General features: G+C 41.4%; 2 protein-coding genes across 3 annotated transcripts; one reads left to right on the plus strand and one right to left on the minus strand.

Annotated features, from left to right (window-relative positions):
• Positions 1-45,367: 45,367 nt before the first annotated feature.
• Positions 45,368-113,838, minus strand: SNX10 (sorting nexin 10). Of its 2 annotated transcripts, XM_057732032.1 has the most exons (7): positions 113,597-113,838; positions 72,363-72,409; positions 58,798-58,884; positions 55,286-55,386; positions 54,545-54,643; positions 47,610-47,819; positions 45,368-47,155 (listed from the first exon to the last, which is right to left on the minus strand). In XM_057732032.1, the coding sequence occupies exons 2-7, from the start codon at positions 72,384-72,386 to the stop codon at positions 47,074-47,076; spliced, it is 603 nt and encodes a 200-aa protein (XP_057588015.1). In that variant the 5' UTR covers positions 72,387-72,409; positions 113,597-113,838; the 3' UTR covers positions 45,368-47,073. The 2 variants fall into 2 exon arrangements, with proteins under 2 accessions (XP_057588015.1, XP_057588016.1); XM_057732033.1 differs by lacking the exons at positions 58,798-58,884; positions 72,363-72,409; positions 113,597-113,838 and adding an exon at positions 56,187-56,244.
• Positions 113,839-141,806: 27,968 nt separating this feature from the next.
• On the plus strand, positions 141,807-142,399 carry LOC130852153 (signal recognition particle 14 kDa protein). Its single transcript, XM_057732896.1, has one exon. The coding sequence runs from the start codon at positions 141,815-141,817 to the stop codon at positions 142,145-142,147; it is 333 nt and encodes a 110-aa protein (XP_057588879.1). The 5' UTR covers positions 141,807-141,814; the 3' UTR covers positions 142,148-142,399.
• Positions 142,400-144,179: the final 1,780 nt, after the last annotated feature.

The raw sequence follows: 144,179 nt of genomic DNA on the forward strand, positions 1-144,179 counted from the left end.
CTGGCACATTTCAAGTACTCAGTGGCCACACATGGCTCGTGGCTGCCATACCAGTCAGACACAGAACATTCCCATTATCCTAGAGAGTTCTATTGGACAAGGCTACTCTAATGTCAGCATACTGTAGAAGAAAGGCAGGCGTGCTGACCACCGGGGGGAAGTCTTTCAAAAGGGAAGGAACAGGATCTCCAACATCACCTCGCTTCCACATTTGGTGCAACTGTTGAAACAAGTATCCATGGGAAACAATGCAACACCCAGTGTTTTTAAAATCCTATTTCTGCCTTAATGAGCCTTAAGATATAATGGCAGGACATTTTCAAGTACTTAGTAAATGTATACCCCAATTTGGCTAATTTTCCTCTTCCGTTGGATGTTCTTAATTGCTAACATAGGGAAGTTTTTGAACAGAGGAAAAAGTATATTCTGGGCAAAATTATTTTCCATATTCTAAAAAGAAAAGAATAGTGATTGCAATGACAATATGAATTTACGCATTAAAATATTACAAAGTACATTATATGGAATAAATTCCAAGATATCAGCATCTTATGAAAAGCTAAGATATGGTTACCATCACCCTCTGTCCCACCTGAGAGAGGACCAAGGTCAGCCCTCAGGTGTTGCGTTTCCCACCTTCTATCAGGAGCCAGGCACTGTGGCTGGCTCTGGAGGGCAGATGACCCAGACAGAAGATGCCAACCTCAGTATCAACCCAGGAAATGCGAAGTACAACAATAGGATGCCCTGGACGGGCTTGAACAGAGGAGGGGTGTGAGCCTGGATGAAATCTTAATGCCACATGTAAACTCACTGGATGTGCTTCAAGATGTAAATGATTCTCACTTTATATTTTTAAATGCCACATTTAAATAATGCAAATATTAGGATGCTAGAGAATACCAGTATGTTTTACTTTAAAAATAGCATAGACTATGGAATATTGGTGTACTACACTTAGTATTACCATCACTAGGGGAAAAAGAGGCATTCACATTTCTTATTCTTACACTTTGAATAAGAGCAGAAATTTCAAGAGATTTCTTCTGACATCTAGAATGTTACACTTTTATTTCAAGTGTTATTCATCTTTTTTATAGAACTCTGATATCTGACATAACTTGTATTCACCTTGATTTTCCACCTCGGTATCTCACACATTTATTCAATCATTTATTTATTCATCTATTCTTTGTTTCTTTGTTCATTCACACAAATTTTTTCAACAAAAACATACCGAGCATCTGCTATATGTAAGGTACCGAGCATAGTGCTGTGGTGGATTCAAACATGCATCAAAAGCCTCCCCAACTAGCAGGCTAGAAAATACTGGCTCATTTGTTCCTTTGGTCATTTTCCCAAGCATTGTTTACAGGGAGGATTGCCATGTGCTGGGCTCTATGCAGCATCTGATAAACCTTCTTTCAATGTTTTGCAGCCATAAAGGAGAGAGAAACAAGCAGCTACTCTAATAAAGGCAGTGCACTACTGCATGATGATCACTGAAGGGAAGTGCAGGAAAGAAAGTGCTTGGAGGTTTAGAAGCAGAGGCACCCGCTTCCTGCTGGGAGAGCAAGGTCACTTCCTGAAAGAGGTGGCTTCTGGGCTGGATCTTAGAGCTGGAACCCTGGGTATCCCAGTTTAGCTGGAGGATAAGCTGAGTAAAGGGAAGTGTAGTGGGGGGAGAGGTCAGAAAGCCAGGTCACAGAAATAACAGAGGACCTAAATGTCGACTGGGCCAGAAACTTATTACCCTAATACCATCCCAGTTAACAGTGGAATGCAGACTCCAGCATCTGCCTTTATTAATGAAGGGTGGTCACTTTATCCATACTTGTAAATACCTAAAAGCCTCTGTCTATTACATCCATTCCGTGATTGGTGCTCCATGTTACAGGAAATAATTATGTCATCAGTTATAATGCCAGGCAGCCACCAAACACCAGAATCCACTTACATTCCAACTTAGTTCTTCTTTCCTTAAATGTTTACCTGATAGTTCAATTCATCTTCAAAGTGATAGATCTTTTACATAAGCCCCAGGGAAGGGAAGGAAAGAATTCATCCCCAACGAGCAGAAATTTGTAATGTGGGTGGTGAGAAGCCTGAACTTGAAGCCAGAAGACAACTTAGGCCTGGCTCTGTCATATAGCAGCTGGTGACAATGGGTAAAGCATATACATGCTCTGATTCTCGATTTCTTACCTTCCTATAAAACAGAAAGAGACATATGATGTCTGCCTTCACTCAGCTGTAAAATACTGGGAAAATAGTAGCTATTACTACATTTAGATAAGAGTTTGGAATAGTTAGTATTGATTCATCATCTGCCAAAAATAAATCTAAAATAACTTTTTCTTTGTGAATAATGTCCTCTTCATCAAAGTACTGATTTTCTTTCTAATTCAAAGCCACTTTTTCTTCAAAAATATTTTATATTTACATTGAGATGATTTCTTCTGGTTTTTTTTTTTTTTTTTTTTTTGATTCTCTTTCTTGGCTTTTCTTTGTTATTTAATTTAGGAAAAAGCAAGGATTTATTTTGTGATTTAAATTTTGAAACTCATCATGAATTTTTTGATTTCCTACTATGTGCTTAAATTCTTATTTCTGGCCAAAGAGGATACAGAAGCAGTATTGGACATGGGCTCAAACCACAAAGACATTACAATCTAACTAATCAAGATCATTTAGGTTGTTAAATTATTTATGCAGTTAGAAAAACAAAGGAAAAGAATAACTGAAGGTCAAATTATGGTTAAGACTACATGTGCTTCACAGCATAGGAAAACACAGAACTCACTTAAAACAGAAGCAGTAGGAAATGTTTCACGCAGTAGGTGGCCTCTGGGGGAGCCCTGAAGGTTAGGTAGGATTTTAATGGAAGACAGGAGAGGGAGGGCACCCTGGGCACTGAGAAGGCAAGGCAATGGTTACGAGCAGTACGTGATGTGACTCAATGAGAAAAGTGGACAAATCACGTGGATAGAAAAGGCTGGAAAATCAAAGGGAACAAGGTTGGGTCAGATTACAAAAGATTCAGACGCTTAGCTTCTTTGAACAAATGACTTTTGATCATTTAAACTTCTTGGGGTCACACGTAACTCACTGTAATAGGCAGAAGATAAGTAAGATACCCTCTCTGCTTCAAGACACTGGTAGTCTGGGACAGAGGACTAAGTCCCCTAAAAATTAACTATTTGCATCCACTGATTTGGGAGAGCCAAGAAACCTCCTGGGGAGAACCAAACAAGTCAACAAATTTGAAGTGTTTTTATAAATGTTGGTCAGGCAATTCTGTACATGTTTTGAGAGGGGAGGACATCAGAAACCAAGTTGTGGATAAGGATAGAGAGATCACAGGAGAGAACTCACCATATAGGATGGAGTCTGGGGCAAGCCACTCTGTGAAGAAGGCCAGCGAGCCACATATGGTAGCAATCCTCGGTAACTGGTGGTGGCTGGTACCTGGAGCCACCTGACCCAGCTAACCTGATGGTGTCTACATACTTGTGTAGGAACTGAGAGGGGGCCTCAATACATTTCTTTAACACCACAGTACTCAAGCAACAATGTTGGGAGACCCCACTCTTACTGTAACATAATGGAAGGAGACCACCAGTCGGAGCACCCATGAAAACTAATCATATCAATGGAGGCAGGCCCGTCGTTTAGTATCTGCACTTAAGCAAGGGAAGAGGGCACCACAGCGCAGACAGGAAGGAGCCACATGATAGAGACAGCAAAGGCCGGAAGTACTATGACTGATTAGATATATCACCAAAAATATGTACTTTATCCCCCCAACCTCCATAGGAAGAGTATGCTTCCCTACCCCTTGACTTTGGGAGGGCCAAGTAAATTGCTTTGACCAAAAGAGGACACAGGCTGAAGCTTAAAATGTGCTTGTGTAGTGGGGCTTGCCCTCTTGTGCTTCTGCCATCATCTTGAGAAAACTCTGTCCCAGTTAGCCCCTTGGTCCGAGTCGGACCAGACCCAAACCCTTAGGATGGAGCAGAGCCAATCCCAGCCAGCCTGCAGATCCATGAGAATAAGTGACATAATATAATTCACACAAAGTGAAAATCCGAGTCACACAAATTGCAGGATCCAACATTCCACACACTGGGATTGTCCCTGCCTACCTTGGTGACCGCACCTATTGATAACACAATAATCTTATTGTGTTGTTGACAGTAAAAAACTGTCAAGAAGGGCCCCACACAAAGAGTGTTGCTTTATTTTTTTCTCATTGAAAGCAATGGTTTACTCCAGCTTTGGCCAAAATAAAGCACAACTATGAACAAAAGCTAAAACTGGCCGATACAAGCTGGGTTCTGTGGTGGAAGTTTCTGGAACTCAAGCAATTTTCTTTTTCTTTCAGTGCATCATTCCTTTTTTTTATAGTACATAACTTTTTATTTTGGAATAACTTTAGACTAACAGAAAAGTTGCAAAAATAGTATGAACAGTTCCTATATCCCCTTCTCTCAGCTTCCCCTAATGCTAACATTTATTTGGATTTCACCAGTTTTTCTCCTAATATCCTTTTTCTGTTCTAGGATCCAATGCAGAATCCCACAATGTTTTGTCTCCTTAGCCCCTTCAAATTCATGACAGTTCCTTAGTCTTCCTTGACATTTATGTCTTTGACACTCCTGAAGATTACTGGTCAGTTATTTTTCAGAATAGGTTTGCCTGATGTTTTTTCATAATTGGAGTGAGGTTATGCTTTTTAGTAAGAATACCATAATGTTGTGTCCTTCTCAGTGCATAACGGGGGGAGAAAGACACTTATTACTAGTGATGCTAACCTTGATCACTTGGTTAAGGGGATATCTTCTGGGTTTCACCAGTGTAAATTTACTGTTTCTCCTCTGTAATTAATAAATATCTTGATACTTGGAGGCTGTACAAACATCCTGTTTCTCCTCAAACGTTCACCTGCTGATTTCAGCATCCATCAGTGGATCTTTCTTGTAACAACTGCTGTGGCATTTGCCGAATGGTAACTCACACCTGAAACTAGAGGGACGCAGCTAATGAACCGTCCCTTCGCTTCTCAACCTCAACTTAACAAATAATGAGATTTGAACTAAGTGTGCAAAGGGATAAAAAAGGTCCAGTTCCTGAAACGAAGGTGTCTCCGGCACAATTTCTGGGCTGCTTTTCAGAGTCGACGGAACAGCAGTTGACAGATCTTGCTTAGAAGGCAAAGAGAACAACCATGGAGCACACCCCACTCCCATGCTAATCAAGGTGAATGAAGCCATGACACAGAACAGAAAACCACAGGATTCCGTTTAATACAACCAGGGGCTCAACTTGTTCAGCCGGCTACCTTGTTTTCCATTTGTAATTAGAGTCACAAAGAAACGGCCTCCTTGCGTGCTACCACACCAGCAGAGCCCCAGACAACATCCTCATTTTCAATAACTCTTCCCCTTTATCTCACTCTGCCTGATGCCTAATAAGCTGATTGCTATTTACTTTGGACCAACAGCTAATCTGTTAATGATTGATTTTAAATTTTTACAGTCATTTGTCTCTGGCAGGACCTGAGACTGCAAAAGGCAGTCCTTTTCTACCTGATGAATTGGCTTTTTAAAAAAGAAAAAGAAAAAGAAAAAAGAAATAAAGAAAAAAAGAAGAAAAAGAAAGATTTAAGTCAAAAGTCTTCATGGTTGAATTCTGCTGACAAATTATTGACATTGAATGAGAAGTTTCAATGCAAAAAAAGAAATGGTAACTCCCTCTAAAATTCATCTGCTTTTGAAATTGTCAGCAAATAATAAAAGTGGACATTTTGCTAATGGTGGCATGGGGTAAAGACCCTCTTCCATATGAATAAATTGTAATTGTACTATAAATTTGCAGAGCCTGAGATTCTTAATTAACAAAATTGATGTTCATTGCCCAACTGGGATGGGATATCTAAACTAATGCCTTTACTGTTCGTTAAAAGGATCTAAATTGCACACCATATGATATGTATATTTTTTGTAGGATGTATGCAGAAAAGTAAATTTTACTTTCTGTTAAAAAAAAAGTCTGTTGAACAGACAATAGTTTAATTGGTATCACACAGCAGTGCTCTGCAATTTAATCACTCATTCTAAAAATGGAACAGTGGATAACTGCTGTATTCTGAAAAGCAGAGGGAACACCAGGCATGGGAGCACTGTGTGCCTTTGTAAACATCGCTTCTTCCACAAAGTTAAGCTTGGCTCAGAGATGCCGTCTCTAATTTTGTAAATGAGCATGACCCCCACGGCTAGCATTCCCATCAAATATTTATTAAAACGCACCCCAAGACCTCTCATCTCAAAATGGAATTAAACTCATCCAAGTGTCTCTGAAAGATGCGAGTGATGTAACATGTGAACCAGCACTTCCACAAAGTGAAAAGGAAGGACACTGTTACAAGATGGTGTTTGGGTACCTGTAAGTGGTAGCCAGGTCTTCCTGGAGGGCCAGTGTCATAAATTAGCAGATTAGACATTTTGCAGAGCCTCTAAACGGAAAGGCTCAACTGTTTGAAGGATAAAAGCCCTAATCTTATTAATATTTTAGATCCTGCAAGACAGTGAGGCTCCATCTGCTGTCAGCACTACCTGAGAAAGAACCGAGGCAGCTAGGGGACAGAAACCGCGGCCTCCCAAATGGTCTACTGACCTTCCTGAGAGGCAGATATCATGTGACAGCGACTGCCTATCTCAGCAGACACGCTGGAAACAGGAGAAAGTGTTAAATATAACCAGGTAGACAGTGATGAATTGACATACTGAAAAATCGAACGCTTCAGTAATCAGCCTAAGGATCTGATATCAACAACATTTTTCAGTTTTGTCCAAATTCATTGAAAGGTGCACTTTAGCAAGTTCACTTCTCATTGGTAAGACCTTTCATCTTTATGCTGCTTTTCTGATTGGATTCTGTGTCATCACTGGTTTGGGTGGCTCTGCACACAGGAAGCAGACAGACTGTTCACTTGTGAGAGGAGGACTGGGATGAGCAAATATAAATGGGTTTTACTCCGACATTAATGAAAAAACTATTAAACATCTATCACAATGGTTATTTAGAAAGAATTATTAAAGCCATGGTATAGGAAAATGCATCAGGTACTGTGTTCTAACAGCACAGTAAACCTGAAATATTAACATATTGCCCTCTATTTTGCAGTAAGAAGCTTCTATAACTATAATTCTAATTATAGAACTCTAATTAATGTCTACATGGCTTCAGATAACTTCATTAAATCTTTGGAATATTTATATTATCCAAAGACAATCTCTATCCATTAGAGTAAAGAAATCCTTTAAAATAACTTTTTAAAATGTTACTGATATGCTTTTCTTTCTATGAGACACATAAGTCATATAATTTACTTTAAGGTTTATTCATCTCTGTAGCAGTATTTCAAAAATTCTTTAACTCTAAAACACTTTTTGTCCCTGGTACAGATAGATGTAACAAGACTGTCAACTGAGGTCACTCCCTCCTTTGAGATTTTAAATAAAAACTCAAGTCTCCAACCCTCATCCTGTGGGAAGTCCAATATTCTCTCCTAGCTTTCTGAGAATTCCTGAGAGTTTATGTTCTCATAGTCACTTCTCTCTATGCAACGACTTCTCTGGGATGAATTCTTGATCTCACTCTCATCTTCTATAGCTGCCCATGCCAACCCCTCTTACTTGATTCCTGCCAAAACACCACTCCAATACAGTATTTGTGTGGAAGAGACTTTCTGTTTCCTTAAGTCTCTCATCAGATCCCATCACTTGCTGCCATCTTGCTTTCTGCCTTATTTCATCCCTCGCCTCTCTTCTTTCTCCTCTGCTTCCCCCATTCCCAAATTCCTGTAAACTTCTTCCACAGAGCAATTTTCTATCTCTCAGCCTAGCTCCAGACTGTCCAGACTATCTCCTGGGGAACTTATCTTCACAGACAAATGCTTCCATTAAGGTGGTAGACAGTCTCCTCCCTAAAAGGAATTCCTGGCTAGCTCTTAAAACAACAGCATTTTCCTCCAAACTGCTCATATATTACAAGAGATGTGACTCATTCCTGCAAACGTTCAGGAAAAGAAACACAAAGGACAACTACTTTTGTGATAAGCACCATAGGAAAGCATCTACAACAGAAGATCTACAACAGGCAGGAAGATAAGATCAGAATCTGGGGGCACTATAACTTGGGAGGTAGGACTTTGAGGGGACCCTGCTTTCAAATTCACCCTGGAAGGGCCAATAAAAGGAATGATTCATAGATAGCCATAGGGCCGTGCTGAGCTGGAAATGAGCCTCTATCCCAATGTATTCCTACTCTGAGCTCCTGGCTTTTCCCAGAAAGTCCATAAATAGTGTTGTATGTGACTGATTTCCTATTACAGACTAAGCCAGAACCTAAGATGAGACAATCCCCTGCTGCATGGATGGATAGAAAGAATTCCAAGAACTGACCAGAAGTCAAATTCTTTCCGTTTACTCTCAGCTTGACTATAGGTCAGAAAATAAAGCATCTCTCCACTACCCATAAGCTTCAAGCCAATCAGAACTATATGGAGATCATTTAACATGTGACTCACATACCCACATTAGATCAACAGCCTGAGCAGATTGTTAAAGTCCCAGATCCAAGAACACAAATAGAGGATGACTCAATTCATTAGCAAATTCAGATACATCCTAACCTCTTTAAGATAATTCAAGCAGAAGAATTTTACTTTAAAATGTCCAAATAGGTTTCTATTCAATGCATTTTTTTCTGGCTCTTGTAGCAAAGAAATGATGATTTCCAAACAGATAACAAAAGTATGTCAACTAGGTTCAAGCCTAAACAAGAATTCTCATTAGTTCAATGCTAGAAGTGTATATGCAATGTCTACTACGTTTAAGTCAGTGGGAGGCAAGTGTAAATGCCCATCAGTACACATTGGCATAAAATCATTGCAAACTGCTTGAAGGGGAACTGGGTAATTTTATTAAAATTTGTTGCAACTCACAGAAATATTTACCCAGCTATAATATGGCTGGCTCTATCAGAGACATGCTGGACAAAATTTGCCTGTGCATTAAGGAAGATGTTGCATCTCAAGGGTCCTGGAAAGAAAGTGACTTGTAATTGATTAAACATTGTCCTTTACATCATAATAATATGATTCACTCTATGCTTATTGAATTCATATATTTGATATATGATAATACATAGCAACCATTTTCATACTTACTGTAAGCCAGGCACCATTATAAAAACCTTATATATGCTAATTCATGTCTTCATCACAACATTATAGGATAGGTAATAGTACTTTTCCTATTTTACAAATGGGGAAACTGAGACATGGAGAGAGGTATAACTCACCTAAAGTCCCACAGATAACAAGTAGCCAACCTAGGATCTGAACACAGGCAATTTGGCTGCCCAGGCTTTTACACTTGGCTTCTCTGCCCTCAATGGCTTCCACTGAATGTGGGCCCACAGCTGACCCTCAGCAACCTCACAGTAGCAGCACCAGAAACAAGAGCTGGCTTCCTGTGGTCTGATTACTAATAAGTACTTGAGGTTTGAGGACACAAGAAAATCCCACAAATCCAACCTAACTGCAGGGAGGACAATGACTGAATTAAGAGAATTTGCATTACAAAGTATTTTGGAATTTACCAGTTTGGTTAATTCCAAATGCATATAGTGCCCTTAACCACAAGCCATTAAGTGTGTCAAGTCTAGGTTCCAAGGACCTGCTTAAATAAGCAAATAAATGTTATTTGCATATGAGGTTTTATATGCCAGAATATTAAAAATAATTTAACACATTCCAAAGAGTATACTCCTTGGACTATTCAATTTCTTTGCGACCATTTCTCCCTTGAAGATACCAGAGTAAATACTAGCCTGGCCAAGTGAGCTAGTGCATGCTTTGGGTTAATAGAGGATGCATTAGTTAAGAATATATTGCCACAATAACAGTGGGTCTGCATCTCTAACCTAATCCGTGAGACACTGCAACACTGCAAAATGTATCTTGCTCCACTTCATCTTGCATTTAAGTACCCCCTTTGTCATAGCCAGTTGGCAGCCCTAAACATATTTGTATTTGAATCAGGCAGCTGGGTAGGCTATATTCCTCCAAGTCTCAACATGCAATTCTCTGTTCACTTATTAGCTCCAGCCCTTAAATTACATATGACATAAACACTTACTTGCTCATGCACTTGTGTAATTAATTTTTGCTTAATTATTCTTTATTTCCTAAGAATGCAAAGAGTAGGTATATCTGACACAGCTGGCTGCCCTCTGCCCTTTTTGGCAGAGGCCAGAATCTGTTCAGATACCTCTCTCTCCCAGACAGAACTTGGGATTAATCCTAACTGATCCCCAGTGATTGGCTTCAGTGTGTGCAAGTGAGCAAATGTTAGCTGAAGGGTTTCCAGCAAAAGTCAGCTGGAGGGTTTCTGAGTTTCTATAGGGAAAGTTATACAAGGATGAGAGAGGCTCTCCCCATTTCTGTTGGGTCTTACTGTGTCTAGATGTGATGTCTGGAACTGCAGCAGCCATTTATGACTATCAGATGAGCTAGGCTGAAAATGACAGAGCAGAAAGATGAGAAGGACATGGGCCAGGCACGTGTTAGTGAGCCATCAAATTAACCAACCAGAGAACTTCTCTACTTTCAAGCTTCTAGTTGTAGGAAATAACAGATGTCCTCACCAGTTTAGCAAGTTGAGTCAAGGTTTTCTGTTGCTCAGAGCTGAAAGCATCCTAAAAGAGACAGCAGAAAATGTGATTGTATAATTCACTTTAATTAATTTTTTCAACATATATTAAATGAGCATCCACTATCCCCAGGCATTGTTCTAAAACTTGGGCATAGAGCAAAAAATAAACTAGACAAATCCTTGCCCTTATGAACATATGTTCTAAGGAGGAATTCCCTTTGTGCGATGCCTTGTATGCTCAGCACAGTCCAAAGTGGGAAGAGAAAAGGCATTCAATACTGGAAGGATGGGAGGAAAGTTGCATTTATTATGCATCAGAATATTTTATAAAAGGCTACCTCATTCAGTCACCACAGCTGCATGGTAAGCTTGGTGTTATTGGTCCCATTTTACAGATAAGGATGTTGGGGCTCAGAGATCATATGTGGCAGAGCCAGGGATAAGAATCCAAATCTTCAACACTAACTCTGACACTCTCTCAGCTCTCTTGCTAAATCAAGCCTGCAGGGTGCCCAGTGGGTCAATGGGAGCAACAGAACTAGAGACCCACCAGATCCTGGTGTCCCGGCAGATGGACATGTCATGGAGACATGGCTCTACCTGGTACCAACACAGGGCTATTGTGTGCCCTGTGAGGACTGTAAACAGGACAAGGCAGTAAAAATCAGAACAATCCTGAACAGATGGACATCTGGCAACTGAGAGATAAACACTCAGAGCTTTTGATGAGTTGGTGACGGTGCAGGAAGGAATGGAGATGAGAGCTCTGAAGGGTCTGTGATTTCCTGGCCTGTCAACTCTGATCCAGGCTGCCCTGCAAAGGATGTGGCCCCACTCTCTGTAGAAGATAAACACAAACAGCTCTGTGATCACAGATAGGCTGACAAAAAGCAGGGGAGTGGGAGCAGGGGTGCTGTTTCATTCAAGAGCTGCATGATTTCCTATAATAATGCATAAAGGAATCCTTCCAGAAATTTCTGTTTGGGGTGCTATTTACTGACATAACAATGGAGGCTTCCATGTATTGAGAATTTGACACATGCCAGGCAGCATGCTAAGTCCTTTCTCTGTAGGATCATATTACAAAGTTAATTCTATTGTTACTCTTGTTTTTACAGATGAGGAAACCAGGGCACAAAGTGTTTCAGTCATCTGTCGAAGGTCTCAGAAAATAAGGGGCAGAACTAGGATTTGAATCAAGTCTGTCTTTTGATTACTGGTCTATACTCCCCTCTATGAGGGTTTATGGAACTTCAAGGCCCTGTGTGCTTGCATTCTCCATTCTGACCTAGGATAGTGCTTCTCAGCTTATCCAAAGTGAAGGACTGGTTTGTTTACTTGCTTTGTTTTGTCCAATCTGCCATGGGCTGATAGAGAGTTCTAATATGCCTATAGAGTTCCCTCACATATGACTCATAACCCAATCTGCTCTAAATCCTATAAGACCATACTCTGACTACTTCTTGGATGGTGCAGCAATGTCAAATCACTATGAGGGTTTTCATTCTGAACATTTCCTCTCAGTCTCCATATTGTCTCATTGTGGACCAGCAGCAAACAGTTCAAGAAAGGCGCTCGTCCACAGACCACACTGTGCACAGGACACTTAACCTGCAGCCCATAATCCTGAAAAGGCAAGAGGGCCACTTAACAATGATGAGTGTTTGTATGCACAGGGATATCTCAGAGAAGGAAAGTCCAACATTTAAAGATCCAAATGAAAAAGGAAAAAAAAGGAAGTAAAGACATTTATAAAAAGGTAGTTCACAGACATAAAAGCATCTTTTATGTTATAAACTAATAAGATGCACCTTAACAGTAGAACAGAAAAATAATTCTGATAAAGACATTCATTGGAAGTATATAGTCATTGGAGGGTAGATATAATGTTAAATAGAAAACAAGATTAACATACAAAAATATATAACTAATGTGATCCCATCTCCAACACATACAAATTTGCCATCAGGAAAAGACTTTATAAAATATCTTGTCCTTAATTGTAATTTGGTAGATTATTTTAGCTACTGACTACTATCACTTTTTTCCTTAGCATATGTATTCATATCTCCTTAACCTATTTTAAGAAAGCTATTATAGAGAGTTCCCTGGTTGCCCAGTGGTTAGGATTCCGGGCTTTCACTGCCATAGCCGGGGGTTCGATTCCCAGTTGGGGAACTGACATCCTGCAAGCCACAAGGCATGACCAAAAAAAAAAAAAAATAGAAAGCTGTTATAAATTCATACTCACTAAGGTATAAATGACTGATAATTCCTAATATTTCCCGGGAATCACTTGCCTTTTAATGGGAAACATAGTTAGCTGAAAAGAATTAATTGTCAGATTTCAATCAGCTATGCAGTAGGTAAGTTGAAATCAGGCAACAGCTGAGGTTGGCTGGAATTCCTGATATTACATGGCATGTGCCTCACAAGCTTGGTCCCAGCCCTTCTCCTTCCAAATGAGAAGAACAAGAGTGCTGGCTGACACCAACAAACTAAGAGACCAAAACTATAGGTGGCTGCCTTGCTCACCCACTTAGGAAGTATATATGTGGAGGCTTTTGAATTATTTAGGATTTAAAACTCACCTACCTCCCAAAAGAATTTGAAAACACTGGTGAAATTTTAAATAATCCAATTAAAAAAACAGTTTACAATATCCAAAAGACAAATAAAGATATTACTATAGTTGAGCAATGAATTCATTTACATTTTCCTCCCAGAACACAGCTTTATTTTTTACTCAACAAAAACTTGCTGATTGTATCTCCCATAGCACTTTCCCCAGTAGGTGTTCCAAATGAACAAATTTAATCAGAGCACATCATCTTCAAGGTTTAACTATTTCTTCCCAAGGAAACTTGTAGAAATTGAAACATAAATTATGACATATTTGTTAAATTCCAAAGCAACAGCGTACTCTGATCACCACTTTGTTTTTCCACTAAGCCGTCTAGAGCATCTCAGGCCTGGAGCACATCATGCACATTACGTGTTATCGCCTTCTAACGTATACAGAACTCAACAGACTCTCCTTACCCTCACCTCACCATCAGATGACCCACAAAGGTCGAATTTGGTGTCAAACAAATTAAGAGTGTTATTTTATTATCCAAAGTAATTGTTTCAGTATTAAAAGGCCATTATGCTGAATCGGTTATGTGGCTGATTATGCCATTAAGAATGTGGGGCTATCTATTGGTTTAGCTGAACACCCATGTTTGTGAAAGCCTTCTTTAGGCTCTCCTATATGTGGCAAATCATTCTTAACTGGGTACTCCAAATGGTCTTCATACCTCAGATGTATTTCTCTAAGCCATTAACACATGGAAGCCCATCCCCAAACTCCCCAAGCAACCATTAATTAACAGTGTAGGAAGAAACAACCAAGCCTTCCATTGTGATGTGACTGGGACTAAACCTTTCAGCAGTGATGGTGCTCAGAACCAGACAGTCACTGGATGGGATCTCTTATTCACATCAAATATTTCAATCATGGGAAGAGGAGGGCGGGGAGGGAAGGCTATTAGAACAGTACTTTTATTCAGAGCACTTTTTAAAAATCTGCTGGATACAAATCTGTTTTTGAAAGCTTCATGGAATCTCAATCTTGTAAGGAATTTTGAAAGGAACTCCTCCGCCTGGCCCTCAAACAGCTCCCATATCTGAGGACTCAGTAAGTGCTAAGCCCTACATTAGGTGTTTCAAGTATTATCACTGATGCTTACAAATCCCTGCAAGGTTTTTGTTTTACAGATGAGGAAAAGAAGCATAGAGAGGAGACTCTTTCCAAAGTGTCATGGCTATCTGGAAGATATAACAAAGATCCACATGGGTCTGTCTCCAAAACACAGGCTTCTATTGCATACCAACCCCCTAAAAAAGCAATCCAGTTTCAAGCCTACATTCTATGTCACAGGGTAGCTTGTTTAAGCACATATCTGAGAACCATATGGTTAATTATAAAACCAACAAAACCCTGTAAAATATCCAGAAACAAACCTTACAGGAAACAGGCAAATCTGTTTGGGATACACATACACACACACACACACACACAGAGAGAGAGAAAGGGAGAGGGACATTCAAACAAAGGCTTGAGCAATTGAGAAACCATGTGTCATTCTCATGTAAGACTGAGAATTGTGAGGAAGCCAGTTCTCCCCCCAAAAATAATCTATAAAATAAATGTGATTCTAATGAAAATCCTAATAGGGTCTTTTTTGAAACTTTGAAAAATGATTCTAAAGTTCATCTGGAAGAATAAACATTCAAGAATAGCCAGGAAAATTCTAAAAATACACAGTAATGAGATATTAAAATGTGTGATCCTGGCACAAAAATGCAGAGTGATCAAATGACCATGGTAGAGCCCAGAAAGTATATGTGGACATTTAGTACATAATAAAAGTGGCATTTTATATCAGCAGGAATAAAATCAATTATTTAAGAAATGATCTCAAACAACTAGCTAGCCATTTGGAAAAAAATAAATAGAGCTGGCTCCCAGCCTCATTCTTTACACTGATTTAAATTCCAGAGGGATCAACAACTTAAATATAAAAATTAGAACTATAAAGTAACTATAAAGTAACTATAAAGTAATGGGGAAAAAAGATAAAGATTTTTTTTATCTAGGGAAAATGGCAGTCTTTCTTATCATGAGTCAGAGGCCAGAAATGAAAAGGGGAAAACCTGATAAATTTTATTTCATAAAAAATGTAAAATCCCTATAATTTAAAAAAAGGCAAATGACAAACAGAAAAATATTTGCAACAAATACAATTTTTAGAGTTATTATCACTAATCTAAAAAGAGTGTATAGAGACTTCCCTGGTGGTCCAGTGGCTAAGACTACACGCTCCGCGCAGGGGGCCTAGCTTCAATCCCTGGTCAGGAACTAGATCCCACATGCATGCCTCAACTAAAGATCCCACATGCCGAAATTTACACCCAGCGCAGCCAAAGTAAAATTTAAAAGTGTATAAAATACTCTTTTCTTTATATTTTCTAACACTGCTTGATTTCTTACAATGAGCATACACCATTTTTCTACTAAAGAAAATAACAAAGCTATTTTTATTTTTTTAAGAAAGTATTTGTTTAGAGTCCCTCCCACCAGGAAACACCCATGAGCCTCCTAGATAACTTCCTCCACAGGAGGGCAGACAGCAATATCAAGCAGTATCAGCAGTATTTCGTCTTGTGGAACTGAAAATCACAGTCACAGAAAGATAGAGAAAATGAAAAAGCAGAGGACTTTGTACCAGATGAAGGGACAGGATAAAACCTCAGAAAAACAACTAAATGAAGAGGAGATCGACACCCTTATAGAAAAAGAATTCAGAATAATGACGGTGAAGATGATCCAGGACTTTGAAAAAAGATTGGATGCAAAGATCAAAAAGTTTACCAAAGACCTAGAAGAATTAAAGAGCAAACAAACAGAGATATGCAACACAATAACTGAAATGAAAAATACACTAGAAGGAACCAATAGCAGATTAACTGAGGCAGAAGGACGAATAAGTGACCTTGAAGACAGAATGGTGATAATCACTGATGCAGAAAAGAATAAAGAAAAAAGAATGAAAAGAACTGAAGACAGCCTAAGAGACCTCTGGGACAATGTTAAACGCACCAACATGTGCATTATAGGGGTCCCAGAAGGAGATGAGAGAGAAAGGACCTGAGAAAATACTGGAAGAGATTATAGTTGAAAACTTCCCTAACATGGGAAAGGAAATAGCTACCCAAGTCCAGGAAGCACAGAGAGTTCCAGGCAGGATAAACCCAAGGAGAAACATGCCAAGACATATAGTAGTCAAATGGACAAAAATTAAAGACAGAGAAAAGTTATTAAAAGCAATAAGGGAAAAAAGACAAATAACATACAAGGGAACTCCCATAAGGGTAACAGCTGATTTCTCAGCAGAAACTCTACAAGCCAGAAGGGAGTGGCATGATATATTTACAGTGATGAAAGGGAATAAACTACAACCAAGAATACTCTACCCAGCAAGGATCTCATTCAGATTCGATGGAGAAATCAAAAGCTTTACAGACAAGCAACAGCTAAGAGAATTCAGCACCACCAAACCAGCCCTACAACAAATGCTAAAGGAACTTCTCTAAGCAGGAAACATAAGAGAAGAAAAGGACCTACAGAAACAACAACAAAACAATTAAGAAAATGGTAATAGGAACATACATATCGATAATTACCTTGAATGTAAATGGACTAAATGCACCAAGCAAAAGACACAGACTGGCTGAATGGATACAAAAACAAGACCCATATATATGCTGCCTACAAGAGACCCACTTCAGACCTAGGGACACATACAGACTAAAAGTGAGGGGTTGGAAAAAGATATTCCATGCAAATGGAAATCAAAAGAAAGCTGGAGTAGCAATACTCATATCTGATAAAATAGAGTTTAAAATAAAAAATGTTACAAGAAAGGACACTACATAAAGATGAAGGGATCAATCCAAGAAGAGGAGATAAAAATAATAAATGTATATGCACCCAGTATAGGAGCACCTCAATACATAAGGCAAATGCTAACAACTATGAAAGAGGAAATGCAAAGCAGAAATGGAGACACAGATGTAGAGAACAAACATATGGACACCAAGTGGGGAAAGCGGGGAAGGTTGGGGGGGGATGAATTGGGAGATTGGGATACCAAGTTGTACACTCTAAATATATGCTGTTTATTGTCTGTTAACTGTATCTCAATAAAAGTTCTTAAAAAAGAAACAAAAAAAGTATTTGTTTAACCATGCCTATTTCCTCCATCGTATAACTTCCAATATTTAAAGGAACCAACCAATAACTTTAGATTATACCACTGGAACCCTAACCACAGGGGATCTCAAACCTGGATGCTCTTAAGAATCACCCAGGAAGGTTTTATTGCTGATTTCAGGGGTAGAGGAATTTGCCTTTAAAATTTAACAAGCATCAGGCTTCCTAGGTGGTGCAGTGGTTGAGAATCTGCCTGCCAATGCAGGGGACATGGGTTCAATCCCTGCTCCAAGAAGATCCCACATGCTGCAGAGCAACTAAGCCCATGCGTCACAACTATTGAGTCTGCACTTTAGAGCCCGTGAGCCACAACTATTGAGCCCATGTGCCACTACTGAAGCCCACGCGCCTAGAGTCTGTGCTCTGCAACAACAGAAGCCATGGCAATGAGGAGCCCGCGCACCACAACGAAGAGTAGCCCCCACTCACCACAACTAAAAAGAAAGCCCGCGCACAGCAAAAAAGACCCAACACAGCCAATAAAATAAATAAATTTATTAAAAAAAAAATTTAACAAGCATCTTGATGTGTCTCTCCTGCTAACCTCACTTTGAAAATTATAGTAGCATATCCAATCATAAAACATTTTAACCTGCAAAAAAGTATACTGAGAGACTATCTCCATATTTACTGGGAGATGTAAAAATACCCAGTGCTTCTTAAGGCATCTACATTGGTTACTGAAGAATTGCTTTCCGCCTTGTAGCTTTGGTAGCCCTGTAAGACCTGATATTAAAATGTTGGTGCCAAATGAAACTTACTGTCTAGGTTTTATCCTTAAGATGGCTTACATTTTATGCCAGGAAAACAATTCTGGGGTATGACACTAAATTTTCTGCATCACGGTGTGAAGTATGGGAGGTCTGTCTTCCCCAGTGAAATGACTCTTACAGGAACTCAATCTTCTGTGTGCAGTATGAATTTCATTTAGTGGAGATGCTATATATGTTTTCTAAGGTGAAAAAAATTCTGCTTCTTCATTGGAAGAAAAATAAATTTAAAAAATAAAAATTAATTTCAAAAATAATAATAATCTTGGTAAATGGCCATGAAAAAATTTTACAGCGATATCTTACCAGTCGAGGACTAACAATTAGCATTACTTTCATCTGGTGCTCACGGCCCCCCAAAAGATGGGTACTTTTGGATCTTCTGGTCTTCACTTGTGTAGAAATACTTAAGTGTCCTGCCACCCGATGATATATACAACATGCTCTGCCAGTTACTCTACTTCATACTGGTTGAGGGACACATTCTTTCACAACGACCATTCTTCCAAAACAATCTTTACTCGCCTGCTTGAATCTGGGAGTGGGTCACTGATAAAAGCCTCTGCTGTCTGAACAAGGATTGCTTGTCCAAAGTTCTGATAATAATTTGGGACTGGCACCTGCTCACCCAGGCAGTAAAATTCTCTCTCTTCATCTCTCAACAACCTTGTGCTACTGTTTGATTTCTGAGAAAATTAAAAATTTACTCTCAGTGCCCAGGCATTGCTCCACGCCAAAGAAAATATCATATTGGGATCAGTCAGGAGTCTCCCTTGGAAGTCATTGCCGTGGATTCCACATACAAGATGATCTCACGGGAAGCTATTTTGGAAATCCCCAATATCAACATGTGGGATAGATGGCTTGACTCTGTGAGGTTTCAGCAAAGCCTTTCAGACCTCTTGCTTGCATTTGTAGCATTCAAGACTCTGAACAGTGATCAATAGGACTGGCAAAACATCCTTCTTCAATAATACAATAATTTCACCAAATTCCCGTATCTTATACAAGTTACCGGTCACAAGAGTCGTTATCATGACATGTGTTGGGTCCCATGGGCAGTCTGCTTGTGTTTATTTGCTTCTAGATAGCTTCCAATACAACTTGGAAAATCCTGAGCCTAAAAACTGGGGGAATTATGTAAAGTTCATCTGGAAGTCAGCACAGACTTTAAGCAAGTCCCTGGTTCTTTGGGGCAAGATGGGCTGGGTAATAATTCTCGAGGTGTCAGCTCGGAGGAAGGTCTCTAATCAATAGGTCACAGGGTTCTTTCTGTCCTTAGACATTGTCTCAGTCAAAATGCTTCCCTCTGCCACCAACAAGGACATGGATGGCATGCTTACCAAATCCGATGAAATTCATTCAGCATATGAATCCCAAGAAACAGGACACTTGACATCCAACTCTGCAATATACTTCAGAGAAACCTTTTAAGCAATGTCTATTCAACTTTCAGTGAAGACAGGATTTAGTTGCATATGAAGAGTTAATTATCAAAAGATTTATACTGCCTGCTATTGTTTTGTTTTCTTCTTCTTTCTCATTAGTATTCCTTTTCGGGGTGGGCTCAAAAAGTGTATGCAGACTTCGAGATCATGGTAAGTGTCCATGGTAGTTAGTTCCAGGAAATTATAGCCAGCCATTTACTACCATTTTAAAGGAACACCCCAAGATATCACACACAGAGCAGAAGATAAAGTCCTTGCAGGCAAGTTCAAGTCCTATAGCTCAAAGGCCACTGAATTTTAGAGCTGATAAAGATATTAGAAATTATCTAGCTTGTATGTCCATATTACAAATGAGGCACTTTTAAAGCTACAGGATTCTCGGGACTTCGAAATGCCCCACTACAATTCAGAGATCAAGCCTGAATGGAGAAGCCCACTCTTTCCCTATATGTCACTCCCTGATGCTCCAGGATGCCTGACTCAATGCTTCCTTGTAAGAAGGTGGTGCCTCCCCTTCAAGTCCCCTTCTTCCCAACACACTCCCGGTGAGCATTCACACCAGCATTCCCACAAAACTCCATCCCTTTATTGTGACCTCCGAAGTCCTTCCTTGTATCTGGAAACCATTACCTAATCATCTTCCAGGACCCAGCTCAAATATTGGACTTCAGGGAAACTATTTACTCCACCACAGTTAGCTGCTCATGTTCACTTTGCCCATACTATGTGAATTTTCAGACTGGTTTACATCCCACTGTCTCTCCCAATGTGAGCTGCTGGGAGCAAAGATTAAATGTCAGCCATCTTGAAAATCCAACTTCAGGCAGAGCCAGGTATACAGTGGACAATAAATGGTCAAATTAAAACAAGCAAATCGGGGCTTCCTAGGTGGTACAGTGGTTAAGAATCTGCCTGCCAATGCAGGGGACACGAGTTCAATCCCTGCTCCAGGAAGATCCCACATGCTGCGGAGCAACTAAGCCCGTGTGCCACAACTATTGAGCCTGTGCTTTAGAGCCTGTGAGCCACAACTATTGAGTCCATGTGCTGCAACTACTGAAGCCCACGCACCTAGAGCCCGTGCTCCGCAACAAGAGAAGCCACAGCAATGAGGAGCCTGTGCACCACAACGAAGAGTAGCTCCCACTAACCGCAACTAAAAGAAAGCCCGTGCACAGCAAAAAAGACCCAACACAGTCAATAAAATAAATAAATGTATTAAAAAAATAAATAAAACAAGCAAATCAACAATTTAAAAAAATTTAGGCTCAGCCTCATTCCATAATTCTGTTGTAGCCACAGAGATTAAAAAAGACAACAGTTTTGCTCTCAAGGGACTTACAATCCAGCGGAGAATTCACTTATAACTTCTCAACAAATATCTGTTGAATGATGAATTAATGTGATCTAACTCCAATTCTCCCATGTTGATAAGCTATTACCAAAATTCAACCAATCTCAGTGTGTTTTGTGAAGCCATCGTTTTTTATCTTGATTAACGAGACTTCCTACTTTGTAATCTGATTCCTCACTTCATTACATTTGTCACAGCCCCCAGTGCTGGGCTCTCACCACAAAGCTGTGCACAGAACATAGTGGAAAAAGTCATTCACACACATGAGAAGTGTCCACCATGGAAAAACTATGCGTTGACCTGGAGTGGGGAAATAGGCACACACACTGCTAGTTGGAGTATAAAGCAGTACAGTCATTCTGGTTATCAACTTGGCACTATGCATCAACATTTTAAATGTACATCTCTTAGTCCCAGCATTTCTACTGTTAAAAGTTTATCCTGTGAACATATTTGCACAAACCTGTAAATGTATAAGGATATTCACTGCAGTGATGGGTGAAATAGCATAAAATTTTTAAATTGTTACATCCATATCCTGGAATTCCATGCAATCATTACAAAGGATGCAACAGACATAAATGTGCTGAGAAGGAGAGATGTTCAATATATTATCAGTTCAAAATGCAAGGCATTGGAGAGTTAAGGTTCAGTAATATCTCACTTGTGTAAACAAAGAACAGATACACTTATCTGTATATGTATAAAAATTACTTTAAAATATACAAAAAAATATTAACAGAGATTGTAACAGTGAATGGTACAGAAGAGGAAGGGACAGAATTTTTTTTTATTTCATACACTTCTGTAGTGTTTGAATTATTTTCCTAGTGAATATATTTTATGATTTCTTCCATCTTCTTATCACCTCCTTGTTTTATCTATTTCAGTTTAGCCAACTAGGTTTTCTCAAGACTGAGGTTATTTATTCCATACTAACTCTCTCAAACTCACACACGTCTCCCAAACGTATGCTCTCTAAACCACTTTTTCTGCTTTAAATATGACCTTTCCAAGATCTTCAGCTTATGATTAGCCCTATGAAACCATCAGTACATGGACCCCCAATCCAGGTACTGAATTATAAAAAGTACTTGTGGAAAAAAAATGCTAACTCAACTGCATCAGTTAAAACATCAGCAAACATTAACAACGCCACAGTGTCACGATGCAGGAGGTCAAAGATCCATGCACCCCACACAGGGAGTCACGGCGTGGCTTAACTGGGGCAGTTCTGGTTCTGCCATTAGGACCATGAGCACTCCAATCTCAGTGAAAGTGCATAAGACACAGCAATTATGCCCGGATCATCGGCACGGTAGACCCAAACAGCTCCAGTCTATCGTGTCAATGTGTATTCCGGGAGTCTTTAATGCACGGATCATTGGCAAGCTGCGCCATAAAGGCCCTGTAGGAGCCGTGGCCGTGTGTGGAGTCAATGCACACTCAGGGACTCCCCCAGGCCTGGATCACTGGCAGCACATCGTGTCAATGCATACTTCGGGAGCCCTGTGCAAGCTGAGGAACAATGTACACCAAAAATACTTATGAAATAGTTGTTACAGTGCATACACAGTATTCACTCTTCTAAATGGTATGTCAGCAAGTTTAGTGTGTGACAAATAACTCCTAAAAGGCACAAAACACTCCTAGAGGCCCAACTTCACACACGGACGGTTAGTCCAGGGAATCATGGCACGACTGTGGCAGAAGCCTGGGTCTTTCTTTACACTGAACAAAGGGAAAGGAACAGCCAGCTCACGCAATCTAAGGCACTGCTTCTACTCAGTGTCGTCAAGGTTTTCAATAATCCTGATTACTTCCTAATTATCTGCCTGGGCATTTGATGCTTAAGATCCAAGAACCTTCACTCTCTCCCTGCCCTGTTCCAAAGCAGCTGCAAAGTAAGGTGAGAGGGTTAGAGGGAAGGGCCTTGGGTCTTAAGCCTCTAGACCAGCACTTTCCAATAGAAATATAATGTGAGCCACATAGGTCATTTTAAATGTTCTCTGCGGCCACATTTTTTAAAAGGTAAAAAGAAATAGACAATAGATTTTAATAATATATCTTATTTCACCCAATATATCCAACACATTATCATTTCAACAGCCCATCAATATTTTAAAATGATAAATGAAACAGTTTACATTCTTTTGTCAGTCTTCATAATCCAGTCTGTACTTCACACTTACAGCACATCTCTATTTGGATCACCCAAATTTCAAGTGCTCAACAGCCACACGTGTCCAGCGGCTGCCCCTGGGGACCGCACAGCTACAGAGGCCTGGGAAAAAGAATCCCAGCAGCTTAAAGGCTCACTGTGCCCCGTCAACTACCTGTCTCAAAGTAGGTGTGTGTCTAGCTTGCCGTCTCATCTCCTGACAGCGCTGCACCTGCCGAACCGCCTTTTCTCAGCCGCCTCAGCGGGTGGATCTGTTTGGGGCTTAATCCTGAAAAGGACCACAAATAAGCCTTCAGAAAGGGGAGAGAACGACTCTGGGCCCAAGTGATGCTGTCAGTGTCAGGTCCTCTTTCTTGGAGATGGAGGTGAAGAGGAGAGCGAGGGGCTGCTGGGGGAAGGGAAGAGGAGCAGGGACGGCGCCCAGGATGAGGACGGCGGCCTCCCTGTGCCGTCAGCCTGGCTTGTGGGGTCACGGGAGTCAGCCCGGGTGGGGTGGCTGGGGTCTGCGGCTGAGTCCTCCCAAGGACACAAAGGGGAGGGGTGCGAGGAGAGGGAGACAGAGACAAAGACGCGGTGCAAGGAAGAGAGGAGAAGAGAGGGAGAGCGAGAGCGGGCGCGGGTGCGAGCCGGGACGCAGACAAAGCCCGCGGCTGTCAGGGGACACGGGGCGCCGCGCTCATCCGGGGACTCGCGGGACGCAGGGGGCGGGGGAGGGGGGAAGCCGGCGCCCGACAGGCCTATTTGAATATCAGACTCTGCCACACTCCGGGCGCTGCTGACAACTTCATTACCTCCGCGGATAAAAATGACTGCGGGCGAATGCAAATGGCGCGCCCGTCTCGCCGCCTGCCTCCGCTTGGCCACCGGCCGCGGGCGGGGCCCCGCGCAGCACCTCCCTCTCCCCGCACCCGGCGCAGCGCCCCCTCCCCCCCGGGCCCCGCGCAGCGCCGTCCCACGCGCCGCCGTCGCCTCGCCGGCGAGCCGGGCCAGAAAAGGAACGGGGTGGGGGCGGCTGGGAATTGCTAATCTACTAAGATTTGCTCGCGGATGTTAAGAAAATGCCTTGCCTCTTAACTGTCATCAAATTAACGTATGGCAATACCAGAAAAAGAGAGTACTCTGTGCGTAGGATTTCTAAGCTTGAGCCCTGATAGAAAAGGTTGGACCCCACTGGTTCCCGACCGCCACTCCCGTGGTGATTAAGTTGGACGAAAGCATCCCCAGCGCCGCATCTTCGCCCATTGAGCTAGCAGGTGAGGGGGTGTGCTGCTCCTGTTCCCCAGACCTTCTGGTCCTGCTGCCACCAGGACGTTGCTGCGTCACCGTGCAGAACCCCCTCCCAAACCCCTGGCCTAGCGGAGCAGTCCATATGGGAATGGAGGCAAGTCGTGTGCAGAAGGAAAAGCAGTGTTTCCAGAGCCTCTTTCCTTACGTTGGCATAGAGAAAGAGGGGAGGACTGACTCCCTGGCAAGAAGTCACCTCCTGCCTTGCATCAGCTGCGGTTATTCCGTGTGGACTCCTTGTGAACTCCTGGGAAGCAGGAACAAGGTCATTTTTATTAATAATAACAAGAGCAGCAGCAATGACAATAATAGTAAACATCTCATGAAGGCTTATTATCCACAAGGCATTATGCCAGCTGCTTTACCGAGATTATTTGATTTTTGCCCCAATGACCCTATTGCTCTCCTGGAAACCCGGGCTTAGCCAGGCCTTGCAAGGAGCCCAGGGTAACCCAGCTAGGGAGGGGGGGAGCACGGGTGAGAAAGCAGGCCTCCCTCCGTCCAGAGCCAGGGCTCTCAACCACTCCGCAATTTCCTGGGTGCTTTTTGCAGCTTACGCTGCTGTTCCATGCCTCCTTCGTTCTCCCCACCTCCCCCAGCCCCCCAAGCCATTCCTCCCTTACGGCTCAAGGGTAAATCCTGAATAGTATAAATCAATCAGGTCAATCCCTTCTTTGTCCAGGGCTTGGGTCAGAAAAGAGCACGTGACCAGTCCTGGCCCCGGGGTGGGGGCGGGGAGGGCGGGCTGTGGTAAATGCTTCCCTGCAGCACGTATCTTATCGCTGTGCGTAGTTTGACAGTGTCCACCACCTGGTAACCAGCAGCAAAGCTACTCTGCGGAGACAGATTTGCAAGATTTAGTACTGCTAATGCGAGGGCTGAAGTTTAGGACTGGCTTTCTTGTCCTATCTCTACCAGCAGTGAAATCATGCTGTTTCATGTTTATTCAGGACTATAGTTAAGGTTAATTCCTTTCTGGAACAAGAGAAAATATAAAGAAGTTAACAAATGAAAACTCGAGAAATTTGGTCATGTCTCTTCCCCATTCTGTTTCCGTTTCTTCATCAGTAAAATGACTAAAGAGCTTCTGCTTCTGGGCAAATGGAACCTTACAATTCCAACTTCTCTTCCTGGGCACCAAGTCATTCAGTCTCATTCGAGGATCTGAGCAGCTTTTCCTCAACTCCCTTTACATCAAGACGTCTCTTTGCCTACACAGGCAAGGCATCTCTTCCCTCCCAGAGCATCAGACCCTCTATCTGACTGTCCTGCACACACACATCCGGGCATCTGAGCTTGAGTGCCTTTGAAATGTTTACTGGCCTTCAGGTAGTCTCTCTGGAGGACTTATGTCTGATTTTGAACGTATTGGAAAACAATGGCTACTTAACCAGTCACATACTTGTTTCCCTTGGCAATTGCTTTAAAACATAGAATCCAAACTAGAATGGAAAATTGATTTTTATTGTTTCATTAAAGTCATGCACATTTTTCAGTAAAATATGCAAAAATATTATGCAAAATATTAATATATACTGTATGCTTTAACAATTCATACAGAATCAATAAGCGGTGTCCAGCTCAAATATCTCTAATGTTTCCTACCACTGAGGAAAGGAAATCCAAACTCCTTAGCAAAATTTTCAAGACAACCCACAATCTGTACCTATCCAGCTCCAGCCTTAACTGTCAACCATTATAGCCCCCCAAATCATACTGTTGCATATCCTCTCCCACAACATACACTCAGCAGGTTGGATACCATTCTCTAGAATGCTCTTGAACTTCATCTCCAACTTTTCCAAGTCCAGATTAAATACCACCTCTTGCAAGAAGCTTTTCCCATTCCTCACATTTAGCAACACAAAATATTGACTTGTCTAGTATTTGTTCTCAGTAATATTTAGCATATGTTTTGTGTTTATTGACACCCGGAATTCCAGAAATAATGCACATGTCCAAATAGCAGAGGACTTAAATATTACTATGTAAATAGTAAAATGGGTTGTAAATATTATCAGCAGAATGTGTAATAAAGCTCAATCTCAGCTTAAGGATGAACTGTTTTCCTAAAAGCAGTAAAATAAAGCTTTCACCACTTGTTTCTGTTAGAGTAACTTTGATGTAAATAATAGGAAACCTGTCTCTACTAGCTTAAACAACAAGGAATATGTAGTATCTCCTATAGGAAGTCTCAAGATAGCAGGTACTGAGGTTGATTAATTCATGTTTAATGTTGTCAAGGACCCAGGTTCTTCTCATCTTTCCATTCCTCCATCCTCAGCTTATCGACCTTGTCCTTAGCTAGTTCTCTTCAGGGTCTCAAAATGGCTGCCATAGTTCCAGCCATCACTTGAAGACATGGTTAAATCCATCCAAAAAAGTGGAACTAGTCTTACTTTGTTATTTTTTTTTTTAGTCTTACTTTAAATTTCTTCTTAAGAGTGGGGAAGTTATACCAAAGGACCCCTCAGAAGATCTTTTCTCATATTTCTTAGCCAGAACTGAATCACATGCCTATCTCTAAACTTTCACTAGCAAGGGAGATGAGATTACTATCATTGATAACTAACCAGGATTTACCTCTGAGTTATATTGAGGGGTAGGTGTGGGGGGAGGCAGGAAATAAGACAGGCAATATTGAAACAAAAGCTGAATTTTCAGTCTCCCAGCCACCCATTCCTGCATACAAACTGTTGCAAACCTTGTTGGCTTAAGAAAATATCTATTTTTCTCAAGAATCTGGGCTGGGGAGAAGGAAGTAATTCCCAAGGAAGAAAGGAAGATTATTGGGTAAGTAATTAAAAGTGTCTCTCTGCAACTTATGAAGGTTTATCATTTGTAAGTCAAAAATAATCATATTTAGATCATTCTTGTATTGGTTTTTTCCACAAAATGTGTTCCAAAAATTGGTGTATATTGATTTAGTCAATAGTAAATTGGCTGAATTCAACTGGTAATTTTCTTAGAGCGTGGTAAAATCATTTTTACTCTTTTGCTTCATGTTTTCCTAAATAACTAGCCATATAATGGACCCCACATAGAAATTTCCCTTTTCAATAATAATGCTTGACTGAATTGAGTTGTTTTTGCCCTTAAATTCTTTAATTTGCAGACATCTAAGAATTAAGATCACGAGGATAGCAAAGAATTCCTTTGATTTAGCAAATAATTTGATACCTAAATTGCTCACCATCAGAATATTACCCTTTTGAAAATCAGTAAATCACAGAAGCTTTTGAAGATAAAATTATTAAATAACCATTTCCCTCTTTTAATCAGGGCAGGTAGAAAAATTCAACATACATTCTTTGTTTTATAATGTTGCTTCCTTTATCCTAAATAGGCCTTCTAGTTCTCTTTTAACTTTTAAATGTCTGAGGTTAAAAAAGCTCTTAAGTGGTGGCTGTAGTTAGATTCATATCATTTACTAAAATAATACATGGACTTCCTTTTGTGATTATATCTCCCATCTTCTTATAAATGTATAGCTGCCTCTGTAACAATACCCAGTCAGATTATGAATGTTCATCTATTAATGTTACCTCTCTCACCCTTTTTTCCCCCAAGAAGCTCATGGCACTGCTTGCACAAAATCAGATGTATTTCAACATCATCTCTGTGAATCGTAGACCATTAAAGCCAAAATTACAGCCTTCTCATTTGATGAGTGAAGAAAGAGCTTAAAGAATTTTCTGGAAGTTTCCAGGCTAGTTAGTGGTAGTGTGAGATCTCATTATCTTGTTTTCTAGTTGATTGCCCTTTACACTACATAATACTATTAATGATTAACATTGAGGACAGAACGAAGTCTAACCAGGTTATCGAGTCAAATTCCTTGGTATGGAGTTGGTGGCGCCCACTCAGCCAGGTCTGTGCAGGGTCAGGGTTCCCATTATATCCTCGGGGCGGAGAACTTGTCCTCTAACCTGAGCCCATCATATCCAGAGATGCCACCTGGCACCACAGCACCATGAAGCCCCACCCACAGGTACCTAAGATCTCCTCAAATCCCTGTTTTATTACATGACCCAGCAGCCCAGGCAAAACCAGGGTACAAGAAAAGTACTTGATAAGGTGCTTCTCTCTTCCATGCCTGTTTAGCTACTGAGGAAAGGGGGAAACGGAAGACGCAGTTAATAATGCATTGCTCGCCATCTCCTCACCATCGCAGTGAATTTAAAGCCAAATTTTAAGATTGGAATCTGACAACTCAATCATATCAGTAGGTTTTTAGTTCTTAAATGTTAGTTAAATTTTCCCCCCTTAAATAATTGTCTGGATTTAGAAACCCCGGGGCCTGTATTTTTCCAATATGGAATTATTTGCATTTGCATCATTTATTTAAAGCCACAACTCATTTGTTCAAATGATACACTTCTAAACAAGAGAAAGGAAAACTCGCTCTAATTCTCTAATATTTTTTAACAATTAAAGCACAACTAGAAAATGAAGCCTCTTCATCCCCCATTCTTCCTCCTACTCTTCCTCCTCTTCTTTGACCAACAATTGCTATAATCTACAGTAATGAGGTAGACTGTGCTAAGAATTTTCTTCACTTAACATTTCTCATTATTAATAAATTTTACACTGACAACTATAAAGTGAACACTTAGGATTTATGCACCTAACCTAATTACATATGCTGCATGTACGCATTTCATTATTTACTTGACAGATTCATTCCTTGATATCATAAATAATTAAACAAGAATCAAATATTAACAATCAGATACATGTTAATTCTCCTCAAATCTGTAGAAACAAACTATATTTTTATCTCCAGTTCAACAAGCACTGATTAAAATGTCTTCATTAGGCAAATTTCATAAGCAAAGTTCTTGATCTACTTTTCTTACTTTCACTGAAAATTAAACCTGGACCAAATTATTCCAGAATTATTTCGTGGAAAAAATGAATATAACAGTACTTCTAACAAGCCATTGAATTCATAATCTTTCTCAAGCACTGCTTATCTTATATATGAAACAATCTGTGTGTTTGTTAGGAATTTTCAAATATAGCTTTTAGTATAAGCTAGGAACCAGCACCATATTGGTTCTTAGTAGTTTATTACCAGAGCTTCTTGTCTTACGGGATGATGGGTTTAACCACACAATAATTATATAACTTATTTAAAGAATATTTTCTAGGCATTGTGGATAATGGTAGAACTAAATTTATTGGGGCTGAAAATTTGCCCTGAGATCAAAGTATAGCTGTTACTTTTTCTGCTTTAATGAGCTAGGTTTAAGTTTTTTTATTCATGTATATCAACATCTTCATTGATCAAACTATTCTCACATTTTATCAAATTTGCTTTGGTAGAGCATACCATACAATTTCATCATTTAAAAAATATTAAAGATTCATAGATAGCCACATTATTCATAATACAAGATTAATGCCAGGCTGACAGGTTTTTGTAAAGATCTGACTCTTTTTTTTCTAAGTGCATACACCATATCTATGTGAAATGTACCTCTGATGTTGCATATTGATTACTCCCTTCTCTTCTCTTCTAATGCTGAAGAGAGAATATTATGGAATGATTGTCAGGGTTAGTGTGTCTCTGACCTACACGTGTACTATTAATAATTTATGAGCTGACTTGAAATACAGCACCAAGAAACCAACTGAGGACCACTGCCGTTGCCTGGAATGACATATACATGGGGTTGACAGCATGTGTGCCCAGATTTTGAGGTTCTGTTGTTAAAATATGTAGAGAGACACAAATGCTCTAAGTGCCAGTGCTAACTAAATGGAAGGAAGCCATGCTTCTTTGTTAGAAATTTCAAGTAGCTGCATTTATCTCTTTTCATCCTATCCTTTCCATGCCATGAAATCTCCTTTTTAAATTATTTAATCAGATTTCCAAGTGAACTCATGGTGTCTATAAACATTAGAGAATCTACATTCAAACAAAATGGAAGTGTAGAAAGCAAAAGATCGGGTCTTCTTATTTCCCACATTCCTTCACACTCAGAGTTTGTCTGGTGTGGATCCTTCCAGGATGCGTTCTATGCTCACACAAAGATCGTGCAGGTAGGGATAGACAGTTTCCCCTACACTCAAAAATGGTATCACATTCTACATCCTGTGCTGCAATATGCTTTTTTCACTCCACAATATATCAGAAACATTCCCCATATTAGCACATACATTGGTTGTTCATTTTTTAAACAATATAGTGTTCCATTTTATAGAGGTACGATCCGCTTGTTAATAGATTGTTAAGCTGTCTCAGATTTCTCACAATTAAAAAACAATGCTGCATACACTGAACATATATACCATGCACTTGCTTAACTATTTCACTAAGACAGAGTCCTGAAAGTGGAATTGCTAGGTCAGCAACTGATTTTTTAATCTCCTTAACCTGTCAATTAGTCAAGAATCAATAAATGTTACTACTTAGGATATAAATATTATAACATTTCATTAATAGATTTGCTCATAATATTTAAGTATATTTTTTAAAAACATACTTTTAAAACTTTAAGAATATGGAGTAATTTAGGAAAAATTATCTAAGATTTTAGTTACATTAATTTCATATGTGAGTAGCTTTCTGCAAAAGCAGACTAAAGTCGAAGTTGTGTCTAATGGTTTAGCAATATGTCATCAAGCTACATGTCTGTATATATTATTTTTAACATCAATGTCCAAAGCAGCCAGTCTTCATTTTAGCAATGCTACCCATAACTAAGGATGTTTATAGAGATTGACAACTGTTAAACCACTGAATGCTTTTCAAAATATATTCAAAGAATTTTGTTTGAAAACATTTCATCTAGGAAATCTAATTAAAAACAAGGTTATATTTATTTGAAACCATCAGAAGTAAGTATATTTGTAAAATTTTCTGCTTTTCTCCTAAATTGTTTGAAGCCTTCTACAAACAGTGTGATGGTTACCTAGTGTGTCTGTCAAGTTCTATTATGTGAACTAGAACATGCTTTCAGAAAAGATGCCTTGAATCCAATGACAGGCACTTCCTATCTGCTAGGATTCATAAAAATTGTAACATTGATCATTTCATGTAGAGATTTTCTCTACCAAGAAGATAAAGGGAAACCTTATTATGCTAAATGACTTACTAGTCAAAAGTAGCCAGGACACTGAAACCTAGAAACTAGTTAACGGTTTGTAACAAGTCAGAAATAAAGATGTTCAGCCGAGGAAATGACATTAAGCAGCACTAGCTACAAGAGAAAAGAGCAGCCTGTCAGAATCACGCGAGGACCGCGGTGACAGGTAGACAATGAAATGGGATGACACTGGTTCCTCTCACCGGGGGGTTTTCAACAGCTTTCTCTTGGGAGTTTCCATGCACTCCCTTTGTAGGAACCTTCCCTCTAAATATGGCAGCAGACCCCTTGGAGGTCTTATTAAAATTCCCATTCTGTGTTATGAAGTGTGTTAAGGCAGATGGCAGTACCCGAACAGTTCATTCCTCATTGTATAAAGGAAAGTGAAGACAACAGTCACACCAGTTAGGTAGCTTGTGGCTGACATATCCCAGTAATATTGTACAGTAGGCTTCATGAAACAGGAAATGAGTCAAAGGGGAAAACCGGTCTACGGTCCCACCTAAGATGGCAGACAGCATGAATCCAAACAGAAGCAATATGGTACATAATGAATATTTCATATTCAAATTGGAATCCATTATATCTGCAAACAAATTTCATATACCAGCTTAAACCTCCACAGACCATTGGGATGAACATTGTTTTTAGTTTTAAGAGAGATTTTCTTTCATTCACCTTTTGCTACAGAACTGCAGCTATAAGAGTGTATCTCTACCTACCTCATTATGGAGTATAAAGGTTATGCCAGGAAAGAACTGAAAGAAAGCAAAGAGCCCAACTATTGCCCAATGACTTCTTTAATACCAGTAATTTCAAGGAATCCACCTACTCTATCTAAAATAATGCTGTTTTTTTACTTAACCCTGTTCTAATATAGTTATATCATTTCCTATATGTCTATAATGCCAATAAATGTTATATGTTACATATGTTATATGTATAATACCTCTGTTATAATACCACTAAACTATTTCGAATAGAGTAATAGCTATTAAAACAGTCTTCTAAACCATTTCTCTATTTTTTATTCTACTCCTATTTTAAGTTGTATGACAAAATAAACACTTCATAACCTTTTTCAGCTAAATTTTTTTTCTACTAATGTCATTTCAACTAATGGGAGAGCTATATTTTCCACACTACAGTTCTACATCTAAAATTATTTCTGATATAGATTAGCTGTCCCTTTGTGAGCCATGAAAGACAAAATCTTAGCCTCTTTAAGCCAGTCTTGTTTGACAGTATGCACGTATTTACATGAAATATAAAGCAAATATTTGTTCTTTTCATACAAGCTGTCAGCACAAACTTGGGTTATTTAGAAACCTGTTCAGACAAACAGAATTGGCATTTACTACATGACATATGGTAAAAGGTCAACAATAGGTAAAATAAAAAATTATTAAAAGAGAAATAAAGAGTTGACATGCATTTGTGGAACCAAAGTTGATCACATTATGCCATAACTTATATAGTAAATTGACAATTAAAACTTCATTGTTTATTTGATTGTTTAAGAAAACGTGGGGCTTGATTTTAGTTGCTTACTTACCAGAGTATTAACATTTAGTTCACTGCAGGGATAAGTATAAGAAAATTCTTGTTACCCTGAAAAGTTCCCAATTGAAGTTGCTTGTCAGCTTTTTTCTCCACGGAACTTTCTAATAGCTAATAGGAATGTATTTTGGAGATTTCTTGATATTACTGCCACCTAATTAGGGCCACTGCGCCCCCACCTCCAACTGCCCAGCAAAGTCAGGCTTCTGCTTTAAGGAACTGGTGATTCCTGAGTGTGAGGGAGCAGTGGTTTACCAAAAGATGCTAATATGCTTTCTTCGTGCCTCTAGGATTTGCACTATCATGGCTTCCTTGGGGAATGCCGCTATCCTGGGGGCATATTTCATCTTACCCTAGACCTGCTCTGTTCTGAAGCCATAAGGACAGAACTTGTTCTGTTTCCTATGGACAGCATCCCATCTGCTGAACACACATTTTAATAAGTAAACTCTATTTCCAGGGAAATACCTATTGGTATTAACAAGAAAATAGCATCTTTACAAGATTCTCTGAAAAGAAATCCTGTCAGTGCCACTCATTCGACCTTCAAAGACAACTCCCTGTAATTACTTTCTCCCCTTCGTTTCCTTGTCTGGATAAAGCAACAAGATCAAGAGAACCTATCCATTTCCCCCAGATACCTTCCAAAATGTGCATCTGCTTTGCAGGCTGGAATCAGAAATTCCATTATCTGTATTTGTATTAGTAATTCACTGCACAAAGAGAACAGGGGGCAGAGGAGAAGAGCAAGCATGGAAGCAAACATCAGACAGACAATTGTATATATGCAAATGCTTGCAAATTTCTGCCAGCATCTCCCTATCTATAACCAAGCAACATGGAAGCCTATTCATCCCTCAGCTTCTTCACTGCCAAATATAGTGGTGTATTTGGAGGAAAATATTCAGGAAATGTTGAACTTTTAGCCATTGGGACTAAATCTAACTCAAAACCTACTACATAAAAGGCTAATGCATAAATATAATCGATGGTTTTCTAGAAAGACATGAGATATGCAACCACTTGGCTACATAGGGCGGAAAACAAGATGCCCTGTGAGGGGGTGGGGGAAGGGAATGGTTGCAAGCAGCTCTCCAGCCCAATTGTCAGAGGACTGAAGGGATGCCTCCTGGCTTCAGAGTGGCACATGTGCATACACAGCCTGGGCAAGAAGTGGCATGGGAAACCAGAAAGAGGTAGGATGAAGAAAATGCCCCACATTCAAATTCATAAATACAAAGTGCTCATTTTCAAATGAGTACACATGGTGTTTGAAAATGACAGCAAAAATCATCATGTATTTTGTTTTGTCTTGAAATCAATTATTCCCAAATAATATTGGTAATAGAAAATTTCATGGCTTTCTTTATTCTTATATATTTATTTTACTCACTGCAAATCAGTAATAATGACAAGAAATCATATATACATGCTTTTCACATACAGTAATTCCATTCATCCTCAAAATTATGCTTCGAGGTAGGGTCAGTATTATACCTATTTTACAGGTAAAGAAACCTGGACATGGAGGTTGAATCAGCTCCACTGTGAACTGAGAGTGAAAGGGGTGACCCAAAGAAAACCAAGAGACTTGTGAGAAGAGAAGGGACAGTGGGCAGGTGAAACAGTGGATGTTTACTATGTCTACTAGTTGTCCCTCAGCTACCGCCTCTGATTCATTCTCTCTGATATCATGGTTAGATGTTTTCAACGTGTATCTGCCCTCGGATTGAGAGCCCCTGAGAACTATGTATTTGGACTATGTATTTATCACTGTATCTCCTGGAGGACCCAGGACAATCCTCAGAAAATAGTATATGCTCAATAAATGTTTCTTGACATTATTGTTTCATTAAGCTAGTTTAAACCAGTTCATCTTTCACTCATTTTAAGTTCTGTGGTGCCTTGTTCTTTTTATTACAGGGACATACATAAAATCTCAAACACACATATACCTTTTAACACCGTCAAAGACAGGATTTCAACAGCAGAAACAAAAAACCTATGTTCATAATTTACGCATATATTGATTCTCTAAAATCAATCTTTCAGCTAATTTTACACAAGTGAGAAAAAGCAAGCTTCTGCAGTGCCTTTCTAAACCAATTCATTTTGCAATTCTGTTTTTATTCAGCAAATGGTGTATTTGCTGAAAATTCAAGTGCCTAAGACTCCCTGCGTCCATTCACAAGGTGTTAGTATGCACTTGTCATCAGTTGGATTTTACTGCAGTGTAGAAATGTCCTTAGTCTTTCCTTGAGTCATTTAATTTCCATCTCACTGGCCTTTCTCAAGGACTCCCCTCAAAGCCTGTAATCTCAAGTACAGCCTTCCTTCCCTCTTCCTGGGTTTACAGCTGCCCAGCTAGAGACTCTGCCCAGCCTTGCTTGCAGCTAGACGTGGCCATGTGACTGAGTTCTTACTGAGTGATGTAGTGGTGTATACAACTTTCAGATCATCTGCTTAAAGATGTCTAGGGTTTCCTTTCAAAAAATCTAGCAAAGGAGGATGTATCTGGGGGATATAATGGTACAAGCCTGACCACGTGAAGATAACTTGAAGCTGAGTGATGTGCACATACTATATTATCCTTACCTTTATATGAATATGTTTGGAATTTTCTATTAAAAAATAAATTAAAAGGTGCTTGCCCCAGATGTATTGTCTCCTTTCCTTCTTACTGGATGGAAATAGAAATGACTGGAACGACCTTGGGAAGCCCCTGTGGAGGATGGCAGAGTCACCCCATCAGCTTGGATCCCTGACTGACTTCCTGGAGCAGGGCTTGCCCACCTGCCTTGGAGACTTACTAAAAGAGAAATTGATTTCTCACTCATTTGAGCCATTGCATTTGAGGGGTCTCTTTGTGACAGTTACAGACTCCTCTGCCTAGCTCCAGCTCCTTATTTAATTACATTCTGTTTCAAAACAATCTCCTTTACTCTAACACGAAGTATAATCTTACCCGCCTTCCCCATTCCTTTACTTTTCTCTGGCTCTCTTATAGGTCAGCAGTGTTAGAGCTCAGTCAACATTTACTATGGTTACATTTTTTGTTCTTCTGGAGATCAGGCCAAACCACAAGTCACACAAACACCTAGACTGCACTATGACCATCTCACCTTAAATCGCTCACAATCGAACTCACTCTCAAAACCCTTACAAAAATGTCATTTTTGAGTTTGGAAGTCTACTATTAATATAGCTATCGACAAACTTTACTCAAAAAAAGAACCCTACATTATTAGAGCAAAACTTAGGATGAAATAGTAATGTTGAGAACGTTTCAACTAGAAAATAAAACGTTAAGAAAAAATTTTCTCCACACAAAATATGGTTGTATTCTAGGGCTTCCCTGATGGCGCAGTGGTTAAGAATCTGCCTGCTAATGCAGGGGACACGGGTTCGAGCCCTGGTCCAGGAAGATCCCACATGCCTCAGAGCAACTAAGCCTGTGCACCACAACTACTGAGCCTGTGCTCTAGAGCCTGCGAGCCACAACTATTGAGCCCATGTGCCACAACTACTGAAGCCCATGTGCCTAGAGCCCATGCTCTGCAACAAGAGAAGCCACCACAATGAGAAGCCAGCACACCACAACAAAGAGTAGCTCCCGCTCTCCACAACTAGAGAAATCCCACATGCAGCAATGAAGACCCAACACAGCCAATAAATAAACTAATTAATTAATTAATTAAATATATGGTTGTATTCTAAACCACCATGTAGGCTGCATCTGACCTATCGGTGTTTTGTCTCCCCCTCTCCATGGCTGTCACAGTCCTACACAGTGCTTTCAGGACTTCTGAATTTCAGTGTGCATACAGGGAAGATGCTCTCCAGTCCAGAAGAGTTTCTGCCCTTCTCTGTGACCTCAAACCAGACTCTTCCACACTGACCCTGACCATAGATTGGGCTTAACATGTAGCATGCGGCACGTGGGTTAAAATAATTTTCTAAAAGGAGTTGTTAACCCTTGTGATAAACTGCCAAAGAAGGTCACAGGCTCTTTCTCCAATGGTCCTTAGAAATAAGGTAGATTTTCACGCAATGGCTTTTAGGGGAGGTCCTGTGAAGGTCAGAGGGTGAACTTGGTAGGTAAACCAACAAAGGGAAAAGCAAAAACGGGGATCCAAACTAATGTCTGTTATTCATTGAAACTAAACAAAATGAGGACTTTCAGGAAGTTCTCTTTGCAGGGTTAGATTGCAGGTTTCACTTTGCTCACAGGAAAAAAAGTCAGCTGAGTACAGCGGACCTGTTCCCACCCTCAGCCCCCCAGCACATACCACACTCCACACTCAGCTCCCAGCCCTCCTGCTGCCACCCTTCCGGAGAATTCCGTCTTTGCCAGGCTAGTTCCTAAGCTATGGCTGCACAGGTTGGAATTAGTGTGGGCAGGAATCGAGAGGACTGGATTTACACCAAGAGCTACTGGGAGAAGAGCAAAGTTTAGAGAAGGGGAGAAAGACAAGAGCCAATGTGGGCTGGGATCTGGAAGTCTGGAAAGAGGCTAAAGTTGTCAGGAGTTTGAAAAAAGGGGACAAGCAATGTGAGGTGTACAAGACAGATCTATATCTATCTAGAGACAGAGAGACAAGAGGAACTGGGGCTTTTAATAAACTTTTGAATGTTAATATTCGAATCCTTTGGTGTTTTTTAAGGAGAACTTAGTAAAACTTTAAATTATTTTTCAATTGTTTTTGAAAGCCAGATTGGGTTTCAGCTTTATACGGGGTTATATGACATAGCAGCATACATTTGGAGGCAATGCTAGTCTGTCCATATAGTCAGATATTTCAGCTTAATCATCAACCATTCACTGAACGTCATCTAGTATGTACACACTGCGCTAGGCACAATGTCTTAGAAACAAAGTGACCAAAAGAAATATTTCACCAAAATATTTCATCAAATGGTGTCTTTGATCAAAGAGAAGAGAAATCTTGAGCAAAGTATTGATTGACTGCAACGGAAACCTCATGAATGGACAACTACATCATCATTTCAAGGTCTACTGCTGGAGAGAAATGGGAAACGAGGCACTGTAACAGAGGGTTTTCCCATACCCTCAGGAGGACCAACGTTTTCAAGTTCAAGGAGGCAGACATCTCTGAATTGCCTACTACCATTCCTGAAGTTCTTCTGCTGCTGTGGTTGGTTGTCACAGGAAAGGCGCTTTAAGAGGGGCCTACAGGCCTTTTGCCTACATAGGACAGTAATTCATCCCTGACTCTGGAAACTGCTCCGTATTAAACTGTGGCTGGCGCTGGGAGGGTGGGGCGGGTCACAGATAAAATGTAGTCCTCGCCCTCTGGGGGCTACTGCCTGAAGAGAAGATGTGTCACCAATGATGCAGCATAGAAAGATGGGAGCTGCCAGAAAGGCATGTACGAATGAGAGGCCAGTCCTACCCGGAAAACGCTGCAAAAGCGTCCCTGCCCTGTAGGGGGTGTGGTCAGAGTGCGCACCTGCACCTGGAGCCATTTCTTCAGCGTCCTGAATAACTAGGCGAAATTAGCCAAGCAAGAAGGCATGGGAGGGGAAAGGAAAAGACCCTTCCAAGCACAGGGAATATGTAGTGATTTCATCAGCACCTCACACATGCCCTCAGGTTGTATTATTATCTTCATGTGGTAAATGAAGAAACAAACTCCAAAAGGTTGAGGGACCTGCCCCAAGTCCCTCATCTTTAGGCAGTGAATCTAAGATTTAAACTTAGCACCATACTCCCTGCCTCTTTACAGAACCTAGTCTCTGAAGGGGAATTCTTCTCATTTAGTGATATCCACACATCCCTCACATGTTGGCCTCAAGAACTCTTAGGATGAACACAAGTGTTCCTTAATCATTCTGAGAAGGAATCCAAAGTATTATAGATTCAAAAGATCATAAAATTTTTATTGTCTTCTTGGATACAGTTTTAAAAAACAGTATCCCCCTCCACTCTCTCTCTGTCTCTCTCTCACTCGCTGTATATCAACATAGGAAAGGCACTGAGAAGTCCTGCAGAAATAATGTAATAGACCAGGAAAACCTCCGCCCTATGTCCCTTTTTCCCCTTTCTTTCCTTCCTCCCTCCTTTCTACTTTTCTCCCTCCCTTCCTTCCTTCCTTTCTTTCTTTTTCTTTCAATAACACTAACACCTTTAAAGACACTCTGTATTCAGTCTTCTTATTGTACTGATGAGGAAATTGCAATCTACAGAGGATGGGAGCTACTTTGGGGTATGTATTAGTGGCAGAGTCAGAACCCAATTCACCAGACTGCCTTCCTGTCAACACTCTCTTGGGTAAATCACACTTCAAAGTGTCCATTCCATACCTTCAATATATAAACGGTACACACAGCACATGAGCTGATAACCTTGTAATTGTCAACTTACAGATCACCCTTTTAAAAAAATATAAAGAAATCCCTAGGTGAGAGCTGAGATAGTGTATACAAATTTGAAGTGTGTTTATATACACTATCAATCGCCCTTGTCATGGTTTATACTAGTTATCCAAGTCTTGCTGATATCAATTGTTTATCTTCACAGACTTCTCACTGAAATAATAATACCAATAACAACTACTAGCTCTTTTTTTGCTCTCAATGTGAAGGATAACATTAATATATTGATCCCAATTTCCAGTGTTTATCTTTATGCACGCACTTAAATGGAACCAAAGCTGAAGAAATCACTCCTTTACAAGATAATCACAAACAAATCTTTGTACCGAGTACTTCATTGCTAGATCAAGTCCCATTATCACCAACTGAAAAAAAAAATTCTTTACTTTGGAATCTGGTTGGAATCAAGACAGCAAAAAAAGTGGGAGAGGAGATTGGAAATGCTTTTGTTTCTGCAAAGATTCACATTATAACAATATTTCTTTCATTAAAATTAAAGTTGTTTGGAAATTTTTTAAAGTAATATACAAATTTAAAAACATATTTCAAGAGCAGTCAGTACCCGACTTTGAAGAATATCTATGAATAAAAACATACCAGAAAAGGTCAACTGGGCTTTCTGTCTAAAAAGTTAAATATTCAGTGCCTGTATTCTGCATTTGTTACCAAAGTCCCCTTTATCAGCAGGAGGCAAATGATACTCTGAAAATGTTTTAAATGTGCAACTTTGCTTATCTTCCTGTATTAATGATCCTTATGGCAGTTGTTATATTAACCTTATCACATTACACAGTAATAGGGGAAACCTATTGTGAAAGGAAGGAAAAGAAAAAGCATTTAGTTTAATCTTGGAACCCTTTTTTTCCAAGCTAGCATTTTTCTGATTGTCAAGCAGGGTGAAAACGAAAGTTAGATTTTTACTTGGTTTTCTCAAAATCTCAAAGAAGAAACTAGACATTTCCAAATGGGTGATTCATTAAACATCATATACTGTGAAAAGGACACAAATTAGATTGATAAGCTGCTCATTATATGAATTCTGGGTTTTGTGAGGTCCACGAAGGAGCTCTGACTATGAGAGTCTCCTGGGAAAGCCAGTTTCTCCTTGAAGGCGCTGAGTTGCTCATTTGTGGATATGATATTAAAAAAATGCCATTTGCCCCTCATAAGACTTCCATGTCCTTCTTCATACATTTCTGTGTGCACACAGAGGAAATGTAAAGGCTCCATCTTTTCATCCCTTTTAACTTTGACAATACTAAACCTGCCCTGAGACCCTTCCACCTTCACATTCTCTCAAGGTGCTTGAGAAACCACCTAACTTTATGACTGATATTAACGTTTTCATTCAACTGCAGATGCTTGAGCTCAGTACACATCCCAGCAGAGTGAGCACCAGCCCCTTCCACTCCTTCAGCCAGGTGATATGCTTTTTCCTTTTTTTTTTTTCTCATTATCCTTTTAATGCAGAGCAGGGCTACTGATTACAAAGAGGCAGTTTGACTCCAGCAATAGGTCTTCTTCACTAATCCTCACTGTCATGGAAATTCCAGCTGCTACAAGAATAAGAGGCTCAATCCATATTTGCCAGCTCTAATATGAAATCTGTCAGAGCCCAAATTAATGAGTTCCAAATTCCTTACATCACGATAACAGGTTAAGACTGGTCAATTAATTACATAAATCCTTCCCGATTCATTGTTCGTTTGCAGCCCAGATTGTGTCTTACATTACTCCATGACACAAGGCCTTTTGGCTCCTGTTGTTCTGCAGAAAGCCCCCATTTAAGTGGAGGCTGCCTGCCACGGCAAAATGTTAAATGTCACACGTTAAATTTGCACTTTTCTGTAATTGCTTTTGTTAAAAAAAAAAAAAATTAAATTACAGCACAGGGCTCCCAGTACACCACTATGCAGAGGACTGGGATTGTACCGAATGGATCCAAGGGCAGGCAAGCTATCTTTTACAGTTTACACAGGTCTGATAGTTTACAGTCTCCTTTGTATCTGGTGACCAGTAGGCAGCAGAGCCCAGAACGTTTGTGAAAATAAACCGTCTCCCTAAGATCTGTGGCAACAAAAACATATATTCGGAAGATTCTTTTCTTTACGAAAGAATTAAAATAGGATTCTTTGGCCAGTTTCCCTTTTGTTTCCTAGTAAGTATTAGATATATAAAACTCTGTTGATCTAATCACCTTTTCAGGACCATATATTGTACAAATGTATGTTATACTTGTGCAGGTCTTTGTGTCGGGTGTTGCTGACGGCTTTGCTATTTATATGTGTAACTGGCACACACCTATAGAGGAAGAAGAATTGAGGAGTAAGATCTCAAAGGACTTCAAATACTACGCTTCTCAAAACATCAAAATGCACCTTGGAATCACAACTAAGATTTACACCAAGAACTATAGGCGTCCAGCGCTCTCTCTCTTCATCGCACTGCATTTCCTGGTGGACTGGACTTTTTATGTACCTAGGTGCTCTGTATCCAAGGGAACCAGTTCCGGTTGTGTTTCCTGCATCATCCTTTTGAGGGCTGGGTGTTCTGCAAGTACACAAGCGAGTAGAGGATGCTCCCAAGCACCGACGGAAACCTATGGAAGGCGTGGGTTCTTTCCACTTGGGAGCCTTAACACTACTCCACACGCCACCACGCACGCAGCTAGCCAGACCCCGGGCGGCGCGTTCTGCCGCGGACCGCCGGGCCACCGCGCTGACCCGGCAGCGCCCCGCTCTGTCGTGCTGCAGCCTTGCACCGGGCCTGCCAGCGGCCGCCAGCTCTTTGCTATGGTAAAGGAAGCTCGGCCTCTGGGCTCCCGGCCTAACGGGGTGAGGGACCTGTCTCTCCGCGCACGTCCCCCCACCCTCGCCCCCCACACACATTAAACCGTGACCCAGGGCCGTTTCTGGACCCGGAGACACGCACTTCTCTGGCCACCCAGTCCGGACACCAAGCGCACCTGTCCCCTCCCGACCCAGACGGGAGGGAGCGGATTAAGGCGACGGCTCGCCCACCCGCCGGTTTTATTTAGGGTTCTGGGGAGACTAGAGGGGAAAGGGGTCGACGCACGCGTGCGCTGCGTGCGCAGATTAAACCGCCCCAGCCCCACCGCGACCCCGGGGCGCCCCGGGGCCCCCCTAGGCCTCGACCACGCACGGGCCGGCGGCGCGTCGTCGCCCCATCTCGGGCCGGGCGGCGGGGCCGAGGCCGCAGCGCCGCGCGAGCATCTGCAGAACAAAGCCCCGGGTCCGGTCCTAGGCTGAGAACGGCCCCAGCCAAGCCCGGAACCCACCCGAGTGGCGGGGGCCGGCTCCGCGCGCGCTCCCCAACCAGCCGGGCCCCGGGAACGACGGCACCCGGAGGCGCCGGGCTTCATCGGTATTCAGAGCTCCCTCCCGCACCATACCCACCACCCCAGACCGCTCTGCCTTATTATCTGTATTATTTCTTTTCAAGCCGCCAAGCTGTCACTCTAACGCTGGGAAGAGGGGCCTCGCGGTGCCCGCGTTCGAGGCAGGTGGGCAGGGGAGGGGGCGCTGCAGGTCGGCGCTGTAAATCCTGGTCTCCTCGCGGTCGTTGTTCCCACTCACCGCCCGCCGCCCCCCTCCACCCGGGCTTTTTTTTTTCCCCCCTTTCTTTCCGCCGCGCAGTTGCTATGGGTTACCAGGGCGGTTGCCATGGGTTACCGGACCGAGGCCGACTGGCTCGCTACCTGCCCCCCAGTCGCCGCCGCCGCCGCCGCCGCGGGCGGAGCGGCCCGGGCGGGAGGCGGCGGGAGCGCGCGTGTGCGGGCCGCGGCGCGGGGAGTGTGCGCGAGCCGGCCGGGCGCCGCAGCCAACGGGCGGCCCGGGTGCCGCTGCGGGAGCGCCGCCGCCGGTGGGGTGGGGGGCAGAGCTATAAAGAAGGCCCGGAGGTAAGGAACAAGCAAAAACACAACCACAAGTTAAGCCCGTGCTGTGCCTCTAGCAGCCAAGACGAGCGGTGTGGGGTTTTGGATGCATCTGCACTTCTCGTCGGGGGAGAAAGGGTATTTTCCTCATTTGCATAGTGTCTTTAGACCAGAGTTTAAATTCCGCAGAAAATTGTAGCTTAATTTTTTTTTTCTCTCGTTTCCTATCTTTTGAAAAGAAGTCTTTGGAATTTTGGAGGAAGAGAAAAGGGTCATTAGCTACCAGAGTCTGCGCAGCTAAAATAAATTAGTGTCCAATGCACTGTTCATAACAATGATCTAGAAAAGTTTCCAGCAAGAGTGAAGAGCAATTGTGTCTGACTTAAAGGAGCAATGGTGACTCGTTTGTGAGCTGCATATGACAAAGAATAGAGCAAAAATCCTTTGTAAATATTTCAAATTTAAAGAAATTGTTGCTTTTACATCCTAAAAATTTTAACTCCATTCTACTAAAATGTATTAATTTCTCATGACCTTTATGTGCAAAAGAAATTGTATCTATGCTTTGAATGTCAGATTGCAATTACTAATTTCAGACAGCTTTTTGTATTTGAAAATGTGTATATATTATTGTGTGTATATATATGTATATATACATATATATAATAAAGGTCTATATTCCAAGCAAAAGCAGACACTTGTACTGAAATAAATCGTTCTTCCATTGAAAAGATGCTGCATTGTATTCGTAGGATACCAACTAAGTGATTTAAATATTAAGAGGAAAACTATTTAGAAATGAATAAGCTTTTGTTACTTTTGTCTTAAAATTTCAGAGGCCTTTCATGGAAAAGGGTCTTCCTTTATAGGTGAAATACTGAAAACCTTAATTGTACCACATTAGCTCAATAATGATGAATCCTTAAGGCACCAAAAAACAAACAGTTCAAAACAACATTCAACTTACTGTTGAGATATAGTGGTAATTGTGGCTAGGCTAAATGAATTTGTTTAAATTCTTAATAGCCATAAAATAAATTTTATTATTTTACCTTACTATAGTAAGGTTATTACATATCACTTGTTTGTATTTATTTAGTAAAATGTGAACTAGGCTTACAAAGCTCTTGCAAGATATTTAATATCTTAAGGGACATAACTACTTAAAGATTAACATTTCTGTTTTTCCTTAGTAATTTTTAAAACTTGAAATTTTAACTAGAATTTAAATCACTTTCTTCCAAGTGAGACTTTAAAAGAAGCCCTAAGTAACAGGTTGTTGACTTTCATTGTTGACACCTCTGGGTTATATATAAAACCAGTTCTCAAACAGAACACATAAACTAGCTTTGTAGGTGAATAGTATGCCCTTTCAGGATCAGCCAAGGAAATACAGTTTTACTGTATGTAAATCATAAAGCATCCAGGATTAGAATTCTTTTAATGTGTTACATTTAAAACAGTTTTAAATAAACGTCTATTCTATTTAGTTATTTAAGTAATTGTTTTCTTTTTCTAAAGAAAGCTTTATAAAAACATGCTGGAGAAACATAAGAGACTTGAACAAAGCATGAAAGCCACTGGGGGCTGAAGTTCATTTAAATATCTCAGCTGCAGGAAATCAGTTGTAAGAAGTCAGTGCTTAGATATCAAAACAACCAAACCAAGGCTAAACTCCTTAAATGTACACAACTACAGTGAATATGAAACCAAATTTCAACCAAAATTATTCCTTAAAAATTACTGATAATTCAGAAACACAATTTAGATCTAAGTCAGAAGAAATAGTCTCTTGTATAAAATAAGCGATTCAACAAACTGAAGTTGATTTCTTCATGTTTAATGTGAAAATTATGATCTCATGAAGTTTACATATCACAGTATTAGGCATTACTTAATATCAATTTTGATGGTTATAGTTACATCATCTAAAAATTACATGACAATTGGTGGCACGTTATATGCTTTTCAAAACTGCTGTAAAACAGAAACAACGTCAACACATATTGCCGAGGAGCTGGGGAATCATACTCAGATGACTGGATGGCAAACTTTACGTGTTAGCAAGATAAAAAGAAACTGCTAAATCTTTTTTTCCCCTGTATTAAAATAATGAGTCTTAGATGACAAAGTAACAAGATCCAAGATACCTTACTCAAAATATTTACAAAAAGTTCAATGTTTTAGACGAAACAAAAAACAAAAAGGTGAAATTAAGGAAATCATTCATATGCTAAATTTAATTTTTTCTGTTGGTTCTTAGTTACAAGCATTTCAAAGACTTTTTAAATAATACTTTTAAACGCCTAGTTAAAATGAGGTGAGGTGGCATTTAATTAAAGCAACAAGTTATCCCAGTTATGTAGAAATATCTTCCTGTTAATTTCAGAGAGATCTTGTACCATTCAACAGGGAAGAAACTTGAACAATTATCTCAAGAAAATGCTGCCTCATCTCAAATTTGAAGTTCAATGTAGTTTGTCTGAAACATTTTCTCTTTGGGCCACTTTAAAAAAAAAAAGGCATTTTATTAGATTATACCAATGCTCAGGCAGATGCCTTAAAAGAAAGGACTTTTTAAAAATGAATAATTAATTCTGAAATTAGCAAGTTCATATCCTTTTCTAAATTATGGGAATATTTATTGCCAAAATTTATTAATGTTTATAAGATTCTACTTTGAACTTAAAGATGAGTAACAAGCAACCATCACGGACACTGAAAGTTATCTAGTGATAAGAAATTGCACATTAAGTCAGAAAATAAATCATGAACCTATAATTCTAATCACACACAGATAATGAAAACAAATGGTTTGTTTCCAGAAACCATGTGCTAAAGCTGATTTTGGACAATGAAAATGTATTTCTGAACGTATATATTGCAAATATAAGCAAAATGACTTGCGCTATTGCTGGGCTTTTTTTCTAAGATGTAAACATTATTTTAATGTGTCTCTATTCATAAGATACATTTTGCATCTAAGTGTGAAAGAGAATACTGGAAAGGTTAAACACTCTGAAAATATTTCAATCAACCACCCCAAAGCTAAGTGTTTTCCCAGTGCAGAGGAGGTACCCACAAAATTCCAGGGGCCTATCTGAGAGAGGCATTCTGGTCTGTGCCATTCAGTCTTCATAGTGATTAAGACCATACCTGCTGTGTTTATGCTAACACTGCCCCAGTAATACAAGAAGGAATGCTCCATCTGGATTTCAAATGCCACCTATTTACCTATCTTTTAAAATTCAGTAAAGCCAACTAGGTTTTTTTAAACATATAAATTATTTCATTTGAGGGCAAGATCTTGTTTTACCAATAGCGTGCACCTATCAAGGAGAGTACTGTACTCACAGGCTTTTAGCTTTTTACAGGAGCTTAAACAAAATAAGACAACATTAAAATACCGCTAATAAACAACACAACATCTTTACGAATTTAAATACTTAATATGACAGTGAGCATTAGGTAAGAATATATTATTAGCAAGCTTTCTTCTCTATGACTGGACACAATTTGCTATTCCGAAAATGGTAGCATTAGAATTATTTTTCAGGATTCCTGCGGAGCTGTGCTCGTTTTACATCCATGTGAACTGCTGTCATCACTACTATGTCCAAACCCAGAGGATGAACTGGAAAAGAAAAGAGGGGGAAAATAATAAAAAGAGGAAATTGGTTTTCACAACACACTCAAAGCCTGAGTAACAGAGGAGAACTTTAATTATCTCCAGTCACAAAGAGAGACAGGAAATTTGGACTTTTAATTAGCCATTTGGAGTGCAGTTGGATATTTTTTTAGCTAGATAATTTAAACGCGAATAATTCAAGTCTGACTAAATGAAAGTCACATAATCAGAATGCAGATAATTGAATTTCTACTGCATTCATTAATTCAGCGTGGAGGTGTGTGTGAAGACTACTATGATGAGCTGTCACAGCTCAATAAAATCTCAGTCAATTAATTTTTTCATTATCTTAGTATTACATCAACAAAAAAGTAGAGTGTATGTATATATCTATACACACGTATATGTGCACGATGTGTTATATAAATACGTGTACAGTAAATCAAATGCAAGGAAATACCTTTCTGAATCATAATCTATATCATTTTCTTTTTTTCCTTCTTCTTCTTCAGGGAAGCGTCTGTTCATCAAGGCAAACTTGTGAATTGCTTCTTCTACAGAGTACTTAGTCTGCCCAGAAACACATGCCTCGATGTCTTCTGAATTCAGATGGCTTTGCAAGAAGAGGTGAAGGCTGCTGTCTGAAAGCAGAAGTGCATTTTGTAGTACCCTACGTAAAAGAAAAAAGGAGACATGAGCAGTGGACGGGGATGGACAGTTATAGGATGAGAGAGAGAAAACATTAGAAATGTACCACTGAGGTAATTTCTCTACAATGGCAAACTTGGCATCAATTACAGACTCTGCCTATTAAAGGGATGAAAGCATATGTTAACTTTTATTCAATTATTTGGAAATTTAGGTGAGTAAAAACACAAAGCTAATAGTTAAGAACATCTGTTAAAAGAATAACTTCAAGGACATTTCTTCAATTTAACCATCTGTTATGGCCATGTGGGTTAATTATGGAAATACTTTGCTTAGATAGTCATAGAAATTTATTCTGCTTTTAAAAAATTTACTGCCACCCAGCATGTCAATTCAGTGATCTTTATTGGCTAGGCTGTCATGAAACATCAAAACTTTCAACGACTATTAAAAACTATATTAAAAAGTCAATATATTTCTCAGCACGTCTTACATTTTCAAACTTTATAAGGATGCTTATATACATGTTCACAAGGGCTCAGTTGAGAGGTAGCTTTTCTTGAATACTTAAGATTGACTAGAACTTTCTCCAAAATCTTCAGCAGCACTGCATATCTATTTTAAAATGAGTCTAAATAAAATTGCTCCCAGCCAATTTTACCATATATGTAATTAAAGTATGATAATTTTGTAATAAGTACGTACTAGCCTTCCCACATGCAAGATCAAAGATTACAAAGAGTACAGATTTGAGCTGGTATATCAGAACTACATGGAGAATGAAAAACTGCCCTGCAGCAAAATCTACACATGTTCAAATCCGTATCATCAGTGAATGTGTCTTTTTCTGAAATGCATGTCAAAGAACATCCTTATATTTAAATAAAAACTGATTTTCTCTTCTTAGCAAAGATTTTGATTTGTGATAATTTATTCTGTTAATAGTTCAATAATGATATAACACAGACACTAAGACCAGATACAGGGACAAAACTGAAACACCAAAACCCAAGTATAATTCTGTCCAATATGGGATTTTTCATATAGAGATCTATGAAAAATAGAGCATGTATTTCAGACCAAACAAAACCTACCTTATATTCTGCATTTTTTAAAAGAAGTAATTAGATAAGTAAATCTCTTTTGGCCATTCATATCAATTTAGTTAAAATCCAAGGTCATTGGAATATTTCCTTCTCTTCCAAATAAAAGAGAATTATTTTTTTCAAGAAGGCAAGCATCTAAAATTTGCACAGTATCAAAACCAAAATCTAGCTGTCCTCTTTGCTTCAAATATGCTTACAAATGTAGTTTGAGAAATATCCTTTACAGACCTACTAAGAGGAAAAGTAAAACCTTTGTGCTTTTTTAAAAGGCAAAGTCTCAAGCAAAGCAGCTAAATATTTCCACTCCCTCTATGTCCTCTGCCCTGGGTTCCCTCAGAAGAGGACCATATCACATGATAAAGATTAATTTACCAACTACAAGGAGTAAAGTAGTAAATCCCTTCTACTACTCTTGGAGATTTATTTTCTACCTTTATAAATGTTTACCATTCTTGTTTTAAGTGCTTCAAATCAAGAGAAGATCTATATAGCAACGACCCATTAATATTAACTTGCATTCACTGTGAAGTCTGAACAGAGTGTTTCCTGTGTCCTTTTGTCAGTGGTTTCCTGCCAGCGATGTTACAAGTAACTGTTCATAGAATTATACTTACTGCTTTGTTTCTGTTGGAAATGTGTTTTATTTTCTTTATAAAATAATGGGTAATCTTTAAAATTGATTTTAGATGGTTCGAGGCATTACACCACAAAAGTAGTGAGCACTAATGCCAATGATATTGGACACAAATTCATTTTAGCTTTATTTCATGTCTAAAGCAATTCTACTGAGCCTTGAACTGGTCACACACTGTTATTAACTGGCTAGTAACCTAACACATGGGTACAGCAAACAAAAGTGATCAGAGTCCAGGTTGATCGGGACCTCAAGGCTACTGTCCTTTTTCTTGAGCTATAATTCAATTTCCAATTTTACTGCACATTAGACTCATTATTTCCCAGTGTTTTCTTTTCTGCTTAATACTGCCATCTGGAGGACACACAGCTGAACAGCCAGAGGGAGCCCGGCACACCCAGCTCACAATTCTGAATTGGGAGGAGGATGTGGCTGGGGAGGGACATCTGGACACCCACACAGGCCCTGAGTTCCAAAACACCTACCAGGCACAGTTTAGGTTGTCTGAGTTCCCTCTGTCTGGTTGGCTAAATTTATGCCACCATACTCCATGGGTATGCGTTTTAAATAAGCAAAAATGCTTTTTTACTGTACTTAGAATTTTTATTTTCAGTCAAGTATTTCATCCCAAAATTTAAAATGCAAAATTTTAGAGTGTTTTCCCATCTGGTTCAATGAGCATAATTAGTTCACTTTTAAGTAATAATATCCAGTTTACTATATATCAGAGAGTGTTGTGACTGCCATCATAATATTAAATCTTATTTTTACCTCAGTCATACTTGTGTCACATTTTCCACCAACAAATCTAATAGCAGAAAATCAACTTCAAACTTAATATAAAGAGTACTTTGTAAAACAGTCAATAAAATGTCGTCTTTATAAGCCTCCATAAAAATAAACGTATACAATTTTCAAGCTGCTATAAAAAGAAAAAAAATAGCCTCTAGAATTTTAAAGAAATTTCTTAAAAGATATTCACAAGTCAAAAGTTATTCCTTTCTCCATAACAACTTTAAACTAAACAAAGCAAAACCTGTTTTTCCTTGAATTAAACAGTTGAAAATCTGGTTTTCCTCAACATGATTTTATTAGGTGTATTATGTATTGGTTCAGCTGAGAATATATATAGCTATGTAACACCATGTAATCCTAATGAAGGATGCCCTGAGTCTACTGAACCTAATATAATAATATATATACACATCTGTATAGAGTGTGGAAGCAGCTTGATATAGGAAAAAAAATTAATTCAGCCTGTTTACCTCTTACCATGAGAAAAAAATAAAACCTACAAATCTTCATTGAAGACACTCATGATCTGTGCTGTGGTGCCCTCTATTGAACACAAAGACATAAAAATTGTGTGTGTGTGTGTGTGAGTGTGTATGAAACTAGCTGTAGTGTTTCCATGGTATCTTTTTATTAAACAACTTTTTAAAATTCCTTATATTTTTAAGAAATACAAAACTGTAATACAAAAGTCTGCATTGTAAGGTACATGTAGTTGTATTAATGGGATGGATTCGGTAAAGAAGGAAAGCTGGCTTCCATCTGTGATAGCAATCAAATACAAAGAATTAGTAGGAATGTCAATTTCATAGTCGGAGACTTACCAACAGAGTTTATAATTTAGTCTATAACTTCTTTTTTTCATAACTATTAGTAAAAGTGACTTACAGTTTAAAATTAGCCGGGGTGGGGGGGGGACCCAAAAAGGAGACTATAGCCAAGATTGAGGAAAAATGAATACATTTCAAAAATCTCACAATCATACCAAATTTAGCTAGCATTTAAGAATTTAATTATTAACCTGCCAGTTCCTGGGTTTAATATAATGTCTCTAACTTTCTTATAATTTCTTTGTCTATAAAACTGAGATGAAACCTGACTCCTAATAGTGTTGTAAGTATTGAGATAAAACATGTAAAAAGCTAAACATAGCCAGTGTTCAATAAAACAGTATAAATTCCTCTTATTTGGTACCTTGGCAAAGAACCAACTTTCTAATTCCTCTATGAATATTGGCCTGGATATGTACTTTGCTATTAAATATGCATTACTTCACAAATGACCTTAAAATGGAAAAAAATATAATTATATTATAGACACACACCTATGCACAGAGACAGCAGCATTTTGGTTTCAAAGGGTCTGAATATATATAGTGCTCTTGGTCCATAACTTCAAAACTTACACAAAAACCAAGTTTTAAAAGTACATGCTAAAAATCTACAACACAGGCATATTTCACAGTTTAATGCTGCGGTGTTTCTCTCTCAAGTTCCAAAAGTGCTCTACAAACAAGGTACAGGCTACTGACGATGGACCTACTCAATGGGTAACCAATGGGGCCTCAGAGGACATCAAGGTGGGGTCAGGACACAGATGGCTGAGCCGCATGTTGCATCCAGTTTCCCAAAGTGGGCTTAGGCTAGGGAGGATAGAGGGGGTGCACCAAGGGCAAAGACATGCAAGATTGCTATTTCTACACAAACCAGACAGGGCACAGGAGGACTATGCATCAGCATCTGAGGGGCACAGAAAAGAGGGTGGGGAGAATCGGAGGGGCTACAGCATTTAGAGCATTTCCGTCCGTATTTAGGGCATCCGAATAGAAGCACCAGCTTTCGTTTTTAATATGAAACTCATCAGCCTGGAGACGCGCGTTCACAGACCATAACAGAGCAAATGACGTCCCAAGAGAACTTGGTGTCTGTTCCATGATTTGAGTGCTGGGTGATAATCCAGACGGAAGTTTAAGGAGTCTCGCCATCCCTGATGTGTATGTAGCTGCTTCTTCACTAGAATGGATGCTTCAAGAGGACAAGGCTATGTGTCCAACTTGTACAGTCTTATATGCTCAGTACCCAGCCTGGTCCAAGGCAGTCACTTAGTAAATAGGTTTGCAGAGTCCTTTCCAAGCCTTCCTCTGAAAGACACAACTACCCATGATGTCGGCGATGCGTGTGTTACGTTATCATACTCTTTCCAGCAAACCAAGCCTCACAGGAATGAAGTGACTTTTCCAAGGTTTCAGAGCCAGAAAACAATTAGGAGCCAAGATTCACAGGAGACCTAGAACCTCGAGCATAGTTCCTAGAGCCCCTGACCCAGGACACTCTTCATCATGAACTCTGCATCCAATTCCACCAGCAAACTGCCGAAGGTCACAGCGTGCAAAAACAACCTGGAGTAACTAAGCACAACTCCTCTGCAGCCCAATGACTCTCACGCTGGCATGATTCTGGCTGATCAATTGTGCAAGGTAAGGTCAAGTTCAAAACAATGAAGTGAATTCCTGGTTGAAAAACACATGCCCTGCACTTAACCAGCAACAGAAATACGGAGACACAGGCTGTTCTCTGATCTCAAATAGAGAATCTCTGCAGAAAGCACGCAGCTCCCCAATGCTTATGGGGACTGCAGGATTTGACGAGCTCTGTCCAGGCCTCACTGGTGATGGCCCATCTGCAGCTTCCCCGAGCAGCATCTGGAGCGACAGGCCACTCTGCAAACTTGGCTGTGGGAACCACATCTTAAGGGAGAGGCCATCGGTCACCTGGGTCTCATACAGACAATTAAAATTGGAGCTATCCCCATAGGGAAAGGGCAGAAAAAACTTGACCGATTCTTTGTTCTGTCATGCCCATGACACCCCAGAGAACATCACCGTGAGGTTTATTGAGGACTTGGCTCGGTTAATCGATTCTTCTGGTCTCTTGTCATTTTTATTCCTCTGCCTTCTTTTCCTTTTCCAGCCCTCCCTCAATTTATAATCTTGGATGTTTCTATATGTCTCCATGACCACTTCAAAGGAAAAGCATGGTATAAATCTAATAGAAATACATATTAATATTCATGTGGATACTTAATACCCAAGCCCTTTATAAGGGAGCCACATGGGCATGGGGAGAGAGCAGTATATTATTTCAGGCTAGCTTGAAGGTACCATGTAAGAAACTCAAAAGGAGATGACTTCAGATCCTGAAGCTAGTAGAAAAAGACAGTTCAGGAGACTGGGCCCTATCACTAGCTAGTAGTCACTGGACTCAGCCTATTTCCTTATCTATAAAACAAGAAGATAGAAAAATTAGCTCAAAGCTATTTCATGTCTAAGTGCATTAAAATAATGGCCGATATTTGGATACCACACATTATATGTCAGTCTGTTGTGAGTGCTTTACATTCATTAACTCATTTAATCCTCTCAACAACCTTATGAAGTAGATACTATTATTACTCCACTTAATAGATAGGCAAACACAGGCATAGAGAAGGTAGAAGACTTGCCCAAGTCCCCAGCTAATAAGGAGCAGAAGCAGAATTGAACCCAGGCAGTCTGGCCTCAGAGTCTGTGTGCAAACCAGTGTGTTGTCCTGTGGGATGGGTATTCCAGCATTGCAGAGTGGAAAAAAAAGAGGAATTATAGCAGTGTGAATTCAAGTCACTTTCACTGCAGCACCAACCATCTCCAATTACTCCAGAGTTAATAACCCGCTGAGGCTATTCAAACGCCAATAAATACTCCCTTATAAACATTCCCTCTAAAGAGTAGTGCTAAGCTATTCATTTAGAGGAGCTCAGAAGGGTATTAGCAGCCCACTGTAGAGCTGATTTTGGTCTGTCGATCCTAAACATAAATAAAGAGAGTTTCTAAGAAGTGCCTTTTTAATAAGGCACATTTGTTTCCTGGCAGATTTTACTTTTGTCAGCTAAACTCCCCAGCAATCTGGCTCTGCTTTATAGCTTAAGGGAGTATATATTTATTATCTGACTCAATTAGTTCATTGTTTCCTGTCTGGAGGGTTTGGTCCTGAATATGCACTGTGTGACGTGAGCCACAAGGTGGCGCTCTAATATAGGAAATGAACTACTGAGCGTCCCTGCAGAGCAGACCATTAGCATTTCAGAAACTGGAACATTTTCCCCGACTTGATCACGCAACTCTTTTAAAGCACTGTGTTCACACCTCTTGTCTGGCCACAAGAGTTTCTGCACACTTACTTTCTGAGGAAATCCTCCAAACCCTGACGGCGCTGATCTACATGCTGGCGATTGTTCATGTTGAAAAATAGGTTTTTAGATGGAAGTTCTGGTAGTTGTCTTACAAGAAAGAAAAAAAAATTTTTTTAATCATCAAATCAAGGTGGTTTAGTTACAGGAATCCTTCAAAATAAAAGCAAATTATGCACGATAATTATCACACAACTATTATATAGTTTTATATATATGTATTCTATGGTTACATTATATAATAAGGGTATAAGAAAATCAACTAACTTAAAGAAAAAACATTTTTAAACATTTTTGAGGCCTTTCATTCATAGTCAATACTCATACAAATTGGTATAATTCAAGTAATAAATTTTGAACTCAGATGCAGTAGCCAAAAAACTAACTAAAGCTATATATTACAATCAAGAAGAAAGCCAACAAAATCCTTCATATTTTATATATCTTAATACATGTCAATTTTTTAATTGATGTATAGTTGATTTACAATATTGTGTTAGTTTCAGTTGTATAGCAAAGTGATTCAGTTTGTTATACACACACATACACACACACACACACATATAAATACACTTTTTCAGATTCTTTTCCATTATAGGTTTTTATAAGATATTGAATACAGTTCCCTGTGCTATACAGTTGTTCATCTATTTTATATATAGTGGTGTGTCAAATTTTTAAATATTGAATATACTAATAAAGTCTCCTCAATATATTCTTTAAATCACTTACACCAGTAATGCATTACTTTGGAGTCTCTGCCTCAGCCACACAAATTCTCTATATCTTCTTCGTACACAGGATGTTTTCATTGTAAAACACATGCTATTGGTCTGTTTAAAGAAAACAAAAAACATAAGCCTCACTTGAGGAAAAAATGCTTTTTATCTATTAATATAACTCACTATATGCCCCAATATTCATCTCAAGTAGAATTTTAAAAGCCAAAAATACATTTGCATTTATGCCAGACACAAATCTTGCACATAACCCACCAACACAGCGTCCATGAAGACAGCTGGGGTGACAGAAATGAGCAGTGCTGTCCTGGGGCAAGGTATGACCCTGCCCTTCCCTGAGTCCTGAAGTAGCTCGCTCACCTATTAGCACTCTTTTCAGAGACAAATCACAAACATTAAACAAATCCTGAAGCATAAATGACCAATAAGAGCCCAGGGTCATCCAGTGCATTTAATCCCGTCCATCATCCATGGAGAAGCCTTTGGGGATTAGAGACACCTTCTCTTGGTCCTTGACATGGCACCGCAGAAGCTGTTGTGTCCTTAATATGGCCATCGCCACAGATTACACAAATCACCGGGAATCCCGAAATCACTTTTAAACAAGAGATCAACATTTCCCTTCTCTACTAGATGTGCGAGGGAGTGCGATCGAGTGAAAAGAGGCATGTGGTGCACAGGACAAGTATGTGTGTGGAGGACCCAAATTCCAGTCCTGGCTCTGCTATACGGCAAGTCACTTAAACTTTACCATTCCCTAAATGGTAAAATAGGGATGAAGTAGTACATCCCTATTTCATAGGGTGGTTGTCAGGATTGATAATATGCACATGGCAAATGTTATCTCTTAAATGTTATTATTAGTTGCAAGACATTGGTTTCCTTCCAGTTACCTTAAGGCGGACTTAGCAGAAGCCACCCTCAGAGTCTTCACCAAAGCAAAACACTCATGCTTCTCCTTTGGGTAAACACAAGGCTGGTAAATAAGTGTGTTTCTCCTTTGTGTAAAACAAGAGACTGGCTTATTTGTCTATTGGTTTTGTAAGAAGATCTCTATTCTGCCTATTAATTTCAAAATTATATTTCAAAATCTTTACACTGCCAAAGGAGAAATTTTTTTGCCCCCAAGATTTATATTATTTCAAAAACTGCTATTAATCCACCACTTAGTAAGCACCCAGCAGCTGTTTGCCTCGGACAGTGTCAGTGATGGTGTGCATTCATTCCTAACCATTCCCATGAAACGTATGGCATGGCTCCCGGGATTCCTGAACTTTCTAAAATTCAAAGAACCTCAGGATGCAGAGAGGTTAAGAGACTTGCCCCCAAAGTAGTTACTGGCCTAAATCCCATCATGAACGATACAGCAGCAAAACGCACTGAACAGAGTTTGTGGCACAATAACAACATTGTGTGCGTGGATTTCAAAGCACACCAGGGCCTCCCTCCAGTGTGGCCCTTGGGGACTCAGGTAGTAGGCCATTTACACCAGAATTCGTGCCCTAATGAGGCCTCGGTGGGTATCCTCTCATTGCTCTCTCCCCAGAGAGGACCAGGCCGCTGCAGGGCCTCCTGAGCCTTGAGCACAGGTGGGGTCCAGTTCAACTCCCTTTCATTTCTCTGCTCAGTCACTGTGCATGGCAACAACTGGAGATCTATCTGATGCCCGCACCAGACATAAGTCTATCTTTAAGTCCTTCACTTGCAGTTCAAGCTCAGGGGAGTATATATGAAGGACTACCCACCTCGACAGTCTACTAGTTTAAAATTCCAAATAAGTGCTATGACTTCAGAGTGACCTGATATCATTTCCCTTGAGGCTAATTTAAATGGGTTAAACACCAGCTTCTCTACCTGCAAAGCTCTATGGGTCCCGCATCTAAGCGAGGCTAACTAGAACTCTCCAGTCTCCCCACCCATTCCTAGTCGTACAACAACAGGTGGAAGCCTCTTCAGGATCAACCTACACTGAGATCACTAATTTATTAAGTTCCTCTAAATCTCAGTTACTTGTTTCTGCTATCTATCAAGCCAAAACATTTACTCATTGTCCATTTATTAGCATCTCAGAGAAACAGCAGAGCTGCCACCAAATAATATTTGGTGGAACCCATTATTTCTGGCTTTAGATGGACATTTCTGAATTCACATCATGTTATTTATGTAGAAGAGAAGGATCTATGCTTTCATTAACCCCCTGAGGATAGTTAAATCTCACGCCTATTATAAAGTGTGTCATAAGGACCTGCAAATTTTTTAGGAACTCAAAAGGCAACTAAAGAATTTCATTTCATTTTTCAAATGCTTAGTCGTACACACTTGTATTAAAATTTTTCACACAGAATGCATATCTGGTGTGACCTCATGAGTAACACCAAAACAAAACCAAAATACAGGCATACCCTGGCAATGGCCTTCAACACAATCATCAAAAAAGCACTTCTGAGTTTTTACTTTATTTTCTAAGTTGGAGAACTTTGAAAGAAAAAAGAGAAGAAAGAAAAAAGAGAAGTTTTGTGGGTGGTATCTGGGTACCCAATATACCAATTTAGCTATTAACAATGTGAAGATCAAAGGATGACTAAATTTTATCTCACCTGTTCTATACAGTCACAGATAAAATTTGAGCCCACTTCTATGCTGTCAAGAGAAGTCTGGACTCAATCAAACAAAAGTGACTCTCTTCATGATCAAGGGCCAGTACACTATATACACCTGTGGGGCAAAGCTAGCTGTCACTTGTTTTCACAAATTTTTATTAGAACACAATTACATTCATTCATTTATGTATTGTTTATGGCTACTTTCACCCTACAACAGCAGAACTGAGTGGTTCTGAGCGTCTGTAGGGCCCACAAAGCCAAAGATACTTACTACCTGGCCCTTTACAGAGAAAGATTAGCTGACCCTTATTCAAGATAGTGAGAGGAGGCCACATACCACACAGCACTCTTCAAGAGATTATGATACAGTATTATCTCCATAAAGTAAATCATTTGTAGTTATTTACTTATCTTCATTACTCAGAAGACTAAGGCAAAATAATTGCATATATTCATTTCCTACTTTCCTGTTCTACACATAAAACACTGCACATCTCTTTTACAGAGAACTCTACCTCCCCTCAAAACTTAAGATTTATCAGGCAATATAGTCTCCAGAAATATGCTAGAACAGATCATAAAGAAATACCATTAATGAGCTATAAAAACTCTTTGTGAATTTTAGATGTATCCACATCTTCATACATGAAGGCAATAAACATTAAAATATTAATATTAACAAAGGTACAATAAGGAATTCAAATAAGTTAATTTTTCAACGTTAGGAACCACCGTATTACTTCATTTAAGAGACAAGCATTAGTTGTAATCATTCAAGTTCAGTTCTTTGAATTAGAAAAATTTTCATAAATTTCAATTATAAGTATATTATAGTACTCCATCAAACGTATGCTACCTAAAAATTACTGTGACTTCTATGGACTATTGAGGGCATACTTACATGAATACATATCTCATAGTCAATATAAGAATGCCAGAAGTCCTCCTTCTGAATCCTAGGATCTCGAACCCAGACACTTACAAATTCCTGTAAAGGCATCACAAAGAAATATGATTGAGAATTGCAAGCACGGCTAGGAAGGGCTGAGAGACATGACTGTACTAGAACAAAACTGAAGTGAGCTGTAACCAATGTGATTGTGACTCTTTAAAAAACAAGAAGTTAATGAATCAAGCACCACAGGAAGTCCAAAAAACGCTGTTACCACAAATGGAATTTTTACAATAAGGCAAAACCGAGCTGGGTGCACTTTTGGATAGTTCTACAGGTCGTGTAAAGATAGTAAGAACAGATACTCTAAAACCGATTTTTAATTTTGAAACATGAAAATTAGGTTCACATTTTTATCAAGTTTTAAAAGCGGTCATTTCTTACTTTCTTCATTTCTCTGAATTAAAACTATAGGCCCTGCCTTATAAATCACTTGCTAGAACACAAATAAGAAAGAGAGGCAAAGGTCACGCGAAGAGCAAGCCAGGAGAGCTGAAAATGTGTGTGTGTGCAGCCTGGCCTCCTGAGAACAAGCGCCACCGACCCAGCAATCGCAGGATGGGCACCTGTGACACACTTCTCTCTTTTTAAAATATACTTTTCCATATAGCAAATCATTTCATCCCCATAACAACCTCATGTCATAGGTAAAAGAGAAGTTAAAAAAAATACAAAGTGATCATTTTGTTCCTTTTTAAAGATAATAAGAACAGGAAATACGGGGTAAAATTTAAAATACGATACTTTTTTTAAAAAAGTGCTCTTCAGGGCACTTCCCTCGAGGTCCAGTGGTTAAGACTCCGCACTTGCAATGCAGGGGGCACGGGTTCGATCCCTGGTCGGCGTAAGAAGATCCCACATGCCCGAAGTGCGGCCAGAAAAAACAAATAAATAAAAAGTGCTCTTCACTAAATCAGCTTAATTGTAAAATATGAAAACGTACAACAAAAAAAGTGTTATGTTTGGCACAATAAACTTTAAAAGTGTCATTTATTCATTTGGTGATTATAAATTTGCTAATTGAATTTCACTTTAAATACTTTAACTTTTTGCTTTGGGGAAAAAAAGACTTCAAGGCTGAAATTTTGGGCATTTCTTACTGCTTTGCTTTGGCACATCTGAAAAGCAGGCCTTCAACGCTCTAGAGAAGCAGAAGAAGAAAGATTATGGAATTTTCTGGACAGAGCACCTCCGTTCTGTCATGCAGATAATAAAATGAGAATTTTCAGGGCAGATGATTAAGAGAAAAGGAGAAAAATAGTCCACATCCCCTTAAATCGCTTCTGCCACCTGTCAGGTCTCACCTTCTAAAGTAATACTTTGTTCTTGCAGCGGCGACTTCTGCCCCACTGCTTCCCCTCAGTATATATACAGGGGTGACGAGTTACTGGCCCCAAAAGAAGGCAGACAGACAGTAAAACCAGATAACAAGGTAGCAATGTTCTAAACGTTTCGGCCATTATTTCTTAAAAGCACATTCCTAATTATAAGAGGGGCTACAAAAACAAATGTTAATAAGAGCCCCTCTTACATACAGTGTGATTCGGTCAGGGTCAAGTGGATCCTGCCCAGAGGCAGAAATGAAGCAGAACCCAGGCCCCCTGCCCTTAGTACACAATTCACCTGAGGGTGTGTGTGTCTGTGTGTGTGTGTGTGTAACTCATTTTCCCGGAGTGCTTTTCACACATCCATAGTTCCTGGAAGGAATGAATCAATCATCGATGAATCAATGAACAGAAGGACAAATAGGCTAGGAATAGAAGACCAGAATCCAGGATTGACCACATCTAACCCTCCAAGTGCCCCCACCACACACTCAGGGCAAGGCAGAATGTTGACAAAGGGTGACAAGGTTATCCTGCCCCCATTAAGCCAGACTAAGGGAGAAAGCTACTAATCATCAGGTCACATGTAAGCCATGCTCCCTCACACGGTGCTGGCAGCTCCACTTTTCCACTGGAGACGCAGAAGCTCTTGATTATCCCACAGGGGAAATTAAATATTTCCAACAGCTCAATGTTCCACACTAACTGTAGAAGGCATGCACTTGTTACTGAATAGTGGGCCTTTACCCAGGGTAAACAAAAATGAAAAGACCAAGAAAAGCATTTGTCAGTTTTCTACTAACCTGTCATTTAGGGACTTCCCTGGTGGCGCAGTGGTTAAGCATCTGCCTGCCAATGCAGGGGACACGGGTTTGAGCCCCGGTCCAGGGAGATCCCACATGCCTCGGAGCAGCTAAGCCCCTGTGCCACAACTACTGACCCTGTGCTCTAGAGCCTACAAGCCACAACTACTGAGCCCGTGTGCCGCAACTACTGAAGCCCATGTGCCTAGAGCCTGTGCTCCCCAACAAGAGAAGCCACCGCAATGAGGAGCCCACACACCACAATGAAGAGCAGCCCCTGCTCGCCACAACTAGAGAAAGCCCACGCGCAGCAACAAAGACCCAACACAGCCAATAAATAAATTAATTAATTTAAAAAAAACTGTCATTTAAAAAAAAGGTTTCTGAACGAAAATTATAAAACCCACAGTACTCCAGCATCACAGACCTCCTGACCACTCAACATATTATTAACTGAAGATGGTAGTAATGACAAACAGTTCTCAAAAAAACCAGGACTTTCCCCCCATGTGTTCGCTATTGCCCAGCTGCTAACATCTCAACTTTGAGTAACACGTCCCTTTTCATGGAAAGACCGCTGCAATTATGGTCACAAGACCAGGGGTAAATTCTGGTTTGCTTACTTCCTAAATTATGAACTTATTCACTGAGCCTCTGTTTCTACATTAGGAAAATAGGAATGATGCCTGTCACACCTATCTCTGCTGTTCGTTAGGAGGATCAAATTATGAAATACCTGTGAGAGCATCCGGAAATTTTTCATTACGTGCCACATGGATGTCAAGTATTATTACACAGAAAAGAAAATGCTTACAAACCCAAAGCATGGAGGTCTTCCTACAGGCCTTGGCAATAACTAATTCAGAAAAGCTAACCCAGATGCATACTTTTTAAAGTAGAAATTTATTAATTTAAGAACCTAGTAGCAAACACTTTAACACTGTAATTTTTTTCAGTGAAAGGCAGAGTGACCTAAATATTTCACAGAAGTTGCTCAGAGCAGGTCCCTCCTAATATCTGTAAAAGGAAGAGATATCATTATCACAAATCACAGTGAAGAATCTGCTTTCCTCACCTCGATGGATGGGAACTTTTGGATTCTACCATTATTATTACTCATTATGTCTAATCTTTATGGAGGGAAGGATATGTTGAAAACATACTGTAAAGCCATGCTGGAAAAAAAAATCTCCTAAGAACACAGCAATGTACTTTAAATGCACACTCGAAATTAACTGTGGGGCTAAGGCTGCAAATACTTTTTCAATCCTGAAAATCTTTAACTTGGTTGAAGTGCTAAATGGCACACTTTCTTCCTTCTCCTTCCCTTCAACGTTGCTGTTGTCCTGAGAGCCATCCCAGGCTGCTGTTCTTCACACCGTTAGGATTCCAGAGTGACCTCATCCAAACATATGGCTTCAAGTGCTCAGCACGAGTGATGATTCTCTCTCCACCCCGGTCCAGGCATCTCCCCACACATTCAGCCTCCTGCCTAGACCACTCACTGGGAAATCCCATGAGCACACAGAGGCCACACCCTTCCCATATCCTCCTTCTCCTCATCTCATCCCCAGCAACCCCAGCGTCCCTAGACTTCTCTCTCTGGCTCACTGACCAAGACCTCCAGATTCACCCTCCTTTGATCCACCCATGACTCTGTTCCCTCTGTGAGGGCTCTGACCCAAGGACTGCTTGCCCAACATGAATACAAGGGCTGTTAATTGATCTCTGGGCCCGTAATTCATCCCCCACACTGAAGCAAGAATGGTTCCAAAGCACACATATGATGACGTCATTTTCCTGCTGAAAATCCGACAAAACCTGTCCCATAACCTTCAAGATCAAGTTCAAACTCTGTACTTAGCACAATATAGCCTTTCACGATTTTCACTCTCCTTATCTCCAAAGGCGAAGCTTAGGTCCCCATACACAGCACGCCATTTCACACCTGCGTGCCTTTGAACACGCCTGCACTGCCATCCTCACCCCAGTCTACACTTTCTCCTTTGTCGTCATCAACTGGTTCTTTCTTTTACATTCTGCTAACTCCAATCCATTTTCAAAATTCAACTCAGTCTCTAGAAATCCTTCTGGAATTCCTCTGGAAATCCTCAGATGCACCCATTCTGATTAATCTGACTCTTCTCTGAGCCCCTACTGCCCCTGGGCAGACCGTGGGCGTCCTCCCTCTTCACCATGCCTTACTGCACCGGAATTACCTGCAGGCCTCCTCCACTAGATGCTAAGCTCCTTTAGGGTAGCTTAGGCTGTCCAGTATGACGTGAGGGCCTGGCACACAATAGAGTCCATTAATATCATTTAATGAATACATGAATGCCTGCAGGAATAAAGGAACTGCCTTCAGGGAAAGAAAGATGAGATCAAACTTCAACTGAAATAAAAACCTCATCCACTTGGGTTCTTGGACTCCATGAATTAATGATAAGTTATTTAGCGGCTGGTCTAAAGTTTATCTTAATTTAACAAACCCCTTCCTTTAAGGGTGTGCCAATTAACAGCACATGGCTACAAGAGCAATGTTTAAGATCTATGAGAATCAACTCTTTTCGAGCACCCTAAAGAACTCCAGAAGCACCTATTTACATAGAAATAATTGAAAACCATTCTGAGAGCTCCAATAACTTGAGTCCCCTAAGACCTGCACAAGCTAACAATTTGTTTGCCTAGTTGGTTTTAAAATATGTACTTGAAGGTAATAAAAGTACATTTATTTTAAAATATTCTACAATTCAGATGGGCCTCCCCTCCCCCACTCTGCAATTAGTAGGAATTAGTGAAGTTTCACGATACTTCCAGCTACGAATAGCACACCCAGGAAGCCAAGGTTCACCTACAATCTCTTAATTAGACACATCCCTCATGATGCTGCCTGCCATCCTTCAAAGGAATGTTGACAGCCTGTCAGCCACAGAGGACAGCTCCAGGTTCCATACCTAGAATCATATGGATTTCCTATGAAAATTGCTTCAGCAGCAGCAGTTAGTCAATTTAATAACCTTATTAAACACTTTAATGACTTCTCGGGCCTAATGATTATACCTAGTATGAAGGAAGAAGTCAGGCAGAGCAGAATTAAAAATTTAAGCTAACTGATTCCTACTGTTCTCTATGTGAAAACAAGCTTCTGAAGAAAAAGAGGCCGCTGCCCTCTTTGAAAATCTAATTCTTGTGTTGTCTTACAATAATCACTCTTTAATTTCAATGTACCCCTTTCCCTCCCCAACCCCCACCCCAGGTTCAACCTTCATCCATTTACCCATCTACCTCGTTTTTTTTTACTTAGCCCTGATATATGAGAATAAATCCACAATAAAAATAACTGTACTGAAGAAGGCATGTGCCAGGCGCTGCAGTGTTTTATACATGTTTTCCTTTAATCTTTACAACAATCCTAAGAGGTCAGTAATACTATCACCTCATTTTACAGATAAGAAAAATAAGGCTTCTTAAGCTTAAACAACTGGCCCAGAGTCAAATGGCCAACAGGCTGAGCTGGGTTTCGAACTCTGGTCTGCCTTGCTCCAAAGCCTGTGCTCTCAAACATGTTCTATCTGGTAGCTCTTTTAGCAATAAATAATAAATCTCCAATTTCACAATATTTCTAATTTCACATAAGTGTGCATTATTTTGGAGGGGAAACTTATTGTCTTTGCTATTAGCTAAAACATCAGTTCAAACAACATGCTCTTCTGAAACTGTCCCGCTAGCCTCTCAAAGGCCTTGTATTTCATTTTTATATTTCCAGCACCAAGCACAGTATTGGCACTCATTAGGAAGTGCTCATGAAATGTCTGAGGATTAACCAACTGATTATAAAGAAGATTCAAAAACCGAGGATGTACAGGTTCTATATGCTGAAAATTATAAGATGCTGCTGAAAGAAATTAAAGAAGTATATACTTCTTTGTATATATTTGTGAGAGTATATTCTATACTGTGTTCATGTATTGCAATATTCAACACAGTAAAGGGATAAATTCTCCCCAAATTGATCTACAGGTTTAATGCAATTCCTACAAAATTCCCAGCAAGATTTTCTGAAGATATAGAGCACTTACCCTAAAATTTACATGGAAATGGAAAGACCCTAGAATAGTCAAAGTAATTTTGAAAGAGAATAAAGTGGGAGGAATCCTTCCTCCTGATGTTAAGGCTTACTATACAGCTACAGCAATCAGGATAGCGTGGTACGGGGTGGAAGGGCACAGATCAATGGGACAGAATAGAAAATCCAGTAACAGACTTATGCAAATACGCCAAACTGAATTTAGACAAGGGTGTAAAAACAATTCAATGGAGGAGGGCTAGCCTTTTTAACAAGTGGTTCTGGACCAACTGGACATCCACAGGCCAAAAAGATGAACCTTGACCTGAGCCTTGCCCCTTATATAAAAATTAACTCAAATGGATCACAGATTTAAATGGAAACATAAAACCACAAAACTTTTAGAAAAAAGTATAGGAGAAAATCTTTGCAACCTACGATTAGACAAAGAGTTCTTGGACTTGACACCAAAAGGATAATAATCCACGTGAGGAAAAAGGGCTAAATGAGACCTCATTGAAACAAAAAACCTTTGCTCTGTACCTCCTGTTTGAAAAGACAAATTACAGGCTGGAAGAAAATATTCGTAAATCACTCATCCCTCAAAGGATTTGTAGCTAGAATATGCAAAGAACTCTCAAAAGTCAACATTTTTAAAAAAACCAAAGAATTCAATTAGAAAATAGGCCAAACACATGAAGAGGCATTTCACTAAGGAGGACACAGAGATGGCAAACAAGCACATGAGAAGATGTTCAATGTTATTAGCCGATAGGGAAATGCAAAGTAACACCACAATGATATGTCACTACATACCTATCACAGTTTCTAATGGTATTATCACTATTTTTTATTTTAGCCATCTTGATAGGTCTATTTTTTAAAACTTCCACCACAGCTTTAATCTTTACAGTACAGTAAACATAACTATGTGCAAACTGTAAAAATATTCATATTACAAAAAGATGAGTACAGACAAAAGCTAATAAACAAAGAATCTCTAGGTGTTAGTGAGTATTAGTTTTTCATAGCCTTGATGAGAATTTTCTATCACAAAAATGAAAACTTGTTTCATTTTGTGCTCACTTCCCAAGGACTTTTTTTTATTCCAAAGTATATACCCATTTTATATGTTTATGTAATTGAACTGGAGACTCATTCATTCAACTAAAGCGTACTGAGCCCTGGCTTGGTGTGAAGCACTGACATTTTACCAATGTCTTATTCACCAGGGTTCTACCCAGGACTCCTGCATAACAATATCAAAACTAAAATTTAGCCCCTTTCACACACACACTACATTCTTTACAAATAACATGCTTGAAAGGCAGAAGGAATGTATCAAGTAAACTTCCTTTTTTTCCTAATAATAGTTATGATAAATAACCTAAAAGACATACTACAAGGGATGTTACTTGTCACTTTGTAGTTTGGAGTGGTTTAAATGCCGTGCTCTGGCAATATTGAATGATGACTTTTAAGAAAGCTTTTGTTACTTCAGGATAAATAACTGTGGATGTGATTTGACTAGGCCTGCCTTTTACATGACTTATAATAATTCACGATGTTATAAGTTTCTTTACACAGTGTCCAGAATTAACGAGAGTTACCTTTTTGTATTTCATAATACACTAGGAAACGTTCAGTGGAAAAAACTCATCTTTTACAACAAGAAATAATTGCCAACTGGTGTTAAACTATACCACAAGGACACCATCAGCAAAATCCAGAACGTGAAAACATCTATGGGTCAAAAGATGCAGTTTCTTCAACAAATAACTTGCACGGGGGGAGGATGGGCAGAACAAGAGGTTTTAAGCAATGTATTAACCAAATGCAATGTGTAGCTCTTATTTGGATCATGCTCAGAACAACCAAATATACACATTTTTTTCAGCATAATCAGGGAGACTTGAACCGTGACTGAATATTTGATGATATGAAGGAATTAATGTTAATTATTTAAGGTGTGATAATGTGGTTTGTTTCTAGGAAGGGTCATTTGTTAGAAATGCATACTAAAATATTTACAGATGAAATTACACTATGCCTAAAATTTGTTTCAGATAATTCACTATGTGGTAGCAGGAGGAAATGGGTGGGGTGGGGCAACAGCTTGGTCATGAATTAATAACGTGTTAACTCTTGAACCCTTAGGTACATAAGGGTTCATTATATTATTCTCTCTACTTTGTGTATATTTAACATTTAAAATGAAAAATTAAAACCAGTAGAAGAGAAGGAAGGGAGGAAGGGAAGAAGGGAAGAGGTCATCTCAAGGGGACTGCTTTACGAAAAGAGACATGTAGCACTTGAAAGTGAAAGTAAGTCAGAAACATGAATCTGAAAGCGTTAACCATGAGTTCAACGTGTACTGACGCTGTTAACATAATGACATCCTAATACTTATCTACCTTTGAAAAATAAGATTCTTTTCATTATTATAAAAATATGTATGTGGTTAAAGAAAGAGAAATTCAAATCAGATGAGAACACCATGAAAATGAAGTCCCTCTCCTACTGGACTTCCAGTTTCTTGTCAGCCTATCTAGGACTTTTATATATTTTTTATATTATATACATAAATGGCACATATGTGTATACATCTGGGTGTTTATATACATGAATATATAATTTTTAAAGCAAATGGGAACACACTGTAAATACTGTTTTGTACCTTGGTTTATTTATTGCACAATCTTTTAGAAATCTTTATGTGTGAATGCATATAATTCATTATTTGTTTTAAGAAACATTGTTTATTTTAGAACAGTTTTAAATGTACAGAAAAATTGTTCACAGACAGTAGAGAATTCTCATATATCCCATATCCAGTTTTCACTACTATTACATCATGTCACACAGGCAGGGAGGAAAGGAGGAAGGAAGAACAAACTGAGTTTTAGGGTTTGGGAAAGAGTCTTGTCTTGTCACTTCCCTTCAAAGTCCAGCATCACAGGATACCAGGTGGAGGCCTGGCTTATGGGATATTGTTTAATATTATTCACTGGTTCCAGCTCAGTCAGTTTCCAATCAGAAATCACTATCAAAACCATGCTTTCCTAGAGCAAGCCCAAAACGTTACCATCAATCAGTGTAAGTGCATATTGAACATATAAATGTTAAGCTTAGAGCCAACACATCCAAAATAGCAGCACATCCTTCCCATCTCTCCCTGTAGGGGCCTGCGTGGCAGGGTCCTCATGGTGCCTGGAACTTTCCCGGGCCCACCTGGTCTGCTCCACTCAGGGTATCTCCTGCCATGGAGCTGAGGGATTTACTGTCACTCAGGTGTCAATAAACGCTAATTGCCATTATATCCAATATAAAGTGTGTACATTTTGAAGAAGAAAAAACTCTTAAAGGTATGAATCTCTAAAGGCAGAATTCAGCTATCATGATCCAGGCGAGCTGGAAAGATACACACACACACACGAGGTTTCAGCCCACCCTTCCCATCACATCACATATGTAGGACTGTCCCACTTACACCAAGCAAGCCCTGGGCAGAGGAACAAACCCAGTTCCCTGGAGGGGCAAGAATGTCAGACTCCACGAACGACTGTAAACTGCTTCTTTACGTATCACACAAGATGAGCTCAATATGGCTGAAGCCAAAGGTCCTTGGTAATGCAGGAAAATCAACCTGTTCATTCTGAGCATTAGAATATAAAGAGAACAAAAATGCCTGACTCCACAAAAGACACTGTCTGAAACGTGTTTCCTGTCACAGCCACCTGCCTTTTCATTAGGATTCTGGGTTCTGTCTCATTAAACAGAAGAGTTGATTCAGTTGGGTCCATCTAATCATTCTTATTAAAATATGTAACCATAATATTTTAATTGTAAATTAAAGCTGCATGCATGAATGAATCTGAATTCACTTTAATTTTACAATGGCCCAAAGCCAAGGCCTTTTTATGGGGAAGATCCATCAGTGCAGATACTGCCCTCGTGGGAATTCAAACCAATGTGCAAATGGAACATGTTTAACTAACAAGGAAGCCTCTCCCTCCCTGTTCTCCTCTTCCTAGATTTATTGCAGTAATAAAGCTACTTTAACGAGAGAGCGCAATCGATTCCCCACACTCCTCATCTTTAAAAAAAAAAAAAAGAAATTTACCAAACTTCTAGGCTGGCACTGCCAGGTAGGTGGAACCAAGATGTCAGTCCCAGGCCGTCTACATCTTAAACTGTTTTTTTTGCCACACTGCATGGCTTGTGGGATCTGAGTTCCCCGACCAGGGGTCAAGTCCAGGCCCTCAGCAGTGAAAGCATGGAGTCCTAACCACTGGATCTAACATGCCACTATTTGCATCTTGAACAAGGATGGCAACTAGGTCTCAAAATGTGCCAACCTCATAATTAATTAGCAATGTCTCCTGCAGGCACCAAATAGAAAGTGCTGGCACACACACTGCCCTCCTGGTCTAGATTCTAAAACAATCAGTGATATAGCATTCTGCTCTTACTATGCAGTTAGGTGGGACTTGAATTATTTTCCACTAAACAACAACCAGCCACTAGAATATTTAAAGGCTCGACCAAAACCTCCTCCACTTCTAACTGGCATTGACTACAGGGTGCTGTTGGGGTAGGTGCTGAGATAAAAATACCTTGATCATTCAGGCTTTATGAAAGCCTCTGCTTGACTTCTAAGCTGAGGCCTGAAAGATACGGAGTCAGCCAGTCAAGGTGGCGTGAAGGCTGGGCAGAGAGATTATTCCAGGCAGTGGGAAAAACATCTGTGAAAGCCCAGGGGCCCAGGGTGCACAGAGCGTTCAAGTTTCTGAACTAATGAGTGAGAAGGGCACTGGGTGGGGGAGGGGCAGGAGACGAGCCTGGGGAAAGAAGCAGTGTCAGATCACACAGGGCCACATGTAAGAGTTTGGACTTTGTTCTAAGAGCAGCACATGACAGGCCAGGAAATCATCCTGGCCACACGTGGAAGATGAATTGCTATGTGATGAACAGTAGTATGTTACGGCACATCCAGAGTCTCATCTTGCAGTGCTTATTTCTTGCTGACAGAGGCTAAAGTGAATTTCTGGGCATTATACCTCTTTTTCCTTAATGGTATTTTCCTTTTCAGTTGAAGGACTTTCCAGTTTAAAATTCCTTAATGCTATAAATTATTACATAATTATTTATAATAAAGGACTTTGCAAGGTCAATATAATGCTTTCTTTATGTAGTTGGCTAAAATTTGTGTTTAGTTTTTACTAATTGAAATGAACTTAAAATAAAAATTGTGATTAAATCAGCCAAGTCAAAAAAAAAAAAAAAAAAAAAAAAGCTTCTCATTGGAAAAAAGTCCTTGCTGCTTTCATGGGTAGGTTTCTCCCCCCAAGAGAACAATTTGTAAAATATGCCTTTGGAATAGTGCCAGCTGTCAGCACAGCCCCACTCCCATGGCACAACCTGCCCAGGGGTCAAGCCAAACCAGGTGAGTAGGGAAGCACTCAGTTTACCCAACGAGAGGTCTGGCCTCTCCCTTGGCTACTGGGAGGTGATCTCTAGGCCCCTGGAATGTCCTGCCTGACAAGAGCATCTCTGTTCGCCTGGGCTTTGGCCACTAGACAGTCTAACAGTGTGAATATAATGGAGACGTAGGGCCGAGCTGTATCAGCTGTGACCTCTGGAGGAACTGGAGACGAAAGGTATTAGCCTGATCCCAGGAGGAAAGGACACTAAAGGTCAGCCGTGCAGGCAGGATGAGCCCCAATAAAAACTCTGGACACCAAAGGCTCAGGGGAGCTTCTCTATGGGAATTATCACACAGTGACTCCTTACAGAGACGATAACCAGTATCTCTGCATTCGGACCCCTCCCCAACGTGGCCCTCTGCATCTCTCCCTTCAGCTGGTTCTAACTGGCATCCTTTCCCTGCGACAGACCATAACTGTGAGTATAACTGCTTTCCGTGGGTTCTGTGAGTCTTTCTTGTGAATTATCAAAACTGAAGATGGTCTTGGGAACATTTAAATTTGAAATTGGTATCAGAAGTGAGGGCAGTGTGGGGACGTGCAGTCTGGCCAGCATCACAGAGAAGGTATTTCCTGAAGCAAGCAGCTGGATCCCACACTATTGAATACAGGGTCAAGGAAGAAGCAAGCCTGATCTTCATAACATGTAGGGCTCCCTCTGTGGAGGATGTTAGGGAGACTGACCAGAAAGGGACACAAGATACCTTCTGCAGCGCTGGGAACATCCACACCTTGAGCCGAGTGGGGGTCACACAGGTGTATACATAAGCAAAAAACTACTGAGAGGCACATACAAGATTAGGCCATTTTATGCACTTTACTCACTTTACATGTGTTACACCCAATCTTTAAAAGCTAAAAAACAAACAAAAACATTGCCTTTGAAAATGGGGGAGCCCAGCCTGGAATTAAAAAGCGGAAGTGGGTTGGACTGAGGAGACCCCGAACCCAAAGACAGCGCTGAAAGGAAGGATGAGAGATCTAGCAAAGCAGTTGCTGGAAGGGTTCCCTGAAATGGACTGTTTATAGTGCTTTACACGTGGGCAAGGTGAAATAAGGACCACGTGGCCATGTGACTGTGTCTGCGACTATGTGCGTGCACCTGGGACTGTGTCTGCGCACACACTCCCTAAAAAAAGTCCACGTGCCACTACTGAGTTTCGTTCAGCTCACCTAGTAACAATGTGTGTGGCAGAGAAATGGGTACTTCCGAGGGTGTCCACTCAGCCCACGGCTGGTGTGCCGATCATCCTACCCTCCTCCAAGCCTGATGGCAACTCAGGAAGCTCGGGTTGGAAGCCTGGGAGGCCAGTCTGGGTTGGGGAAGGGACAGCCTTCCCTGAATTACGTGAAACCAAGCCCAGAGACCCAAGAGGCAACAAGGAGGGCAAAACTGAAACTAATGGCACATAGAGTGGCCAATGGTTCCGCTGCGTGGTTACCAAAGGTGGGGGAATTCGGAACGAGGCAATGGAGCAGAAAACCAAGACAGCAGGCCAGAGCGGGGAGCAGAGCAAAGCAAAGAGGGGAGCAGAGCATGGGAGAAGTCTGAGTCATAGAAAAAGATACTTTCACAAGCAGTGGGTGGGAGTGAGCAGAGAGACAGCTCAGTCACTGGAACCAAAGGATAGGGACCAATAAGGCTGCACCGATGCTGGGGCGTGGGGGCCCGCAGGTGCAGAAGGCAGCTGTTTTGTCCTTTCATTAGCCCCCTTCTACGATGCCCTGTGGTATTTTGATTCTCCTCTACAGATTTATGGTTAGAGCATGAAGAACTAGCCTGTAGTGAGTCAAAGCACATGGATCATTCACATTTGGATTTCTGATGACATACCTCTTTCTGCTGTTCTGGAAACATCTTCAACACAGGACACGATCAACCTGAAAAATAAGACACCAACACTCGGTGATCTGGAACCTCCATACAGGAGCAGATACGCCTCGCAGGGCCTCCCACCCAAATCCCCCGAGAGCCTGACCTCCCACAGTCTCTGAAAAGTGTGCCTATGCTTCTCCCCAGCCCTGCCCGCCGCTGACCACACCAGGGTGAACGCCAGTCCCCCTGGGGGTTGGGAGTTTGGGACACGGCGAGGCCAAGGCAGCTGGATGATGACAGGCCTTCAAACTGAAGGCCAGGCAGAGTCAGGCTGGAGTTGGAGCCTCGGGGAGATCGGAGGAGACAGAGATGGCGGGGAGCAGAGGGGCCGTGAGGGGCAGCAGGGATGCTGGTGGGCAGTGCAGTGCAGAGAGTGGAAAAGATGCCCAGGGACCCACCCCTGAGAACGGTCCTGAGGGTTTCACTAGCAACTCAAGCTTCCCAGAAACAGGTCACTCCTGTGACAAACTACTCCGGAGTTCAGATAAGAGACAGTGTGGCCCCAAGAGGGACGAAGGTCAGAAGGTTGATTCTGAGCCTCTAGTCAGTGAAGTCAGCCTGTTTGCTGACTCTAGGCCCTGCGTGTTCCTAAGATTGTCTACTGCTCCTTAAAACCCCACTTATGAAAAAAGCTTGTGGACTTAACACCTACTCACTGCCCCCCGCCAAAAAATTTAAATCCCTTCACTATAGGCACACACGTGTATCTTACAACAGAAAGGTGGTTATGGCTGCACGGTCGTGATTTGCCTTTATGTTGATAATATAAGCCTCACCCCATTTTCTAGATGATTACCATCATCCATAAGCATTTCCTGAGTCTCCACAAACTTCCCTGGCACTGCAGGGAACACAAGGAAGCAAGAATACCAGCTGTCGGGGAGGAGAGAACCCGAGCAGGCAGAGGAAAGAGCTCCCACAGGAGGTGAGCGAGCTACACTGTGAGCAGCGGTGGGCTTCCAAGGGGAAGCAAGTTCTTTGACCCTGAGAGAGTAAGCAGAGGACACACAGGGGAATTTCAATGCTCGTGGAAAGAAGAGGAAGAGCTGTGACGATGGCATACACAGGGGATGAGGGAAAGCATGATGGACAGTCCCGAGATGGTGACCAGGCCAGTTCATCTGGGGAAAGGGTTCATGGAGGGTGGGATGCCGCCAAAAAGGTATGTCTGCATCCTAACCTCTGGAACTTCTGAAGGTGATCTTATTTGGAAAAGGGGGTCTTTGCAGTGGGTGGGCCCTAAATCCAATGACAAGTGTCCTTGTAAGTGACAGAAAAGAAGTCATCCACACACAGAGGAGAAGGCCATGTGAAGATGGAGGCAGAGACTGGAGTGATGCAGCCACAAGCCAAGGACACCTGGAGTCACCAGAAGCTGGAAGAGCAAGAGAGGCTTCTCTCCTAGAGCCTGCAGAGGGAACACCATCCTGCCAACACCTTGACTTCAAATTTCTGGTCTCAGGAATGGTTAAGAGAATAAACTTCTGTTGTTTTAAGCCACCAAGTTTGTGGTAATTTCTTAGGGCAGCCACAGGAAACTAATACAGAGAGGCTCTGTGGAAATTAGACTGGAAAGATAAGCTGGGACTGTAACTGGGGAAGGGGAAACCCATGCACTCATTCATTCACTCACTCAGTATTTATGTGCCACGTGATAGAGCAGGAGTTGGACATACAGTGGAGTGCAGAGCAGACAGAGCTTACGAGATGACTTCATAAATAAAACGTGGAAATGATATGAAAGGACAGCTCTAATAAGAATGGAGAGACTAAACAGAGAGGTAGGGGAATGTCGCCTGGGAAGGCTTTGCTGAGAAAGTGGCACTTAAGCTGAGGCCTAAAGGGTGGTGTGATTTAGCCAGGAAGGCAACAGAAGAAAGGCATTTTAAGCAGATGGACATGCATCTGCAAAGGAGCAGACGCTGGATGGAGGAGCAGCTCAAGAGTTCAGGTTATCCCTGCACTGGCTGAAAGCTAGGCCATAGGTTGCACCCATCTCGGGATCCGGCCGAAACACTGATTGGGTGGGTCCTCGACCCCATGCCTCCACCCCTTCCAGACCCTCCTGCCAACTCCCACTCTTCTTCCACGCTCCTGCTCAGAAATCACTTCCCCGCTCCTGCCCCAGCTCTCTGCCCCCATTACACAGCCTGTTGTGCAGTTCCCTGCTGGCATCAACCTCACTTGCATCATAATATTTGTATATTCTCTGTCTCCCCAGTTGACTGAATTTCTCCAACCAAGCACAACTGTGTTTTCTTGTGTAAGTGCCACAACCATCCTGTGAGGGAGATTTGAATGTCCTCAGTCTACAGGTAAGAAAACAGGAGGCTGGAGGCGTTAAGTTGCCCCAGGTCACACAGGAAGGGAGAGGGCTCAATTAGTCCAGTGTCAACTCAAGGCGGTCAGCTTCCCAGCCCTGGTCTTCCCTTTGCCTGAGGCTCTGCCTCCGTAACTGTGTGATGTGAACAAATGGTGCACAGTTTGGGTCTTAATTTAATCCTCCCCAAAGGACTTGAGCTTTTCACCCACCACCACATGAGGCAGAAGGGTTCAACAGTTCTCACAGGGCACTGGTCGCCCTGAGATGCTAGAGACCGCGGCAAACTGTACAAATAGCAAGCTGAAAGTTTACACCGGCTCCAAAACATCACAGAGGACACACGGTCAAGCTTTAATATTTTAAATCTGGATAGAGAGACAGGGTGGGGCTGGGGGGGGAGACTTCCATTTTCCACTCCATCCATGTCCATATTGTTTGAACCTTTCCAGTGAACACAAATTAATTTTACACTTTTTGAAGTAACAATCATTTAAAAATAAACACCATAATTCTATCAGAAGTATTAAAAAAGAAAGGACAGGCCCAAAACGGAGATACTTGTGCTAAAAACCAACCAAACTGCCATTGCAACCTTCCCCAGGAATGTAATCCCAACCAGTCAGTGCGAAATTTTCTAGTCAGCACCAATGAGGTCACTCTTGAGATCCCCTAAAGGAAGAAGAGGTAACCCTTTTTGTCCCCCACAGGGAGGTTACCTAAGCCAGAAATAATCTTTCTGTTTGTTTGTTTATGCCTTCCTTGTCTTTCCCTTGAAAACCTCTCCCTCTCTGCAGCCCTTTGGAACTCCCCTCTACTTGCTAGATGGGATGCTGCCTGATTCATGAGTCGTTCAATAACACTAATTAGATCTTTAAAATCTACTTGGTTGAAGTTTTGTTATTCAACAGAAGAAAAATGACTCAAACATAAATTATGGAAGATTTTTACTTCGTGTAAAATAAACAGCAGGTTCAAATATAGGAAGAGATGCTACCTTTGTAATGCAATAGAAAATGTCATCTGGTACTGGACCCTGCCATGGCATTTACTGACAGGAAGAAGGAAATTAAATGATAGCACAATAGTATGGTTTGAGATAAAAGGTTAGATGTCTATAACTTAGCACCAAAGCTGGTAGTTAGAAACTGCCCCCTGACAAACTATGCCCTCCTGGTGGGTTGTAAAATTTTCGATTTGTTTAGATTTCCAAACTGCCCAAGCAATTGCGTGTGGGGCATCATGGATATGGAGAATTCCTGCCTCGCTGAAAGACTTACGTGGACAAGGGTGGAGCTCCGCCTCCAGGTGACCATCAACAGGCTGTCCTTGGAGCATTTTCTCTCCCCACCACACCGGGGAACCGGAGCACACATTCATGGTCACCCACTGCAATCCATTCTCCCTCCCGCCTACCTTCCTCACGAGAATTGGTCAATCTACAGCCATTCCAAACAACAGGGATGATTCTCAAACCTGCTGTTCAGGTTAGAGTTGGGTACACACAGATGACAGAGCTACACGGTGACCCCTCACTGGAAACGTGGCAGCTACTCTGAGAGACTCAACGTGTGTCTTCACGACAGCATCACCACCTTGACAGCAGGACTTACCAAAACCAGAAACTTCAGGAGAAACATGTTTCCACCTTCCACCCTGGAATATTTCTTCTATAAAACAGAAAATGTTTGTGAAACAAACAGAATTCTCCGGAGCAGAGGTCAGTACTATCTTTCTATGAAGGGCCAAATGGTAAATACTTGAGGCTTTGCGGGTCATATGGACTCTGCTGCAACTATTCAAATCTGCAATTTGTAGTAAGAAAGCCCCCACAGACGGTAAGTGATCAAATGAACATGGCAGTGTTCCAGTAAAACTTTATCTACGAAAACAGGTGACAGTAGTTTGCAGACCCTGCTATGGAGCAACTGAGTATTGTGCTTTCAATTCTATACCTTAAACGCCCTTTCTTAAATCAACAGGGAAAAACCCTTGTAACGCTAAGCTAGATCTGTACCCCTACGGTGGTCTCCTCTCTGCCAGGCAAATTACTGATCAAAAATAGGCTCTATGCGTGAGTGGAGTGAAAAAGGATTACATAGGTTCTCCACTGCTGAAATAAGGAATAGCAAGTACAGTTTCTAGCTTTCTTTAAAATGAAAACAGAAGGGAGTGAGGTTTAAGTAGCACAGTTTTGGTTTTTCCTACCACCCCATGTCCAAACAACAAACTTGTTAATCGTGAAACAAGATCTGAATTTACATCAAAGCCACAAGGACATCCTAAACAGCATGAAACTGATTTTATCAAAAATCTACAGTTATTGACCCACCATAACAATATATGGTTTCACAAACCAGACGCGTTTTCTTATATTTCCAACACAGAAGCCAAGAGAAACCTCATGTATTTTCCCCAAGGAAGTGCAGATGGATTCACAACTAAACTCAAGGTGGGCAAGGCCTAAGAGTAAGGGGAGATGAGTGTATTTTTATAAGGAAACAACTTTTCTATCTTTCTTTTCTTTGCTGTGTTACGAGGAGTAGTCAACTGTTAAACAAAATACACATAATAACCTCTTCTCCCTTCTGGAGGTATGGCCAGGTTGCAAGAGCGGGGGGCTTGAGGCTGGGGACAGGCCTGCAAGCTGGGTGCAGAGAAGGCAAAAAAGTAAAAAAGACACCACCTTACTATTATTTCCCTCCAAGTCTCACCATCTTGTTTTGACACTGCTTCCTCCCTAGTCTCACAGCCATCACAACATGACCTTTTTAGTGTGGCAGAGACTCCACTATGGGACAACTGTGCTTGGGGAACCGCATCACTTACCTGGTTCCTTTCCTATTACAATTCTGTCTCCAGAGAGGGTTGTTTTATGATGGTTAGACAAGAGCCTTGGTATTGACAGGGGAAAAGGGTGTGAGATAGGAACCCCAGTGAGCACCTGAGAGGGTCCAAGGGGAGTTGGCTGAATAGCCCAGGTCAGTCTCAGAGGTATTTAAGAAGTGGGGGAGGGAGGGTGGCTACTTCCAGGGGCATCCAGTAGCTGTGTTGATCTGGGGTTCTCAAAAGTTTATTACCAGCCCTTCAAAAAGAGAACTTCCTCCCATCTGCACCAGGTCCTGTGTCTGGGCTCCTCAAGTGTGCACAGAGGAGGGAGCTGTGTTCTGTCCATGCCTGTGTCTCACCAGCTCACTGCCTCGCAGGGGAAAGGCTGGCCATGCCAGGGAGTTTATGTTGTGGCCACTGTCCTGCCCTGTGAAATGCCCTAGGGCACTGAAGTCCCCAAAGAGTCCTCTAGAACACCGAGAGGAATTGGTCCTAGTGTTATGGTTAACAAACACCTCCCCACCCTCACATAGACATAAAAACAATAGAAAGAACTTGAGAAAATAGTGATAGGCATTGACCATATGAAAATTTAAACCTACTGTATGTTTGAAAGAGGATTTAAAGGCAAATGTCACATAATAATATAATATGTATGACAAAATATTAATATTTCTTAATTTGTGGAAAGCTCTTACAAATTCATAGCAAAGAATATTCCTATAGAAAAGTAAGCAAAGGTTATTAAAAATCAATTCATAAAAGAACAACAATAAAGGTCAAACAACCAAAAAGAACCCAAACAATCTGAGTTTTAAAATGGACAAAGGACCTGAATAGACATTTCTCCAAACACAAGTGTCCGAAAAGCTTATAAAAAGATACTCAATATCACCGCACATCCATAAGGATGACTACTATCAAAAAAACAGAAAACAAGTATCTGAGGATTTGAAGAAATCCCACCTTTGTGCTGGTGGGAAGGTAGAATGGTGTTGCTTCTGTAGAAAACTGTATGGAGGTTCCTAAAAACATTAAAGTAGAATAACCTTATGATCCAGTAATCCCACTTCTGGGTATATATCTAAAAGAGTGGAAAGCAGGATCTCAAAGAGACATTTGCACACCCATGTTCGTAACAGCATTATTCATAACAGCCAAGAGGTGGAAGCAACCCCAGTGTCCATCAACAAATGAAGGGCTAAGCAAAATGTGATGTGCATATACACAACGGAGTATTAGCCAGCCTTTAAAGGAAGGAAATTCTGACACACTCTACAACATGGATGAACCTGGAGGACATTATGCTAAGTGAAATAATCCAGTCACAAAAAGACAAATACTTTATGACTCCACTTACTTTATGAGATTTCTAAAGTAGTCAAATTTATGGAAACAGAAAGTAGAACAGTGGTTGCCAGGGGCTGAGAAAAAGGGGAAATGGCAAGTTCTTGTTTAATGGATACAGGGTTTCAGTTTTGCTGGATGAAAAAGATCTGGAGATTTGTTACACAACAATGTGAATACACCCAACACTATTGGACTTTACGCTCAAGACAGGCAAGATGGTAAATTTTGTTGCTTACCACTATTAAAAATAATTTTTAAAAAAAAGGGTCAATAATCTATTTCAAATGTTTAACCTTGCTGTAAATGTGAATAAAAATGAGATGCCATATTTCTGTCTATCAAATTAGAATGTTTCTTCAACGATATCCATTGCTGGCAAGCATCATGGGAAATGGGATTGAATGCTGCTGGTAGGAATGTGAGCTATTTCAATATTTCTCAAAGACAATTTGGCCATGTTTCAAAAGCATTTTTAAATTGCTTATATTCTTTGATTCAATTATTCCATGTCTGGAACCTCAACCAAAAAATATTGGTCAGACATGTGCAAAGAATTCTTACATGAACATTCACAGTGCAGCATTTTTCACTAAAAAAATGAAATAAAATAGAAACCTAAATGTCCATAAGTGGTACACTAGAAAAAATGAATTATGGTAGGGCTGCATAATAGATCACCTTGCAGCCATTCCAAATTATGTCACAGAAGAATATTAAATGATAGGGACTGTCCAAAAAGCATTAAGTGATTTTTTTAAGTATGTTCGTATTTCTTTACATACTTATTTAAGAGCCGGAGCCTACATGTGACAAGTCAACAGTGGTCATTTCTGAGTGGTGGGATTCCATTTAGTTTTATTTCCTTCTTTTCTGTATTTTTCCAAAAGTATACAATGCATTTGTTCAAGTCAGAAAACTATGATGATATCACTTATATTTGGAATTTTTAAAAATGATACAAATGAGCTCATTTACAAAGCAGAAATAGATTCACAGATATAGAAAACAAACTTACAGTAACCAAAGGAGGAAAGGGGGGGAGGGATAAATTAGAGGAGTATGGGATTAACAGATACATACTACTATATATAAAATAGGCAAACAACAAGGACCTACTATATAGCACAGGGAACTATATTCAATATCTTGTAATAACCTAAAATGGAAAATAATCTGAAAGACTGTATATATATGTGTGTGTGTGTGTGTATATATATACACACACACTCTATTCAGTCATATATATATATATATATATGACAATAACTTTGTACACCTGAAACACTGTAAATCAACTATATGCCAATAAGAAAGTGGAAAAAAAAAGAAAACCATACACACACACACACACACACACACACACACATTTATTTTTTTGGCCGTGTCATGTGTCTTGCAGGATCTTAGTTCCCCAACCAGGGACTGAACCCAGGCCTGTGGCAGTGGAAACACCGAGTCCTAACCACTGGACCACCAGGGAACGCCCAGAAAACCATATATTTTTAAAAAGATAGTAAAACAAGGCATTCAATTACTTTTATTATTACCCCCTCCAAAAAAAAAAAAACCAGCTAAGTTAATTTCACTTTCAGCGTTTGTTTCATTTCCTCCTACAATGTTCAGCAGTTTTTCTAGTTAAATAAAAAAAATCACTGGCTTCTTCTTTTCACCTGTATAAGGATATGCCATCGGTGGGGTTATTTAAAATTCAAAGTTTAATTTAGTGCCAGCTTTTCCCAGACCTGCTCTCAATTCTACCTATATCCTTTTGCAGGCCTGTGGTGGGGAGTGGGGATAGAGGCGGGGGTGGGAGGGCATGGCCCTCCCAAATTTCCCCTAGGAGGAAGTTCTCTGCTAGGGTCTTGCTGAAGGGGCAGCTCTACAGGTAGCCCTGTTTTCTATCACCTGGGGGACCCTCCTCAGACACAGGAAACAGCATCAGTGATGGGCATCGGACTCCAGGGAAGCCCATGCACTGGTTAGCCAAGGGCCTGCTTGGAAAGCAGGGAGGGCTGGGCACCAGCTCCCTCCCAGCATTCAGACTAGTAAACAGCAAGACTTGGCAGTTCTCTGGGTCCTGGAGCTAGGAAATGATGGTGAGAAAAGGGAAAAACAATGACGTCTTAACTGGAGTTCTAAGGGACCAGAGCTTATACTTAACAGACACCATGATGTAAATAAAAGATCTCTTGAGATAGTAAAGAAACCGACCCCCAGAAAAGCTGAATTACAGAAGCTGGCTTCAGCTGCTGATGTCTGCAAGGCTGCCTGGTGCCAGCGCCATAACCCAGAGTTCTTACTTCCCCAGGGGCTTAAGTCCCCAGTGTCTCCTGGGTTCCCTTACGATAAGCAAACCCTTACTCAAGGCAACTTGAGGGACATCCCAATTTGTGCAATCAAAAGAGCTCAGCCAAAAAGAAAGAGAAAAAAAGAGCACCAGAACAGGAGAACGGACTGAAGTGGGACAGCCATGCACTTTTGAGGGGGGCCAGCAAGGTGTGCAGAGCCATGTGGAAACCAGGCCCAAGCTGTTCTTCCTCAGTCTGATCTTAGAATTTTAAAAAGGCAAAACCAAAATGGAAAAACAAGCAGAAGTCTGAAATTCAGTTAAAGTTGGAAAGACAAATAAAATTACCATTAAATGTTTCCAGCATTTATCACACATACACAAACATATATTAAGAGGGTCAGCAGTCTTAAAAAATACTGGTTTATAACACGTAAAATAATGAAACCACTAACTTGCTGATCTCTATGACATAATCTCTACAACACGTTCCATTTATGGTCATGAATATGATGCTATGCCAAATGTAGGGTTTGAAATCCAGAAATAAGAAAAAATATATACATATATATATATAGAGAGAGAGAGAGAATTTTAGCCTCACAACTATTTTGGTGACATTTAGGAAAAGTGCTACCTTAGACTTACAGATGCTCCAGACACAGGCATGTGCGTGTTGGGCCTGACCTCCACCTCTCTTCATGCACATGCTAAGCAGAGCCACTGGGGGAAGAGCAAAACACAACTAGGGTAAACAGAGGAAGGTAAAAAGCCTTAAAAGTAGATGTAGGAGAGAGAAGCTAGAGCAGACAGGCAGGTAATACTGGACTTCCTAACTTGTGCTGTGACATCCTCTCTCCTCACAACAACCTTAACTTCCCATATCAAATCCAAACATACTTTTCACACTTCCCAAACAGTCTCCTTCCTTTTTTATGTTACTAAGTTTCTCCTATTAGTGATTCATCTGGGCTACTCATTTTCCCCTTTTAGAAAAGCAGATAAATCTCAGAAGCTGGCAGAGGGGTATTAGTAATTTAAATATTAATGTGAATTAGTCCAATCGGATTGCATTCCTATTAAGCAAGCGTGACCAATCTTCAGCTACTCACTCCCCTTCCCCACCACACAAAACCACAGGTTCTTGGGTTTATGGAGTTCTTTGCAGGCTGCAGTATCCCTCAGTGCCCTGCCACAAGACCGTGAAAGACCTAGAACACAGCCTCCTGAATAATGACAGAAAATGCCCTGCTCTTCTCTCCTGCCAACAATTGGAGAGACTTTTTTTTTCAACTTTCCACTCACCCTACTCCCTCACCTGATAAGAGGACTTTGCAAAAGTACTACCACAACTTCCCATCAAAACACTACCTGATAGATGGCATCAAAAGAATAAAATATCTAGGATTAAATTTACCAAAAGTGTAAAAGATAAACTCTGAAAACTATAAAACACTGTTCAAAGAAATTAAAGATCTAAATAAATAGAAAAGCATCCCATGTTCATGGATTAGAAATTTTAACATTGTTAAGATGGCAATTCTCCCCAAAGTGATCAACAGAGTCAGTGCAATCTCTATCAGAATCCCAGCTGAATTCTTTGTACAAATTGACAGACCAATTCTAAAATTCATATCTAACTGCAAGGGACCCAAAACAGCCAAAACAACCCCGAAAAAGAACAAAGTAGGAGGACTCTCACTTCCTGATTTTAAAACTTACCAGAAAGCAACAGTACTCAAGGCAATGTGGACTGGCACAAGGATAAACAAATAGATCAACAGAATAGAAATGAGGGTCCAGAAATAAACCCATACCTATATGATCAATTGATTTAATCAAGGGTGCCAAAACTATTCAATGGGGAAAGAACAGTCTTTTTAGTAAATGGTGCTGGGACAAGAGGATAGGCAAGAATTAAGTGGGACCCCTACTTTATAGTATATATAAAAATTAACTCAAAATGGATCAAAAACCTAAATGTTAAGAGCAATAACTATGAACTCTCAGAAGAAAACAGGTAAATCTTCATGGTCTTGGATTTAGCAAAGGATTCTTAGATATAATACCAAAAGCATGAGCAACAAAAGAAAAAACTAGATAAGTTAAACTTCACAAAAATTTTAAACTTTTGTGCTTCAAAGGATGTCATCAGGAAAGTGAAAAGTCAGTGCAGAGAATGGGAGAAAATATCTGCAAATCATTTATCTGATAAGGAACTAGTAGTATCCAGAATATATAAAGAACTCTTACAACTCAGTAATAAAAAGACTTAAGGATCTAATGTATAACATGATGACTATAGCTGATAACACTGTATCACGTAAATGAAATGTTCTAAGAGAGTAGAATTTAAACATTCTCACCAAAAAAAGAAAAAAAAGAAGTTAAGTAATTGAGGTGATGGATGTGTTAATTAACTCGATGTGGGAATTCTTTCACAATGTATACATGTATTATAACGTTGTACACTTTACATATCTCACAAATTTGTCAACTGTACCTCAATAAAGCTGGAGAAATAATAATAAAAAGACTAATAACTCAATTCAAAAATGGGCAAAGGATCCTGAACAGGCATCCTCCAAGGAAGATATACAAATGCATAACAAGCTCATAAAAAGATGCTTGACGTCATTAGTTACTGGGGAAAGCAAGTCAAAACCACGAGATACCACTTCACTCCCACTAGACTGGCTAGAATCAAAAAGTCATATAATAACAAATGTTGCCAAGAATGTGGAGAAATTGGAACTGTCATATATTGCTGGTGGATATATAAAATGGTACAAGCACTATGGAAAACACATTTTCTCAAACAATTAAAGATAGTTACCATGGACCCAGGTATTCCATTTTAGGTATGTACACATATGTCCACAAAGAAACTGGTACATAAATAAATATTATAAATAAACTGGCATTATCCATAATAGTCAAAAAGTGGAAACAACCCAAATGTCCAGTAATGGGCGAATGGATAGACAAAGTGTGGTATATCTATACAATGGAATATTACCCGACAATAAAAAAGAATGAAATACTGACACGTGCTACAACAGAGATAAACCTTGAAAACATCAAGCCAGTCACAAAAGTCCACATATTATACAACTTCCATTCGCATGAAAGTCTAGAATGGGGAACTCTATAGAGACAGAAAAGAGATTCTGGGTTGCTTGGGGCTTGGATGGAGTGGGTGGTAGGGTGGAGACTGGGGGCACAGAAGGTGATAGCTAAAGGACAATGAAATGGGGTAATGAAAATATTCTAAAATTGACTGTGATGACGGTTGCACATACCTGTGAATATGCTAAAAACCACTGAATTATACACTGTAATTGGGAAATTGTGCAGTATGCGGATATCACAAGAAAGCTGTTAAAAAAAAAAAAAAAAAAGGAAAGTACTATCTGAAACCCTTCATTCGTGGCCCTAGTGCTGCTCATCCTGCAAACCACAACGTCTGTCAAGCTGAAGGCCCTGCAAGCATCACCCTCCCCTGGGTCCTCACATCCTTACCTGGCTCTGACGCCCTTCCTCCTCTGCCATCTCTTCTTCTAGCCCTGCCTCCCAATATGCCCCTGGAACCCTCAATCTAGAGCCAGAAAATGTCTCACATTTGCACTTATCTCAGCAGCTTCATCTTATCTGGGTCCTGGCGTCTCTACCCTCCCCTTCCATGGTAACCCTCCCAAATCAAAGCTGCTCACTTCCTCAGCACTCCTATTTCTCAGGACCAGGAGAAACCAAATTTCCCTGGCCACTGTTATCCCCAGACAATAACCTACCAAGAAGCACCCAGAACCTAGGCATGGGACCAACTCCCTTCCTCTCACTTGCATCACTTCCTTCTCCCCAGGCTCCTGCTCCTCATTTCTACACTTTAGGGACCTCCTCTGCGTGTTCCTCCCTACTTTTTCCTGATCCCTCCAAGGAGGACCTCATTCACAGTATGACCTAACATTCCCTGGTCTCGCCTTACCCTGTTCTCCTGCATTCCTGTGACTTAACACATTGTTTACTAACAATATATTTACCATTTGGCCACATCCCAACCAGGAACTGTTCTTTGAAATGAAAAACTAAAAGTCCCCTCTGACCACCGCTGCCCACCCTTCCTTTTCTCACTTCCTCATTCTTACTTAATTTGCTCTTCTACTTGAATGAAAAGCCACCAGAACTTTTGATCGTCCCTTCTTGTTTTCCCTCTGGACTTCACTTCCTTCTACCATTGAAATATTCTCCCCCTCCAGCATCCGTTTTCTCCTGTTCCACTAACAAACAGCTCCTTCTCCCTGCCAGTTCCCCAAACACAGATCAACATAGCCTCTGCCTTCACTTTTTCTTTGTCCTGTCCAATACTGAAGAAAAGTCCAGTCGTTTCTGTGACAGGCTCCATCACCAGCTTCCGAGTTCCAGCCTAAGTGGGGCCCTTCAGGGTTCAGGAGTCCTTCCACTCATCCAGCAGCTTCAGACCATTATCCCTCATCCCCAGCTTCCTCCCTCCTCCCAGTCTACTCCTCCTCTATCACCTGATAACTGTATCTCCCACTTCATCAAATAGTAAGACCATCAGGTTTACATTCTTCATCTTGGTCCTCTGCCACCTTGAAATCTACCCATATATTCACCCACTTCCCTTAGTCTCAAAGAAAAGCATCAAACTTTCCTGTCTTCATGATCTCCCCGACCTCCTCCAAGACCTCAGTCCATCCTTAATAACTTCAGTTTCTTTCTTTTCATTAGTTCCTTCTCCTTCCCCAACAAGCAAGTTCAGGTTTGTCTCATCCCAGTGTAGATGGGCAGCCCTGGCTAATTCATCAACCTAGGGAAGAGCAGGCGCTGCTGCAGACAGTGGAGATGGAGCAACAAATAAGACGACCAGGTCCCGGGTTTCACTTACATCAGAGTGGGAGGAGAAGGAAAGTTCTCCAATAAATGGATGATTCAGCCATAAAAAAGAACGAAATTTTGCCATCTGAATTAACACGGATGGACTCGGAGGGTATTATGCTTAGTGAAATAAGTCAGACAGAGGAAGACAAATGCTGCGTGACATCCCTTACACGCGGTGTCAGAAAAATACAATAGTGAACATAACAAAAAAGAAACAGGATCACAGATATAAAGAACAAATTAGTGGTTACCACTGGGGAGAGGAAAGGAAGAGGGGCAAGGGATTAAGAGGTACAAACTATTAGGTATAAAATAAATAAGCTACAAGGATATATTGTACAACACAGGCAATATAATCGATGTTTTATAATAACTACAAATGGGGCATAACCTTTAAAAATTGTGCATCACTATACTGTACACCTGTAACATAATACTGTACATCAACAGTACTTTGGTTTTTAAAAAGACAATCAACAAGCTTAATGAAGAAAATGGAACAGGGTGATATGATCAAGAGCCACTATGGGGACTTGGTGGGGACAACTGCACATTTGGGTCATCAGGGAAGGCTTCTCTGAGGAGGTGACATTTGAGCCGAAGCCTGAAAGGTAAAAGGGAGCCGGTGCAAGGCAGTCTGGGGAAAGAGTACTCCAGGAGGAGCGATCGCCTCTTGCCAAAGCCCCAAGGCGGAACAAGTTCAGCTTATCTGGGGAGCCAAGGAAGCCATGTGGTCGGAGTGTGGTGGATGAGAGAGAAGAGCTTGGAGAGGGAGGCAGGTGCCCTGTGGAGCACAGGGAAGAATCTGGAAGCCATGGGGGCATTTCCAGCAGGTGAGTGACATAATCTGACTTATGTGTTAACAGGATCCCTCTGGCTGTTGGGTGGGGAATAGACTATTAGGGGCCAGAGCGGAAGCAGGGAGGCCTGTTGGGAGGCTACTGACATGGTGCAGACCAGAGGTGATGGTTGCTCAGACACAGGAGTAGCAGCAGAGGTGTGTATGCGGGGAAGTGGCTGTTGGTGTGCTTCCTCATCTGTGCATATCCAACTGGACAAGAGAGAAAGTGATGACCCATGGTTGCTAGGGGAGAGGGACCACAGCATCTATTCAAGACGGGTTCTGTGAGAGATGCCACAGGCGAAGGAGACAGACGCTTGCTACAGCTCCGGGCCTGCAGGTGATGCAGTGAAGCCCCTGTGGGGAAGAGGGCATTCTTCTCTCCACCTCTGCACTGACACCCCAAAGGCTGGTCTTAACGTGCAGTGAGTAGCATATGCTTGGTGGGGGACATGAGCAGTTTCCGTGGTGAGGAACCACACATGGCTTCCCAGCAGAAGCCACAGACTCACTGTTACCTTCTGCTTTTATCAGGGCAATTCCCCAAAGGGCCACTGTCAGCCCTCTTCTCTTCCACCCTACACTCGTTCGCCACCTCGGCCATCCCCCCATCTCAGCTGGAAAGGAGTCCACAATCAGAACCTTCCAGTGGACATCCCCATCCGGACATCCTTCTGGCACCTCTCACTGACTGTGTCCAGTCCAGGCTGGTTGTCATGTGACACCTCTTCCTGGCCCTTCTAAAACACAGCCAGTTGTACCACCTCCGATGCTGCCCATTTTAGGTAACGGTGTCAGTATCCACAATTGGACTCAAGTGAGAATCCCAGAGACTGTCTTTGATTGCTTCCTTTCCCTTACTTTCCAAATCCAGCTGGTCAGCAAGCCCTGACCATCCTCTCTCTAAATGGCTCCTAAGTCCATTCCCTTCTCACAGCCCCCAGTGTTACTGGCCTAATTCAGGCTCTCATCTATTTCTCTCCTGGACTCTAGCTGGAACAATGGTAGATTCCCGGGCCTAACACACTTAGCAAGTGCTCGTAAATAATTTTTGAACAAATGAGAATGCATGAATAAAGAAAATGACTGAGTGAACAGATGAGTGAGGAAAGCAAACAAAAGAATCCACGCATGCTGTGTAGAAACAAAGAAAACTAAGGAATATATAGTCTAATGGAGGAGATGCAACCAAGCAGGTACAAGGCATCAGGTGACACGTAGAGTACTATGGGGGGAGGGGAACGGAAAATAACACACAGAGATTGTCTTCCAGTTGTCAAGTACTAAATCAGGCACTTCACACATGGTTCACATATGACTCACCCAGAACCATGTGATATACTGTGATCCAGACGGGGAAGCAGACATCCAAATAAGTTAAATAACCATCCAAGGCCACCCAATGCATAAGAGGCAGGGTTCAGACTCAAACCTAGGCCTGCAGTGCCGAAATCCCACGTCGGTTGGCGGACACAGGCTTATAGGACAGGCCAGACTTCACAAGCTAATGATAATAACCGACGCCCAGAGTCCTTCTGACCGACAGTCACTGTGCTGAGCAGTTTACATATGTTCTCATAAAAATCCTATGAGGCAGATATGAGTATTATCCCCATTTTAGAGTTAAGAACACACACGTACTGAGAAGGTAACAAGTAATTTGTCAAAGGTCATACAGCCACTAAGCAACAGAACTGAGGCTGGAGCCCAGACGGTCTTACTGCAGTGTCCATGCTTGTCGCCCCTTTAACCTTACATTGTGTTGCCATGATGATGGCGGCAAGATGGCAGAGGTGGGCTTCAAGCGGAGGGAACAGTCTGATTACCCCCAGGAAGGCAAGACGTTGCAAGTCAGTTTTGGGAACAGGAAGTGGCTCGTTGTGGCTGGGATCGAGGGGGTGGTGGAAAGTAAGACTCCAGGGAAAAGTGGGGTCGGACCAGGGCGTTGGCCTGTCTTGTTTGACGCATGAGTTCCTCCCTCTTTCACAAGGTGGTAAACAGCTGGAGGAGCATGTTCACTCTGTTTTCTTAACTAAAGTATTTCATTCTCTTGCATCTGAAGATGGAAAAGCTAAATAGGAAAGGAATAACTGATTTGCTCAGTCTTACCATTAACTAGACGGTACAACCTCCCCAGTACGCCAAGGAGATAAACAGCAGTGCCATGATCCCTTGGCACTGGCTCTTGATACAGATTTAGTGTGAAAAGATTACACATATTTTAAAAATCTCTCTCTGATTTTATTTCCTGGTACCAGTGTGAGCCAACACATTGCCATGTTTCCACCTCACTACTATATAACCGCATTAGATACAAATGGGTCAAATATAAATGTATATTAGGAACGCTTTAGTAGAAAAAATTAAAAGGCAGATCCCCAAAACTAACCTTTAATTTGAAAACTGCTTTGGGAAACTAAAAAAAAAGCAAAAAAAGAGACCAAGTCTGCCAAGTAATCTAAGCAAGCCCTTGGGCCATTTTGAAACTACTGGGGTCATAATCTCATCAGTCACAGGAAAAGGTCATCTTGGAATCTGCAAGTGCTATTCTAGTTCCTTCTTGCATGAAAATCTAGGGAGAAAAATGATTACAGCTTCAAAGCTTCCCAGCTTGAAGGAGACCAACATGGTCATTCCCCACGGTCAGGAGGACAGACTAAGTAAAAGAGCCCAAAGAAATGTTCTCTGACCTCCGAAAGTAAATATTCTAAAGCAAAATAATTATTTTTACATATTTTTAGTTCAAATTAAATTTAAAGTAGTATAATTCAGAAAGTTTGAAAAACAGAGAAGTAAAATTACCACCCATAATTAGGGTGATCATATAGCCTGGGTTAGTAAGGACAGTCCTGGTTTATACTTGTCACATTGTAATTATTAATAGCGCACGCGCGCACGCACACACACATACACACACACACATACACACACATTTTAAGAGTGCTCGAAAGTATTGTGGTTTAAATGGTAAGTTCTTTCTGCTCATCCTACCATAATCCATCACTATAAACAATCATCATCATAGTTTTGGTATGTTTCTTTGCTGTCTTTTTCTCATGAGCATATTTTTTATCATCACAATCAAGTGTTTTCACAAACCTATACCTTCCTTTCTTCAATTTTCATTACAACAAAAATAGCATTCTATGTTCCTAGATAATAGGTCACAGCATTCCAATGAGTTGTTGTTACCTTTCCTCTATTGTTGAACATGTAGGTGGCTTCAAGATACTTTTAAAGGAAATGAATTTGTGGGAGTACTCTCAGAGGACCAGTGTATAAATCTCTAGAGAAATTCCAACCCAGGTGAGGAAGAGTCAAGAAAACAGTAATTAGGAGGAAATTTCACAAATTCCATTTTCATGAACAGGGGAGACTTTTGTTCCCTTCTAGCCCAACCAATTTCTTCATTCTTCCCTGATCAAGGGTTCCTGGACCAAATTCCAGCGTGTGTGCGTGGCCCTTCCATTCTTGCCCATACAATCCATGCTCCACATGTGCAGAGATCCTCTCAACACAAAATTCAGATCAAACACCTCTCCTGCCTCAAGTCCCCCCACGGCTGCCCACTGCAATAAGAATAAACTCTAAAGCCCTTGCCATGACTTAATAAGCCCCACGTGGCCTGATCCCAGCCTACATCCCTGCTTCACCTGCTTCCACTCTCCTCTTTACTCTCTGCACCTCGGGCCTTCTCTCCACCTCTCCTATGTACCAACTTCATTCCATCCCAGGGCCTCTGCACTTACCAGTCCGTCTTTCTAAAATGTTATTCTCTAGATCTTTTCTGACAGTGTCCTCAGCTCAAACGTCACCAGAGTCGTCTTTGCTGCAATACCTTAACTAAAATTTCCTCCTGAAGTCGTTCTCTTTCCAATTACACTATTTTATTTTCCTTATGGCGCTCAATACAATCTGAATCTATATTATTTGTTTATGTGTATTTTGTTTCCCTGTGATGTGGGCTCCAAGAGGGCAGAGACTCTTCCCAGTTCACTGCTGCACCCCAGTGCCCAGCCCATAGTAGCAGATGGAAAGCAAATAACTAGAATGAACGAATGATAGCAGATAGGAAAGTCACCATGAGAACAGATCCTTATTCAACCTGCAGGGTACTACAAGCCCCTTTTTGTTATTCTGCGAAATGATCAACCAGCACTATTATGTGGAGATAATGAAATTAATGAAATAAAATGTTCATCCAAGAACACCTCATCACCACCACCAATAAACAATATCACCTGGATGAAAGGAATTAAATTTTTGCTTTGTAGGACCCTTCCCCCCCAAAATATAAAGAAAAAACCTCTAGCCGTCTGAAATAGACAACAGGGGTCCCTAAATAGCATTTAGGTCCATGATCAAGTTTTGAATGGTCCACAGTAAAATGCGAAAAAGAAAACAATGAATTGAATGTATAGAAAGATAAAATCTTTCCATTTAAAGGACTCTCCTTTATTCTGAGATTATGTCTTTCCCACCTTGGGGATATCAAAATATTCTCTCTTTTATAAGATAACAGGGATTGTATCTGATAGGTTTTAAGGAGGTTTTTATGCCCTTTATATAAAAAGCAACAAGTTAGCGAGCCTGAGCTAGGCCTCAACCTTCCTCCATAATTTTAGAAATTCAAGAATTCAACAGATCTGGATACCATTCATCTCTGTATGCCCCACAGTCCTTATTCTCAACTGTGGCTCTTGGAGCTTTTACCAGGCCCACAGTTGTACCAACTCTAAGCCCAGAGTGCCAGGCCCTCTGGCTCTACGGGAAAGGGGCAGGATCAATCAATCATTCAGTCAGTTAGCGATGTCTGCCATGGTGAGGAGGAGGCTGGGCAGGAGACGGAGTGGAGGGAGAGTGGCATAAGCAATGCATCTAGAAAAATAACCCCTCCCCTCAGACATGTCAGACCCCAGTACCAAAACCACTTGGAAAATGGTAAGTGAAAAATCTACGTGACTTGTTCAGCCTTCTAACATAAGTCACAGCTGAACACAGAAGAGTGAGGACAGTGAAGTCATGGGGGTCCCCAGCGGTCAGCCCACCTCCCTCGCTGCCTCCTGGTCCATGACTCAGTGCCTGCCTCACCGAGACCGTGGGAAGCTGTCGGTGCTGAAGCCGTGACCTCACGGGGCTGCGGTGCCCCTGGGAAGGGAACCTTGGCCAAGGTAGCTTGCCCAGGAAAGGGCTTGGGGGAAGGGGTCACAAAACTGACCAAATTAAACTAAGCCAGTGGGAGTCGTTTTCAGAGAAGGCTAATCTTGTCATCTTGTCCGCAATTTTAAAGTCCAAAGGTTAACAAAATACCAAAAAGGAAAACAAATGCAGGCGGTGGGAGAGTGGGAAAGAAAACCAAGACTGGCCTTGTTCCAGAAGCAGACCTGACGTACTGCAGTTCTCTGTGAATTCATCCGGAGTGAAGCAAGAGTCAAGATTTGAAAACTGTTACCTTCATAAACTGGAAGAGGGTGAAACTGCTGGGACAATCATCATGCCCATGAACTGGCTCTGTCCAGGCCCGGGGCTCCGGTGCTGCTGCTCCGCCCGCCTCGTGGAAACCCGGACAGGACTCCACCCGAGTCGGGCCAGAGCTCACACTCCACCCGGACAGGAACACAGGGTCACTGGCTCCAAAGTCTATGTCGTGGCCCGAGCGCGGGTTGGAACAGAATTTCCAGACACAAGGCAGAATGTAAGGAAGACAGAATTTATTAGAGAGAAGGGACGCTGTAAAGACAGCGGGATGACTTCCTGGCAGACCAGGGACAGCGGACGCTCTGGTGGGCTCACAGCCACCTTTTATGACCCCAAGACAAGGAAAATTCCTGCTAAGAAAATGGCACTAATCAATTGGTCAGCGCGCCAAAGGCAACAGGTGTCGTTAGGGGATAGGCTAGGGTCCTATATGGTGAATATCTTCCCTACTATGGGGTCCAGTTATCCACTAGCCCAAGTCATGAGTCAAAGATTGCTATGGGGGTTGAGATAACTCTGGAATTTGGTTGCTATGAGGGTTGGGTTAACTCTGGAATCTTGTCTTGTGACTTTGGAAGAGGGCTCCAGCGCCTAGAGCTCACACACCCTACGACCCTGCATCCCTTCCTCTGGGAAGGGATCCTCGAGAAAGACCAGCACCCAGGTGCAAAGCTACACGTGTGAGGCTGCTCACTGTGGCCGTGTCTATAACTAAAAAAGTTGAGACAACCAAATGCCCATTCCTAAGGGAGTGATTAAATACAGTGAGCGGCATTCACGGAATACCTTGTCATTGTTCAAAAAAGAGGGAAATCTGGAAGTACTGACATGCGGGGGGGGGGGGGGTCCATGATGCACTAAGTGGAAACAACAAATTGCAGAACAACATGCAGCGTGATCTCATTTTTTAAGCGTGTACATATACTGATATGCTTGGAGATGCATAGAAAAGAATTCCAGAAGGATACATGTCAGAGTGAATGCAGTTGGGGCAGGGAAGGGAGACTTCCCTTTTTTTTTTTTTTTAACTTTACATGCTCCTGGATTGTTAACTTCTTTTTTTTTAATATATTACTTTTGTGATTTGAAAATATAGATCAAATAAATATGTAAGTACATACAACATATATAAAATAGTCTCCCCACCGCTGCCCCGTCCCCCCCCCACCCCGCAGTCATCAGGCATCTTTATTCCTCTTGCTGTATCAGGAAAAACCAATTACTAGGACAGAAAGCAAGGCTAGAAAAGGGACCCCTTGACCCCTCTCTCCAGGAGATGTTTGATATTTCTCCTTCCCTTAGCTGACATGAGGTTGGATTTTTATTTAGTTCTGATCAAGAACACTTACTTTTTTGAAGCAGGATTTGCATTAGCAGAAAACAAAACAAGAAGTGCAGAGCAAATCGGTTTAGAAGTGAGCTCTGCCCAGTCTGCGGCTGTATCAGGTGCTGACAGCCAACAGCTTTTTTGGCCGAAGGTCTCATAGATATGCCTTTCCAACTCCACCCACAGAGCCTGAACCCATCTCTGGATATACTGTTTATTTATAACACATCCTCCCCTTGCTTCCAAGTGAATGTGCAGTAGCTCCCTAACAGACTGAAGGCAGCAAACAAGAGTTGACCTGAAGATGGTAAAGCTATTAACACAGGAATTGAGGGAAGAATGAGGAAAAAAAAACTAAAATGTTATTTGAAGCATAAACTCAACATACATAAGCATATTTAATTTTTGGTTGATATACCCTAATGCGCCTTAAGGTCTGTACTGCAAAACCAAGGTTTATAACAATCAGGAAAATCATCTAGAAAGACACTGCGACAGTATCCACTTCTGACTCACTGAATAAATCTACACTCCACAAGCTTCCTCATGCTCCCTCAGAGGCCACCAACATCTCTCATAAGCCTTTCTCATGACCATATGAATGTATAACAAATCTTTGGACACATACCTTCCCTGCTGACACAGGGGTTTGATAATCTTCAAAAACTGGCTTGAAAGGCAGCATCAAAGTGTTTAGAGCTCAGGTTTGGAGCCACTCACATCTGGGTTCAATCCCAACTATGCCACTCATGGCTGTGTGACCTTGAACAAGTTAGTTAACCTCTCTGACCCTCCATTTTCTTGTAGCGGGGTGAGGGGGGAAGCATTCTTGATAATGCCTATTTCATAAGGTTACTATGAGAACTAAATCAGATAAGTAATTAAAGCACTTAGCAAGCATGCAATAAAAATTAAGTTTGACCACTGGCTGGTACCTTGGTACCTTTTTTATCAAAATGTAAGAACAATGGAAAGTGCAAAAAATTATATATCCGATCCAGTAAAAAGCTAGACTGGATATATGCATATACATGTATATCTCCACAGATCAGAGAGAGAAAAGCAAGACTTGCCTTTCCCAAAGGATGCATAGGGACCCCTGCACATTAAGCTATTAGAAATATCCATACATAACTACAAACACTACAGCAAAAATCACTGGGCAAATAGAATATGGTATTAGAAAAGAAAATATACATCAGCCTAGCTATGTATGATTGACTGCCATGAGAAATGCAGGAGATGTGATCTAATAATACTTGTATCTTAAAATCCTAGTATATTCCAGCTGCTTCCAAGGCAGCCCCATCCTGACTGTGACTTCACACCAAAGGCTCTATAAGAGCCTTTCCCACATCTTAGATGTTGAGGATACTCGGCCTATTTGAAGACCATCATTAAATCTCCCTTTAGCTTCCATTTTCCAGTTTAACTATTCTCAGTTATTTAGTGGCTCCTGCTAACCAGAACAAGGGAAGATTTAAGTGTCTTTTCAAAGTTTCCAGCAAAATGAACAGAAAGCACAGACAGTAATAAAAACAGCTACCATTTACAAGCGTCAACTCTATGTTGGCAACATGCTGAGCATATTCTGTGTACTGTCTCATTTAATACTCACAAACATCCACTTCACAGATGAAGACACTAAGGTTTAGAGAAGGGAAATAACTTGCTCAAGGTCACCACCACAAGGTCACCAACCCGCTCACGGGCAATGCTGGAATTCAAACCCATCTGTCACTAGATAACTGCTACTCACTTTTCAGATCTCGGTTCCAATCTCACTAACTCAGGGGAGCCTGCCCTAACTCCCTCCATCGGAGTTAAATCCCCCTCGTTACACTTCCCCTGCCCCATGGTCTTCCTCTGTCGTTCTGATCTCAGCGATATTCTTACCCTTATGCATTTAAGTATTGAATTAATGTCCATATCCCCACCAAACTGTGGGCTCAGGGACAGCACAGTTCTCACTGTTCTTTATTTAGGATCTCTGGCCTCTATCACAGTACCAGGCACTTAATGGGTTCTCTGCACACATTTACACTGACTGAACAAATAAAAGAGTAAAAACAGTGCGCAGAAATCACCCAGCCACTTGGGTACCTCACTAAGGAAGCACAGGCAGCCCAGTGTTCATCAGTGTGCAGGCACCACAACGCCAGCTGCCCACTTGGAGGAGCAAGATAACGCCAAGGCAGAGGTCTTTTTCAGAATAAGAAGAGGATCTCAGGGACAAAAGCCTCACAATGGTGAGACAGACACAGCAGCATCTTCGCATTTGAAGTCGGGCAGTGCGAGGTATGGACTCTTCATCAATCAAATTAATACATTATTAACAGTAAATTGCTTTTCTGATTCATTTTGCTGACTCTTTTCACTGTATATGGCTTATTTCTGTTTTGATTACTTCTCCTGCTATTTTAATCTGCTTCCTAGTCCCTTCCTCGAATATCTTTTTTCTTAAAATATTTTAAGCAGAATCACATGCCATTCACAGGCTAGGTTCCTAACACTCAATTATGAAACTGAAAGCAACTGAAATAAAGGAAGCTATATACACAGCAAAAACAGTTATCAAATCTCAGCACTTCTTCACAAGTCACTGTCATAAGGAAAAGCCCAAGGGTTTCACAACACTATATTTTAAGCAAGTCATATAGCACCATCCCACATTATACTCACTCCTAATATAAAAATATTAAATCAGAAGCAGCATTAAGGCCTTTATGAGAATGGACTATCCTTTGAAAACACATCCACAGGCAAGCTATTTCAGTCTAAAAAGATTAAAAAAAAAAAAAAGGAAAAAGAAAACTGTATTTGTTGCCTATCAAAAAGTGAGGTTCTTAGGGTCTCAGGATTTGATTATCAGTCAATGACAGGCTCGATTTCATAATGTTTTTATTTTTAAGCCATAAGTGAACAACGAACTTAGGAGAGAGAAAGTGGAGACAAGCAGGAGGTGGGGTTTTGTCACGTGAATGTTCAGGAGAAAAAGGAAAATAACAAACGTAGCCACATTGGTTTGGCAGAGCCCCAAATTCACATAAGGCCTAAACTATTTGTCCCTTTTAATAGGTATATCATTCCTCTGCAAATTCTTTTCAGAGAGTTATAGATATAGCAAGTCCCACCAGACAAGCAAAACAATCTGGAAAAGCCCAGTTAAGCAACCTCCTGACCAAGAAAAATGCCTCCAGTGAGTGAAACCATAGCCTCGGGGAGGAAAGAATTCCATTTTCAGGTTCTAATGAGATCAGGTATCTGCTGGATGCATACATTCTAGAGACCCGCTGTACTACCTTGTACCTATCGTTAACAGCGCTGCATTGTTCACTTAAAATTTTACCAAGAGGGTAGATCTCATGTCCAATGTTCTCACCACCATAAAATACAACATTTTTTTTAATGATCAGGTATCTGCTAAGTGGTTTTCTAGTGAGCCCTTCACGAAGGACTGAGGGAAACACCAATATCCCTAAAATGCTGTGGACACAGACGCCCCTTCACGCCTCTTCTGCGCGCACGCGTGCGCGCGCGTGCACACACACACAGCCTAGCTTCTCTCTCCTTTTCTCAGCTAACGTCACGTTTTTGTGTCATGTGACCCCTCGGTTCTTTCCTGAGAGAGGGAGCGCGGTGCGGGGAAGAAGGCCAGGAGGCTCTGCCCCGAGTCAGCTCCCCCGCCCAGGGGCGAACAGTCACTCCGAGTCCACTGCCTCAGCTGGAACGTGACAAAGGCAGAGGAAGGGATGTGACACTACAATCGTGATCTCACGGGCCCTGCACGAGCCTCATGGGGCGGTTTGCAGAATGACGCGGAGGCCACGCTTTGAACGAAGCAAATCCACAGCCAGACCCATGCATGACCACAGGCTTCCTGAGTTTCCAACAAACATCACTCTGAGCAACTCAAACGGCCTCGTCACCCTGGGCCTAAATCTCCACTTACTCCTCCTGGCAGCTCTGATATAAAGTTGACAGTGCCCCAAAGCTTCTGCCATCTGCTGCCAAAGCTGAGCCCCTCGCCCCCTGCCCGTGCACGGGCCTGGGAAGCAGCCCCCACGTCCAGGGAGCACAGCCGCCAGGCTCACCTGTCGGCCCTGGCAGAGGAAGGGAACCCTTATAGATGGTCTTGCCGCTGTCCAGTACTAAACCAGGCACTTCCCACACAGGTCGCACAGGACTCACCCAGAAACCACGTGATATCTTGTGCCCCAGGTGGGGAAACCGGCTGAGGGGAAGGAAAAGCACAGCCGTCTCCCCACCACCGCCAGGACCAAGGACACCCCCAACCCAGGCCGCTGCTTCACAGGGAGGCCTCAGTCCTGGTCAACTAAAGGCCACCATTTCAAATCACAACTCGGCCTTGTCACAGGCGTTACCACGTACCTACAAGCCAACATCATGTATGCTTTTATTTCCTGTTAGTTACCTGTCCCCACAAGAGCAGGGCAGGCACTGTGTCTGTCTCATCGCTACTTGCTACTGGTTGCTTGGCACAGCACCTGCCACTAGGTCGGTCCCCTATTTCAGGGACAGATCCCTGAGAGGCCCTGGGCAGCCCGGAGTCAGCAAGAGGAACTGGAGCAGCTGTGAGGGAAGAGGGTTTCCAAAAAGCAGAGCAAGAACACACAGGGAAGAGGCCCTGGGTCTGGGAAATCCAGATTCCCATGTCTGCTTAAAGCGCCCCTCCCCCAGGGTCATTCTCTCCAAGAGCCCCAAAGAGGCTGGTGGCTCATCTGCTCAAGAAGCAGCTCTATGTGCTGAGAGGCCCCAGTCTGAAATGGCCAAGGCCAGAAGGGAGCCAGCTTCTGAAAGACAACACGGCAGGCCCAGCCATCAGCCCCTGGGGACCTGCCAAAGCCACACAGTTGGGGTTTCTGCTCCTCTCTCTGTGGGGACACAGCAGAGGCAGGAAACTGGCTTTGAAGAAGCAGGTAACCACACGTGTCCACACAGGAGAGCCATGACAGACACCAGAGTGTTCTCTTTCTAGAGAGACAGAGCCCTATGGTCTAGTACCAGGTACCAGGTGGTGGCCCCTGATCCAGACATACCTCCAGGGTGGCCCCGGGGGGCAGAGATAGGGATGAGATGTGATCATCTTGGTTAGAGGTCAGGCCACTCAGGGTAAGGATATAGAGAAGACAAGGGGAGGGGGAAGAAGATCATGGAGTCAGGGCTCAGAAACTAAGCCCGCCTCCCCAATTAAAGAAACCCGACCAGCGCCCTAACTGCACTCATTGTCACCCTACCTGCTGAACCCCCTCGGGCACCAAGTGGACAAGCCTCAGCCCAGCTTCCAAGACCATCCTCATCTGGTTCCATGCTCCTTAACAGCCTCAATTTCTAACCCTTCCTCACCAGTGCTCCCACCACTGAGGTGACAGCCCCCCTCTTCCCCTCCCCAGCAGGAGGCCTGCTGTCGCTGGAGGCTCCCCCTCCTCTTTCTGCCTGTCCCCATGTAACCCACCCATTAGGGCAAAACATCAACTGCAAACATTCCCACAGCCCTGAGGGAGGCCAGGAACTACTCCAAGCACTTTACATACGTCCACTCCTTTCCTTTACGCAACAGCCCCTTCAGGAGGCATTATTAGTGTCCCCACTTTACAGATTAGAAAACTGAGCCACAGAGAGATTACGTGATGGTCTCAAGGCCCCATAGCTAGCAGGAGGCAGAGCCACAGGCAGTACCAGAGTCCCTGCTCCCAACCAGGGAGCTGTAGTGCCCCTCACAGCACAACTTGGACTGCCACCTCTTCCCCAGACCTCCCCTAACCCATCATGGACAGCCTCTTGCAAATTTCCATGCCACTTTCCACACCGGCTGGGCATGAGGACTGGCTAGGTGCTTGTCTTCTCTCCCCTCCTAGATTAGAAAGTCCATGAGTAAAGCTTTGGGGTATCTGTACATCATCTTTGTATTAGTTTCCTGTTGCTGCTGTAACAAATTGCCATCAACTTAGAGGCTTGAACCCACACAAATTTATGATCTGACAGTTTTGTAGATCAGAAATCCAACACAAATCCCTTTAAGTTAAAATCCAGGCTTATGGAGGGTTGTGTTTCTTTAGCTAGCTCTAGGGGAGAATCTGTTTCCTGGCCTTTTCCGGGTTCCAGAGGCTTGGCTCATGGTCCCTTCCTCCATCTTCAAAGCCAGCAACATATCATCTCTGTGACCCTTCTTCCGCGGTCACATCTCCCTCTAAACACAGCCAGAAAGGTTCTCTGCTTTTAAGGACTCACGTGATCAGATTGGGCTCACCTGGATAACCCAGGATAACCTCCCCATTAATCAAGGTCCTTAACTTAATTAAGTACATCTGCAAAGTCCCTGTTGCCATGCAAGGAAAAAGATTCACAGGTTCCAGGCACTAGGACATGAACATCTTTGGACTCCATTATTCTACCTACCACAATCTTTGTACATAAACCTTAAACACAGTGGTTCCCACCATACTTCAGCTGCACCATTCCTGAAGGCTTGATCATGTGGTCCTTCCCTTGGCCTCTGATTGAGGTGGACACTAGTTCTGTGCCCCCAAGTCAACTGAGAACTCTTTGAAGGAGTACCCCCAAACAATGATAGTACATGGTGGACACATAAAGATGTGTGATAATCTGGGGCTCAGACACAATGCTAAAGAATCTACTGCATTTGGTTCAATCCCCCCTTAATCACTCTTTTCTGGTTTTTGCTTTGTATTTTACTTTTGTTTTTTAAAACATTTGTTTCAAAAATGTAAAAAAATGCAAGAGTCAAGAATAAACATCCTCCCTCTCTCTCTTTTGCCTCTTAGTCATTTTTGCTGTCCTTCCAGGGAAACTTTATGCATCTGCAAGTAGAATATATTCCTATTTATTACCTGCCCCCGCTTTCTGTAAATGGTAGCATCACCTACAGTCCTTCCCATGCCTCACTCTTTGCTTAACAGCACAGACGGCTCCACAGCTACCCACAGAGCACCCTGGTTCTCTCTGTGTACCACTCCACTGTGCAGCCAGAGCATAATTCATTTCGCCAGCCCCCACTGAGAGATACTCTTTTGCTGTTAGAAACAGTGCTCAGTGAATACCTGTGAATTTGACTGAAGGATAAATTTCTATACGTGGAATGTCTGAGTCAAGCAAGGCCATGTGAATTATTAGCTCTGACAGATATTGGCAAGAAGCCCTCTGCAGGGAACTAATACACATTCGCCAAGTGTGTATGCATGAGTTCTGTTTTCCCACATCCTCCCCAACATGGACGGTTATCAAAATTTTTTATTTTTGCCAACCCCAGATAAATGAAATGTAGTATATTTCAATGCACTTCAATTGGTATTTTTAAAATTATGTGTGAGGTCAAGAATTCTTCCTGTGTTTAGGAGCCACTAATATAGTTTATGTGGATTGTTTGTTCATCTCTCTTGACCATTTTCCTATAGAGTTCTGTTCTTTTCCTTACTGATTTATAATTCTTTACATATTAGGGAAATTAATCCTTAATGCATGACATGAAGTGCAAATATATTTTTCCATTTTGTAATCTGTCTTTTGTTTTGCTTACAGGGGTGTTGTTATGCCCACTGTTTTTAGGTAATGAATGTTACCAATCTTTTCCTTATGGCTTCGAAGTTTTGCACCATACTTAGAAAACCCACAAGCACTGCAAAGTTATAAAAATATGCTCCTCTTATCTTCTATGGTCATGGATTACATCCTGGCTATAATGTGCTATTGGCCATAACATATGCAAACAAATTTTAATTTTTACAAAGTAACTTTTATTTTCTGATACTCTGCAGTTTATAAAACACTGTCCCATGACAATCAGTGAGATAGGCAGCACAGGACTTATCTGTCTTATTTTAAGGAAGATAATCTCTCAAGCCAATACCCAGAGAGGTTAAATAAGCACCCAAAGCCACACAGTGGTCCAGACTCACACTGAGGACTCCTGAAGCTGTTCTCTCCTCTCTGCTCCACTGCCTCTCTTCATAAAAGGACAACGTCCATACGCATTAAAATCTTAAAGGACATCTCCAAAGGCATTTCTAAATAACCTCAAAAGAATGTGATTAACTTTTCTATTCAAAAAACAGTATTTATTTCTTTAAATGGGCCACACAGTGATCCAATTAAACAGTGACATCCTCAAATGCCCGTGCCAATGTTCTCAGCAACAGACAGAATTCCGTGTTCCTACAGTGTGCCTAAATAACCCTGCAAATTTTAACTGAAAAGTAGGAGATGTAAAAGTCCGCAGATCCCAAGGCTTCTGAGTGGGTCATCAAGAGCAGTGCTTCTCAATTTGAGGAGGGGGAGAAGGTGAGTTATATTTAAATTATGGAGGGCTTTTTTCAAATCACACATACCCCAGCCTTCCCCATCACCCAGCCCCTAACAGTGCCACCCCAGGAGCACACTGCATGCTCCTTCAAGCGTGTTGATGGTAGAAAATTTCTGAAAATCACTGTCTAGAGGACAGGGTCTGTATCTGCACAATCCCTATACACCACACCCCTTTGGTTCTCCAACCAACCCCAACTCCTCTGCACCATCACAGTGTCCAGTTGTCCTAACCAGGTCAGTTCTGAAACTACCCCCTCAGACCCCTCGTGCTCCTTGTTCCCTCTGACATCCCTGTACCAACTCCCCTGCCCAATCCACCAAGGCGGCTCCTTCCCATCCTGCAGGTCTTGGTTTAAATGCCACCTCCTCAAAGAAGCCTTACCTGATCCTCCACTAAAGCAAATTCCTACAGTAATGCTCTAGCCTTTTATTTTTTCCTTAGACTGTATCACAATCTGTACTATTATCATCTATTAATTTATCTTCTTGTTTATTGCCTGTCCTCTCAAAAGTCCCATGAGGGCTGGGACCCTGTCCAAATCATTCATGTTTTATAACCCTAGCACTGAGCAGAGTGCCTGGCATATAGTAAGTGCCCAATAAAAAAATGGGTCAATTAAATTTGATTGAATTAGTCCCAGCTAATTCTCTCCATTTCTGCATCATCATCAAGTTTCTAAGCAGCCTAACCACGTGGGCTGGGAGGATGGACATAGAACAATGTGCCTGGCACCTCCCGTCGACCCACCTCTGCTCATGGTTACTCATTCATGTTGGCAGAAAAGAAAGCATTTAGCCAGCAACAGCCCATGGTGGAATGTCTTGAAGGCCACATGCCTTCCTCTGTGGTTTTCTCTCTTTCCTCCTGACCTAACTCCACTGGACTGTGGAGGATGAGACTGGAGAATGATGTTAAAGTCACACCATTCATAATCAAAAACAGCAACCCAACGAAAAATAACCGATTGTTAACTATGGGGCCAGACACTGTGCAAAGAATGATCTCATCTCATCCTCAAGACAGCCCCACAGGCAAGTCTTATTACCCCAATTTTACAGATAAGGAAACAGTGTCTGAAGTCACGCAGCTAGTAAGTGAGGGAGCCAGGATCCAAACCCAGCTAGCCAAATTCAGGAAAGCCCTCTTACCACATGGAACGCCCCCCCCCAATCTAACATAGCATCCAAGCTATGTGCTTAGAAATAAATGCTTAAAAGGTAGCAATGAGTGCAGAATACCAACCAATAAATTGAGTTATTAATGTCTCAAATGCTTTAGGGATGTGAGGTTGGGGGCAGAGCTGTCTGTACAAGAACTGGGAAAGCCAACAACCACACATCTGAAAATGACTTTTTCACCCTCAGAAAGAAGGTAATATTGAGAGACGTGTAGTGTCGTCATATGAGAGACCTCTTTAGGGTCATTAGCTATAAAAGGAGGACCCCCCCCCCAAGAATAACTAGAGGACAACAACAATCCAATTCAATGAGCAATCACTGAGAGCCCCCTGTGTGATGGTTCTCGGTTTGGTCCTGGCGAGGGCTATGTTTTTAAAGGTTGTCACAGTATTCCCTGAGTTCTGAGACCTAAAGATGTCCAGACACAGATATGAAACAGTTCACTTGTAATGCAAAGTTCACTGGTTGTGCCAAAAGAAACAGCACTGGTACCAGGGTTAAAGGAAGGAGGAGAGTGGAGAGGGAGAAGCTTCACGAAGAACGTAGGACTTGACAAGGCCTCGATGCTTGCATTAGGACAAGCAGAGAAAACCGGACCAGTGTGGGGCGATTAAGAAGCAGCACCACTTGGGAATTCCCTGGTAGTCCAGTGGTTAGGACTCTGTGCTTCCACTGCAGGGAGCATGGGTTCAGTCCCTAGGAATCCAGTCAACCAGGAGTGGAAGTCCTGTGTTGGCAGAATATCACAAGAAGGTAAGTCTGGAAGAGCTTCAGTGGGCATCCTAGGATGGGGAAGTCCTGAATGATGAGAGGGGGAATGCTAACTTCTGTTAGAAGGCAGGGATATAGTACGTGGAAGCCTGCCATGATGGTGATGACTCATCTGGGGATGGGGTGGAGGATGGATTCACAGGCTGTGAACTTCATCAGAGGGCAACTGGAATGCCCCAGCCAGCAGGAGAGATGATGAACTCAAGGTGGCTGGCGGGGGGCGGGAGTTGATAGCCAAGCACATTTGAAAATAACAAGAAGCAGGGCCCAGAGGATTTGGGGGCAGTGAAATCATTCTGTGTGATATTATAATGGTGGACACATTATACACTTGTCAAAACCCAGAGTGTACAACACTATGAGTTAAATGAACCTCAGTGTAAAGTGTGGACTTTGGGTGACGATGTGTCAATACAGCTTCATTGATTGTAATGACATACGTACCAGTCTGATGCCGAGGCTGATAACAGGAGAGGGGAGGCAGGTAGGACGTAGGATCTCTGTGTACTTTCCCTCAGTTTTGCTGTGAACCTAAAACTACTCTTAAAAATCAAGTCTCTTAGGGACTTCCCTGGTGGTGCAGTGGTTAGAGCTCTGTGCTTCCACTGCAGGGGGCCCCAGTTAAATCCTTGGTCAGGGAACTAAGGCTTGGAAAGCCGCGCGGTCAAAAAAAAAAATCAAGTTTATTTTAAAAGATGTACATAACAAGAATTACTTGAAGACAAAGCATGATGGGAGAAAGAGAGTCAAGGGTGACTCACCAGCCAGGTGACTGGAAGGAGACTTGGGTCACAGGCAGAATGTGGAAGTTGGAAAGGAGGTCTGTTTTTAGAGGTAAGAGAGAAAGAAGATTAGCTCAGTGGGGAACAAACTAGGATAATGATAGACATCCACACAGAGCAGTCTTCAGGCACCTGGAGCAGTTTGGGGCTGAGATAAGAAAACAGTACAGGCATGCAAACTGGGGACAAAAGTCAGCATTAAATGTTCCTCTTTTAAACTGAGTGATTAATTCTCTTTCAAAAAGGACAATCATTGCAACATACTGGAAATAAGCTCACCACCTCTGTCGCAAAGAACTGTCACTGGTGAGGCAAGTTCAATTAAACGGGAAGACAGCAGCACCAGGGGTTGTGATCTACTGGTCAAGTTCAACTCTGCCCAAAGTGACGTCAGTCCAGATAGGAAGAACTGGCAAGTCATCTGAGAGACCAGCAAGAAGGGAGATTTCACTCTTGAGCAAGGAGTGTCCCCCTAACAGGCAGGAAGGGCACATGAACGCCAAAAAAGCCTGGCTGTGGATTCTTATTCTGCCCCTTGCCCAGGGAAATTGGTTCACATCTCTGTGCCTCAGTTTCCTCATCTGTAAAATGGGATAACAGCCTGCTTCATGGATCCACTGTAGAGATCACATGAGCAAATGTGGAGGTACATGCCTGGAGCTCACTGTGTCAGCTACTGTCACTGCTCATTATTGTCTCAATTTTTCCAAGACCCCTGAATGGGGAAATGCTTAGGTCTTTTCCTGATGATCACAGAGTACCCATGCCTTTTTTAAAATGTCCCCTTCAAGTATCTGATTTGTCAGATGGGACAGTAATATTTACAGGAGCAGAATATTTTAAGTCTATATGCTCTGACACAGCCTATGCAGTGGAGCGCACACTCTGGACATTCCCTGTGGCACATGCTTCCCCATGGGTGTCCAACGCCTGGCCTTGACCCACGAAGCCTGAGATAAGACATAGAGAAAGTCCTTTTAAAAGTGGGGAAAATGCCAAAGTTATCATTCCTTAAACTATCTGCCCAAAGCACTGACTTATCCAAGGCATCTGACTTGTATCTGTGAATAGACTCAGTTTGGCAAAGTTCTCAAAACAGAGGTCACATTTTTTTCAAGGTTTCCAAATCGTCAGGGAAATGAGCAGTATCTGGTCTACGCCTCCCTGTAAAAGGTTAAGTTTATTTCCTGGTGTAGGAATTTTCATGTGCACCTGGGCAGAAGGAGCCCTGATTCTCGGGGTCTGATCACTCAGAGATAGCCGACAGAAAGGCTCCACGACTCCTACTCTGAGGCACCAGAACCCAGGGCTGTGGGAACACGTGCCTTCTCCTCAGCTCTCCCAAATGCCATTCTACAGTAAGCAGAGCCTCTGTGTCAGGGAGAAAGGGGAGGATAGTTTTCAGTAATAGGAACCTTCTTCCTGTGTGTTCCGCTTATAATTTCTAAGGAGCATAGGTTCCCTGTATACAATGCCCCTTGCTCCATTCTGCACTTTGAACCGTTCAGGTTTGTAAGTCTGAGAGGAACTGGGGGGCATCTATTGTCATAAAAATAAAGAGAAAAGACCCTGGAGCTCATGGGAAAGGGAGGGGTGAGGGGCAGAGCTGAAAGGCCAAGAGAGGGATGCAGGAGACGGCGGAAGGTCAGGAGCCCCACAAGGTAACTGCTCCACTAACCTATAAGGTCTTCTAAGCCAGCAAATCACGTGGGGGGGGGGGGGGGATTTCTCCATCAGGGAAGATTTTCTCCATCAACATGTCAGGGCTGTCACCAAGGTAAACCAGGAAGAACATGTGAGCCCTCCCCTGACCCACAGCCCAGGGAATTAGCAGAAAACCTGGGAGGCCTCTGAAATTCCCTGGGCCGTGGGCTCGTGGGTTCTCGCCAAGATTAAATGGTTCCCTATGACACCTAGGTTAAAAGAGAACGTGTCTTTCTTTTCCAAAACTAGTTAAAGATAGTCTGATTTTACTACTTAACATCTAAACACCAGAAGAATGCACTGAAAAGACTGAAGGGACATCCACCCCATCTTGCGTGGTTCAGCGGGGACAGGTGCGCACACTGAGGATGGCCCTATAAGGTTCTGGGTTCCTGAGGCTTGAGTTATGTCCTTCCATGTTTTTCTCTGATGCCCAGGGGACTTTGGCCAAATGCTACAGGGGCCTCAATGGAATCAGAGAAGCATAAAAAGGAGCAAAGAAGAAAAAAAAAGGAAAATGGGAAAGGAGGGTGGGAAAAAGAAGAAGAAAATAACTCTGCATCACTGATTTCAAAGCTAAAATGTTCTGAAGTGTTAAATCTACGTCACAGTTCGTAACTAATCAGGACGAAGCCCTGGCTGCCTACGATGTCACTGAAAAACTTTATGATAACCCAGCCCCCAAATTACGGCCTTTTATAATCTGCATGGAGAATGTCTGAGGATCAGAAATGGAAACCTCAAAGTCCTCTAGCTAATAATGCACCCAGCATGGCTTTCAAAATTTTCCCGTAATCATTTTGTCAGAGAGAATGCCACCTTGGCCCTAAAAGCAAACACAACGGTGGGAATTTTAAAACAGAGCACTGAAGAAAAATAAAAATCAGGCACGGAAGCAGCTGTGGGTTCGATTCCTGCCTTCGCCGCTTGCTCAAGTCATGAAACATTTCTGAACAGCAGAAAATGACTGTAATAACTCCTATTTCACAGGAGTCAATGACATAATATAAATCAAAGTGCCTGTGGCCATGCATGGTACGTGGTGAATTCTGCATAGGTGTCGGTCCCCATCTCTTTCCTAAAACATGTCATCGTGCCAAACATATAAAATTTTTTCCTGGAGACAAGTCAGAAAGCTTTATCACATGCCTGGACACAGGACTGGTCCTAGGTGAAGTCTGTCTTGTCCTCTGGTGCCCCCTTTTATTCCCCTCCCCCCTTCTCTTTTTCTGTTCTTCCATCTCCAGGAATCTAGCGCTCCCTAAAGGAGGGTACCAGCTATTAGGAATTTAATTAGGAATTTCCAGTCTGAATCTGAAAGGGGTTCAAGACTTCCCCTTCTTATCTTCCTAAGGGTATCTAGGCTGTCAGGGGGCGGGGGAAGGGGAGGGGGCACGGACATCAATGACATCTACATATGTAGTTTATTATAATTTCCACCATTAATAAGCCAGCTTTGTTGAGTGGGAATATACTTCCCTCATATTTTCCTCTGCAGGAGAATATGTTCTCAAGAGAATATATTTCTTCAGTGCAGTTTTTAACTACATGGGTGGAAATAACTCTCGAAGTCAGAAAGCCCAGGTTAGACATTTGCTGGGGTGGGGATGGAGGGGGATGCTGAGAAAATACCAATGAAAGGGTAACAGAACTAGTTTTGTGCTATACCCAGGTAACAGAAACTACATTGAGAGATGAACGCTGATATTTTTTTAAATGCTTAAAGACCACAAAATCTAGGGCAAATATACTTCTGAACTAAGCAACTTCCTTCCTACATACAACTCCTGCCTTCAGGAGCGGAGGCTGGGGCATATTTTTGGAAGGGCAGCTGAGATACTTGCCTGGAAATCCAGAGGACTGGGTCCTCCGCACACAGGCAGACCAGCCCCTAGCCAGGCATTTATGTCATGTTTTTATTGCAAGCATTTTTTTTATGTCTTCCTTTCACATATACACACACACACACACACACACACACACACACACACACACACTCTTATTTGGCTGCACCAGGTCTTAGTTGCCGCTCCGGGATCTTTGGTGAGGCATGCGAGATCTTTAGTTGCAGTATGGAGGATCTAGTTCTTTCACCAGGGATCAAACCCAGGCCCCCTGCATTGGGAGCTGGGAGTCTGAACCAGTGGACCACCAGGGAAGTCCCTCACAAGCATTCTTAAGAATTACTTTTTATTTTCAGTAACCATATACTCATTATTTTTAAGAATAAAAGATTTATTACTTTTGGTCATTGTTCTGTAAGGTTAAAATCATTTCAAAATTTAGAAGTTTTTAAAAACAGGAATCTATTGATGAAATCCTCCATACTACCATCCCCTTTCTAATTCTACTTCCCAAAGGTAATCACTGTCTACGATTAGGGGCATATCCTTACAGACATTTTTTCCCCCAAAAAAATGATATTATACTATACCTACTACTCTGTACTTTGCTTTCATTATTTCATGTATAATAGACATTCTCCATATCAGCTCATTTATAGCAATTTCATCCTTTGTTCAAGGAGGCAAGTATTTCTATGGGATAAAGTCCTAGAAAAGGAACTGATAAATCAGAAAGTATGCAAAGTTTTAAACGTTATAGATACTGCCAAAGTGCCTTTCCAAAAAGCTGTACCATTTATACTCCCCACAGAAGCATATGGTAAAAGGGACTTCCTTGGTGGTCTAGTGGCTAAGACTCTGAGCTCCCAATGCAGGGGGGCTGGGTTCAATCCCTGGTCAGGGAACTAGATCCCACATGCCACAACTAAGAGTTTGCATGCCACAACTAAAGATCCTGCATGCAGCAACAAAGATCCCACATGCTGCAACTAAGACCCAATGCAGCCAAATAAATAAATATTAAAAAAAAAAGTATATGGTGACAATCTGTTTTCCCACACCTTCACCATGGTTGCTTTTAATCCACACTTATCCGATTATTAATGAGGTTATGCATTTTTATATACGTATGTGAATTGCCTAGTAACAGTCTTTGCCCATATTTCTGTTGGTTATTTTTTTCCTATTGATTTCTAAGAGTTCGTGTCTATTATGTATACTGCAACTTAAGTACTTTATCGTCTGTCTCTTAACTTTGTTTATGGTATCTTTTTCCTTACAGAAGTAAAATGTTTCATGAAGTTAGATCACTATTTTCCTTTAGAGTCTGAGTTTTGTTAAACTTGGTGAGGTCTTTCCTACTCCAAAGTTAGTTTTTCAAACCATCTCATGTATGTATATATATATTAATATCTACAATCTTGATGTTGACATTTAATCTTTAATCTAAGTGGAATTTACTTTTGTGAATGGTGTGAGGCATAGATCTCATTTTTTCCCAACTGGACAGCCAACTGTCCCAACAGACATTACCACAGTCAATTTAATCACGCATTCAATTCCTATCTTTACAATGCAACCAATTCTGGACTTCCTATTCCTGGTCCTACATAACATATTTTGATGTCTGGCTGAACAATACATTTCAAAATATATTGCCTACTAGTACAAATCTATTTCCCTAGGAAAACTTTATCAATTTGTAAAAGTTAAGTTAAAGGGCCAGACTAAACTAATAGGAGTCTCATGATCTTGTCAGTCCTATTTACTCACTGGAGCATCAAGTTTTGGCTAAGAGGTGGCCTGGCTTCCCAGTGATTCACACCCTACACAGAAATCTCAGACTTCGTAGAATTTTGCTTGAATTTACAAATCTCGCAGCAAAACCTTTCCAAGGCGACAATTCTACCGAGAGGCCTAAATAGCCTCCTTGTGCCTCAACCAATGCATGTTCTGACTCTTTCCTTACCCAGGCAAATTTTACCCTCTTGACTCATATCTTTCAGTGCTGTAGATTCCCATCCTAATTCATTGTGGAGTGGTTCAGCTAACAAGATGGCATGCCAAAGGCTGAGTATTTTGATAGTGTTTCCAGGAGGCTTTGCTGGTCTCTCTCACACTGGGGAAGCCTAGCGGGAGAGTCGGGAGTCTTTTGGGCATTTCATATTTTATTCACCTGGCACCACTCATTCCAAAGGCAAATACTGGGGTGTGATGGAAAGAATCTGAGACTAAAAGTCAGGAGACTTGAGTTTTAGTCCCCTTTCTACTTCTAATTAGCTGCATAGTTCAGATTAAGCTATCCTCTCTCTCCACTGGGCCTCAGCTGCCTCATTTGTAAAATGAGATTATTGGAATAGAATAGTTATCACTAACCTTTCTTTCTACCACGGCTGACCCTTTAAGAGTTCAAAGTAAGCTGCGGATTCTCACTCCCAGAATAATATACTCTTGCACAAAAGTATGAAATCATATATTTTCAGGTCGTTCACAGACTCCCTAAAGCCTATCTCTGTATTCCCAGGGTCCAGATCACTGTGACCTACCACAAGCTTTTTAAAAATAACAGAAATGTATGCAGAATCACAAAACCTTAAGCAAGATTGAATCATTTCCAGAACTAAAAGCATCTCCTCCTCAGAGACTGGGAGGAGGAAGTGGCTACTTAGAGAAAAATAAATGAAACTGCCAATTAAGAGCTGCCCTTGATTGAGGTCTGGCTAAGCCCTTTACCTACATTCACAGAGGAGTGGCTGAGGGAGAGTACCCATTCCAGAGCCAGCTGCCTAGCTCAAATCTTGGCTCCATTATTTACTAATTGTGTGACTTAGGCTCTGTGCCTTGCTTCCTCTGTTTAAAAAAAAGAAGAAATTAAGAACAGAGAAAAGGAGGGGAGAGAAAAAACAATACCCATCTCAATGATGGTTAATATACATATGGTACTTGAAACCGAGCCTGGCACAGACTAAGCCCTAAATAACTATTCCATATTCTAGAAATCTGGGACACGTTTGCTGCGTGGTTAAGATTGTGAGCTAAAGTGTTTAGGGAAACCATAAATATCTTGATGCCTCATTTTCCTTACATCCCCCAGATGTAAACAGAATCTGCTTCAGAAGTTTGTTGTAAGGATTAATGAGCCCGCCTCATAAAAACTCTTTTCACAGCGCCTAGCACCTAATCAGTGCTCAATAAATGTCAGCTATTGTTATGAACAATTCTGGGAGGCAAGGATTATCAGTACCTTTTTTAAATCTCTGAATAAAGGAAAAATCAGACTTAGAGAGTTAACTGCCCTGCTGATAGTACCTCAGCTATCAAACGATTATCCCCAGATTTCAACTCTGAGTCTGAAACCAGAAGTTGTAGCCATTACCACATACAACCTCTTAATTTCAACAGGGCTTAGAGGACATAAAAGCTGATTCATACCTACTAGATTCTAAGAGAAAAAAAAAAGACGTCGGTGATAACAGCCCAAAATGTGGGGTATTCTCCATGGAGGTCAACAACCATGACTTTGGCCAAAAGCCCTCCTTTTGCCACTTAGAAATGGAAGACTGCAAAGGCTGGACGCTGGTCTCAATCAATTCTAAACCCCTCGCAAGCGGTTGTTAAACCACAGATCTGACGCCAAAAGAGGAAAAAGAAGCCATTTCTCATAATAGCTGAACTAACAAACTGAGCCTTCTAAAATGAAAGAGACCCTAAGGCTGAGAAAACCTATTATTAAGAATGCTCCAAAATCAAATAGAAATGCTGTAGTAGAACACATTAGTCTTTAAACAACAAACTTTTATGTGGGAAAGAATGAAGGTGTTTATTTCTGTTTCGGATACCAAGCTCCAAGAGGCCTTTCCCTAAGTAAAATAAGAGGAAGTTCATACCACAGCCCACTATGGTGGGGGCAGAAGCAGAGTGCCAGTCAGTCAAGAGACCCCTGGTGAGGAGCAGTGTCACCTGAGCAAGTCCCCACTCTTTCAACACCAATTTCTTCCTTAGTGAAACAGTCAGCTCAGAAATGAGAATGAAATAGACCAGCTGGAGAAACAGGGTGATCCAGTGAAATACAGGTCAGTGCTGATCACCTTACTTTACATCTTATATATATTTAATTCTGGATGTATTTTATTTTGTATCTTTATTCAAAACAGTCCTGTTAGTCAATCTTAAATCTTCCATGCCTTAAAAAAAAAAAAAAAAAAAAAAAGGCTTTAGCATTAGTCATCACTGAAGCGATGGTAGAAGCAGCAGAAGCACCTCACTCACCTCCATTCTCAGACTGAGGTGCCCCAGCTGAGCTTGGTACAAGGATGAAGCAGTCAGTTCTCCCCAGTGGCTGTACTCACCCAGCCCACTCCCAGGGTAGAAGAAGGAGTTTACGTATTCCAAGCCTACACCCATCCCACATCCTCAGAGGCGGGGAGAACGCTGCAGCAGGAGTCAGAAGTCCGCTAGGCCTGTCTCTGCTCCCACCCAGCTGCATGACTCCCCTCCCTGGGGCCTTAGTTTCCCCGTCCCTCAAACGAAAGGTTTGAAGGAGACCATATGAAAGCCTCCTTCCTGCTCTAAATTTCTAATTCCATTATTCTTACACGTAAACCTGCCTTGCAGAAATAGAAGTCCTTCCTTTCAAGCAGGGCATGTGGCTTTACGTCCCCGTGCCCATTCCCCTCAATCACCCGCAGACCATCTTAAAGAAGTATGATGCATCAGAACTGAAAAACAGGCTGTTTGGTTCCCGAGGCAGCAGACCCAGTAACCAGTCAGCGTGGATTTTCTCTCGGGCCTTTTCCCTCAATCCCACAATCCCACGGAAACCCCCTGCCTACCGCTGCTCCCAATTTCTAAACTCAAAGCTACCCTTTCGTGAATTAAAAAATACCCACCCCAACCCGGCCTGGTGTAAGGTGCCTCAGCATTTCTGGCATCCAGGATTCCACCTCTGCCCCACCCTCTCCCCGGGGTGTCTTTTTAGCCGGATCGATCCGATCCTCGCCCTCCCCTGGCAAACGAGCCGACCAATTTCTCCTCCGCGGCAGGAAAGGAGGCAGCGACCGGCTCCACTCCCAGGAGACCCAAGCCTCTCCCCAGCCCGCAGGGAGCGGCACCTGGGAGCAGCGGGAAGGGCCCCACGCCTCGGGAAAGGAAAAGAAAGGGCGGCCGGCTCGCCCCCAGCCGCGGTTCCCATCCCGGCGGCGCGGGGGAGGCCTCTCCCGCAGGTCTCCTGTCACTTACGGGCGGCACCTCCGGGCAGAGCCTGGCACGGCAGGAGCGGCGGGCCAGCGGGCAGGCAGGCGATGGAGTTTGCTGACTCAAAGGCACGGCGGCGGCGGCGGCGAGCGCCCAGGAGCGCACGCGAGCGCAGCCCCGCGCTCCCCGCGCACGTAGCGGCCCCGCGCCCGCGCTCGGCGCCCGCCTCCGGCTTCCGCGGCCACCGCACCGCCCAGCCCAGGTGCGGCCCCGCGCCGTCCCGCCCCGCCCCCTGGCGCGGACTTGGAGACGGCCCCTCGGCCTCCGGGGCTGGGGAGAGCGGTGCGGCCGCCGGGGGGCGCCGAGCGCCCGGGAGCCGCCTTCCGCCTCCCGCGTCCGCGAAGTGGAGCTAGGGAGGAGGTAGCCCCGCTTGGCTGCACGCAGAGCCTGAGGCTAAGGCGAGGAATCGCCGCTTGAAAGCCACCCTGAGCTTGCTGGCCGCCCCCCTCCCACCACCACCGCCACCACCGGCCCCCTTAGTTACGGGAAGGATTGATGAATGGGGAGAGGGATGGTAGATAATGATAGACTGTCAATGATAGAACCTAGGTGGTGGGCATATGGGTGTTTCCTGAAAAATTCTTTCAACTTTTCCGTATGCTTGAAATTTTTCACAAGAGAACTTTGGGTGGAAATCAGTGAGGTCTGCCAAGGAGCCTGAATCAGTAAACCGTTTTCCAAGTGGCACTTTGGGCTGCGTCTGACCTGCTTGCATGGAAAACCGCAATAGCCACTTAAACCGCTAATGGGTGACTACATGACAGAATAATAAAGGTAGCGTTAAAAAAAAAATCCGCTGAGTAAATTTTAGAAATTTTATTGGCTTTATTCAATGATTCATGATTGGGCAGCATCCAATCTAGCAGATAGGAAGGAGCTCCAAGGAGCTGTACAGAATGAAAGACTTTTACAGACATAAGGGGGTGAGACAAGGAAATTATCAAAGCAAAAAGCAGATTGGTCATGGCAAGATCACTTTTCTCTAGGAGGAGATGGGGTCTGTTAGGGAGATCACCTCAACAGTGCCGACCAGTTCATTGCAGATTGACTGCATTCCTTTACTGGGAGAGGCTGAAACTGTAAGCTAGGTACTAAGTTCCCCGTCTGGTGATGTCTCAGCATAAGTGCTTAGCCTAAATGACTCCATTTGGGGCCTATTGTCTCTTTTTTAACAGGACCCTAACATTTAATTATTTAAGCACGAATTTTCCCATTAGACACAGCCAGCTCTGATGATCATTCAGGGCCATTCCAGGCCCACTTGAAAATACAAATGTCTATCCTCCACACCCAAATTGGTTTAACATAACAAACCTTCTAAATCTACAATGTTGTGTCTTATCTTGGGTCCTGAGGTTGCATCGCTGAATCTTGAATCACCTGTATTTCATTTCCTAAAACTGCATGCGTTATAACACAGAAGCTAATGTAAACATGATCGCGTCTGAAAATCAAATTTAAGTGTATTTTTCAAATTCTTTTCCCTATGCTCCACGAAGAAAAGCATTGACTGGAAAGCAAAATGCAGTATGTGTCTAAGATCCTAAGAGCTTCTGCAAAATTAAAATCTTTCTGGATTTATTATCATCGAGATCACACCCTTACAACTGTGGGCAGAGCAGCAAAAAAACCTTTGGAGAGTCTATAGGAGGTCGTTTAAATATCTGTTAGAATTATGGCCCTAACAGAAAGGAAGAATATGAAAAGAATTCAGAACAGAATGACACAATAATAGATTTTAATCCACTCCATCAAGGTAGCTGCTCGGTGGTGTTTCTAGTTTAAGAGTTGTAATGTGCAACCTGAGTGCAGAGGACTGAGCAAAGTGACCATCAAGTTTTTTGGGTTGTGACTTTTTGTTATACTATCAGTGGGAAGGTAAAAAAACTAGGACTCTCTGGTGCTTAAGAAATCCTAGCTCGCTAATAAAATCACAATAAAATTGCTTTTAAGAAGAAATTCTCTTATCTGCCCCAATCCTGCCTCTACAGTGGCTCCTAGGGTCAGGTTAACTGATTCAAACCCCAGCTTTACTACCTCTCACTATGTGATTCTAAGAAAATAACTTTGTGGGCCTCATTTTACCATCTGAAAAGAGGAGATGATAATAATAGAACCAGCCTCATAGGGTTGTTATGGGGGTTGCATGAAAGAATCTGATAAAGCTGTTGAACTGTGCTAGATACATCGTTAGTGCTCAATAAACTTGATTACTATAATGTTATTATAATTGTTATTTTTTTATAACAATTAGCAGGGTTTTTAAAAATATTTATTTGGTTGCACCGGGTCTTAGTTGCAGCAGGCAGGCTCCTTAGTTGCAGCAGGCAGGCTCCTTAGTTGCAGCACGTGTGCTCCTTAGTTGTGGCATGCAAACTGTCAGTTGCAGCTTGCATGTGGGATTTAGTTCCCTGACCAGGGATCAAACCCAGGCCCCCTGCATTGCGAGCGCAGAGTCTTAGCCACTGGACCACCAGAAAAGTCCCTATAACTGTTATTATAATGTGATCCTCTTCTCAAATCTCTTCCATCTCCAAGTTGAGTGCCCTTAGTTAGACCTATTAGGGAAAGCCAACTTTGTCCCCTGCCTCTAACTTGAGTCAATAAGAAGACACTGAGTCCTTTGTCCACCTCCTGGGAAAACTGCAAAATCCACAGACAGTAAAAATGGAAGTTGCCTAAACTTGGTATTCAGAAGTTATAATTAATTTATACTATATAGTTATTCTATATGATCAAAACTCTAAATTTACATGAATGGTCCTGCCTTCTTGAGAAACACTGTCATGGTACATACTCATACCAGACAAAAGATGATTTTATCATTCATCAAACAACAAATAATGGGATGTGAGCAAAAAATTTAAACAAATAATTTGGATTTTGATTTCTTATTTTACATCATAATCTTTTTTTCAATAGCATGAAGTCAGAGGACTGGGACGGGGAGGGTGGGGGGGACTCGAGGGAGGGTGGGGGGGAGTTGAGGGAGGGAGGGAATATGGGGATATGTGTATAAAAACAGATGATTGAACTTGGTGTACCCCCCAAAAAATAATAAAAAATAAATAAAAATTAAAAAAATAAAAAAATTTAAAAAATTAAAAAAAATAGTATGAAGTCATACAAATTAATGTGAATAAAAATAATCACTCTTGACTATTGTTGATGAAAAATCAGTCAATCTAAGAAAGAAATGGAAAATTTTATTTGTGCCAAATCGAGAATTATAACCTGGAAACAGCCTCTCAGAAAGCTCAGAGAACTTTTCCGCCCATTAGAGGTCAAAGCACAATTATATAGGTTTTTGAGACACGGGGCTGTCTATTAAATGACATAGTTTGCACAGTCTGGATCTGCAGGTACAAAGTGGTGGGTCATTGTGACGCCTTACAAAATCAAGAAGGAATGTTATCGTTCCTGAGCTGTCTTGTTGATGCCAGGAGAATGTTGTTCTTTATGACTGAGCAGGCATTTCTGCCGGCAGGTAGGTCTGGTCGATGCATAATGCAGATACGCAATGCACAGAGAGCGGCGAGAGATGAGGCCAAAGGGCAGACAAAATTTTTTACATTTAAATTTTTCTTAACTTGCCTCAGAATATGAATTTTTATTTCATCATGATTAATCTAATACGTTTTTTCAAAATACCTCTCTTAGGCATCCCTCCCCAAAACCGGCTAGAAAAAAGTTTTCAGCCTGCTTACCTATTTGTAAGGTAGAAAGGTTTAGACTTATGATCCATCTACCCACCCTTCCTTATTTGTTTGTTGACTACTGTTCTCTCAGTTAACACCCCAAACCTGCTACCTTTGGCACTACCTTTGACCGATTGCCTTCCCCTGATCCACTCAGGTCCAAGACCCATACATTTTATCTTTGTGAGATCTTGGTGAAATGATCTTCTGCTTTTCATTCTTGTGTCCAAACTCTCGACTTAAAATCCTAAAGTAGCCTTTATATGAAACCGAGCAGGACCCTGGGGGGCTCCTGGGCACAGAAGCCTTTCTCGGTCACTCGTTTTTCTTGTTTGTAAGGATTAGACTCCAGCCTCCAAGACTTTCCCTGAGTTCCAAAAGGCAAATTCAAATAGTTGCCAATCAGGGAAGGGAGAGGATGCAGAGACAAGAGAGGAGACCACCTGAGGCCAGATTAAAGGAGTGCAGGCCCTGCACACATCCTGATCCTTATTAGCAACTCTGCCCTTGAACCGTTGCTATAAAACTCCTCACCAGATCCTCCCAGGTTAGGACACAGTTTTCGAGGCACGAGCCCACTGTGTCCCCCTTTGCCTGGCAAAGCAATAAAGCTCTTCTTTCTTACTTCCCCCAGAACTCTGTCTCCGAGATTCAGTTCGGCACTGGTGCAGAGGCTAAGTTTTCAGCATCATTTACAGAGGTCTGATTTAGTCGTTTTCAAACATTTTTATCAACAGGATCTTTTCTTCACAAGAACCTCATTTGTAAACTAGAGAAAAATGATATTTTGTGACTAATACATTAATTAGAAGAATTCAATTTTGTAACATTAGTTTATCTTAAAGAAACCAGTGACCCCTAGCAGCCCCTTTGTTGAACACCAGGATCAGAAGTCTGTGACTAACTCTTGGAATTTCCCACGGGTGTCAACATCCAATTTATTTCTCTATTTGATGGGTCAGTGTTGAGAAAATTCTACTCTACTCAGAGAAGTATTGTAAATAGGAAGAGTTTGTAAACTGTTTTAAGATTTTCTTCAGTCTAAATTATTCAGAAGTTTGAAAGAGTAGTTGCAATTTTTGTTTCAAAGGTGAAATACTAAAAATATCTAACACTTCTTTGTGCTTTATTGCAAACAGAAAATGCAGATAAGTAGACCAATACTTATAATAAGTGCTGACATGTTTGTAATGGGAATTCTTGCCACAAGATATGCTCTTTGTTTACTTGTCTTTACACAAATGTAAAAGGAAAGAAAAAAACCTCCTGTGTTTCTCCTTTCCTCTTACACTATTACAACATTCACGAAACTCTGACACCGGGTGTGTGGGTTTTCTCCACATGGAGCAATTCTGCTACACTAGCTGGACTGTTGTGACACTATCTACCTGGAGTGACCGTCAGATCCCACAGGTCAAGGGTTCAGTCCCACAAGACTGTGTGTACTTCAGACACCAATCTCAAGTCCCAGGTTGTCACCTGTACTTCTAACCAACCGGCTCTAAATTGGGGTTCCCATGACCTTCTCCTTGGGTTCAATAATTTGCTGGAATGGCTCACAGAACTCAGGGAAACACATTTACCGGTGTGTTATATAATAAATATGATAAAGGCTAGACATGAGGAGCCAGATGAAGAGGTACATGGGGCAAGTTCTGATAGGGCCTGGAGCTTCTGTCCCTGTGGGGTTGGGGTGGCCCACCCTCCTGACATGTAGGTGTTCATTCAGTCTCCAGTCTCTTTCCCCTCCCTGAAGGATGGGGGGGTGGGGGGGGGGGGACAGTTCCAAGCTTCTAGTCGAATGAGCAGCCCTCGTCCTGAAGCTACCCAGAAGCCCACCCAGGATCATACCTCATTACAACAAAAGATGCTCCAAGGGATCTTGGAAATTCCAAGGGATTTAGGAGCTTCATACCAGGACCAGGGTCAAAGATCAAATATTAGAACAAAAGATCCCCTAGTGTTCTGATCACTTAGGAAATGACAAGCATTTGGAAGCTCTGTGCCAGGAACCAGGGCCAGAGATCAATATACGTATTTTCTATTATTTCACAACAGCCAACAGGAGCACACACCAAGCAGAGAGCGGCCCAGTATCCACAGGATACATGCGCTGGGGGTGTCCTGTCCACTCTGCTCCATCAGAGTAGTTTAGTTCCATGAAAAAGAAAGAAAGAAAGAAAAAGAAAAAAAGAAAGAAAGAACAGAAAAAAGAGAGAGAGGAAAGAAAAAGACCAAAAAAGCTTCTCATTATCAAAAACTGCATTTTAAAAGAATTGGTTCAATGGCAGATTTTATTATTACAAACTAAAAATAACAAATTGGTTGGTTAAAACTGACCCAAAACAAAGTGTATCATTACTGAGCATATCTTGAACATAAATCCAGTCCCAAGCCATCTAACTTCCTAGCCTTTGATACAAGTTGCAGTATGGTATAATTACCACCAACATCAACCAAAGAACAAGAGGCCAGTGGAGAAGCCCATCCTCTTGGATGGAGCAGTTAGAGGTTTGTGCTCTGCACATGTGGTAGCCTTTATTTTACACCCATGGTACGAGTTCTGGATCATGGGTGCATTACAGCCAATAGCCATATGGAGGTAGTATAGCACAGTGGTTAGGGCTCCAGAGCCAAAGGCTGGGTTCTAATCCCAATTATTTAGTAGCTAACTGACCTTGGGCAAGTCATTTCATCTCTCTGAACCTCAATTTTCTTATCTGTGAAATAGAACCCACCCCACAGGGTTGGAGTTAGGAGATCATGTATATAAATAACTTGGCCCAGTACTGCAACAGAGCAAAAAAAGAGCTTCATAAATATTACTTAGATACTGTGAAATCAAATTCATATTTTATGGCAAGACAAGAAAAATTTAAACAAAAATTTTTTTTCTGCCCTTTGGTTTCCTCTCTCTCCCCTGTTGTGCATTGTGTATCTGCATTATGTGTCAACCAATCCTCTCCCCCTACTTTGGACATTCTCCTACATCAACAAGACAACTCCTTAAAAAAAAAACATTCCTTCTAGATCTGGTTAGGGGCTTAGATCTGGATTGTGTAAACTGTCAACAATACGTTATTTAACGTACAGCCCTCTGTCTCAAAAACCTTATATAACTGTGCCCTGACTTCTAACAGGCGGAACCGTTCTCAGAGCTTTCTGAGATGATCTTCCTGGGTTATAATCCTCACATTTGGCTTGAATAAAACTTTCCATTTCTTTCTCTTTTTTTCCCATTTCTTTCTTAGATTAACTGATTAATTTTTTTGTCGACAATAATTTTTCATCGACAATATTATTGTCTCTAATGTACATCTCATCTTTCCTGAACAAATGGTTGCTTAATATCCAAATCTCATTATGATGACTCCTGCAGGAGAAGATATACTTATATTCAATTACACAATTTTCTGTGAATGGATATGCACAGGCCTAAATTTTTAAAAATAACTAGTCTGTGTATATGTATGAAATATCTCTGAAAGGGTACACTTTGGTAAGGAGAAATACAGGGGTGGAAGCAAAAGTATGGGAAGATTACTTTTCACTATATCCTTTTAAACCTTTCAAATATTACAGAGTACATTCAAAAGGATGTAAACAAAGTCAGAAACAAGATATGACTAAAAATATGAACAGACAATTCACAAAAGAGGAAGTACCAACAGCTAATAAACCGTAAAAGGAGAATCCATTTTTCAATGGTTAGCTTAGTCAAAAATTTTTAATTGAGAGTATCACATGTTGACAACAGGTATTTTCATGCTCTGCTCGTGAGAGTATAAACTGGAAAAGCAATTTTGGACAGCAATTTGGTCGTGTCCTATCATAGCTAAAATTGTACGTACCCTATAAGTCAACAATACCAGTTCTCAGCGTCTCTCCCATAGAAACCTTCACAATGTCACTGAGAATATGTATGTACTAGGATAGGCACTGCAGCATTGTCTGTAACAGCAAAAAACTGGAAGTTCAATGTTCACCAATACAGAATGTTTAAATAATCTGTGGTACATCCATAGCGTGGAATACTGTGCATCAAATAAAAGAAAACGGTAAGGCAATGTGAACTGACATTGAAAAATCTTTAACACATATTAAGTGAAAAAAGCAAAATAGGAAATAATGTAGTATGCTACTAGAATATTTATATAAAAGAAGTTTCAAAACTTATAAAACATATTCTGTTTATATATATGCAAACATATATATACATATTTATGTATGTGGATATATGGTCTAGAAGGGCAGCCTCAAACTTTGAACAGACGTTACCTCTGGGGAGAAGAATGACCGAATACTGCTGCTGGCCCACATAACACCTTGGTGAGGATTTTTTTTTTTTTAAGTTTCTTTTCTTCCAGGCAATTTACTACCATCTGCTGGAAAACTATCATTTAAAAAATGTACCTTAGAGGACTGGGACGGGGAGGGTGGGGAGGACTCGAGGGAGGGTGGGGGGGGGGGGAGTCGAAGGAGGGAGGGAATAAGGGGATATGTGTATAAAAACAGATGATTGAACTTGGTGTACCCCCAAAAAATAATAAATAAATAAATAAAATTTTTAAAAAATAAAAATAAAAATGTAAAAACTTACCACCCTGTGAATACTGCCCCCTAGGGTTGCTCAGGGCACAACGTGCCCAACTGTGCTCTGGTGACCCTAGAGGGGTCCTTTATGGGTAACAATTGAACTTTGAGACTGAGGTCAAGCTTCATTCTGAGGTCTATACAAAGTAAGTTAAGTTGGCCACATGGATAAACATCAGTTAGTTTTCAACGTGTTAAAATTTAGGATGAGGATTTCCCTGGTGGTCCAGTGGTTAAGACTCCACACTTCCACTGCAGGGGGCACAGATTTGATCCCTGGTAGGGGAACTAAAGTCCCATATGCCGCGTGACCAAAATAATAATAATAATAAAAAAATAAAATTTAAAAATAATAAAATTTAGCATGTAACACATTTCGGTGTACAAAGGTGGCTGAGTGCCAGTGCCGTGAGGTTTGTGGGTTATGTCATCGCCAACATCAGAGACTTAAGGCTTCCAAGTGCAGGAAGGATTTGAGCAGCAGCAACCTTGGGTACCAGACAAGACACATTCATTACCTCTCAAATCCCTCTTTGCAGATGACAGGAATGCAATAAATTCTTGCATAATGAAGTATCATTTCTCAATAGTACCAGGCATTCATTTTTTTGCTTCTCTTTATGTTTCATATCCTGTTTTGAAGGCACCAGGAATTGGCAAGGTATTTGCAGCTGTTGCTCTTGGCAGCTTAAAATATTTTTGCAATATTAATTCAAATTACTATTAAATTTCTATCCATGCGGGTTTAGACCCACATGGGTGAAATGTGATACTAATTGGAGGTGAACATTAGAATTGCAAAGAATTTTATTTGTATGAAAATATTAAATAGTATTTCATTAATTTGTCCCAAAAAATAAAATTTAAAAATTGTCAGTTTATTGAAATAATTAACAAATTTTATTAAATATAATTTATTTTTGATTTTTAATTTTAATTTTAATAGATGATGTCAAATGTTTTAAGAGAAGAATTAACTTTTTTTAATTTTAATTTTTTAAATTTATTTATTATTTTTTGGGGGGTACACCAAGTTCAATCCTCTGTTTTTATACACATATCCCCGTATTCCCTCCCTTCCTTGACTCTTGAAACGTGTGATAAAAATATATTCAAACTTTGTTCATTTTGACACCATAGCTACACCTTATTTTTAATTCTTTAGATCATTACTGTCAATAGAAGAAAAATTATGTGACAACTCTTCATTATAATAATAAAATTAGTGATTTAGCTAAAATAAAGTTAAGAAAAAAATATCTTTTGGAATAATACATATAATAATTTATGAATTATGAATATATTTATTTTATCACTCATACAAACATCACCAGCCTATCAACAGAACACCCAGACATGCCCAATAACAATAATTAAATTTAGTCATCTTTGATATTCTACTAAACGTCAATCACATAAAAACATGACTAGGCACATATTTTTCACTTTTGACATTTTGAAGGTAGGTCTGTCAAAGTGGAAGAATAGATTGTATTTCATTTAACACTTTGTCAGCTTCATTTATAACCTGTAAATATTTAGACATACGATATGTATGTCTTAAATTTTACTCTTGGCCCAGGACCTATAAACACTAGGGGCACATTTATGGAGATATAAATATATAAAATAAAATTAACATCACACCACATAGAAATATCATTCCAAGATACATCATAGACCTAAATGTGAAAGGTAAAACTATTAAGCGTCTAGTGAATATTTAGAATGCTATTTGTTGGACTTCAGGCATAAAAAGAATTAATCTTCAAGAAAAATTTGATAAATTAGACTAGATTAAAATTAAGAAGTTCTATACATTGAAGGACACCATTAAGAGAGTGAAAAAATTAACAAAAGTGGGAGAAGATGTTTGCAATATATAAAATCTGACAAAGAACTTGTATTCAGAATATATAAACAACTCCTTAAAATCAATTTTCAAAAAGCAAGACAACCCAATAGAAAAATAGGCAAAGTCTTGAACTTCACAGAGGATGATATTCAAACGAACAATAAACATATAAGCAAGATGTTCAGCCTTATTTGTTATCAGAGAAATACATGTTAAAACTGTCAACCAGAATATGACTAACGATACTAAATTTTGCTGAGGATATGGAGCAACTAGAACTCTCATAATCTGCTTTGGGAAAATCCTTTGGTGTCATCTACTTAACCTGAACATACACATACCATATGGCCTAGTAAATGCGTTCCTGGATAGATGCCCAACATAAAAGCACATACATGTTTCCTGTATACCTATAAAGATGTATAAGAACGTTCTCAGCAACACTGTCCATAATATCCCCAAACTCTCAACAACCCAAATTACCATCAACATCAGGAGAGAGAAATAAATTGTGGTGTATTCATACAACATGGAGTGAATGCACCTACTGCCATGCACAACAACGTGGAGAACTCTTATCCCATAATGTTCAGCGAAAGAAGCCAAACACAGATATAAAACAGGCAAAAGTCGTCTGCAGCATTATGAGTCATGGCAGTGGGAGGTTGCGACTGGAAAGGGTGTAAGATAATATTCTATTGCTTCACCTGCCTGGTGTCCACACAGGTGCATATGGAAAACAGATGCGTAGAGGGAGACAAAGGTCTGATCTGATTCCCCTCACACGTCTTGCAGCTGAGCCCTTGCCAGCCAAGAGACTACTATAAAAAATCTCCCTCCTGCAAACCCTTTATACGCCTCTCAAGTTTCTTCCCAGAATTTCCTCTTGGGAATGGAAAATTGTTGGCTCCTAGTTAAAGCACTTTGGTAATTCTCCAGGACCAGGTCTCCAGGGAGGGTCACATGCCAAGCTGTGCTCCACTGTGTGAGACGTCTTCCCCTGACACTCTATAGCACCCCCAAATAACCGCTGAAGTCAGCTGCATGGTTTTGCTGGACCTGACAGTGGTCCTGGCCTCTCCCTCATGAAATTATGTGTTCATTGCTTCAGTATTTGGCAATTTTCTTCTCACTGCCTCTAAGGGTCCTCATAAATATCATTGGAGGATACAGATGGAGCTTCAAGAATTTTCCTGCTCGACATATACATAAGCATGAATTGCAGCAATAAAAACTTGACCAGTATGACTTCCATGAAGGTCTTCATTCCCCTCAGATAGAATTTTCCCTGGGCCAACAAAGGTTGCTTTACAGCTCTGTGAAGCATGCTTGAGCCAATAGCAAATGATTTTATTTGGTTGAATCTTATCAAAGTGGAGTAAATAGATTTTGTGAGCAAATTTTCTGCACTCTCAACTAGATGTGACATCTTAATTCCTGCACAGTGAAACATTTTCTCATTTAACACACCTTGTATGCAGTTTTGTGCAGGCTGCCCTCCCTCCCCGGCCTCCTGATCCAGACACACAATTGATAACCTACTGTATGTCATGGGGGCATCATTATTGCTCTTACTGGAGGCAGTAGCAGGTGCAGCTTCCTGGAGCTGATCAAAAGGAAAACAATACAGGATGGAGTGAGGCTCAGGGATGGGGTGTGATAGGGAGGGGTGTCTTTTGTGTAAATGACTCAGTCCTTTTTTAAAAAGAAAACTCAAATTTAATGGTCTATTTTGTGTGTGAGAAAGTATGTTATGTCAAAACATCAACATCAGCATCAGCGAGCTGGCAGCAAGATAATTATGCTAACAGGGTCACATACTATAATAAAGAGATTGACTCTTTTTTTTTTTTTTTTAATGTTTTCTGGAAGCTTTTAAGTCTCACATCTCACTCTTGAGCCTGGTGCTCCCCCCTTTGGTACCAGCAGGAAGTTCAAACACACAGGGAATCCTCACCTTGGCCCTACCCCCAAACATCATCAAGCCAGTCTCTTTTCCCTGCTCTCTCAAGCTATTTTCAGACCTGCTTAGGAGCCACCCTACTCTCCCCAGTGAGTAATAAACCTTTTCATGCCCTTCTGATGTGTGTGTGGCATCATCGGTCTCAACATCCCAACCAAATTTTGGGTTGGATCCATTCCATTTTTTCTGATTGGCCATAATATATACCCTTAGTAAATGTCCCTTGTCTTATATTCTTAGGTAATTAATTGGTGCAGATATGCTACAGTTGCACTAGAGTTTAAAACAGTCCCAGATGAAGGCCCCCAAATGAGCTCCATCAGTAAGTACAAAAAATGGTACATTTACATTAATGGCCAAATCATAATGCTTTGAGTTGTCATTTGCTTGAGAGCAGAACCTCAGCTCTCCTTGCCCCAAACCCCTCCTCAAGTTATCTTTGGAAGCCCCCAAAGGGGTCCTCCTGTGTGTCTGTAAACCTGTCAGCCTCAGCCACCACCTGGAAGCATCATATTCTTCCTCTCCTGCTCCAGCTATCCCATATCACTGCCCACTGCCCATCAAGCTACTTCAAGGGATTTCCTCTTGGTTGCTGTGATGGAGGCAAATTGGGAGAGAACCTTTATTTCTTTCCTCTCGTGTGAACTTCAGCCCTGACCTTGCCCAGATGTTCTCCCACGTTGCTCTCCAGTGCATGAGACAGACCTCCCCAATCAAGTCCACCCATTGTTATGTTACCGCACAGGAGAAGACAGTTAGCTCCTTCCTCAATGCAAGGCAGCTTTGAGGAACATTTCAAGGACTCAGACAACCTGACAACTTCAGAATGGTTTCCTGTGAGCTATGGTTTCCCTTCCTACCCTGGTTGGCACTGGCTCTACTTGACAAGCCTCCCAACAACACCTGGTCTCTGTCTCCATGGCAACAGACAGGCCTGAAGGAGCACACTCTCCAGCTTCCCTCCACAGGACAAAATTAGGGTGCCCACAATGAATGAAACAAAGACAATTGGATAAAGAGAAAATGGGAGAAATAAAGGAGCAACTGATCTGAACAATGAACAAAATAAAAGAATAAAATTAACGTATAGACCTAGAGATTACCATACTAAGTGAGGTAAGTCAGACAGAGAAAGACCAATACCATATGATGTCACTATATGGGGAATCTAAAAAAATGATACAAATAAACTTATTTACAAAACAGAAACAGACTCGCAGACATAGGAAACAAACTTATGGTTACCAAAGGGGAAAGAGTAGGGGAGGGATAAATTTGGAGTTTGGGATTAGCAGATACAAACTACCGTATATAAAATAGATAAACAACAAGGATTTACTGTACAGCACAGGGAACTATATTCAATATCTTATACCAAAGTATAATGGAAAAGAATCTGAAAAAGAATATATATATATACACACAAACATATGTATGCATATAGATAGATAGATCTGAATTACTTTGCTAAACACCAGAAATTAACACAACATTGTAAATCAACTATATTTCAATTTTAGGAAGTTAACAAAAGCAAGAGAAAATAGGTAAGGATGGAAAGAAGTAATGAAAAATGGCAGGTTATAAAAGGTATGTAAATTACCCTTTTATTTTTGTTTTCTTAGAGAAGGCAGATATAGTAGGTACAAAGTGGTAACCATAATCTCATTTTTTCAAGATATGAGCCATTTCTTTATTTTGTTTATGAAAATAAATCAGACTCTAAACCCTACTGCACTGGATTAGTGGGAAAGTCAATCTTAGGCATTACTAAAGGCCTCTTAATGCCTTCCCCCACAATCCAATTCCTGCCTCCACACCAGGCTAAAAAAGGGGCCAGAGATTTTACTCAGAGCTAAATATTTGAGGAAGCTTCAGACCTGTAGTCTCCACTGGTTCTCACTGAGATGCCCATTGTCCAAACTCTCATGGTCCTTTCATGTTATTTCTGTGCCATGGAATTTGACAAAGCTGCATGGAAAAAACACTGAATGCTCTAAGGATGATTAAAAGAGACAAATAGGGCTTCCCTGGTGGCACAGTGGTTAAGAATCTGCCTGCCAATGCAGGGGACACAGGTTCGATCCCTGGGCCGGGAAGATCCCACATGCAGCAAAGCAACAAAGCCCATGAGCCACAACTACTGAGCCTGCACCCTAGAGCCCGCGTGCCACAACTACTGAAGCCCACTCGCCTAGAGTCCATGCTCTACAACAAGAGAAAGCCTGCGCACAGCAATGAGGACCCAACGCAGCCAAAAATAAATATATATTTTTTAAAGAGACAAATAATTCCATTAAAGAAAAAATAAATTGTAAATCCGTAATAGGCAGAAGAAAAACAAGAATAATTGGGTATAAAAAATTGCCAACTAAAACTCTGAGGAAAATTATAGTCAATGAAATTTAAAATTCAATGTATGAGGGGACTTCCTAGGTGGTGCAGTGATTAAGAATCCTCCTGCCAATGCAGGGGACATGGGTTGGATCCCTGCCCCGGGAAGATACCACATGCCATGGAGCAACTAAGCCTGTGTGCCACAACTATTGAGCCTAAGTGCCACAACTACTGAAGCCTGCACACCTAGAGCCAGTGCTCTGCAACAAGAGAAGCCACCAAAATGAGGAGCCCATGCACCACAATAAAGAGTAGCCCCTGCTCGCCCCAACTAGAGAAAGTTCATGTGAAGCAACGAAGACCCAAAGCAGCCAATAAACAAACAAACAAACAAACAAAACTCAATGTATGAGATAAACTCTAGGCTGGACACAGGTGAAGAGAGAATTACTAAACTGGAAAACATAATTGCAGCATTTGCCCAGAATATATCACAGAGACAGTTAAGAGATGCTGATAATAACATTGAGAGGCTCCAAAATACGTACGTACAAATAGTGCTCCAAAAGAAGACACTGGATTAACTGATAGTGAAGTGATGTTTAAGGTGATGACAGTTGAGAATTATCCAGAATAGTTAAAAGGCATGATTCTTCAGATAGAAAGTTCACTCTAAAATCCAAGAAGGAAAAATAAAAATAAATCTACACTTAGAGAAATGAAAGTGATATTCTAGGACACCAGGGATAAAAGAAAATCTATGAAGCTACCAGAGAGAAAAGGCAGATTATAGGAATTATTTACACTGGTCATAGACTTCTCAGTAGCAGCAACAGATACCAGAAATTCTTAGCAAAAACAACTGACAACTAGAACTTTTTATCCAGCTAAGTGATCATTCAAGAGTGAAATCAAAATTTGAGATACACATAGATGAAGGGAATTTCCCACCCACAAATAAACAAAATCACGACTCTTGAGGCAGCCACAGCTCTGGTTCACAGCGAGATCAGGAGCTGCTGAGAAAATGCACTGGCTCTGAAAACAGTTGCCATGAATTGGTGCCCACGTGGCCAAGCATTCTTATGCACCATCTTACTTTATCCTTCAATACCTCTGCCATGAGAGTGGTCAAAGTACATAAATGTCAAATAAGGGGAGATATAGGTATTCCCTGTTATGTGTACTTTGCCTCTACAATAACTCATTTGCTTGACACCTTTGGGGAATAGAGTGTTACACATTTTCCAGATGAGATGAAATAGAAAAGAATAACACTCCCTCTCACTAGAGAATTCTGGCCAGCACAATTGCTTGCAGCAAAGCTTCACAATTATTACAAAGAAGGTATAAGCCCCACTACTAAGGCCCAACACCTCACAGGTAGGAGACCCTTAAAACTCAGCCAGACCTCTTTTCCTTTTATTTACTACAATTCTTCACTATCTGGTAGCCCAAAAAGCAGAAGGGGACAGAAAATGTTAGAGGTAGATATGACAAGACCAGCAAGAAGAGAGAAAAACTTTTTGAAAGCAAATCTGAAGAGATCCTTGAAGTTCCAAACCCACCACAAGGCTGACGTCCACCCTCCCCACCAGACTGTGAGCTTCCTGAGGGCAGGAACTGTGCCTCATCTGTAGCTCCTGACACAGTGCCTGACACACAGACAGTAGGGCCTCAATAAATAGTCACTCGGATGGAAGGAGGGTGGTGATTGGGCAGGGAGGTGAGGGAAGGAAAGGAAAGAAAAAAGGAAGTGAGCTGAAAGGAACGCTCTGAAAAAAATCCCCCACTGAGAAAGCCCCAGTCCTCAGGTGTATTGACTTGTTTTCTCTATTTTTGATGCTCTGGTATTTGGGGTCTTGATCCTGAAAAGACTGTCTCCCCACCACCCCACCAGGGCCAGCTAATTCCTAGAAAAAGCAAATGACTCCCCAGCAAGTATGCCTTTGATATATGAACGAACCAACCAATCCAGAGCTCACCCAGCCCTCTCCTTATCAAACTCTCACACATCAAGCCAGTACTCTCCCTGCCCTAAATTGCCCCAGGGCCAGGTGCTGGCAATTAGGGACCACCCAAATAGCCCAGAGCCTGCTGAAATTGTTCAAACCATCCCGTCCTAAATCTGTTCAGTGTGCCTACTCTGCTTGGCCATTCCTTCCTGGAAACACAACTACTGAGCCTGGTGCCCTAGAGTCCGTGAGCTGCAACTTCTGAAGCCCACACATCTACAGCCCATGCTCCGCAACAAGAGAAGCCACCATAATGAGAAGCCCGCTCACCACAATGAAGAGTAGCCCACGCTCGCTGCAACTAGAGAAAGCCCATGAGCAGCAACAAAGACCCAACACAGCCAATAAAGAAATAAATAAAATTTATTAAAAAAAAAAAAAAGAAAAGAAAACAGCCCATATCTTTGCATCAAGCCAAAGATATGAGTTATTTAAAGAGAGGGTCTCTTCTTCCTCAGGTAAACCTTGGTCAAGCCCTAAAGAGATTATAGCTCGGTTCTGGAATTTTTTAAAGTGTTATTATCTGTTTCAATTTCCAGTTGAGAGAAAATAAAATTAACAAAGCAATGTTCAGTTCCTTTTGTAATCAATACAAGAAGCATTGGACTGTGTGAGGCAGCATTGAGACAAAGGTAATCACAATCTGTCCTATTCCAGTGCCTCATTTGGAATATTTCTCTTTCTTCAGTTTCACTGTGATTCACTTTTCCTGGAAATTAATGTGGACCAGATAAAGCCAGTCACAGGCTGTCCTGGAGTATTTTTCCTATATAGAAGTTAATACACTTCAGCCGTATATCAATACCCTAGTTAGAAAACATCACCTCCATACCTACTTATTTTTTAAAAAATATTGAAATCTCTTTCTTTGTTCTCCACAATTCCATCTGTGTAACAAAGGCCATCAAAGTAAACCCAGAACCATAGACGATTGCAACCCTTACCTTTGCCCCTGCTTTGGTTTATATTTATCTTCTTAAAGTTTATCATTTGTTCAATATGTATTTATTGAATACCTACTAGGTGTCAGTCCACAAGCTAGTTGGTTCACTAGATATTGTCCCTTTCCTCATGGAGCTAACAATCTAGTAAGAGAGACAGATGTTAATCTAATAGCCCCAAAAGTTAATAATTAAGTGTCCATATTAAGCACTGTGAAGAAAAAGTACTGAATGTTATGAAAGTAAAAACCAAAAGACCTGACGTGGGGGAATCAAGGGAAGTTTCACTGAGAACATGGGATTTGATGCAAGATCTGGAAGGGTAGGGAAAGAACACAGGAGAGTGTTGAAGCATTTGGAACAGCATGTGCAAAGGTCCCGTGGCTGAAGTACAGGGCTGGGGGATGACGTCAGGAGATGAAGCTGCAAATGTGGTTATGGATAGATAATACCCAGGTTAGAGATCTGGGGCTAAATTCTAAAACATCATGAAGCTGGTGAAGCGTTTTAGATAGGGCAAGAATATGATCAGCTTTCCTTTGGAAGAAGATCACTCTGGATTGTGTGGAAATGGCGAAGGGAGTGGGAAGGAGAAGAGTGAATATAAGGAAGGCTACTTAGGAAGCTATTACAAATGTGTAGGTAGGAGATGAAGGCCTAGGGTGTTGGCAATGAATGTGGAGAACATGAAAGGTTTTGAGAAGTATTTAGAAAGCAAAATTGACAGTCTTGTTTAACTATAAGTGGTTTGGTCGGCAGTAATTTCAAAAATGAAGAATGCCATTTTCATAATGCCTGAGAGGTAGCAAGTTAGAATGGGAAAAGCCTGGATTGTGGAAGGAAAAGTACACTCAGTTTTTAACTCTGCTGCTTATTAGCGGTGTAGTCTTGGACTTGTTATTTAAACTCTTTGAGCTTTAATTGCTTTATTTATAAGTAACCCATATTAATGTCACTCTATACATTCAGGTGTGCAAGAAATATCTTGACTTTATATCAACCAACTGGCTCTGGTTCTGCATTTCACTTGACCTATGAGAAATTTGATCTTAGTTATTCTTGAGGCTACCTCTGCTGTGGTTGGGCAAACGTCTTAGGGTCTTACACAGTGCCGAGGCACCAAGGAGGCCTTGGGTCATCAGATAACCATCTATGCTAGTTACTATCAAGTCACCCACTGTTTCAGAGCCAGACTCTGCCTCTTTTATACCTGGCAGGAGGAAAGGATCTTTGATAAAACCCAGAGGTCATTTGTTAGAGGTCAGACTTCTAAAGGTACCACCAGCCCACAGGCCTCCCAGCGCCCTGCGCCTGCCAGAATATGAAATGCAGCTACCCAGTCTTTCCAGGCAGGGCTCAGAAAGAGGTGTTGTGTGTAGTTAAGACAAACTACCCAGCCTGTAGTCTGGAAGAGGGTCTAGGACCCAAATATAAACTTATGTAAAGATCTTAAGCTGTGGCACCCTTGCAGGAGGGCCCCCAGTTTGTCTACCAGGCAGAACAAACTTTTGGTGGTCCTCCTTGGAGGACTCACATACCTTCCATCCAGGGAATCTTTCCATCACATGACATCTCAAAGGCACCCCCTTCTTTCAATCCCTCTGGGACACACTGAGAAATGTCTCCATCAATGATCTCACAATGGGTTGAACAACATCTTGTCAGGGTGGTAGGGAGAGCAACATGAGTAGATCTAGCTAAATGTCTGACGTGGTCATTCCCCTTCCCTTAAGACTCTAGAAAGGTGATAAGTTTGAAAAAAACAGAAAAAAAATGTTCAAGATAGAAAATACACTGAAGATAGTATCTATAAGGGCAGAAGGAAGTTATACATCTGCCAACCTTGCTGAACACGGTGGCCATATGGACACAGTATTCTGGGACAGAACCACATGAAGCAAGGGAATAGGATCCTGTGAAGGCTGAGGTTAATTTCTACCAGTCACTGAAGGAGCAGCTTTTAAAAGAGGAAGTTCAGGCACTGAGTACAGGCAACCATAGGGTTCATCCTGACAGAGAAACACAAGAAGCCAAGATAGCCTAAGGAAGAAAGAAGAGTAGGCTGTGTAATTTCTCCCCAGAAAGCATCACTTTTTCCTTGTGTCTCTAAGTAGTCTCTTTCCACCCTCTGTTAGATTTTTCTCCACAGCAGTTTAAACTCAGCATGTATGGTCAATGAAACAAATTATATCCTTAGGTTGTTCTCAGACTTTTTCAGAATTGTTTTGAATTCTTGCTGTTCTAGTCAGTTCTCAGGTCTCTACCTGAGAGTTGGACAGAGAACTGCAAGGGGCAAGAGGACCATACACTGAGGTGAGAGCTGGGCCTGGGGAGTTAATCCAGATGCCGGCCTGGCCTCCACACACTAAACTCTAGCCATCATGAACCACTGTGGCAGGATAATATTTTTAAAGATATTATCTCAGTTTTCCTTCTCCTCTCCCCACCCCTTGCTCATCCACAGTGTTTTCCTTTTCTTTTCTTTTTCCCTCTCCATTCAAGCAAAAACCAGAAATATCATTAGTCTCCCGGCTTTGGCTTCCAAAACCCTAACCCCACTGAGATTAACCTAAATGCCCCTGAGTGACACACCAGGAAAAAGCAGTATGACTATTAAGAATGCATCTGATCCAACAAACAATGGTTTAATAAAGAGGAGTTTCTTTGTGCTTATATAACAGATAGTCCTGAGGTAGGGCCTTGCTCTTTGGGTTCAGAAACTCTTTCACAGCAGAGTTCTGAGTCCGCATCTCTTGAGCTCTATCTGCCTTCCCATCATGGCTGCAAGATGGCTGCAGTGGCTCTCACAACCATTTCAACAGGGCAAGCAAGGAGTATGTAGCAGATGCGGTCACCCCATATCCCAATGGCCTGTTCCATTTTCAGGGATGCTGGCCCAGCTTCCAACTGCCAGAATCCCACCACCTCACTCCCTGCCGAGCTCTCTCTCTGGCCACCAAAACCTTCTAGAGCAGCACTCAAGCAATAGTTGAGGAGAGCTGGTGAGTAAAATCCTGCTGCTTTGTCCCTGGAAAGGGTGATCACATTGAAGTGAGGCTCTATACTGCTCCCCTCGGGGGGCATATGTCTCAGTTACCCACACCGGGTGACTTGCCTTGACAACTCATCTTTTATTGGCTTCTTGCCCTTCTTGGTCTCTCTTCCCCACTTCCCTACCAATGTTTCCTGAGAACATCTTCCAAGTAAACCAGTGATGCTCAAATCCTTGTTTCAGAGTTTGCTCCTAAGGGAAACCCAAACTGGTACAGAAAGTGAGCGGCAGCAGCACCAGAAGGTCTATTGCCTGCCCCCTGCTTTCCCTTTTGCGGGGAGGGGAAATTTCCCAGAAGCCCTCTGGAGACTCCTCTTACAGCCTATTGGTCAAACTAGGTCACGTGGCCTCCCTCCCGAGAAACTGGGGTGGTGGCTGTGGTGGAAGCTGGACGAGAGGGAAGGGCTTCGTCACGGCGCTTGAGTTGGCCAGTGTGTTAGTTGGGATAGAGCTCAGGGTAAGGGACGGAAAACCCCAAACAAGCGTGATTTACCATAGAAGTGTATTTCACTTTGTCACATAAGAACTGAGAGGCCGCTACACATTGGTTAGGGGACTATGCTTTCACTTTGTTGCTCCAGAACGCCTGACTTGGACCATAAGTTTACCATGTGGAAGTTTTTCCTACGTAGCAGGTACTCTTCTTTTTTAAAAAATTTGTTTATTTAGGCTGCCCAGGATCTTAGTTGCGGCAGGCAGGATCTTCCTTGTGGCATGTTTACTTGCACCATGCCGACTTGTAGTTTGGGCATGCATATGGGATCTAGTTCCCCTACCAGCGATGGGAACCCAGGCCCCCTGCGCTGGGAGCAGGGATTCTTACCCAGCGGACCACCAGGGAAGTCCCTGTCTGCTGTTCTAAACTTCTCCTATGCATTATTTCATGTAATCCTCTTAACTTTATGACGTAAGTGCTATTCTCATGGAGATACAGAGCAGTTAAGTAATTTGCCTGCTGCAAAGTGGCAGAGCTGAGGGCAATCTGGATCCAGAGTTTATACTCTTGAGCTGCGTTTTTAAGATAATATCTTCCTGTCCAGGAACATGGATGTATCTGCATATATTTACGTGTTCTTTAATGTCTAATACAGTTTTACTAAACTTATTACTGTTACCGACCTGGGTTCTTGGACTCTTTAATCCATAGAAATTGATAAGAGGCCAGATGAGGAACTCAGGCAGGGCTTTATTGGGACTCGTGGAGCATGAGTGAGTGGGAACTAGAACAAGGAACAGGTGTCCTTGCTTGTTCCCTAGCCGGGAGCGAGCTGGTCCTTTAAATGTGGTGAGAGTGGGGGTGGACCTGTGGGTTGGGCGGGAGGGGTGGCTTAAGTTGTCTGCCCACCCCCTTGGTGGTGCAGCGTACAGGGATCAAGCAGTATTACCCTGCTTTTGCTCTGTGCACCTCAGAAGTGGCAGTTCGGTTTTGGCCTTTTTGTATCTTGTTCATTATGTGCCCCAACTGTGCATGCATGAAGTTATTTTTAGTCTCTTATAGTTTCTTTGCATTCTGTTGCTGGAGGAGACTTTGCTCAGGTGCAAGGAAGGTAGTAAAGGGCCCCAGGTCCCAGCCCCTCTCCTTATTAGGGTCTTTATTTTGCTATTGTTGATGGTATTTTGGAAATAACATTTTCTTTGTGGCTGGTGTATCTAAATATGATGGATTTTTTGTATGTTGGCTTTATATCTGGCCATCTTACTAAATTTATTATTTGTCTGAATAATCTTGGGTTTTCTGTGTAGATATTTATCATCTGTGATTTTGTTTCTTCATTTCTGACCCTAATGTTTGCCTGCCTTTCTTCCCTCTTTCCCTTTCTTCCTTAACACACTGGCTAAAACTCTAGTCCAGTGTAGAGTGAAAGTGACGATAGTGAGCATCTTTTTCTTGTTCCTGGTTCTTAAAGAGAAAGTTTCTGATGTTTTATTACTAAGAATTATTTTGATTGTAAGTTTTTTGTAGATAGCCTTTATCAGGCTAAAGAAATTTCACTCTCCTGATTTGCCAACGTATTTTCCACAAATGCTTTCTCGACATCTATGGAGAATATCGGATTTTTTGTCTTTATTAATGTAATGAATAATATTTATAAAACTTTTAATGCTATATTAGACTTGTATTCCAGGAATAAAGTGAATTTAGTTTAGATATATTATCTTTTCTCCACGTTGCTGGGTTGTTTACTAATATTTTGTTTAGGGTTTCTCTCCTATGTTCATGCATGAGATAGGTCTGTAATTTCCCCTTCTTCCAGAATGAGTTGAGGAGTGTTTCTTCCTTTTGTTTTGTTTTTCTTTTGGCCACACCTTGCATCATGCAGGATCTTAGTTCCCCCAAAAGGAGCCAGGGATTGAACCCGTGCCCTCTGCCCAGTGGAAGCCTGGATCCTTAACCCCCCTGCTGCCAGGGAGGTCTCCCTTTTGTATTCTTTGGAAGGATTTTATTAAATTGGAAATGATCTATTCCTTGAAAGCTCAGTAAAATTTTCTTGTAGGCATGATGATTTGTTTCATTTTTTGAACATTGTCTTAACTTTTTGTTTTTAAATAATTTCAGATTACCGAAAAGTTGCAAGTACACTGCAAAGAATTCCCCCAATTGTTATTTTATCATATTTGCCTTATTATTATCTTTATATTGCATACATATTTTTCTGAACTATTTGAGAATAAGTGACAAACATGAAGTTTCATTACCTCTTAATTCCTCAGGGTATATTTCCTAAAGACAAAAATGCTCTTCTCCATAACCACATACAACCAACAAAATTAACATAGGTTAATATATTTCCATCTATCCACAGACCCTATTCAGGTTTCAGCGTTAGTTCCAATAATGCTCTTTAAGGTCTGAGGTCCAGTCCAAGGTCAAAATTGCATTTATTGTTATGCTTCTGTAGTCTTTTCATTCTGGAACTGTTTGTCTTTTGTCTTTCATGACCTTGACATATTTTAAAAGAACAGTTCGGTTACTTCGTAGATCGTGCTGAAATTTGGGTTTGCTTGATGATTCCTCATGATTATGTTCAAGCTATGCGCTGTTGGCAAAAAAACACAAGTGATGCTGTGTTCTTCTCAGTGTAACGTATCAGAAGGCACATAATGTCTATTTGTTCCATTACTGGAGATATTAACTCTTATCCCTTGGTTAAGTTAATGTCTCCCATATTTTCCCACTGTAAAGTTAATTACTAAGTATTTTGTATTATTAATTAACAAGTAATCAATGACTATTTTTGTAAAGAGATACTTTAGACTATATAAATATACTGTTCCTCATCCAACTTTCAACCATAAACTTTAGGATTTATTGATAATTCTTGCCTGAATCATTTATTAGTATTACAGTGGTTGCCAGTTGGTGTTTTTCTAATTCTGTCATTCCATCTACATCTACTTGTTGGCATATTGCTAAAAGGTAGAACTTTATTTTTTCCATTCGTTTATCTATCCATTTATTTTTATCACGATAGACTTAAGGATTCCTGTTTTATTCAGTAGGTTATGGTTTGATGCAATGGCTTATATAAATCAAAATTATTTTTATAGCACAAATTATTCCCTGTTGCATAGTGGGAACCCCTCAGTGCTGGTCTGATGTCTTTTTGACATGCCCCCATAACTCTTTGAGCGCTTCCTTACATTGCAGCACAATACGATGTTCTAGGCCTGTTTGTAGTTTCTCTGCCCTGGCCCTGAACCAGTCATTTCTCAAGGAGCCTTGATTCGTTTTCAGGGAGCGTGATGTTTAGTTAATTTAGAAATGAAGACCAGGGCGCTAGCTGTGCTCATGGTTTCTGGTGTGTCTTGCTTCTAGTCCCTCTCAATGGACAGAGTTAGGAGATATAAGTATGTATACACACATATACACTTACGTCTATCTCAGTTTCTAATATGTGTATACATATTCAAAATCATGAGATACATCAATACCTCAAATTCGATATCACAAGGTTTATTCTAATCTGCTTGCCTTTCCCCAAGGGGAAATCAGAGAGGTTTAAAATAACTCACAAGATATTGGGCATCTGGGAGATTCCCAAGAGACTTACAACTCAAGGCTCAATTTGGACTATTAGGGCAATAAATATTAAGTGCTCAATAGCATATATTCTGCAACATATATACTATCGGCTCAAGCAGTGATCATGGATATTAATATACACAGGGTTGAGGATAGGCTATTAAGAATTTTTCTTCCACTTGTTATTAGTCCTGGTAGGATGATCTAACTGGCTTATGCATTTCTTGTAGGTGAAATAGGCATTTCTGGCCCTAGTTCCAAACAGCTGGCGGATAAACAAACTATTAGAAAATAGCCTCTTCATAAGTTAAAGGCTGCTGATGCGTTTTTACTTGTTATTGCCAAATTTGATTACTAAATACCTCAAGGGTATATAGGGTCCAGTTTCATGAGAAATGGGACTTTTCTTTTCATCTTATAGCCAGAAACAGAATATAATTGTTCCTTTGTTAGCTTACCAGCAAATAAGAATGACTGGAAGAGGACTTTGCTTCTCAATAACTGCTTGCTCTTCAGAGCAGTGCTCCATATGGTGAATCCCAGAACCAAAAGAAGCCAACTGTAATTAAGCAAAGATTCAGAGACTGTGTCTTTGCATGACCAAGATATCATTCCCTTTTCACTCTGAAGCAGGTGCAAATAAGACTTGTTACTGTAGATTGAGTTAAGCTGCCTTTAAATTCTCTGTACTGGGTTTTAAATGACCTGAAGCTAGCCTGAGCAGTGCTATTTCTTTGTAACAACAACAACAACAACAACAATAAATAATATATAATATGTGATAAATTGCAATAATAGTAGTAAAATATAATATGTATATTGTAAATGTAAAATAGTAGTACAATGTCATCTGTCAAGCCTTTTCACAGGTGCCCTAATACTCTTAAAATACAAACTAATTCTTCTGGACAGATTTTCAAAAAGACACCTCTCTGAGTTTCAGATGTCTTTTCTTTAAAATAGGAATTAATTAGAAGTCCTTATCTGCCCATTGCAAAGGTTTGTCTAGAGAACCAAATAAAATCATGCATGCTGAGGAAGTCTGTGAATAGTAATGTCTGTACAGATTAAAGCTTTGGTTTTGACTTGAGAAATATTTCCAGATCCATCAGCATTCATCCCTATAGCCATGATGAGCTCCCAGCAGCTATTTGTGTCAAGCAAAAATTAACATTTTTGATATAATAAGAATTATAATGACTTAAATAGAGCATAATAATAACAAACACTATATACCAGGCATTATTTTGAGTGCTTTGAGTATATTAACTTATTTAATTTTTATAAAACTTTATAAGGTAGTACCATTATTTTCCCCATTTTATTAGTGAGAATTTTGAATCATAGAGTATTTAAGTAACTTGCTCAAGGTGACAAAATTAGATCCCTGTGTAAACAGAATTAAACAAAATAAGGCGATCTTCTTATGTGATCACCTATGCAGTATTCTTCCTAAAGGATTATGAGCAAAGTATTGTATTTCTTTATTTTCTCTAAATCAATCTAATTATTGAGTCCTCATCCCATCACGCTGGTGAGAAATTCAATCTCAGTCATTATTGGGGCTCCCTTACCTTCCACACAAGAGTCTGGAGGGCTCCAGGGCTCTACAAAACAACAGAAGACCTCACATTTCTAGGTCATATCCTTTCCATCAGTCACCACTCATATCCTCATTTCCAAGCCACATGGACCCTTTTAAGTCCGGCCACCCTGTGAAGTAGGAGTGGGAGACCAGGAATCCCTGCGTAAGCTAGGATCCCTATGTCTGGGTCTAGCCTGCCTGTCCCCTACTGGGGACACTACCAAGTTTGGGGCCTGTTGCCCACCTCTCCCATGAGCTATTCCAGATCCATTGTCCTCCCTGCCCACTCTCTTCACAAAAGGCAGGGATAGCCATTTTCAAGAACTTTCTTTCTTCAAGTCCTACAAAAAAGACATAAGAAGACGAGGACATTTAAAGAGCCTAACTACCTTCTTGGAGTTCAGGAGAGAGGAAATCAAGGCAAACAAAGCCTAGAAATTATCCAACCCCAAATCTAAGTGGTCTAACTAATAACTCAAGACCAGATCCTTGCCGGCCCTAACAGAACACCTTCCCTGGAAGGTGATACATGGTCTCTATCTTCTCTTGTGGAGCAGATCCAGCCACAGCCACAGCCACGTCATACAACGTAAGCAACAAATCTGAAAGATGATACGCATATAAAATCTTGATTGATTCATTTTCCAACTTGAAAGAACAACTAAGTAGACGGCTTCTAAATGCACCACCAACTAACCAAGTTCTCACAAAATCCACAAATGAGAAAAGGATATTCTTCCGTATTTTTCCCCTTAATCCTTCAATAGTTTCCCACCACAGAGTAAAAGCCAAAGTCCTTTCAGTGGTCTACAAGGCTCTACGTGTTCTATCCCCCTCTACTCCGTAAGGACCAGTGCCTTAATGTGGTCATAGCATTTTCAGGTCTCACGCACAGATTTGTGGCTCATGAAATTTGCATTTGTCCATAAGCCAGAATTAAGCAGACTTAGGTTAACCATACCATGTCTATTTGTTAATTTTATAATGAAGGGGACATAACTATCCAGTGAAGGGAATAGGCATGTTCTCTTCTTCTGCCCAGGGGGCAAAATTACTGACCAACGGACTTCCTAGGTGGCACAGTGGTTAAGAATCCACCTGCCATTGCAGGGGACACGGGTTCAATCCCTGCCCCAGGAAGATCCCACATGCCACGGAGCAACTAAGTTCATGCGGCACAACTATTGAGCCTGTGCTCTAGAGCCCGTGAGCCACAACTATTGAGCCCATGTGCTGCAACTACTGAAGCCCACATGCCTAGGGCCCGCGCTCCACAACAAGAGAAGCCACTGCAATGAGGAGCCCACACACCACAACGAAGAGTAACCCCTGCTCACCACAACTAGAGAAAGCCTGTGTGCAACAACAAAGACCTAACACAGGGAGTTGAGGGAGGGAGGGAATATGGGGATATGTGTATAAAAACAGATGATTGAACTTGGTGTACCCCCCCAAAAATAAAAAAATTAAAAAAAAAGACCTAACACAGTCAATTAAATAAATAAATAAATAAATTTATTTATTTTAAAAAAAAAGAATTACTGACCAAAAGGCTGCCTGGAAGCATGGAATCAGTGTGTGGATTGCTGGAGTTGGGGTGAGGGGTCAGACAGAAGGTATATTTACAGTTTATCCTTGAACAACACAGGTTTGAGCTGTGCTGCCTACTTATACCAGGTTTTTTTTTTCCCCACTAAATACCTACTGTAGTTCTACATAGAGTTCGTTGAATCCCAGGATGCAGAGCCGCTTATACAGAGGGCTGACTGTAAAGTTATAGGTGGATTTTGACTGCATGGAAGTTGGTGCCCCTAACCTCCAAGTTGTTCAAGGGTCAACTGTATTTAATCCACAAAGTGGATGCACTCATACACTTTGATGGCAATGCAGATTGGTATATCTTGAGGGGCAATTAAGTACAATATATTAAACTTTAAAATGTATATATCCTTTGATAATAATAATTTTACAACTAGGAATATAGTGTGGCTTTCACTTATGCAAAGGACTTATAGCCAAAGATATTCATTGTAGCATTGTTTAGAAACAGTCTAAAGATCTATTACCAGGAGATTGGTTAAATAAAGAAATGGAGACTTGTTGGGGCTTATGCTGGCGAAGCGGAGCCCGCAGCGCCAGGATGGTGCTGCTGGAGAGTGAGCAGTTCCTGACGGAGCTGACCAGGCTCTTCCAGAAGTGCCGGTTGTCGGGCAGCGTGTTCATCACCCTAAAGAAGTATGATGGTCGAACTAAACCCATTCCAAGGAAAGGTCCTGTGGAGGGCTTTGAGCCCTCAGACAACAAGTGTCTGTTAAGAGCTACTGATGGGAAGAAGAAGATCAGCACTGTGGTGAGCTCCAAGGAAGTGAATAAGTTTCAAATGGCTTATTCAAACCTACTGAGAGCTAACATGGATGGCCTGAAGAAGAGGGACAAAAAGAGCAAGAGTAAGAAGAGCAAAGCAGCGCAGTGAAGGGCACCAGATTTCTCGCTTTCACCAACTAACCACTGAATTGCTATTTTTCCTTTGGTTTTTACTTTTGGCCACAAGGCTGGGTTTCTGATTTCCCTACAATAACTGTTTTCATGTGAGATTAGGGTCATTTTTGGATGGAAGAAGGGCTGCAGTGTTTACAGGGTAGTTATAAGACGCCAGTTTGTTTTAGATCTGGCTAAGCGGTCTGTGTTGTATGGTTGTATATTCCTAGATAATAGTTTATAGTCTCTGTAGCCATCTGTGAAGAGCACTGTATCATTAAACCTGTATTTATCAGCAAAAAAAAAAAAAAAAAAGGGAATATCAGCTGGTAAAAAAAAAAAGAATGATTTAGTTATGAACTGAAAAATAATGTCCAAGGTGAAGTTGTAACCACTTTGTTAAAAGTTATATAGAGACACTATCCCTATACTTATATAACCTAGAAAGGACATATGAGAAATGGTAATAATGGACAGCTATGGACAAAGCACTTGGGTCCATCCCTACCTGTCAGTGGGCCACACCAGCTCTGAGGTCAGGTAGATGAAATCTGCTTAGCATCCCTGTGATAGGGAATAATGTAAAGCCTTTTTCATAATGTAAAGCCTTGTCTTTTTGTGTCCAGAAATGTCCATCCCTCTACCTTGAAAAGAACTTTGGGCAGTGTGATTATATTAAGCAAACAGGCTGGGAAGCCAGACTATCTGGGTTTGAATTCCAGCTCCACTGCTTATAAATCCTACAACCTTGCTCGTTACTGAACTCCCTGTGATAGTGTTCTCATCTGAAAAATGAGATCATAAACTAAACATATTCTGAAAGTTGGGGGGGTGCTGAATGAGTTAATATATGTAGGAAGTTTAATTTCTGGCACATAGTAACCACTAAAAAAATGTGAGCTATTATTATCGTTATTACACCCAGAGAGGGAAGGAAAGCAGTCTCTAACTCTGACAATCTTAAGACAAGGACACATGCTTTTCACTGTATAAGCATTAGTAATCTTTGATTTTTTTTTTCCCTTAACAATGAGCGTGATTTCCTTCAGGGGAAAAAATTATTCTGCTGAATTGAAAAAAAAAATCCTGGTTATGGTAAATTTGAATGAACTATCTAGCTCTCTCCCCAAGGTACACGGGGACAGGTCATTCATTCATTCATGAGCATTAGGGTCAGGTCCCCTCTCTCCTCCATTACAACTGGCTACATGCACCCAAGCATATCATGCATATCATCCTCTTTTTGTTAATTTTTGCTTAAAGGACACTATAAATGATTCAGTTTGATCTTTCGTAGTCATAACCACATCAGACCACACTGTCCTGATATTTCACCCAGATGATTTTAATTGGATTTTGACCGCCCTGAAGCACCAATCTCACCTTCACAGGCTGCTTCACTCCTCAGTACTTCTCATCAGGTCTCCGCGTCTCCAGGTCTCCTCCTGATATTCCCACCCTCACACTGATGAGCAGAGTCCTTCCCTGCTCAGAGCTTTCAGTGGCTCTCGATTGCACACGGAAATAAGCACTAATTAAAACCAAAATAGAATAGCAAGTTGGGGGTTTTATTTTGTTTGACTATCTGGTTGGCAAAAATTAAAAAGACAGGGAGTGCCCATTTTGGTAAAGATGTTGAGAAACAAGAATTCTCATACCCTATGGGTGAGACTAACCATCTCTCTGGGGATAAATCTGGGAATATGTATTAACATTTTTAATGTGCATGTCTTTTTTTTTTTTTTATTATTTTAATTTATTTTTTTTTTGGGGGGGTACACCAGGTTCAATCAACTGTTTTTATACCATGTGCATGTCTTTTGCCTCAGCATTTCCCCTTCTGAAAATTTAAGAAAATAATCCAAAAAATACAAAGATGGTTTTACAAGAATTAAATGTAGCTTTAAATAATAATAATAGACAATTTGTTAATTATTTATGGTGTATTATAGCATGGAATACTATGCACTCATTAAATTTATACAGATTTATATTTATTTTTCTTTTTTTTTTTGTCATGCACGGGC

Source organism: Hippopotamus amphibius, chromosome 4 (assembly GCF_030028045.1).
Source record: "Hippopotamus amphibius kiboko isolate mHipAmp2 chromosome 4, mHipAmp2.hap2, whole genome shotgun sequence".
Lineage (NCBI taxonomy): Eukaryota > Metazoa > Chordata > Mammalia > Artiodactyla > Hippopotamidae > Hippopotamus > Hippopotamus amphibius.

Excerpts from the sequence above, each read along its gene's own strand:
- SNX10 (XM_057732032.1), bottom strand. The coding sequence starts at position 72,386 with ATGTTTCCAGAACAGCAGAAAGAG. Across the intron at positions 55,387-58,797 it reads ACTATGAGATATGTATTCAT|ACCAATAGCATGTGTTTTAC; the intron begins GTAAGTATGCCC and ends TTCTTTAAACAG. Across the intron at positions 47,156-47,609 it reads ATAGATTATGATTCAGAAAG|TTCATCCTCTGGGTTTGGAC; the intron begins GTATTTCCTTGC and ends TTTCTTTTCCAG.
- LOC130852153 (XM_057732896.1), top strand. The coding sequence starts at position 141,815 with ATGGTGCTGCTGGAGAGTGAGCAGTTCCTGACGGAGCTGACCAGGCTC.